We start from the raw sequence: 128,410 nt of genomic DNA on the forward strand, positions 1-128,410 counted from the left end.
ACACACATTTACACACACACACACACACACACACACACACACAGACACACACACACACACACACACACACACACACACACACACACACACACACAGACACACACACACACACACACACACACACACACACACACACACACACACACACACACACACACACACACACACAACACACACACACACACACACACACAGAGACATACACACAGACAGGAGAAGCAGCAGCAGTACCTTGATGGTAGTAGTGTTGCGTATCTCATGCTTGCAGCTACAGAAGTGACAGAGATCCCTGGAGGACTGGAACTGGGGAACCACCAGTTCACACACACTGCAACAGTCACCACACTCATCACAGACACTGCAACAGTCACACACACACACTGCAACAGTCACCACATGCATCACACTGCAACAGTCACCACACTGTAACAGTCATCACACTGCAACAGTCATCACACTGCAACAGTCATCACACTGCAACAGGTCATCCACACTTGCAAACAGTCACCACATCGTCACACACACTGCAACATTCACACACTGCAACAGTACACACACTGCAACAGTCACCACCCTGCAAACAGTCACCACACTGCAACAGTCACCACACTGCAACAGTCACCAACACTCATACACCACACTGCATCATACACACACTGAACAGTCACCACGCTGCAATCACACACACACTGCAAACAGTCACCACACTGGGCATCAGTCACCACACTGTAACAGTCACACCACACTGCAACAGTCACCACACTGCAACAGTCACCACACTGCAACAGTCACCACACTGCATCACACACACACTGCAACAGTCACCACACTGCAACAGTCACCACACTGCATCAGTCACCACACTGCAACAGTCACCACACTGCAACAGTCACCACACTGCAACAGTCACCACACTCATCACACACACACTGCAACAGTCACCACACTGCATCACACACACACTGCAACAGTCACCACACTGCATCAGTCACCACACTGCAACAGTCACCACACTCATCACACACACACTTCAACAGTCACCACACTGCATCACACACACACTGCAACAGTCACCACACTCATCACACACACACTGCAACAGTCACCACACTCATCACACACACACTGCAACAGTCACCACACTGCATCAGTCACCACACTGCAACAGTCACCACACTCATCACACACACACACTGCAACAGTCACCACACTGCATCACACACACACACACACTGCATCAGTCACCACACTGCAACAGTCACCACACTGCATCACACACACACTGCAACAGTCACCACACTGCATCACACACACACTGCAACAGTCACCACACTGCATCACACACACACTGCAACAGTCACCACACTGCATCACACACACACTGCAACAGTCACCACATTGCACCACATACACACTGCAACAGTCACCACACTGCATCACACACACTGCAACAGTCACCACACTGCATCACACACACACTGCAACAGTCACCACACTGCATCACACACACACTGCAACAGTCACCACACTGCATCACACACACACTGCAACAGTCACTACATTGCATCACACACACTGCAACAGTCACCACACTGCATCAGTCACCACACTGCAACAGTCACCACACTGCATCACACACACACTGCAACAGTCACCACACTGCATCACACACACACTGCAACAGTCACCACACTGCATCACACACACTGCAACAGTCACCACACTGCATCAGTCACCACACTGCAACAGTCACCACACTGCATCACACACACACTGCAACAGTCACCACACTGCATCACACACACTGCAACAGTCACCACACTGCAACTGTCACCACACCTTACATTCTAATGGTACACATGCAGTTTAAGCACATGTTCTAATTAACCCACTGGGTGTTCCAACTTACAAAATTGTACTTCTAATAAATAATGTAGATTTTTACAAACAGTTAAATATTATTCTCTGGGTCTTTTCAAATAATCACATGACATTAACTCTTTCTATACTAAGGTATGCTACAGCGTACCTCATGAACACAACACTTTATTACTGTGGTACACTATAGCGTACTGTGAGTTTAAAGATTCGATGTTCATAGGTTAACGGTCTTGTGTGGAACTATATGGCACAGCTCTGTCACCCAAAAGTGCACCTGTACTTTTATTGTGGCTGAGAATGCCTTTGTTTGAGTACAATACATGCCAGTGTACAGTCACCCAACACTGCCTTCTCGCTCGCTCTCTCGACAAGATGGCGTCTCCGTCAACTTCGGCAAGAACTGTGGCTCAAAGTCGAATGCAAACTGATTCTATAGTAGATATCCACTGTGCATATGCATTTGCCCATTCAATTGCTACAATTAGGATGTGTCTATGGTTACAAAAGACCACATTTGTTAAATTTCTATTATATGAGAAAAACTCTCCACCTTTATGTCAGTTGTGAAAAACGTGGATTGTTTTCAAAATATGATACAACAGTCAATAACAATATGAACTTTGAAACTTTGCCAAATGTTAGTCCATTCTATTCTTCATATCAACACAAAATTTCACAGCTGTATGTACTTGCATTCTTTTTTAATATTTTTTCTTGTAACATAAACAGTACAGGGAACATAATGAAGGAAGTCATCGAGCTACTAGTATAGAATGAGTTAATAATCCAAAAACACACCATTTCTCTCTCTCTCTCTCTCTCTCATGCACACACACACACACACACACACACACACACACACATATGCATTCACAATGTACACCATACAGACCCATTATATCACCCTAAAGAAATTTGTGAGAATGAACAGATGTGTGTGTGTGCGTGAGGGAGAGAGAGAGAGAGAGAGAAAGAGAGAGAGAGAGAGAGAGAGAGAGAGAGAGAGAGAGAGAGAGAGAGAGAGAGAGAGAGAGAGAGAGCCTTTGTCTCTATAATAATAATAATAATAATGGATACTTATATAGCACACTATCCAGAAATCTGCTCTAGGTGCTTTACAAAAACGCTTTTGATAACATAAAACATTATATCTATGTTACATACACACACTTCAGCTCCCCCTTAATTTACTCTTGTTTACATAAATGATCATTCTGAATGGAAATAACAGGATCCTCATTCTTCAAAGTTTAATGATCTTTTGTAATCAAGATGGCCACAAGTAGTACAAGTTTAGTTTTTACTTCTAGTTCCCATCAAAATCAAATTTGGAATCAACACCATTGGCAACATACTCTCACACAACACACACATCAATATGGCAAGGTCCCCCCAAAATCTTACCAATCATTGGGTGGTATCATTTTGATAAAGATAGGACCTGTTCCATTGGGACACAGACTCCGTGGACATGCACACACACAGCGCTCATCTTCAAAACTGGACTGCTGCAAGAGAAGAAAACAGCAACACTGATTTCCAAAATGTCATGTTCACTTTTTGTGGTCACTGCATCATTTTCTTATGATGCAAATTATAAAGATAACCAATACCTGACCATGAAATGAAAGTGCCCATACGCTTTATATTCATGAATGTGCTACATTACAGTAAACATTTTATATCTTTTTCATATGAGTGCATATGATTCTTTAAACTACAAAGAATCTGTATGTCAGTCATTTTGTTATTCTACAGTAGAAATGGAAATTTTTCAGTTTGTTCCTTTGTACAAGTTTTCACTATTCTGTGTACAGCTGATGGGAAGCTAGTGCATGAGCAATACTGGTTAAAGAGTGTGTAGTGATACTAATGATAGTCAAACTACTAACATGAATTCCATGTTGAGACATGCGAGTGTAAACTGGTCATCTGCATGCTCATGGAATTATTTTGGGTTTTTTTTGTTTGTTTGTTTGGTTTTTTGGGGGGAGGGGAGGGGAGATGCGGGGGGGGGGGGGGGGGGGGGGGAGTTCTGTTCAAGCACTGGCCAGTGGGTGCTACTGGGGTCTGAACTCAAAAAGACATAAGGACTGAAAACCCCTTGAGCTGTGACCACCCCCTATCTCTCTGAACACGCCCATCAGTCTGGGAGGATTGTAGACAATGTCAAGTCGCTGTGTTGACTGCTTTAAAAAAAAATGTCTTCATTCAGAAAAGAAGACCAGGCCTAAGTGAATAGATCATCAGTTGACAAAGTTCTAATGTCCACCTGTTCAGTAAACCACAAACCACAAAAATTATCAAGCGATTGCGAGGACTGGTCTCCAATCTCCTTTCGTAAATAACTTTCAGATCGCTAAGTAAACATCTAACAAGTGAATCAATTAAAGAAGAAGAAGAAGAAGAAAAAGTACTGTGTTGTGCCCCAACACAGTCATGGGAAGAAAAGGAGAAGAGGTCAATTGTTGCACACATCGCCTTGCCCATGGTAGAAGGACCTACCTCAGATTCCCCCAGGTAAAATGCGAAGATCAGAAGAAATGTCAGCAGTACACTTCCTGATTTCATACTGCTTCTGTAGTGTGATCAGATGCGTCGACGAGTATTATGTGTTATTTTCTTCCTCAAAAGGTCTAGTTCATCTCCGTTGTTGAACTCACGTGATTTGTAAACAATCTCCACCCGGATATGAAAAAAAAGTCAAGGGACACCACTAAGAAAGAAAGAAACGTTTCACACAAGACTGGAGTTGTTCTTCTTTTCCTGTGGAGCACCTCATTGCTTGCTCAGGAGCTGTTCTGGACTGAGCTTTCAGGCTCTCGCCGCGCGGAAAGAGTCTACCTTGTTGAACTGCCCGTTCTCGTGGACGTGAAAATAGAACTGAAAAATGGCAAATGAAGGAATTAGCATCTTTCTCTGTCAGTTGTATTTTGAGGTGTCTTACAAGACTTACACGAGGATCATGTATGATAATATCATCTGTCTGCGCCGAAAGGAACAGTTTTTCTTTCGAAAAATTGAAAGACACTATTTCGAATGACTCGAGCTGAATGGAGCAACAGTGTGACCCCTTTGTCTGTCTGTCTGTCTCTTACTGTCCATCTGTATGTCTGTCTCTCTCTTCTCTGTCTGTCTCGGCGCGTCGTCAGTCACTTGAGTTTTACTCGGACGCGAATGTCAGACATGTGTTTCCCCCTTCTTTTTTTCTTTGCCGGTTGTTTTTCAAACACAGTAGTAGATAATATATGGACGCTCTGACACCTTTCAAAACTGAAACTGAAACTGAAACTCTGTATTCCAGGTGGCTCTTCAGTTTCACCACATTATCACGGCATATTTGTACTGATATTATAATCACTGATATACTGATCTGCACACTCATTTCTTCAGTTGACACTCAGTCGTCCCGAATCAGACACGAAATACTGTTGTAAATGTGTGCTGATCGATGATGATTTATATCGGCAAGAAGAATGGTAAGACTGAGTAAGGTTACCTTCAAGTTCCCCCGGTCTCCCCTACAAGAGGTGACGGACATGTACGGTTTATGACAGCTTCTTGAAGGACTGATGGAGAACCGTTTCTGCAGTTGTTTTTTATTTTCCTACGGTGTGAGTTATGCGGATCGGATTTTCACGCGAATGATAATTTCAAGGTGTCTCAGTTCAGACCGTAATTATATATCAGCACCAGCAAGATGTCCTTCATCACCTGTCTCACATTTCTAGACAGAGTATGTCTGTTAATGTCCTTTGGAAATGAAAATAATTTTTTTTAACCCATAAAAACTTAACGCTCCCTCTTTCTTGTTGGTTGGTCTTTTCTCTCGTTCTGAGTGTATTTGGTGCCTTGTTTTTACATCAGTAGCCAGCCCCTTCATTTTGACGGCCGACTGCCACTTTTACTTCACTTGGTAATGTAGTTGTACTTTCATGTATGACATTCTTTTGTATTCCTGTATATTCCGTTTTATGGTTCAGAGGTGATAATTAAATAAAAATTAAAAGATAAAAGGGGAAGGCGGACGATTAGGCCTTTAATTAAAGAATGGGTCCGTGGATTTCAAAGAAACTGTACAAGTGTTCATTGTAGTTTCAAACTGGTCAATAGGCCATGGTTTTAGAGTAATGTGCTGGTCAGTCATCATAGCTCCGTCAGTCCAAACCAGTCAGTACATCATGGCTTCAAAGTATAGCCAGCAAAGAATAGAGCTTAAAACGTACCAGCACATCATCGCTTCAAAGTTTGACCAGCAAAGCATAGAGCTCAAAACGTACCAGCACATCATGGCTTCAAAGTGTAGCCAGCAAAGCATAGAGCTCAAAACATAGCAGCACTACATGGCTTCAAAATGTAGCCAACAAAGCGTAGAGCTCAAAACGTACCAGCACAACATGGCTTCAAAGTGTAGCCAGCAAAGCATAGAGCTCAAAACATACCGGCACATTATGGCTTCAAAGTGTAGCCAGCAAAGCAAAAAGCTCAAAACATACCGGCACATTATGGCTTCAAACTATAGCCAGACAAGCATAGAGCTCAAAACATACCGGCACATTATGGCTTCAAAGTGTAGACAGCAAAGCATAGAGCTCAAAACGTAGCAGCACTACATGGCTTCAAAGTGTAGCCAGCAAAGCATAGAGCTCAAAACATAGCAGCACAACGTGGCTTCAAAGTGTAGCCAGCAAAGCATAGAGCTCAAAACGTTGCAGCACTACATGGATTCAAAGTGTAGCCAGCAAAGCATAGAGCTCAAAACGTACCAGCACATCATTCATGGCTTCAAAATGTAGCCAGCAAAGCATAGAGCTCAAAACGTAGCAGCACTACATGGCTTCAAAGTGTAGCCAGCAAAGCATAGAGCTCAAAACGTACCAGCACAACATGGCTTCAAAATGTAGCCAGCAAAGCATAGAGCTCAAAACGTACCAGCACAACATGGCTTCAAAATGTAGCCAGCAAAGCATAGAGCTCAAAACGTACCAGCACAACATGGCTTCAAAATGTAGCCAGCAAAGCATAGAGCTGAAAACGTACCAGCACATCATTCATGGCTTCAAAGTGTAGCCAGCAAAGCACAGAGCTCAAAACGTACCAGCACAACATGGCTTCAAAATGTAGCCAGCAAAGCATAGAGCTGAAAACGTAGCGGCATACCATGGCTTCAAAGCGGTGTAATATAGCGACGCGCTCTCCCTGGGGAGAGCAGCCCGAATTTCACACAGAGAAATCTGTTGCGATAAAAAGAAATACAAATACACACACACACACCCACACACACATATACGGTTTTGTGTGTGTGTGTGTGTGTGGGAGGGGGGGGGGGGGGGGGGGGGGGGGGCAGGGAAGGGGGAGGTGGGGACTCAGCTGTATGCAGTCCATGGAGTTCCTGCAGCAACTTTTTTTTTCTTTTTTTTTTTTTTTGTCGTTGTGTGCTTCCTTTATTGCCGTCTCCCAGGCCAGCCCCTACCCCAGAGAAAAAAGAATGAAAAGAAGTGGGGGGAAAAAAAGGAGAAAAGAAAAAAAAAACCAACTAAAAGAAAATGAAAGGTAAAATAACATATTCAAATTCCTTTCCTTCACCTTGCACCACTTTTCTTTCCCGCGTTCATTATGTGTGTGTGCGTTTTACTTATATATATACGATTTATTCCCTTGATTTTTTTTTGATTTTTTTTTATTTTTATTAATGTATTGTTGTACAATACCTTATGGTCTTAACGTGTGTGTGTGTGTGCACGGTGTTGTTGTTGTCTTCAGTTTAACGTCTTTCCACTTGAAGTGATATTAGTATGTGTGCACGGTGTGTGTGTGCGTGTGTGCGTGCGTGCGTGCGCGCATGTCATTTTTAGTAATCTATACCCTTTTTTTTTGTCGGATGTTTTCATTTGTAAATATTGTTGTGCAATACCCTATTGTCTTAACATGAGTATGTGAGTGTGCGGAGGGGTGGGGGGTGGGGGGTGGGTTAGTCTATCGTCAGCTATTGGGAATTCTTATTTGACAAGTTTTAATCTCTTCTTATGTTGCGCATGATGATTGTATGCCAGTGTTTACAACGAGCCTGTGATTGCACAACTTAATTTCCATGTGGATTGATAAAATGTTTTTGATTGATTGATTGGTTGATTGATTGATTGATTGCCTGTCCGCCCCCTGTGTGTGGTTGATGTTGAGCTCTTATGAATGACATGTCTCCTGCTGTGTCATGACATGCTGTGTACTGAATAAAACTGATTATATAAGTGAATTAACCCCCCCCCCCCCCCCCCCAAAAAAAAAGGTTACTTTGTGTGTGTGTGTGTGTGTGTGTGTGTGTGTGTGTGTGTGAGAGAGAGAGTGTGTGTGTGTCTGTGCACGTGCATGTATGCGTGTGTGTGTGTGCATGCGTGCGTGTGTGCGCGTGCGTTCGCGTGTGTGTGTGTGTGTGCGTGCATGCGTGTGCGCGCGTGCGTTCGTGTGTGTGTATGTGTGTGTGTGTGTGCGTGTGTGTGTGTTTATTTCCATTCCTCCCTCACATCGGAGCTTATCATTTTCTTTTGAACATCGTCACCGCGACCATTCAGTTCCGTTTGAAGTTTTTCTCCATTGAGTGAATTCAGTCTTCACCACCACGAATAGCGTGGATCGAGTGTGTAGAATGGAACTTTCATCACTACAATAACAGTTGCATTCTACACACCGCCGGCTGTTTCTTCCTTGGCTTGCTCGGCAATATTAACAATTAATTCCTTTCTCTTTTTCTCAAGCCCCTTGCTAGATGCATGGAATGTCCCCCACAAAGACATCCCTCTTCAGACACGTTTGGAATCGAGACAAGTAACATTACGAGTACTAACACAAACTCAAACTTGTGTACACACACACACACACACACACACACACACACACACACACACACACACACACACACACACACTCCCGTCTTACTTGTTTTCATGTATGTTTTGTAGCACAGACGGGTAAATTTTAAGTGTCGTGATAAGAGTTTTAGACATTATGACATTATATTGTATTATTTAAGCATATCAGTTTTTGTGATATGTATTGTGAGTGAGTGAGTGTGTGTGTGTGTGTGTGTGTGTGTGTGTGTGTGTGTGTGTGTGTGTGTGTGTGTGTACTGAATAAAACTGATTATATAACTGAATTAAAAAAACACACACACACAAAGAAAAACAACCGGTTACTCTGTGTGTGTGTGTGTGTGTGTGTGTGTGTGTGTGTGTGTGTGTCCTCTTTTCCTCCAAGCCCCTTTTGTTAGATGCATGGAATGTCCCCAAAAGCATCAGTCCATTTTTAGACACCTTTCTAATCCGCGGGCCAAGTTTCATTTAAGATCCTCTACTGTAGCAGAGATATTTCTATGTAAATCTACTTAACATTTTTACCCGTTTTGTACTTTTCCCCCATGTGTTTTGTACTGCAGACGGGTACAAATGTTAATTAGAATAGAGAATGTCGAACCAGAAATGGTGCACACGTTCGTCCAATACGGCTATACCCATTTGGGTATTTCCGACTTCAACATAGAAGAGTGGACGGGCAAAATTGTTAATATTGCCGCTTGCTCTACGATAAACAAAACAAAACAGAAAAAAACAAGAAAATCAAGGCCTTCAAGACTCACTTGTGATACACTTAAAAAAATTCAAGCTTTTTATGTATTGAGTATAATTTCAAAATGTAATGTTTAAGATGAGATAGATCAGTTTAAAGCAAATTAAGTCCCCTAGCATTAAGTACAGAGTAATTTCCCTTTTTACCATCTGCACCAAAACGTTTGCAAAATAAATAAAACTTCCATGCTTAGCAAAAGAAGTTCCTGTTTGAACAAAAAATGATAATAATGACTGCTCTTGTTGTTGGGTCAGAATATCAGATCAAAGTGTCAAGTTTAGAGAATACAAAAAATATAAATATAACAGTAAATACAGTTTGCATATAATTAGGCTTCATTTTTTTTGTGTGTGTGTGTTTTTTGTTTTTGTGCCAATCCCAGAGGTGCAATATTGTTTTAAACAAGATGACTGGAAAGAACTGAATTTTTCCTATTTTCATGTCTAATTTAGTGTCAACTGACAAAGTATTTGCAGAGAAAATGTCAATGTTAAAGTTTACCATGGACACACACACACACACACACACACACACACACACACACAGACAACCGAACACCGGGTTAAAACATAGACTCACTTTGTTTACACAAGTGAGTCAAAAAAAGCAACGAAAATAGAACTAAAACACGTAAGCTCGGGTACTTCGTTTCAGGGTCCACTTTCTCCCAACCCCACCTTTTTTTCACCTTCATGTGTGTTTTCACACAACTTGAGTCAATGTAATAACCATGTGTCTCGGTTGTCTGTGTGTCCGTGTCACTCTGTGCGTCACAGTGTGTGTGTGTGGCGTGCGTGCGCGCGTGTGTATGTGTGTGCTTCGCAGTGTGCGTGTGTGTCCGTGATAAACTTTATAACAAAATCATTTTCTCTGGAAATAGTTTGACTGTCGAGACCAAATTTGGCTTAAAATAGGATAAAAATCAATTCCCTTCCATAAATACTACTACTTATGGTAATAACTTGTAACACATTTCTGGAAAGGCACAACAAAATATAAAGAAGCGAACTGCGATATTCCCCACAGTCAGGTCACGTTGTTACATTTTTATTTCTTGATCTCAACACTTTAGTAGGATATACTGACACACTGTTTGATAGCACGCATTTGAATACTTCTGCTGTGTATGGAAGTTACATAGAAGCATACATCAACTACAACGAGCAGAACTTGAGTCTGTCGAGTAATGGGAAATCAAACTAAATGTACTGTGGGGACTTTTTTTTTTTTTTTTTTTTTAAACGGATCTCACTCATTTAAAAAATGGATTTTAAAATATGACTCAAGGCACAGAGAGGCTTCTGTGTCATACACTGAATGTGTAGTCTATAAACAGTCTACATTCGCCCAAGAAGTCGCTTGTCGGTAAAAAAAAAAAAAAAAAAAAGAAAAAAAAAAAAAGCGTTGTGGCAGTGTCTTGTAAACATGATTATCAAATACACTCACAAGAACATACACATAAATATGTACATACACAAACATGTATTAATGGTGTTAAAATTTAGGACAAACACCAACAATGACACACAACATAAACAACAAAAAGCACGACCAATCACCCCGCTGGGTGCACACTAACATGACAACAGATTTCGCGAGGCGGGCTGCAGTATAAAAGGAGTCATTACATGGCAACAGTGCTCCATGTTGTTGTTGTCTCGTTCGTCATTTATCAGATGGATTCCCCCGTCTCCTCGACGAAGGCGGCAGTACGTCGCAGGTCCTCCAGTCCTCCGTTGAGCTTCCGGGCCGCTGCTCAATGACCTTGGCCCTGAACGTCTTCGCTACTACAACTACTGCTTCTACTGATGAGAATCTATATAGCGCCTTTCCAAGCAAAACATGCTCAATCGCGCGCACTGAACAATATATAAACCAATACTTAAAGACCATGCATTTAAACACTAAACTGAAAAAAAAACCAAAAAACTTTCATGCACAACCCTTTACAGTCAGCCAACCAAACACTCAAGCACAAGTTTATGTACACACACACACACACACACACACACAGAGACTACACACACTCACAATACATATCACAAAAACTGATATGCTTAAATAATACAATATGATGTCATAATATCTAAAAATCTTATCACGACACTTAAAACTACTCTTGACATCACAACACACCATAAAAAAAACAACATATCTCAGTACTGAAAATTCACTTCCAACTCACACATCATAATACATTTTAAAGATATATACATTTCAAAGTACCAACTTTAAATGCAGTCTCACCCTCCTCTCTCCCCGCAACACATCACATCACCAATCGGTCGTTTAAACTCCACCCTCACACCAACAGTGTCTCACTCAAAACCAAACCAAACACTGCTCCGTGCACGTATGTCAGTCACTCCAACCATTAATGTTTGGAGGATGTGGCAGGCTGGATTGTTTCACATTAACATGTCTGTCATTTGTTACACTGGTTCTCAGAGGAGGGATAAGTGTGCGTGTGTGGATGGGTGGCGACTTGACCTTAAGGGTGTAGGTACCAATAGGTCGTTAAACTCCAACAGAACTGGGTGGCGGGTGGTGGGTGGTTCTCTGTTTATTGTCTGTTCACAGATCCATCCGACCAACACCACACACACACTGACTTAACTCTCTCCATACGAACGGCGAAAGAGACGACGTTAACAGCGTTTCACCCCAATTACAACCATCAAAATATTACAAGCGGAAGGCTCTTACACTGAAGAGGTGAATGTTGACAAAGAATACCACAATTCTGACGACGGAAGCTAAAGGTTGGGTCATTCAGACACCCACTGGACATCCGAGGGGTCTGTGTAGGGGAGAAGAGAGGACTGGCCGTACTGAGTGAGTTAAACCATTTATTGTCGGCCGCGGGACGGACGTGTGAATACGTAAATCCGTGGTCCGCGGAAAGGCTAGGGAAACTGTCCCCGGGGCACTTTGGGCATTACTTGCTGCTGCTGCTGCTGCTGCTTCTTCCTTCCTCTTCTCGCGGACTTCAACGATGTTGCTGCGATGGTTCTTCTCAAAGCTGTCGTGTACTTGCTTTGTCAGAGTACGCCACCCGGTCCTGCACTCTGCACGCTCATCTGACTGTCTTTGGGGAAGTCCAGCAAGCTCAGTGTTGGCCTTTTCAATTCAATTCAATTCAAAATACTTTATTATCTGCTTCAACCAAAAACAGAAAATTTTCTTTAGGCTCACTTAAAATAAAATGCCCGTCAGAAAAAAAAAACACAACAAAAACTGACACACCCTTCACTTATCACTATGCACACATCAGTTACTGTGTAAAAAGAAAAACATGTGGGTAAGATACTATTCCATTATGATTCAGAGTGTAACAACTGTGTGTGTGTTGCGTGAGTGTCCGTGCGTGTGCATGCATCGCAGTGTTTAGTGCGTACTCGCATGATTATAGCTGTAGAGTTCCAGTTTGGATCTGATGCTGACCCATCTAATCATAGTCCTGAATATCGTAACGAACTGCTTTCTGATTTAATTTGACAGGCAAAGGGCACCTCTCTGAGTTAGCATGCTTTACGTGTTTTATCATTTTATCTATTTTCCTATTCATCTTTTTTAAATTCAGTGAATTTGTCCTATTTGTGTTTGGGGCATGCATACACTGTGCAATGCTGTGTCTCTTGCATGTTACTTTTTTCTTCTGTTTTTTTTTTTTTTTTTTTTTTTTTTCCTCCTCGAAATGTTTGTCTTATGTTTCCTAACTGTTTGTCTGTTTGTCAAGGCAGAGTTCGCCATATAGATCAATGAAGGTCAATGAAGACTGCATAGAGTTCTAAGTTCTGTACTTTGCACACACACACACACACACACACACACAACGAGATGGGTAAGGTTAACTCTCTCCATACGAACGGCGAAAGAGACGACGTTAACAGCGTTTCACCCCAATTATCATCATCAAAATATTGCAAGCGGAAGGCTCTTATACTGAAGAGGTGAATATTGACAAAGAATTCACAAAGGTGTCACAATTCTGACGACGGAAGCTAAAGGTTGGGTCATTCAGACACCCACTGGACATCCGAGGGGTCTGTGTTGAGGAGAAGAGAGGACTGGCCGTACTGAGTGAGTTAAAAATGCGGAAGTATATGACTGCCCAATTTCCGACGCCGAGCTCTAGTCACAATGGAATATGAATTCACAGCCCCGATGGCCGTAAAATGTCAAGGCTAAAACACTTCCTGATGTTATGCTCAAGATATTTTGTCCAAGGGACAGCAGATCAAATACCTGGCCCTGTTGCATAACCTTTATCATCTGCTGCAGATCCTTTTCAACTTCTACCTTCAACTTACATGGGCCTGCATTCAGCGCAAACGCTTCTGTGTTCCCAATCAAATCCAAAACACTCAGAACTAAATGCAGCTTCATCCCAAAACCTATAGGGGTGAGTGGCACTTGTTGGTGGTGGTGTTTGTTTTTTTTTTTTTGTTTTTTTAAATTTCTATTCTTTCTTTCTTTTTTCTTTTTTTTTCTTCTCTTTCTCTCTCTCTTTTCACTTACGACAGTTTCCGTTTCAAAGAGGCTGCAAAGTGTGCGGACTGATCCTAATAAGTTATACACATCTGCCGAAAAGAAACAAAATAACAAACAAACAAACAACAACAACAAAAACCGAAGAAAAAGTACATGTAACATTAAACTAAAACAAAATGAAATGAAAAGAAGACTGTAAGTGAATCAAAATATGACAATATAAAAAAGGACTAAGGACACGTTGAAGGTGAAAGATGAAAAGAACCAAAATGGGCCACGTTCAGCGAATTGGCGCACACGATGTGTTCAGGAGATCTTTCTTGCTTGAAGCTTTTCGCTGCGGAGTGCTTCGTTTTTCACGTGAAAGAAAGTCACACACACACACACACACACACACACACACACACAGTGGAAAGACTTGAAACTGAAGACAACTCGAGCTGCCATAACTACACACACACACACACACACACACACAGTCCAGTCACGTTTTTTCCGACAACATTCCTCTCTGTCTCTCTCTCTCTCTCTCTCTCTGTCTCTCACTCCACGGAAACCACGGCCACACACATTTCAGTGGAGTTGATCCTGTCACTCACGGAGTGTGGCTCTGGTTTCGGAATGAGCACAGGCCCACGAAGTGGGGGGCATTAAGTCCGAAAAACAGGTGAAAGCTGCACTTCGTGATAAAAACATTCTGTTTGGTTTTTCTTATTCCTTATTCATTTGTGGTTCATTTAAGCAAGGGATCCACCTTATCACTGCACCGGAAGTGGGTGTGGTCAGCGTCTAAAGTAGGTCACTGAGTTCAAAACAAATGACACTTATTTTCTCGGTTATTTCGTTTTCTTACCCAATTTCACACGTGAAAATGTCCAGAATGTGGCCTCCGAATGTTAATTATGCTATTATGTACTTGCTATGTTATGTAAATGTCTTCAGGAGTGTTTCGTGACAAAAAATAATAAAGATAAAATAAAAATAGAAAATAGGTCACAGTGTCAGTGATGCTAACTGGTCGTTGTTTAATCTCAATGTGCACTGTTATGTTGCTCATACATTTTAAAGAACATGTACATATTTTTCATCTTTCTCTGGGCTACTTGTACCCTAAACAAAATATTTTAAAAAAAACAAAAAACAAACAAACAAAAAAAACAAAAAACAAAAAACAAAAAAAAAACAAAAAAACAAAAACAAAAAAAAACAAAAAAAAAGAAGAAGGGGGAGGGGAAGAAAGATATGTCTAGATCTTTGGGTGCCGTTTATGATAGCTACTAAGCCTCTTTTTGAATTTCTTCTGCCATGAGTTGATATTTTGCAAAGTACTTCAGTCTCTTAAGTTATGACATCGATGATACTGATATAGCAGCTCAACAATCACCTTTGTTTCAACAATCTCATCCACCAATTTCAGTCTGCCTATCGTGCTGACCACAGCACCGAAACCACTCTCCTCCACATCCTGAATAACCTACTGCTAGCGTCCGACTCAGGACAGATCTCCCTTCTCACTCTTCTCGACTTGTCAGCCGCCTTTGACACGATAGACCATTCAATCCTTCTTTCCCGTCTTCATTTTACATTTGGTATCAACGGCACTGTTCTAAACTGGTTCAAATCTTATCTCACTGATCGATTCCAGTCTGTCATTGTTGATAATTTCCAGTCTGAACCCGTTAAAATTGAACATGGAGTCCCACAGGGATCTGTTTTAGGCCCAGTGCTCTTCACACTGTACACTGCTCCTCTCGCTGAAATTATCAACCGCCATAATGTCAGTCATCATTCTTATGCTGATGACACTCAGCTCCAGAAGAGTGATACACCTGAAAAAACTGTTGTCGCTCTTGTAAGTAACATCTAACTGCTTCCTGGATATTCAAAATTGGATGACTATAAATAAGTTACAATTGAACGCGGACAAAACTGAAGCAATGATCATAGGAACTAAACAAAAACTCTCTTCCATTACAACTAATACAATCAAACTTGGCAGTACATCCATCCCTCTGTCCAGTTCAGTCAGGAACCTCGGCGTTGTCCTTGACAACACACTGTCCATGCAAACATTTATCAATCAGACATGTCAATCCTGCTACTGTCAACTGCGGCGCATCAGTTCCATCCGGAAATATCTGTCCATTGACGCAACATCTAGACTAGGCAGCCCCTTCCTATCTCTGTGGCTGCCTTCACCTCTACACTCCATCTCGCTCACTACGATCAGCTTCGGATCCACTCCACTTACGCATACCCATATTCAAACTCTCGACTGTTGGCCGCCGTTCTTTCTCTGTCTCTGGACCTTGCAATTGGAATGAACTTCCTCTTTCGCTTCGTTAAGTCTCCACACTCAGCTCTTTCAAGTCTGGTCTTAAAACCCACCTCTTCCACTGCTTTGGTCAGCCAGCTCGCCTCCTGTCTTGTGGTGTCGTCTGGAGGCTTTCGAAGGGTATTGCTATCCAGCCCCATTTCCTCTTCCTGATCTCCTCACTAATGGGCACCTGGTTGGTTCTTCTCCAGAGGCAGGCATTTGATACGGTCTCTGGTCATCTGATCATTTGAAATACGGTGCAGGCATCTATTGATGAAGGCCAGTCGTTTGCTTGTGTTCGTCTTGGTTGTTCGCCATGTTTCAGAGCCACACGAGAGGACTCCTTAACGTTGATGTTGAAGATCCTCAGTTTGGTGTGAGTGGAAAGAGATGTAGAGTTCCAAATTGGCCGCAGGGTGTTGAAGGCATGCCTCGCTTTGTTGATGCGGTTCTTGATGCCTTCATCCGCCCCTCCGTCCTTGCTCACTACGCTGACACCTTTGCAGTACACCAACCATTCACTTTCAGTGTTGCGCGTCTTGCTTTCAAGTCTGACGGCTGGTTTTGCACTGACGATACATGGTGGTATTTAGACATCTTTGGAGGTCAGAGCAACTGGATGCACTTTTGTGTAGGTGACAGAGAGGGAGGTGGGGGGGTGGGGGGGGGGCATTATTTCCATTCTGGCTGACACCGATTGCTGAACTAGGGGTGTGAAGTGCACAATTGCATCTGCGTCTTCATACTTACACTTGCCACAAGCCACTGGAAAAGTGGATCCCTCGCTTAATGAGTTCATTAGGACTTATTGTACATGTATGTCAATTATTATGTTTTTATCACAAAGTGCAGGATTTATATTTAATGCCCCCTAACGCTTTCCATCTGTGTCAACGGGACAGCTGTTCGCCTGTCATCTGCCAGTCTCTGTGAGTCACACTGGCAGGTAGGCGAAGGGGAAAAAAACAAAAACAAAAAAACCAACAAACAAGCACGGGAGTTCTGTGCAGTTCGTGTTTTCAGTGTTCCTTTTTGAAATCACATCAACTCAAGTCTTCGCTTCCAGTCGACTTGAATGTGGCGGTCAGAGTGTGAATTCAGCACACACACACACACCCCACCCAACACCCCTCAGACATTCAATGACAGAAACTGAGTCAACATTTGCCCGAACAAGCAACAGTAATTGTTCGGCGTATCATCGCTGCAGCCTCCTATTTCGTGCCATCAGCCTCTTGGATACCGCCAATAAATGGTTAGCATCTGTCGAAAGTGCATAATACATGATTATTATGTTCTGAGTTGGTGCAAGCTTTAGGTTACAAAAAAACCGGCGAAACTAACAGAAAGAAAAGAATCCTTTTGCAGAATATACCAGTGTTCGTCATCTTCATAATAACGATTAGTTACAGGTCTCGGGCATTATAATATATGTGTGTCGAAGTGGAAGTCTCACATGTCGAAGTTATGGATACCCTTTATCATCGCTGGTGTAAAGTGCGAATGTCCTGCGTTGGTAAGCTTCGGTTCAGGACACCGGAAAAAAAACAACGGCAATTTGCAGAGCAGCGGTGTTTGTGTCATCACCACCATTGTGACTCATTACAGGACATACCCCCGATTTCAAAGAGTAAATGGATACCCTACTTCATCCTGCTAAGAACAAATGAATGTCCTGTGTTGGTAAGGAATGGCTCGAAGGACCATGATCTGATGATTTAAAGGACTGAGGTTTGAAAATCGGTGAAACGAACAGAACCCGGCTGGCTGCAGAAGACTGGTGTGGAGGATGCAGAATCCTCCAAGATAAACCAGACTCGGCAAATAAAGTCCGTGTCCAGTAAGTGATAGCAGCATGGGTGGACAGGGGTCGGCCCTGAACTGGGGACACAGAGGAATGGACGCGGACAACTGGCAGCAAGGGCGGTCCACGTGGTCAGCAGGACGGGTCCAAACGGCCCGGGGGTCCACATCAAACAACTTCTCTCGCCCCCCCCCCCCCCCTTCCCCACCCTCCCGCACCCTCCACCGTCAACCCCCTCTCCCTTCCATCATTTCTGTGTCGCCCGATACCCAGCGATTTGTTGGAGGGGAAGAGGGTACCCGGCGATATTTGTTCAGGGTTTTGCCGTGATGGGGGTTGTACCCCCCCCTCCCCCCACCACCACGCTCTTTCTCCCTTACAGTCAGACAAGACCACTAAGAAGACATGGCGAGTTTTTGACCACAGAAGTGACCAGTATAAGGTCATTCATTCATTTTGCCCATCGCTCCTGGTGGAGCATAGGCCATCGACGACCTCTCGCCATCGCACTCTGTTCTGGGCTGTTCTGGCCATTCCAGTCCAGTTGGTCCCTTGCTGCTTCAAATGTAGGTGTACCATATTTTCCTGCTATTACTTTTGGGGAACGAATTTCAAAGAGTTGTCCTTCTCTGACCCTCTTCCCTTTCCCCCTTCACACGAAGAGTGCTGTCATTCCCGACTATCCCGTATTGTGAGGGTTTGGTTTTTTTTTAATGGCAAGGTCATTGATTCCATGCTCCCTTTATCAAGAATCTAACTCCAGAGCCCCCCCCCCCCTCCTCCACAAAATGAAGCTTTGTAATTCAACGGAACTTGTTACTTGTCTTATAAATCTTTCAGTTTATCTCTGAAGAGTAAAAACCCAGACAATTATAGTGTAGAATCACAATACATGACCGAACGAACTTATAACTCGATTCATAAATCTTTCATTTAGCTTTGAATAGTAAAAACTCAGACAAATTAAAATGTAGAATCCTGACCGAACAATGCCCTTGTTGTTTAACGAAAGGACGGACGCAATAGTCCAGTGGTTAAAGCGTTGGATTTTCAATCTTAAAGTCCCGGGTTCAAATCTCGGTGACAGCGCCTGGTGGGTAAAGGGTGGAGATTTTTCCGATCTCCCAGGTCATCATATGTGCAGACCTGCTTGTGCCTGAACCCCCTTCGTGTGTATACGCAAGCCGGAGATCAAATACGCACGTTAAAGATCCTGTAATCCATGTCAGTGTTCGGTGGGTTATGGAAACAAGAACATACCCAGCATGCACACCCATCCCACCCCCGAAAACGGAGCATGGCTGCCTACATGGCGGGGTAAATAGGGTCATGCACGTAAAAGCCCACTCGTGTACATACGAGTGTGCATGGGAGTTGCAGCCCACGAACGAAGAAGAAGTTGTTTTAACGAAAGAAGGGACTGTTTAAGAGCTTCACAGCTTGTTTTGTCCCTGCACTACTACAGTGCTAGTATTCCTGCAGCTACTCATACTCTTCCCCCTCCTCCTCTTCCTCTGCCTACTACTGCTATTCCTACTCCTTCCTTACTACTACTATTGCTACCACTACTGCTGCTGCTACGACTACTACTACTTCTTCCACCACCACAACCACTGATGCTTGTACTGCTACGACTACCACTACTGCTATTATTACATAAAATCATCTCTTTTTTTCAGATACCACCCTCGTTCCCGGCGAAATTCTTCATGATGATTTTAACACGTGAAATCGGAGGTGGTTGAGCGGGTATTTTGCTTATGCTCGTCCCATTCAAGAAAACAATATTACCAGTACAAAATATTAGGATAAAGCACAAACGGATAACGGTGGTGGTTATTCTTACTGCGGACAGACTGACTGTGGTGGAAATAAGGGGTCAACGAAGCTTTTACAGGTTGACCTAGATTTCCGATACACTCCCCTCCCCTCCCCTCCCCTCTCGAATCGAAAGCAGCCAGATAAGGTGTGTAGGTTACGTGGTCCGTGTGGAGACCTGTCCTGGCCCTGTTGTTGCCCCTGGGTGATAAGCATCGCGATTTGATTTGATTTGTTTGGTTTAGTGTGTCCGGTTTAACGTCAGCATCCACCTTACGTGGATAACCATTTCGGAGAATGGAGTTTTTGTTGTTGTTGTTTTCATTTTCTGTTCTGTACTATTCTCTCGTTTATTCTTTTTTTTTTTTTTTTTTTTTTTATTTATTGGAGATTGGAATGTAGCGACACCATGCTGATATCACCAAAAACACTTCATCCACACCTCACACAAAAACACGCTCGTAAAATTAAGATGGCAGCACTGATGTCAGTGTTTTTCTGGGGTGGGAGGGGGTGAAGGGGAGTGGGGAGCGGGGGTGGGGGGTGGTGATGAAGCGCCCGAGATTTTCACTCTCAGGAAATGAACATGGACTTACATGTTACTTGTTCCCTTTCTACTCTGCGCAATTCGTTCGACAACATAAGATTTTCTTCCGCTCTTTCCGCTACCCTTTTCTTACACTGTGTTTCTGTTCATAAAAAGGATTGAATTCAATGCAAAAATCCGGATAATGCTGAAAAGAAAAAGCAAGGAAACTAAACTGACCTTAAAAATTCGGATTAAAGAGGCTATGCCAGTCTTGAATAAAAGCTTATTTTATGTTTGCACATTTCTTCTGTCTTTGCTGCTGTGTGCGCATGTCGGATGATCGGTATAAGGACAGGCCCGGCGCTTCCTTTTTTGAGGAAGTGTCTGGGTTTGTTCCAATGTACCTTTTATTTACCTGTGTGCTAGCTGAATCGGTAGCGTAAGCAGCACTGACTTGAAGTTGTGCACCTTGTGAATGGCAGTTACCACTCTTTACTATTTGTTAAACTGATCTTACTGTTTGCTCTGACGCTGTTTGCATAATCATGTCTACATATATCTGGGGACAAAATTTTACAAGTTATAAATGGCATACAGTTTATCAGCCCACATGTAATATTCGATGTAATAATTACAATCGCTAGGTTCTGATTGAGTTAACTGCATGGTTGATCAGTTGACCTATTATTATTATTATTTAGTTAGTTAGTTAATTTATTTCATTTTATTTTTTTAATTTTTTCTCAGGGCCTGACAAAGCGCGTTGGGTTACGCTGCTGGTCAGGCATCTGCTTGGCAGATGTGGTGTAGCGTATATAGATTTGTCCGAACGCAGTGACGCCTCCTTGACCTACTGAAACTGAAACTGAAAACTCAGAGTCCCGCATCCTTCTTCTTTCATCTGATGGAGTCTCCCGTCGGACCAACGGATGAGTAGGCAGGCAGGCTTATATGTCGGTGTGTGTCCTCATATGGGAGAAGAGGCCGATTCTGGATGCACAGCACTTCCCACAGGTGTTGCAAGGGAAAACGTCTCCAGGAGTTGAGCCCTGTTTCCTACGCTCACGCTTCTCCCTAATCGCCAGCGTTCTCTTGTTTTCAAACGTCTTTATGCCACTAGAGCACAGCATCCTCCAGCGAGAGCGGCCAAGGGCATCAGTTTCCCAGGAAGCGATGTCTGTCACAGGCTTTGAGGTTTGTCTTCAAGGTGCCGTTGAAGCGCTTGCAGGGTCTTCCAAGTTCGTGGTGGCCTTCCTTCAGCTGGCCATACAAGAGCGTCTTCGGGATCCTGCTGTCTGTCATGCGGACAACGTGTCCTGTCCAGCGTAGCTGACACTGGATCAGCAGGCTTTCAATGCTGGGCAGGCCGCTCCTCTCTAGGACATGGAGGTTGGAGACCCTGTGTTGCCACTTTATGCCGAGGATCTTTCGTAGGCATCTGGTTCAGCGTGTTGTTATGGATCAGTAAGTAAAATGGTTCAGCGTGTTGTTCTGGGTCAGTAAGTAATATGGTTCAGCGTGTTGTTCTGGGTCAGTAAGTAATATGGTTCAGCGTGTTGTTCTGGGTCAGTAAGTAATATGGTTCAGCGTGTTATGGATCAGTAAGCAATATGGTTCAGCGTGTTGTTATGGATCAGTAAGTAATATGGTTCAGCGTGTTGTTATGGGTCAGTAAGTAATATGGTTCAGCGTGTTGTTATGGGTCAGTAAGCAATATGGTTCAGCGTGTTGTTATGGGTCAGTAAGCAATATGGTTCAGTGTGTTGTTATGGGTCAGTAAGCAATATGGTTCAGCGTGTTGTTATGGGTCAGTAAGTAATATGGTTCAGCGTGTTGTTATGGGTCAGTAAGTAACATGGTTCAGCGTGTTGTTATGGGTCAGTAAGTAATATGGTTCAGCGTGTTGTTATGGATCAGTAGCAGTATGGTTCAGCGTGTTGTTCTGGGTCAGTAAGCAATATGGTTCAGCGTGTTGTTATGGGTCAGTAAGTAATATGGTTCAGCGTGTTGTTATGGATCAGTTCGCACGCCCCCTTGAAACAAAGTGAAAAATGTTCACTTTCTGTTTTGTTTCTGTCCTTGACCAACCTCCTTTTATGATTCTCGTCAGTGTGTGCGTGCTGGGTGTTCTTTGTGTATTTCAATAATCCGTGGAAGTCTCACATGAATTGGAGAATCTTAAAACAAGAGCATGTTTGATGTTCTGCTTGCACTCCCTTTGAAATGTTACAGGCATTTATTTTTGAGGATGGCTGCTTTTGGAGTGTGGTTTTTACTGCATGAATTGTGTGAGACTGACGAGTGTGCGCAGTAGATCAATGAGATGCACTCCGTAAGATTCTGTGCATGTTGCATGAAATGAAATGAAATTATGGTGCTTAGAGCCTCGCCGACCACTAAGGCCATCTCAAGGCTATCGCCGCGTCAATAACTACTACAAGGATAAAAAAAACAACCAATTAAAACGAGTCACCACTTCAAACATTCCACTCCAAAGTTAAAAAAACACTTCCATAGTTTAAAACCTTCAAATCTGGCTAAAAATGTTCACTTCTTTTAAGAAGTCCATCAGCGCCCACGGAGGGACATCACGAAACAAAGTCTTCAAAGAAACCGCCGTGTAATGTCTGCGTCTAACGTCATGCAGATCCCAACAGTCAAGGAGGTGCATGTTGCATGAATGGTAGTGTCAGACAATAGACATAAGAACAGTAGAGGAGGCAACGGCTGTCGCGACTATTTTGTGCCTGACTTTCATTTTAGTTGAGTGTCTTGTCCAAGTTACACCCTCCCCCCCTCCATTCTCTCTCTCTCGACCAAGAAGCCGAAGGACAGTCTGCGTTGGGATGATCCCCACAAGCCAGCTAGCTCCCATATACACGTGACTATATGCTACATAAAAAAATGATTCATCATTATTGTCGTGTGCTGGGCGTGTATACACACGTATGTTCAGGCACTAGTAGGTCTGCAAATTTGTGGACTCAGACGGCTTGTTGGAAAAGCCTCCACCGTTAATCCGCCGAGCACGTGACGCCGGCGTAGCTCCTAGAAATAACTCCCGTGCACCTTTTGGACTCCTGGAGTCGGCCCAGAAAAACACTCCCCCTTTGAGTTATTTCAGGGCGGGCTATTTTATTTACTCCGTCCATGTCCCATATTCGTTAACTCCACACCTTTTTTCCGATGGTATAGTTTGTCTTTAAATGGTCACAACACGCACGTTATTTTGAAAAATCAGGCAACTCTTGAGGGGGTCGTTTTAGGGGAATGGGGGTCGTTTTGGGGAGGGGGGGGGGCAGAACTATGACCCTCATCCCATGCCCCAAGAAGACTCTAAAGGAATGGGTCATCTCTGGGCCAGTAGTACTGCCCTAAAGTGACACTCCTGGAGTTATTTTGCGGGCTGCGCAAAATACACCCCACTCACGTCCGTGTGGATTAAATCTGGTACTGCTTCAGAATGACTGTCGGGAGGTGTGGAGACAGCAGCCCACACTGACTCACCACGAGGTGCTATGGGGACCAGACCTGGAGTCTGTTCGGGGCTGCCCCAAATTGACTCCACCCTGTCTTTCACTAGTAATTCACTAATGTATGCTTTCCCAATCAGTTTGATGAAATCTGAATTTTAAGGGCGTGAAGTCATTTCAGGACAAGGGTCGGAGTCTTCCTGGTCTTTGAGGCCCTGTTCAGAATGACTCCATGGAGTTAAATTGGAGGGGAGGTCATTCCGGGACATTTCACCGGGATCGAACACAGGGCCTTCAAAGTTCATAACTCTTACGAGGGATCGAAAAACAATGAAAGAAGACTATGTGGCGAACGAATGTGAAACTACTCAGAAACCCGAGCTTACGAGAAAACAGATCTGGTAAGATTATGAAAATATATATTGGAGACAGCCTTTTTTTTTTGTTTGGACCGAAAGCTCCTTTCTGATCTGGTCTGAATTAGTTTCCATGCAATCAGTATATGATTGTCCGCATTTTCTTCATTTTTCTCAAGCTAGACAAGATGCGGACAAAAAAAACACAAAAAACACCAAAAAAAAACAAACAAAAAAAACACAACCCCCACCTCCCACCCCCACCCCAAAGCTTAACCTGATTAACACTTTTAAGTGTACTTTAGTTAGCCAAACAGTCTTGTCTTCAAGAGCCTTGATGTGTGAGCACACAAAACCTGATAAAGCAGCTAAGATCGGGTGGCCTTCTGGCCGCCGGTCCTCCATTTGACCGATGGAGATGTGAAGAGTCAGTGTTGTCCACCTTGTCCGCCCATTCGTCTTTGTCAGAGAGAGAGAGAGATTGGTGGGTGTGGGGACACGACGGGGAGGGGTGGGGAGGGAGAGGAAGAGCCAATGTGCACGTTGTATCTGTGTGTGTGTGTGTGTGTGTGTGTGTACACCACGCTTGCTGACACAGGACCAACAGCACAGGACGGAGCCATCATTTCGGTGTGTGAGGTGGTCACCATTCCTGGGGCAACCTGTCGGTTCGTTGTCTTGCTTTTGTTGTCGGTGTTGTTGCCCGTGTACTTTATTTGTACTGTATCGTGCAGTGTTAGAACACGGTGACTTGGACTGTTGTGGGATGAACGCTTTGTGCAGCTGACTTGAGGTACTCGAGTGAACTGATGTTGTATGGTATTGTATTGTTTTGTACCTTATTGTATCAGTTTTTTCTTAGTCACAGCAAATTTCCTTGTGTGAAAATCGGGCTGCTTTCCCTCCCTCAAGAATAGCGAGTCGCCACTGTTCAGTGCCACTCTCATCTGTATTTTCCTTTTCGTTTTTTCTTTGTAAGCAAGTTAATTTGTTTGGCAATCAAAGTACTTTTTTTAAATAGAATTTTGCCGCGGACAAATCTTCTGTTGCCTTTTTTAAAACGTTCGTTACAAGCATGCAGGACATCGGTTTATAGTCTCACCCGAAACACTAGCACCCAGACCACCATTCAACGTCCGTTAAGTGGAGGGTGGTGTAAAAATCGCGGTGCCAACATGGGACTCGAATCCGTCACCCGAAAACGGAGTATGGCTGCCTACATGGCGGGGTAAAAACGGTCGAAAACGTAAAAGCCCACTCGTGTCCATACGAGTGAATGTGGGAGTTGCAGCACACGAACGAAGGAGGAGAAGGAGGAGAAGGACTCGAATCCATGGGCATTCACATCCTGGTCAGACGGGCGCGTTACCCACCAGAACACCCTGCCACACGAAGTGGTGGAATTTGGTTTCAGTTTCAGTTTCTGAAGGAGGTGTCACTGCGTTCGGAAAATCCATATACGCTACACCACATCTGCTAGGCAGATGCCTGACAGCAGCATAACCCGACGCGCTTAGTCAGGCCTTGAGCGCTTCTATATTTGTGTACAAATGAGAGTGGATTTCTTCTACAGAATTTTGCCAGAGGACTGACAACATTTACCTGTGTTGCCGTGTTTTCTTTTTCTGCCGTGCGCCAAGTGTGTGCTGCACGCGGGACCTCGGTTTATCGTCTCATCCGAATGACGCGAAACGCTCTCAGCGTTTGATTGTCCAGTCAAACTTGGGAGAAAGGGCGAGAGCGGGATTCGAACCTAGACCTTGACGGGCGCAATAGCCGAGTGGTTAAAGCGTTGGACTTTCAATCTGAGGGTCCCGGGTTCGAATCACGGTGACGGCGCCTGGTGGGTAAAGGGTGGAGATTTTTACGATCTCCCAGGTCAACATATGTGCAGACCTGCCAGTGCCTGAACCCCCTTCGTGTGTATACGCAAGCAAAAGATCAAATACGCACGTTAAAGATCCCGTAATCCATGTCACCGTTCGGTGGGTTATGGAAACAAGAACACACCCAGCATGCACACCCCCGAAAGCGGAGTATGGCTGGCTACATGGCGGATTAAAAACGGTCATGCACGTAAAAGCCCACTCGCATATATACGAGTGAACGTGGGAGTTGCAGCCCACGAACACAGAAGAAGAAGAAGAAGAAAAGAAGAACCTACACCACCATCATGAACACTGTACTGTCTTGACCATTCTGCCACCTTACTTCAACGGCCTGGTGGCTCCACACACAGCTGTTGTAGGATATAAGCTGGTGACAGCCCACGGGCGTATAAATATTTATAAGTTCGTGGTGACGGACGGCCCGCCGTGCCCTCAGGTGGTCGGCCTTAGGAGTGGGGACGTTGACGTGACGTTATGATGTCGGCTTGGTGAGGGTGACGGTGCTTGTTTAGCTTGTGGCTGGAACACTAACAGCACAATATAGTTCTTCTGCTTGTTCATTGGCCGCTACCTTCGTGGTTGACGACTTTGCTGTAACTGGAGGGACAAAGGTTTTTTGTTGTTGTTGTTGTTGTTGTTGTCATTGTCGTTATTTGTTCTTCATTTTATGTTCTTTTGATTTTGCGAATGCGACAGTTTTAAACACACACACACACACACACACACACACACACACACACACACACACACAAAGAGCAAAAAAACAAAACGAAACACAAAAGCAAAACAAAAAAACAACAAAAAAACGCACAACAGAATCCCACCATTAAGTTGCCCTATTTCGTCTTCTGGGATGACGCATGCTGTGCTATGTGAATTCGTGTCATCCATACTTACATTCGGCCAACAGGCAAGCTAAACCAGGCTGGCTTTCTCTTCAGAAAGACGGTGCTGGGATTTAGGCTAATTTATTTAATAACATGTGCGCAAGATCTTCTGCTGTGCGTTCGCACACCAAACCAGGATCCATTGTGTCACTGGAAAGACGTGTTGAGGTTTGAGTCAAGAGCCGAGATGAACTCCTCGGGGGAAAACAGATTGCCGATCTCCCAGGTTAACGTGTGTGCAGACCTGCTAGTGCACGAACAGACTGCCCCGGCAGTTTTTTTTTTCTTTCTCCATAAGTCTTTAATACATAAAAAAAAAAAAATTGCATGTTTGTGCATACCTGTTTTCAAACGCTGGACGAAAAAGAGGAAGAAGAGAAAGAGGATGACAAAAACAACACCACCAAAAGCAAAGGTGTAAAAAAAAAAAGAAAAAAAGTGGAGCTATAGATTAAAAAGAAAAAAGAAAAAAAGGAGCTATAGTTTAAAAAAAGAAAGAAAAAGAAAAAAAGATTACGTATAGACACAGGCCGTTAAAGAGCATCAAACAGAAAATACAAGAGCAGTCAGAATAAGAACATTTGCGAAATAATGTCCTATAGTTTTTAAATTCTGACATTCAAAGACGCATACAATACGAAATTAAAAAAAAAAAAAAAAAAATCAGAGCCAAGTATGTTACAGCAACTATCGTAAGTACCATAAGTGGAAAAACAAAACAACAAAAACCAAAAAACCACATAATCATAATCACAATGAAGTGAAGGAAAACTAATCAAGATGGCGGCTCAAGGAAAAAGAAAGGGAAAAAAAGGGGAAACAATGTATGTCTGCAACGACTGTCGCTTATATGCAGTTGGAAAATGTGTATTTTAACATAATTGCAATTGTGTAGCGTCCACCAGCCGTCAAACGAAACAAATGTATTTAATCACATTCCTGAGCACGATATAAGCTGTTAGCTTGTTGTTGCTCCGCTGTCTATCTGTACGTACATGTGTGACATATTTACTGAATAAAATTTTGTTTAAATCAAGATGGCCCAGAATGTTCCAAAAAGGCTCCACAAACGAGCCAGTCTGTTTGAAATCTTGTATTGGAGCCGGCACTGATTTTGGCATGTTGTCCTTCTGCCTGGTCTCTGAACTGGCTGGACGGTTAGTGTTCTCCATGTTTACCGCATTTTCATTCCATCACGAAGTCTTCGCGTGAATTCTCTCTCGCGCGCAGGAGCACACGCACACACCCTCGACTGGTCCACAATCGAGTTTTTACCATTTCTTCCTCCCTCCATCTCTCTCTCTCTCTCTGAACTGTGCTCACGAGATGCCGGGCAGCCGTTGGAAAGAGCTCGTCAAAAATATTTAGCGTTTTTGTTAATTACAAATTTTCCTGTGCATGATCATGAAAAACATAATTGTGTAGATCAAGTGGATACTTTTCTGTGTCAACTGCTGTAAAAAGTTTTTTTGATTTTACACATTATCGTGTGTTATTCGGTGTTGTTCGGTGATCGCACTTGTCAGCTGTTGTGAACTGTGTGTGGCTGACTGTGCTGTTCAGTGTGACCCTGTGTGGCAGGATAACTGTGTGCATATGGATACCATACCACCTCATGATGGGATTTATTTGTGAGTAACCCGGTGTATTGTTCCGGCGGTGACAGCAAGTGAGTTATGTGTATTGTCTGTGTGTAAATTCCTTTTTATGATTTATATTTTTTTATCCACAGTAGTCCGTTTTATTACCCATTATCATGGCTGAATCTATTTCCCCTTGTGGAAAAACCATTAACAAACTACAGCCCACTATGGACATCATTCAAAAACGTTTTACATGTAGCAAAGACGAGCTCTTGGTCTGGAGGAACAGTTTGTTATATCGCTACCTAGCCATTCAGGACACTGAGATTTCCGTTCAGCACAGTGACTTTGATTCCAGTGATTCAATATTAAACTTCTCGTCACCAGTGGTTTCACTGCCGCCACCACCACCTCTTTCTAAAACAGTTATTCGTATTCTTCACCAGACCTCCAAATCTATTACTATATCCCTTTATTTTTCTTCACAGTCTGCAGGAACTCTGCTTTGTCAAGGTGTTGACTGCCCGAGGTGGGACTCTGATGAATGTGAAATCTTAAAAGATTTTATTTCCACTTTTACTCAAGATAAGAATTGTGAAAAACTGATGTCTTCATTAATTCAAATTCCTGTAAAGTTCATTAGTAATTTCCATGGAACACCAATGTTAAAAAATCCTACCATTGACTTATCTCTCATGACAACAATATCAGCAGTGCCAGCAGTGGACACACCCCCTCTCCAAACACCACACCTGCTCTTGGAGTCTAGAACGGACGACCCTACAAGAGAAAGTGTCATCCTCCTCCCACCCACCCCGACAGTGCCACCCTGTGAGCAACAGCAAAAGACTGAACCCAAATCCCACAGGAAGTCTACCCCTGTGGGTAAAAGGACAAGAAAGCAGTACAAACGAACACTTTATCCTCCCCCTCGTGTGTCATCTGTGTGCAGCCCATTTCCCAAACTGTCCAACAAAGTTGTTCTTTTGGAACAGCAGCTAGAAGCGGTGACCAGTGCACAGTCCGCACTGGAAAGTGACTTCAAGTCTGTGGTTGAAGACGTCAAAACAGTCACCAAAAATAACTACGTGTAAATGTTTGTGAAAAATTTGATGCTTTAGTTTCCAAAATAGATGAATTAAAAACACACATTAATGATCTGGAAAAATGTAACAAACAAGTCACAAAAGAAAATGGGTCCATAAAAGCTCAGCTAGGGTCCCTCCTGTCAGAAGTAAAAAAAAAAAAAAAAAATCGACCTCAAAAGAAAGTGTATCAACCTTCTCACAGACTGAGTCAGATGAAATACATCACAATCTGTCAAACACGACCAGCAGTGTGGATGTTGATACTCAAACTGAAGATACATGTTTTCCCAGCTCTCCCTGTAACAGTGATGGTCAGACTATAACAACGGTCCTTACCGGTCCTGAAGATGGACCACGGACTGATTGTCAGTCTTTGTCACAACCACCCTCCATTTTGTCACTGACGGTAGACAAATCCAACATATGCATTAACCCCCCTGCCCCGATTCAAGCTGATACGGATGATGATGCTTTGCAATATTCTGTTTCCACTGCAAACGCATATTCCGCACTGTCAGAAAATACTCCAGCAGCGCACTTAACACTGCCTCCTGTCGAGGCAGTTGTGAGAAAGGATAGCTACCTCCCACACCCCAAATCAAGCCCTGGTGAAATTCTGGCTCACATGTCTATCCCCAAGAGAGCAACAATGCTACTTATCGGTGACTCCATCATACGCTTCATAAATCCAAAACGCTTAGCCCCTCGACAAGAATTTTTATTCAAAATATGTGTACCAGGTATGACTGTTAGAGATCTCCACACCTGGCTGCAGTCAACCCCCACAGCCCCTGATCTGAAAGACGTTATTGTGCATGTCGGCATCAATTCTTGTCCGTCTGGCCCTGTGCCACTGGAGACATGGTCCGAGCTCATGGCATTATGTCTGAGAAAGTTTCCAAAGGCACGGGTGACCTTTAGCTCCATCCTTCCGGCAAAGGGAAAACACCATTTCAACAACAGTATTGCCCCAGCAAATCGTTATATGCAAGAAGCATGTACTCGATACAATGTAAATTTTATTGACAATTTTCCCCTGTTCGCGTCTGACGCAAATCTGTACAGCAGTACAAATCACCCCAATGCCAGGGGCACTGCGCGTCTGGCGGAAAATTTGAAAAGGCTGCTGTGGACATTTTCATATTCGGATGACAACATTCCACAAGATAATCGTTTGTCATTCCGATCAGGGTACAGATCCTCACAAGGGTACAAACATTCAAAGCCTTCTGTCCAGTTTTCTAATTTTCCCAATGTAAATCAAAATAACTTGGATAATGAGGTTCACGCCCCTAGAGTTCAACAATCAAAACCTCTTCCGCCATCTGTCTACTCATCCTATCATTATCCACCACTGATTCAAAATCCCTGTACCAAAGATAATCTTGTCCCTTCATCACAAACAAACCCTTCCATTCCTCCTCTCTCACGCCCTTTCCTGTCGAATTCCACTCACGTTCCACATCAGTCAGAAAGTCATGTGGAGACATACAGCCCCCCTCCCCCCGTTTTCCCCGGGCAACAAATGCACGGATGGTCGAGCTCAGTATCCCCAAATCGTTTTCACCCTGATGCTGAGCGGTTGTTGCTGATGGCCTCAAAGTTACTGTCACAACAACACGCATTCCCTGCTCATCAAACACATTAGTTACATTTTTTAATTAAATCGTTTGATTACTTGTGAACATGTGTGAGTGAATGTATGCATATACAAATGAGGATGTGTGATTTGTGGTTCTGTTCTTTTGTCACATGCTGCATTTGTATGGCTTATCTTAAAACTCACATGTGTCACTGTATGCCGGAACAAAATATGTGACTAAGTTCATAAGTAGATTCACGTTGTATTGAATGCTTTCCGTTCGAGGTACCTGGCTGAACGGCAGCTTCAGGACATCCTGCAACAGTGTACAAACACTGCTGCCTTTTGTTGTCTTTTTGTATAGTTGATCTTCCTAACAAGTTTGATTTACACTATTTATACCTTTAGTGCGCTATTTGATTATCTTTCTGATTATTTGTACTTTTGCGTTGCATGCATTTTTCTTCTGTCCTGACAATTATGAACAACACGCGTTATCTTTGGCCATCAAAAGATGGCTTGAGAGTTGGGTATCTCAATATAAATCATGTGGTAAATAAATTAAGTGATGTGTCCCATATATTGTATAATTCTGGTAAAGGCTTTCATATATTTGGTTTCGCAGAATCAAAATTATCTCAGCACATATCTGACTCAGAACTTATAATGCAAAACTACCATTTTATTCGCAAAGATCCAGTCAATCCGAAAGAAACAGGTCTCCTTGTATACGTTCATCAAAACATTAATTTTAGGAGACTTGAAGCACTAGAGAATTATCATGTGGAGTCAGTGTGGATTGAAGTTCAGTTGAAAAGATCAAAACCAATTGTATTAGGTTTTATTTATAGAAACCCCGCTGAACGTGTAGATTGGACTGATAAATTTACAAGTATGATGGATGATCTTTTGATTTCGCGGGTATCTGATGAAATTAATGGGTGATTTCAACATAGATTTGATGAAATTCACTAATGCTTGGACTAATATTTATGAATCATTTAATCTAACTCAGCTAATTGACAAACCCACAAGGATTACTTCTACATCTGCAACACTAATTGATCATATCTATGCTTCCTCGACTAACAATATAATAGAATTGTGCTCACCAACATTTGGATGCCGTGATCATTTACCAATCTGCTTCACATGGGCAAAACGTGGAATTAAAGTTCCCCAAAACTACCATAAGATTATTAATTGTAGAAGTTTCTCATGTTTTGATAAAGATCTCTTTTTGTTTGATTTAATGAATTCCTGTCTGCCATCTGTTTACCAGTTTACTAATCCTGACGAAGCACTTGAAGTCTGGTATCACAATTTTCTAAATGTTTATAACAAGCATGCACCATTTAAAACAAAACGTGTCAAAAATAACCCACAGAAACCATGGATGACTCAAAGCATAGCAATCGAAATCAGTCAGAGAGACGCGCTTTTAGATAAGGGGAATCAAGAGGAATTCAAAACACAAAGAAATAAAGTTAATAGTTTAAAACGTTCAGCAAAAATTAAGCATTTTCATGAAATGATTTCCTCTAAAGCTGACAGTAGATCGATATGGAGAGCTATCAATCAGCTAACCAATAACAACAAAACTTCACAACACCCAATACCCAAAGATATCTCTGTGGAAAACCTAAATAGTCATTTTTGTAATATCCAGCTCTACGATAAAATCCAACAAAACCAACGTTAATCAGTTAGATGTTCTAGAAGATTTCTGTTTGTCCAAAAATATCATGTCCACTTTGAACATTCCCCCTATGTGTGTACATGAAGTATATAATGCTCTTGTTCACTTAAAACAGACAAGTACAAGAGGACTTGATGACCTAAACGGAAATTTTTTTAAAATGGCTGCTCCAACTATTGCTGAAACACTGACTTACGTTTACAATTTATGTATATAAAAAAATCAGGTCCCAAAGGCATTTAAAACTGCGAAAGTTGTACCCATATTTAAGAATGGTAATCGTTCGGATCCCTCTAATTATAGGCCAATTTCTATATTATCTATACTATCTAAACCGTTAGAGAATCACTTGAAGAAACATATACTCAACCATTTCAATGAATTTGGTCGGTTTCACCCAAATCAGTCAGGATTTAGGCCTAACCACTCCTGTCATACAGCCCTAACCAACCTCGTTGATCAGTGGCTTACTAATATTAACAACAACTAAATAACAGGTGTTCTTTTGGTAGATTTTGCAAAGGCATTTGATGTTATTGATCACACTCTTCTTATCAGAAAACTAAAAGCATATGGGTTATCTCACAATACTTTAAAGCTAATGTCTTCATTTTTGTCCGACAGAAAGCAAATGGTTTCAGTTGATAGAGTCAAATCTCAGCTTTTACCCATAAGTTACGGTGTTCCCCAAGGTTCTGTTCTAGGACCTATTTTATTTTCAATTTACATTAACGATTTACCCCTCTTTATTGAACCACCTTGTGAGTTATTTGCAGATGACACAACGATACACACTAAGCATCATAGAATAGAAAGGGTATCATCATCATTGCAACAAAGTATTAATGATATAGTAACATGGTCTGAACTTAATCATATGTGCTTACACCCACAAAAGACGAAATACATTGTCATTACCACAAGGCAAAAGCGCCAAAACCTACTGCCCACTCGTTCTCCATTGTATATCAATGGCGTAATGATTGAGGAAGTCAGTCATCACAAAGTACTTGGTCTTATTATTGACAATAACTTGTCATGGTCTCAACATGTTATGATGACTTGTAAAACTTTATCCAAAAAGATTCATCAACTTTCTAGAATCAAGCATTTCTTGAACAAGCATTGCCGTAAATTATTTTTCCATGCTTATATCGAACCACATGTAAATTATGCCTCAACAATATGGGATTCTGCCAGTGAAAATGTTTTAAAACAACTCATGAGTCTACATAGAAGAGCCTTAAAGCTGATACATCTGAAATCTTCGTCATTAACTGTCTCTGATTACAAAGATTTAGATATTCTGCCATTGAAATGGAAACTCATTCATAATAAGGCGCTTTTCATGTTTAAGATCATGTCTGGTTTTGCTCCTCCATATCTGAAACAGCGATTCCTTACAACTACTATACGTAACAACAAGAAGATCATGGTACCACTGCCAAGAATTGATTTATTCAAATCGAGTCTCACTTACTCTGGCGGTTGCCTCTGGAACAATATCTTATCAAGTTTTAATGTTCATACAAGTATCACTGTGTTTAAGAAAAGGTATCATGAATACCTGATGGAAAATTTTGCAAATTCTGTTTAGTATACCATATTATGTTATGTCATATGATATTACTGTATTTCGCCACATGTCTCACTCTATCTCTTTATCTCACCCTCTCTATAAATACTATCTCATCTCCTGTCGCTTTTTTCCATCTCTCTCTCTCTCTCTCCCTCGCTGCGCATTTTTTTAAATTACGTGTTGTTTCTTATAAATATGATGCTATAAATTACGTGTTGTTTCTTATAAATATGATGCTTATTATAATGTTTCTTTTCTCGTTTTCTATGAATTTGTTAACGTTTACTCATTTTTTGGGGTCTTCTTCATACCTTTTCCTTAGACTTTTTTCCCTTTCGAGGGCTGGAGAAAGCAATTGTTTGCTTACTCTAATGCTATCGGAAATAAGATTCATTCATTCATTTATCATTCATTTATTCCTTCCTTCCTTCATTCATTCATCCTCTGTTTCTCTCTCTCACTCACTCACTCACTCTATCTCTCTCATTACCATATCCATATACATTATTGTCATTAATGCAGGTATCATGATTATGTACTTGTAAATGCTACTGTGCAATTGAGTGTATTTGAATTTCATGTATGTTTTTCTATAACCTTTTGTTATCTTGTGAACATTTTGATTTCCTGAGGGCTGGATGTAAAAAAGCATATGCATGCTTATTCCACTTCCCTCATTAAAAAGATTCGTTCGTTTGTTCGTTCGTTCGTTCTCTCTCCGTCTCCCTATCTCCATGTGTGTGTGTTGTGTTGTGTGCAGTGTGTTTGTGCGCGCCGCGACCCCCGCCCGTGCGCGCGTTTGTGTGGTGTTTTGTTTTGTTTTTGGACAGGGGATGGGGGGTGTATGTGTGTTTGTAGGGGCCTGGGGGTGGGGGTGGGGGTGGGGGGATAGGGGCGGAGGGGGACGGGGGGGGGGGGGGGGGGCGTGGGGAGATTATCCGGCCTCTCAGTTCTGTGTACCATTTGTTCTCCTTTTCGTCTGTTCTCATCTTTGTTCTTCTGTCCAATTCGCCCGCTCACTGCTGACCTTGAGTGATAGTGTTGCATGAATTCGAAGTGCAGTGGGAATCTTTCGTGAGCTTTTGATTTCAAAACCTCTTGTTTTGCCAAGGCACGTGCATAGTGACGTCACTGCTGATGTCATCAGAAGGGAAACAACTCTGGAAGGTTTGAAAATTCACACAGTTTATCTAGAATGGTACATCACCAGACCTCAGTTTTAGGCTTATTGTTTCGGATATTTTTTTTCGAGAATGGAAACACCACTGTCTACCGGTTTTCCTCCGGCACTGAAAGTGTTTTAATTAAGTGGAATACTTTTAGTTAGCTGCACAAAAGTAAAACCGCCCCCAAAAGGCAGAACTCCAAATACGGATTGAATACGGATTGATGACGGACTGACATCCTGACTCGTTGGCTCTGTCTTGTGTCTGTGACGTGACAGCTCATCACTGATGAGTATACTTGTCAGCAGGAGGAATATATAACGATTCAGAAAAAAACCCCACAAAAAACACAACTGCTTACCGTTCAGCACTCAACATTATTCGCTTTTCGTTCTCTCACTCGACTGATTTTGAACACTGAGATACAAGCGCACGCTTTACCGGCGTGTTTTTGTTTTTGTTTTGTGTTTTTCTGTTAAACGTTTTATTCATTTATCGGTTTAACACCAGTGCTTTCGCATATTCATTAATATTCATCCGTGCTTGTCTTCGCTGTTGGCAATCACCAGTATGCGGTTACTGGACATTAAAGGTCCCTAAAACACGGTTTTGAATATCGCAAAATCGTCACGTGCAAAATCACTTTGAAATGCTAAATCAAATGTAGTTTTTAATTAAAATAAAAATGCATGTTACCGCATACATTATCTGACTCGGTCGCATTTACCACCCCATTCCCACCAAAATTCAAACAAACAAAACCACACAACTAACCACCAAAAATTTATTTAACCCGAGCGAATTTGAGTCTGCTGCCATGAAACCTCACTCGACCGCCCGCCACTTTATTAAAAAAAAAAAAGAATACCGTGTTTCTGGGACCTTTAACTAAACAGTGTACGAATGTGCTTTACTGTAAGGAAAAACAACGACCATATTATTATCATGGCATTAGAACTGAGGGTTGTATATATTCATGCTGTCGTGCAGTAGTAAGTGATATTGACAGAGAGACAGAATAATTGCTCATCTACGCTGATATTAGGTCTATTACGTTATATGAATAATGTTTAGTGGAAGAGAAATGGCTAACGTGAATAATTTTTGTTTTTTTCGATGAATTTGTATCCGGCTTTTAATGTCCTTTGTCAAGAGAACAAATCAAATATAACGTGTGCTTCCACACCGTTGTCGGTAGTCAAGTATAACCACCTGTACTTGTTGCGTCCATGAAGGTCAGGTTTGAAGTACAGTGTGTCTTGGTGTCTTGGAGACTTCCTTCTTCAGTGGGATTGTGCGTCGTCAGAGACTCTCCTACGACCTGTATCTATATCTGTATCTCTCTCTCTCTCTCTCTCTCTCTCTATATATATATATATATATATATATATATATGTGTGTGTGTGTGTGTGTGTGTGTGTGTGTGTGTGTGTGTGTGTGTGTGTGTGTGAGCGTGCCTCAAAAAAGATAAAAACGTCTTCAGTCCCGGACTGTCCGCACGTGTTCTATTTTTCAGGTCAAAATCGCCGATAAATCTTAAAACACAGACGAATACGGAACCGTGCCATTGACTGATAGGACGTGGTCACGTGATGCATGTTGTCCCACCCTAGCTGAGAACTGGGGCCAGCCAGCCAGCCGACAGTGGCTTTAATAGAAGAACGTTTCCAAGGTAAGCACGGTATATATATATTTTTTTAATGTGGATGTTACATGATCATTATATCCCTTTTGTGATATCAAGGATATCTTTTATGTGTATAGAAACTGGTCATGGTCCTGTTCGTGTGTGTGTGTGTGTGTGTGTGTGTGTGTGTGTGTGTGTGTGCAAGCGTGCGTGCGTACGTACTTACGTGCCTGCGTGTGTGTGTGTGTGTGTGTGTGTGTGTGTGTGTGTGTGTGTGTGTGTGTGTGCCAGCGATCGTGCGTGCATGCGTGTATAAAACAGTTTACTAGAATGTAGTATCAAATCGGTTTTTGTGTTTGTTTTGCTTTTTAATTCTGTACATTTAATCAGTCTGATGGCATATTTCCAATCGGATTTATATGATTGGAATATCAAGTATACAACAACAGCAGCAACAACAACAACAACACAACAACAAAATAAAATAACGAACGTGATCAGCACGGACTAAAAACCACACTTGCATATGCGAGTGTTAACACATGGGAGTCGGAGGCTCGCCCACGAACGCGAGAAGAAATAAATAACAAAAGTGAAAAATGCGGCACAGGTATACCCTACTTGTCTGACAGTATCATGTTTGTTTGTGTTTTTTTTAGCTCAAGTGGCCAGGCTCAAATATCTTGCAGTAATTTACTGCTGTGATCTGTATGATATCAGGCACTTGCATTCCACGGCTAGCTCAATGAAGACCTCTGTTCTCGCGGTGATGTCCCTTTCCCCCACCCGCCCCCCCTGACACCCTCTTGCAGGGAAATAAGCGTTTTCAACTTGATTTGAATCATACGTGGTCTTACAGGTACGTTGGTGTGTTGTTGGTTTGGGTTTTATTATTGTTGTCATTATTATCATCATTTTGATTTTTTTTTTTTAAATATCTTTTTTGTTGTTGTCGTTTACACTTAAGTTTAGAATTTAGCTTGTTGTGTATTTTCCGTGGATGGAGCGAGTAATGAGTGAATTGGCTCTTTTATTCACGTTGCTTTAACTCACTCAGTACGGCCAGTCCTCTCTTCTCCTCTACACAGACCCCTCGGATGTCCAGTGGGTGTCTGAATGACCCAACCTTTAGCTTCGGTCGTCAGAATTGTGGTATTCTTTGTCAGCATTCACCTCTTTAGTGTAAGAGCCTTCCGCTTGCAATATTTTGATGATGGTAATTGGGGTGAAACGCTGTTAACGTCGTCTCTTTCGCCGTTCGTATGGAGAGAGTTAACCAACTTAATAACACTGTGTTGTATTTTCTTTGACTTGAATTAACTGACGGATGATCAACCATGAAATGGCTTCTTTTTGTGGTCGCGGGCTGGGCTACAAGTCAAGAGACATGACTTGATTTAATTTGATTTGATTTGATGTGACGTGGCCAGGCCGAAACTGACGACAACAGGAAATCGAGATGAACGTGGACGAGATCCTCCGCCGTGTCGGGGAGTTCGGGATGTACCAGAAGATGATCTACCTCCTCCTCAACCTCATCGGTGTCACACACGGCTTCCGTATGTTGATCGCTGTCTTCATGCTCTACACGCCCAAACACAGGTACGCGCGTGTGTGTGTGTGTATGTGTGTGTGTGTGTGTGTGTGTGTGTGTGTGTGTGTGTGTGTGTGTGTGTGTGTGTGTGTGTGTGTGTGTCCGCGCGCGCGCGTCCGTGTACTAAGTGCGTGTGCATGCGTGTATGTATGCATGACTACTATCTCTTCTGTAAGTTGCTTCAAGACTTTTAAGGCTGGACCTGTTCTTGCAAGCTGCCCTCACTGTATGTATCAAACACCGTTTAAACTGTTCAGACTGGAATTTTCTGTCGTATAATTCATGGATATATGAACTGGGAGTTTTTTGGTGAAGCATAATGGGACTCGAGTGATCCAAACGTTTTGTTACTCAATGTTAAATCCGCCGTAGACCTTTTGCCCGTATATGGTGTAGTGTTTGCAACATTAAAGTCTAAAATATAACCAGAAAAGTTAAGGTAGGCTACTAGGAAAATCATATGGTTTACAAGTGATTTAACATGAAATGACAGAAAATCGGTATGATTAAAGATTGTCAGACTGTTCTTTAGTTATTTAACATGAAATGACAGAAAATCGGTATGATTAAAGATTGTCAGACTGTGTTATTTAGTTATTTAACATGAAATGACAGAAAATCGGTATGATTAAAGATTGTCAGACTTATTTAGTTATTTTGAATTAAAAGAAAACACAAAGAGCAATATATATAGCTATCGATTTGTCTGCTGCTGCTGCTGCTGTTCTCCCCCTCCCCCCTTCTCTCTCTCTCCCCCCCCCCCTCTCTCTCTCTCTCTCTCCCCCCCCCCCCTCTCTCTCTCTCCCCCCCCCCTCTCTCTCTCTCTCTCCCTCTGCCACACTCAGTGTCAGTTACAAAAAGGTAGCTTTATCAACTTCTTGTGCACTACCCACTACTAATTGTAAGATGATAAGATAGATAGGGTCGCAGTTTAGCATCCTAAATTTCTGGACCTGAATTCAGGATGCTAAAGTGCGGTTATACCCACATGATACTGTTTATTTCTTCAGGTTTAAAAAAAAAAAATTTTTTTATCGTGTATTGCATGTAAACAGTAAACACAGAAGATTGACAGAGCGCAGTGAGGTCACAGTTTTCGGGGTTTCTTTTTTGAAAGATGGAGACCTCCAGCTTCACGTGCCATCACGTGACTTCTTATTTCGCGCCACAAATGTTTTTGGGTCAGAACAATAAAAGCCCAACACTGCATAGAAAACGGTCCGTTTTTCCAGACATATTGTTTCTTTTTTGAGACCGAAAGAATATGGTCATGTTCACTGTCTTGATTTTTTTTTTTTTTACCAGTTCTTGGAATGTAAGTGAAATCCTCTGATTGGAGCTCTAACTGTTGCAAATTTCAGTTTCTTATATCCTCGGACATTTCAAAGAGTGACGGGCGCAATAGCCGAGTGGTTAAAGCGTTGGACTTTCAATCTCAGGGTTCCGGGTTCGAATCTCGATAACGGCGCCTGGTGGGTGAAGGATGGAGATTTTTTCCAATCTCCCAGGTCAACATATATGCAGACCTGCTTGTTCTTGAACCCTCTTCGTGTGTATACGCAAGCAGAAGATCAAATACGCACGTTAAAGATCCTGTAATCCATGTCAGCGTTCGGTGGGTTATGGAAACAAGAACATACCCAGCATGCACCCCCCCGAAAACGGAGCATGTCTGCCTACATGGCGGGGTAAAAACGGTCATACACGTAAAAGCCCACTCGTGTACACACGAGTGAACGTGGGAGTTGCAGCCCACGAACGAAAAAGGAGGAGGAGGAGGAGGATTTCAAAGAGTGTCATAACTGAAACAGCTAACGAGTCCAGCTTTCAGCTTCAATTTTTGAGGAAGCCGGCGTCAGTGTGTGGGGACTGATTCTTATTTGCATACGCAACTAACATCACGTCTCAGTGCTTACACACACACACACACACACACACACACACAAACCCTATGCCTCACCCACGTATAAACCCACAACGCTGGTCAGGGCTCAGGCTTCGAAAGCCTGTAATTGGTAGGTATATATTTTAACAATAAGGCAAAAAGGAAAAAAAAAAAACCCACCGAAAAACAAAAACAAAACACTCTAACACACACACACACATACACACACACACACACACACACACAGACACACACACACACACAAAACAAATACGAGAAATGTATACAAAATATATTTTAGCATTCTAAATTATTGTACCTATTGGTTACATTCCCATTGTCTGTGGGACGAAAAACGGAAAAAAGCAAGATAGTGGCACGTTAGTTGAGTGACTGTGTCCGCGTCAAAACTGAGTAAAATAACGTACAAAATAAGAGTCAAAATCCACTGAAAACAGGGCTACAACATCTACTTAAGGTAACATCGTTTGATACATACACAAAAATTGCCGGTAAAATATAGGTGCAATAATTTAGGATGCTAGAATAGGACTTTGCCAACAAAATTTCAGTGAAAGTGAATGTGGCAGTGACTTTTGCCAAACCAGGTGCTCCATCCCGACCTATCCCAACGACACCTACAAGATTCAGTCACAGGAGCACGCTGACCTGGTGGCCCGCTTCATCCCCAACAAAACGGACGACCATGACCTTGGCCCCTATGACCTGTGTCACGTGTACAGCGGTGCCGGGGCCCGCAACGCAACAGTGGGGTGTGACCGCTGGGTGTACGACAAGTCCATGTTTGTCAACACGGCCGTTATGGAGGTGCGCCTGTGTGTGTGTGTGTGTGTGTGTGTGTGTGTTCGGGGGAGGGAGGTATGCTTCTGAACAGTTTTGAGGCACCGCCGTCTTGTCAAGAAATACTACACTTTATATCCGACCATCTATATTCCTGCCCCCACTCCCAAGCCCACCCCACCCCACCCCCTCCCCTCCAAACGTCTCTTTGTGCCTATCTCTCTTTGTGTCTTTGTGTCAGCATCTGTTTGTTTCTTCTGTGTCAACGTCTATTGGTGCCGAAATTTCCCTCATCAAGACGGTCTTCGTGTCAATGTCTGCCTGAGTCAACGCATCCCTGCGCCTTTGTTCTGCCGCTGTATGCATGCTCGAGCCTCTTTCCAGAACAGGAAGCAAGAGGGTCCGGGGCCGAATGGTTTGAGAGCTGGTTTCCTGCCCAACTTCCCTGAGTTCGATCCCCGGTTAGGCGCACCTGCTAGATTGTTGTCTCGTTCGTCAGAAGGATTCCCCCGTCACCTCGACGAAGGCGGCAGTATGTCGCAGGTCCTCCAGTCCTCCGTAGAGCTTCCGGGCCGCTGGGATTGGATCGGGCCAGGTTTTCTCTCGGAGCGCTTGGTGGAGCGGGGCAGGACTGCAGCAGATGTTCTGTTGTCTGGTTGCCTGTTCTGCTGGGGCACTGCTCTGTGTCGCTGATACGGAGTTTCGTGGTGTTTCAGGCGGTTGTGGCACCTGCTATGTTAAGGGTGGTGATTTTTCCGATCTCCCAGGTTAACGTGTGTGCAGACCTGCTAGTGCCCGAACCCCCTTCGTATGAAAACAACCTGTATGCATGCGAAAGATCAAATACGCATGTTCAGTTGAGGATCCTTATTTGCTCCATGTCAGTGTTCGTTAGGTTATGAAAATATGACAAAAAAGAAGGGAACCCCCCCCCCCAAAAAAAACCCCACAAAAAAACAAAAAACAAAACAAAAACAAACCAAACCCAGTATGCATCAACTACGACAGAGTCATCAACAAATTGATGTTGGTAGAGTAATGGAAAGAAAGAAGAAGGTGGAAGCATTACCATAATCCTGAATAGCGATAGTTTGTATAGATGGGAGTATATCGGTGTTAGACGGTGTTGCCTTACTGACATTCAGCGAATAAAAAAAATGTTGTTCATTCCTTTATTGACTCACTTGTGTAAACAAAGTGAGTCTATGTTTTAACCCGGTGGTCGGTTGTCTGTGTGTGTGTCTGTGTGTCCGTGGTAAACTTTAACATTGACATTTTCTCTGCAAATACTTTGTCAGTTGACACCAAATTAGGCATAAAAATAGGAAAAATTTAGTTCTTTCCAGTCATCTTGTTTAAAACAATATTGCACCTCTGGGATGGGCACACACACACAAAAAAGAAGCCTAATTATATGCAAACTGCATTTACTGTTATATCTATATTTTTTGTATTCTCTAAACTTGGCACTTTGATCTGATATTCTGACCCAACAACAAGAGCAGTCATTATTATCATTTTTTGTTCAAACAGGAACTTCTTTTGCTAAGCATGGAATTTTTATTTATTTTGCAAACGTTTTGGTGCAGATAGTAGAAAAGGGAAATTACTCTGTAATTAATGCTAGGGGACTTAATTTATCACAAGTGAGTCTTGAAGGCCTTGCCTCTCTTGTTTTAATTTAAGACACACACTTCGAACTGCCCCAGGACCCCAAACGCAAACTTGTCAGTGTTACAAAAACAGTCAACCCCAGTCCACACACACGAGTTCTCTTGCACTGTCTCTTTATAATAACGATTTGCCTTTGTCTTTAACAGCGCATTGTAAAATGTTCGCAGATGACACGGCACTACATGCCAGTAATTCAAAACGGGGTGGAATATGTGCATCATTACACGACGGGCGCCACAGCCGAATGGTTAAAGCGTTGGGCTTTCGATCTGAGGGTCCCGGGTTCGAATCACGGTGACGGCGCCTGGTGGGTAAAGGGTGGAGATTTTTACGATCTCCCAGGTCAACATATGTGCAGACCTGCTAGTGCCTGAACCCCCTTCGTGTGTATATGCAAGCAGAAGATCAAATACGCACGTTAAAGATCCTGTAATCCATGTCAGCGTTCAGTGGGTTATGGAAACAAGAACATACCCAGCATGCACACCCCCGAAAACGGAGTATGGCTGCGTACATGGCGGGGTAAAAACGGTCATACACGTAAAAGCCCACTGGTGTGCATACGAGTGAACGCAGAAGAAGAAGAAGAAGAAGTGCATCATTACAAATATAAATCAGTTGAATAGTCACAGTTAAAATATATGAGTTTAACCCAGATAAAACAAAATATGTGACGATAACTACCAGACGAAAGCGTCTGATATTTGTCTTCCCCTGTTCGGAGCACGTAGCAATCATGTGCAATACTCTCTCTAGAAAGATCTGTTCAGCTGTCACATGTCAATATGTGTATGATTTCAGTTTGACGCAGTGTGTGACGACGCCCTGTTGAGCTCTCACTCCCAGATGTCCCAGATGGGCGGCTTTCTCTTCGGCGTGCTGTTCTTTGGGGCCATAGGGGACAAGTGAGTCGTGGTGGTTCTTTAAGGAACCAGTTGTTTTGTTCTTGTGGGTGTCATCAGTGGACCGGTGAGTCATGGGGGTTCTGTAAAGACCATGCAGCGTCTTTTTCTGTCATAGACGTCGTTAGGGGACCAGTAGGTTTTGGGGGTTCTGTAAGGACCATGCAGCGTCTTTTTCTGTCATAGATGTCGTTAGGGGACCAGTAGGTTTTGGGGGTTCTGTAAGGACCATGCAGTTTCTTTTTCTGTCATAGATGTCGTTAGAGGACCAGTAGGTTTTGGGGGTTCTGTAAAGACTATGCAGTGTCTTTTTCTGTCATAGATGTCGTTAGGGGACCAGTAGGTTTTGGGGGTTCTGTAAGGACCATGCAGTTTCTTTTTCTGTCATAGATGTCGTTAGAGGACCAGTAGGTTTTGGGGGTTCTGTAAAGACTATGCAGTGTCTTTTTCTGTCATAGATGTCGTTAGGGGACCAGTAGGTTTTGGGGGTTCTGTAAGGACCATGCAGTGTCTTTTTCTGTCATAGATGTCGTTAGGGGACCAGTAGGTTTTGGGGGTTCTGTAAGGACCATGCAGTGTCTTTTTCTGTCATAGATGTCGTTAGAAGACCAGTAGGTTTTGGGGGTACTGTAAGGACCATGCAGCGTCTTTTTCTGTCATAGGTGTCATTAGGGGACCAGTAGGTTTGGGGGTTCTGTAAGGACCATGCAGTGTCTTTTTCTGTCATAGATGTCGTTAGAGGACAAGTAAGTTTTGGGGGGTTCTGTAAGGACCATGCAGTGACTTTTTCTGTCATAGATTTCGTTAGAGGACCAGTAGGGGTTTTTTTTGGGTTCTGTAAGGACCACGCAGTGTCTTTTTCTGTCATAGGTGTCGTTAGGGGACCAGTAGGTTTTTGAGGTTCTGTAAGGACCATGCAGTGTCTTTTTCTGTCATGGATGTCGTTAGGGGACCAGTAGGTTTGGGGGGCTCTGTAAGTACCATAAAGTGTCTTTTTCTGTCATAGATGTCGTTAGAGGACCAGTAGGTTTTGGGGTTCTGTAAAGACCATGCAGTGTCTTTTTCTGTCATAGATGTCATTAGGGGACCAGTAGGTTTTGGGGTTCTGTAAAGACCATGCAGTGTCTTTTTCTGTCATAGATGTCGTTAGGGGACCAGTAGGTTTTGGGGTTCTGTAAAGACCCTGCAGTGTCTTTTTCTGTCATAGATGTCGTTAGGGGACCAGTAGGTTTGGGGGGATCTGTAAGTACCATGCAGTGTCTTTTTCTGTCATAGATGTCGTTAGAGGACCAGTAGGTTTTTGGGGTTCTGTAAGGACCACGTAGTGTCTTTTTCAGTCATAGGTGTCGTCAGGGTACCAGTAGGTTTTGAGGGTTCTGTAAGGACCATGCAGTGTCTTTTTCTGTCATGGATATCATTAGTACCGGTGAGTAGTGGGATTCTGTAAGGACCATGCAGTGTATTTAATCTGTCGTGGGTGTCGTTTGGGGACGAGTAAGTCGTGGGGGTTCTGTAATGATCAGTGTCTTTTTTTGTCATGGATATCATTAGGGGGCCAGTAGTTTTTGGGAGTTCTGTAAGGACAAGTGTCTTTTTTGTCATGGATATCATTAGGGGGCCAGTAGTTTGTGGGGGTTCTGTAAGGACCAGTGTCTTTTTTGTCATGGATATCATTAGGGGGCCAGTAGTTTGTGGGGGTTCTGTAAGGACCAGTGTCTTTTGTTGTGGATATCATTAGGGGGCCAGTAATTGGAGGGGTTCTGTAAGGACAAGTGTCTTTTTTGTCATGGATATCATTAGGGGGCCAGTAATTGGAGGGGTTCTGTAAGGACAAGTGTCTTTTTTGTCATGGATATCATTAGGGGGCCAGTAATTCGAGGGGTTCTGTAAGGACCAGTGTCTTTTTTGTCATGGATATCATTAGGGGGCCAGTAGTTTGTGGGAGTTCTGTAAGGACCAGTGTCTTTTTTTGTCATGGATATCATTAGGGGGCCAGTAATTCGAGGGGTTCTGTAAGGACAAGTGTCTTTTTTGTCATGGATATCATTAGGGGGCCAGTAGTTTGTGGGAGTTCTGTAAGGACCAGTGTCTTTTTTGTTGTGGATAGGGGATCAGTGAGTTGCTGGGTTATCTTAAGGACTGGCGTCTTTTTCTGTCATTGGTGTGGTTAGGGTACATGTATTTCGAGGGGTTCAGTAAGGACCATGCAGTTTCTTTTTTGTCATTTTCAGGGAACCAATAATTCCAGGGGTTCTGTAAGGACCAGTGTCTTTTTCTGTCATTGGTGTTGGTAGGGGATCAGTAATTATGGGGTTCTGTAAGGACCAGTGTCTTTTTTTTTTATCATGGATATCATTAGGGGGCCAGTAGTTTGTGGGAGTTCTGTAAGGACCAGTGTCTTTTTTGTTGTGGATAGGGGATCAGTGAGTTGCTGGGTTATCTTAAGGACTGGCGTCTTTTTCTGTCATTGGTGTGGTTAGGGTACATGTATTTCGAGGGGTTCAGTAAGGACCATGCAGTTTCTTTTTCTGTCATTTTCAGGGAACCAATAATTCGAGGGGTTCTGGAAGGACCAGTGTCTTTTTCTGTCATTGGTGTTGGTAGGGGACCAGTAATTATGGGGTTCTGTAAGGACCAGTGCCCTTTTTCTGTCATGGATAGGGGACCAGTAAGTCATGGGGGTTCTGTAAGGACTAGTGCTTTTTTGTGTCATTGGTGTCGTTAGGGGACCAGGAAGTGATGAGGGTTCGTTAAGGACCAGTGTCTTTTTCTGTCATGGATAGGGGAACAGTAAGTCATGGGGGTTCTTTAAGGTCTGGTGTCTTTTACTGCTGTGGATGTCGTTAGGGGACCAGTAACATTGGGGTTCTGTAAGGACCAGTTTGTTCTATTGTGGATGTCGTCAGGGGACCAATAACATTGGGGTTCTGGAAGGACCAGTTTGTTCTATCATGGATGTCGTTAGGGGATTAGTATGTCATTGGGGTTCTGGAAGGACCAGTTTGTTCTATTGTGGATGTCGTCAGGGGACCAATAACATTGGGGTTCTGTAAGGACCAGTTTGTTCTGTTGTGGATGTCGTCAGGGGACCAATAACATTGGGGTTCTGTAAGGACCAGTTTGTTCTATTGTGGATGTCGTTAGGGGACCAATAACATTGGGGTTCTGTAAGGACCAGTTTGTTCTGTTGTGGATGTCGTTAGGGGACCAATAACATTGGGGTTCTGGAAGGACCAGTTTGTTCTGTTGTGGATGTCGTCAGGGGACCAATAACATTGGGGTTCTGTAAGGACCAGTTTGTTCTGTTGTGGATGTCGTCAGGGGACCAATAACATTGGGGTTCTGGAAGGACCAGTTTGTTCTATTGTGGATGTCGTTAGGGGAACAGTAAGTCGCGGGGGATCTTAGGACCGTTGTCTTTTTCTGTCATGGATAGGGGGCCAGTAAGTTGTTGCGTTGGGGTTTCATACCGGTGACTTTTCCTGTCATTGGTGTCGTTAGGGGACAAGTAAGTCGTTGGGGGTTCTTTAAGGACCTGTGTCTTTTTCTGTCGTGGATGTCGTTTGATAGGTATGATGTCATATCTCACTCCCACTTTTAATTAGACTCGGTATCGTGATTGTGATCATAGCCCCAGCATGATCCCTGCAAAAAATTAAAAATCATGCGGTTAAAGGTCAAGGTCACAAAATGGCATGTGATATTGACAAGAAAAGCTTCAGTGTGCAGTTGAGAGAAGGTCTTGTTCATAATCTTATTCAAGTTTAGTGCAATGATTTGTCATGATATGACAAAATCTGTGACAGTAGACAGTCAGGGGTCAAATGTCAAGTCAAGGATAACAACATGGCGTATCAGACAACTGTATAGTGTGTAAAACGTTTTGACGGAAACCGTGACCCAAAAAACTATTGATCACAGACTGTGCAGCTGCATCCTCAGAGGTCAAATGTCAAAGGTCAAGTGAAGGTAACAACGTGGCGTATTTGAAAAGGAATGTACAGTAAAAAATAAAAATAAAAAAAATAAAAAAAAATAAAAAAAGTTTTGGCCTCTTTCAAACAAAGTGTTATGCCATACGAAAAAAAACGTCTGCTTCAGTGTGATGACTTTCATCACAGTGGTGATGGCCGTGTGGTTCAGGTTTGGCCGTAAGGTGGCCATATACCTGGCCGTGGTGGTGTACCTGGCTGGAGGGCTGGGCCTGTCGTGGTCGCCTCTGATTGGCTACGGCTTCTTTGTATTCCTCCGCTTCGTCAACGGGGCGTGCTCCGCCGGGGCCTACACTGCCGCCTGCGTGCTCAGTGAGTAGGTCAGGGCTACTGAGTCGTTTTTGAGGACGTTATGAATACTGACAGGAGGTTACTGTGCTTTTATTTTCCCACCCTTTTTAATTTCAGTCTTTGTTGTGGTGGGTAGATCAGTGACGGTTTGTTATGGGTAGACACACACACACACACACACACACACACACACACACATATATATATATATATATATATATATAGAGAGAGAGAGAGAGAGAGAGAGAGAGCTCCATGTCATAGCGACGGACTTTCTTTGGTGTGTTTGGTGTATATTGATTGGTTCTTTTCATTTAAGCCAGGCCCATTATTATTATTATTATTATTATTATTATTATTATTATTATCTTCTTTTTTTTGCTGCTGTTGTTCTTGTTGTTGCTGTTGTTATCATTATTGTTATGATTAGTTATTATCATTATACGTTGTTGGTTGTTTTTTTTAAACAGAAAAGTAATTGCTCGTCTGTTTCGTTCATGCAGTATTTGATAGGATTCCAAGGCCTTTGGTCAATTTGTAGATCAGGCCCATGTTCCACATCCTCAGACCCCTTCTGTTTTTTAATCAGTATTTTAAAAAAAATCTTCATAAAGCAGATGTAGTGTAGTATATAGATGTGTATGGATCTTCTTCTCCTCCTCCTGCGTTCACTCGTATGCACACGAGTGGGCTTTTACGTGTATGAGCATTTTTACCCCGCCATGTAGGCAGCCATACTCCGTTTTCGGGGGTGTGCATGCTGGGTATGTTCTTGTTTCCATAACCCACCGAACGCTGACATGGATTACAGGATTTTTAACGTGCGTATTCGATCTTCTGCTTGCATATACACACGAAGGGGGTTTAGGCACTAGCAGGTCTGCACATATGTTGACCTGGGAGATCGTAAAAATCTTCACCCTTTACCCACCAGGCGCCGTCACCGTGATTCTAACCCGGGACCCTCAGATTGACAGTCCAACGCTTTAACCACTCGGCTATTGCGCCCGTCGATGTGTATGGATCAGTTCACACGCTTTGACTCCTCCCCATTGAAAGTGAAACCGAACTGGACATTTTGAAAATAGGCTAATTTGTTAGGGTAACATGAGGGCTTGAAACCCAGCTTAGTGGCACTGATTAAGATGTAGGAGTGGGGATGGGGGCGTTCGCGCGTGTGTGCGTGCGTGTGTGTGTGTGTGTGTGTGTGTGTGTGTGTGTGTGTGTGTGCGCGCATTAATCAAATCTTAATGCAATAATCGCTGTTTACCTATTGAAACTGGGTGGTTAAGTAGAATTCCTAGAGAATATCATATTTGTAAAAAAAAAAATTTTTTTTTAAAGAAAAAAAAAGAATGAATTCTGTTCTGACGAATTTCATTTTACAATGGAGTGTCCAAATTTTTCTGATATTCATAAAAGATTATGCTTAAAGTCTGTATTTTTATTTTGTAAATTCATTTTCAGTAAGTAAACGGGTTCTCCTTAGAATTATTAAATTAATTGAAACTTTAAATGTTGAAATGGATACTTTCGTATTGAAGAAAGAATATTAACCCTTATTTTATTTTAATTGTAAGATATCAAACATTATGATAATCTTTGTTGTGTTCTTGATAATGTTGTTTTCTGAAATCCTCAGTGTCCCAAAAGGGCTCAAAGGTTATGCAAATCTTGAATCTTGTTGTGTGCACTCGTGCGTCCGTATGTGTGTTTGTGTGTGTGCGTGTGCGTGGCGTGCGTACGTGTGTGGTGCAGGTGTGGAGATGGTGGGACCCAACAAACGGCTGTGGGTGGGCGTGTTGATCCACCTGACGTTCGGCGTGGGCGGCATGGTCCTGGATCTGATTGGCTACTTCCAGCGGGACTGGTTCTTCATTAACATATACGGCACCGCCCCCGTTGCGCTGGCCCTGTCCTTTTGGTGGTGAGCCATTCTGATTTCAATGATGAATGAATGATAAGGATACATATATGGCACCTTTGCCAATCCTCGGTCGGAGACCAAGTTCTAAGCACTTTACAAACACAGTTATTTGCACAATGAATAAATGATACATATACTTATATAGCGCCTATCCTCGGTCAGAGACCAAGCTCTAAGCACTTTACAAACACGGAGTTATTTACGCAATGAATGAATGATATTGATTCTCGTAAAAAACGCCTATCCTTAGTAGGAGATCCAAGCTCTTGATGCTTTGCAAACACGGAGTCATTTACACAATGAATGAATGAATGATATGGATTCTAAAATATAGCGCCTATCCTCAGTCGGAGACCAAGCTCCAAACGCTTTGCAAACACAGAGTCGTTTGCACAATGAATGAATGATACGCATACATATATGGCACCTTTGCCAATCCTTTGTCGGAGACCAAGCTCTAAACTTTTTACAAACACAGGGTCATTTGCATAACAGGCTGCCTCCCTGGGTAGAGCTGACTGACAGCTGCCATTGGGCGCTCATCATTCGTTTCCTATGTCATTCAATTAGATTTCGGGTACACACGCATACACACTCAGACATTCAACATTTTACGTGTATGACTGTTTTTGTGTTTACTTACCCCCGTCATGTAGATAGCCATATATATACTCCGTTTTCGGGCGTATGCATGCTGGGTATGTTCTTGTTTCCATTACCTGCTTGCATCGTTTACATTATCTTTAACGTGCGTATTTGATTTTCTGCGTGTGTATACATACGAAGGGGGTTCAGGCACAAGCAGGTCTGTACATATGTTGACCTGGGAGATTGGAAAAATCTCCACCCTTTACCTGTCAGGAGCCGTTGCCGAGATTCGAACCCGGGACCCTGAGATTGAAAGTCCAATGCTTTAACCACTCTGCTATTGCGCCCGTCAAAACGTCATTATTGCATAAGACACTAGCATATATCATTGCATGGACACCAGTATCATGGAGATGGATGGCCAGCCAATCAGCGTGACAATACCAAATTGGCCAGTCAGGCCAGACAGACAAACTACAGCGCTTGTCTGAAACAGTAACTCCTTTTCCAGCTCTGTGATGTACTATCGGCTATATATATATAGATATGCGTGTGTGTGTGTGTGTGTGTGTGTGTGTGTGTGTGTGTGTGTGTGTGTGTGTGTGTAGCTGTGGTCCCGAGCAGTTTTATTATAATAAGGGAAGGGTACAGTACAAAAGAACTAACTGATTGATTCAAAGGATAAAAGGATAGAAAAGAATCCCCGTGCAGGCCAGGAACATGCAGAGGCCAGTCACAAAAGGGTTTTTCTATTGTTTTATTTACAAATTAAGTAAGTAAAGAAAGGGAAGAGATGAGAAGAAGAGGAAAACAAGGATGGGGAGAAGAGGAAAACAGTGCCTGGAACGACACAAACAAATGTTATTAAGCACAACATGTCAGCACAAGTGAATAGTAAAGCACATGTATACACATTACATGAAAAGACTACCACTTGGTTTGGGTTTAGCAACAACATAAGATAATGCATATGTGTGAAGACCAAACACTGACATCAAATGACATTTCTAATACATTTAAATAGTGCAGTTAAAGTGATTGAAGCTGTGCTGATTTAGTGAAAGTACACTTACAGTATAGATTAGGTAAAGCTTATACTGGGTCAAAGTGACTCGAATGAACTAGTTATCATGTAGCACTATACTGGAGTAAGCCACATGGGGGAGAGCATGATCACTAAATTACAGTTAACAGACTGTGATACATATCAGATGGTTTTAACCAATAACTGATATTAATCCAACACTATCTTGTAATCACGACAACAGAATACTACACATTTTAGAGCACTGAGCACACTGTAGCAGTGCAACTGATATCAACATGTAAAATAATACATGAATAATAAACAATATCATAGAATCAGTGGCTTTGATAAAATACTGGCAAACTGAGAGACCAGATGCACAACACAAGACTGGAAGAACTGTCATGGCTTAACCATTAAGTGTTGAATGAACCTACACAAGTAATCTGTTGCATCAAAGCCAAATATCGACATAGCTAAGCTTGTACTCAACATTTAAATCTCCTCCACCAAAGCTTCAGCGGGATAAGGAACCTAACTTTCATCAGTGACAGCAAATGAGAAAGAATGCGTCATTTCCTAGCACGTTCTTGAACAAGCTATCGGTGTCCAGAGACGTCACTGACTGTGAGGTTAAGAAGAATTAAATGGAATACTGCTACGAGCACATGGCGCCATGGCGATTATTTAGATCAATAATAGCCCAGCTGTGACTACATGTCAAAGCAATAACTGAACAAAGTAATATCAACATACTCATATGAACACAAATACTGTATCGAAGAATACAATTTTCAGATCATCAGCACATTTTACACATGGAACTTGCAGCAATACGTAGCGAGATGTCAGCCTCTGGGACAACGTACACACACACACACTGCTTGCGAAACAGCGAGAGAGAAAGAGAGCAGGCTCAGCCAGGTGGATAATGACCAGTGATCACACACTCCATCTACTTATGCATGTTAAGTGAACTGCGCTGAGGCTAGCATGGCCTGTGATGCGAATCGTCCCCAACTGGGCTAAATCTGATTAGAATTGTGTTTGTTTCAAGGTGTTCAGTGATAGATTTCTCAATGATTGCTGAACCAATCTACATCAGATAGGTCGCAAAAGAAACAGCTCAACACCTACTTTCTAATGAGTATAAAATGGAGTGTTGATTATTTAAGATTAATTTTTAATCTTAATTTATGTCACCTGAAGAGGGTCAGTTTTAGTGAGCTCATCATGGAAAATTACAAACTCCGTGAAATCAGTTTAATGTAGGCAAACATAAATGGAATAGATTTAAAGAGGAATTTCAATGATTCTGCCAGTATATAATACTTGCAGTTTACTGATCTGATGAAAGAGATATTAATTAAATACGGTGCAGCAGAAACACAGATTAGAGTTCACCCAATTGTGACATTGGTTGTGGAGTGGTTGTGTGGCGAGGAGGACAAAATGATGTAAGCTTAGCATCAGTTGAAATCTTTACACTGACAAATGATTAAACTAAAATCAAGTAAGCTTCTAGCTGATAAAAGTGTATGTGTAAGCACAACAAATATTACAGTGAACAATACAGAGATTTGATTTAATAGATGTTTAGAATGGGGTTTCCTTTCAAACTGGGAATGGCGTCACACATTCAGCACGAGCCGTTGAAGACCAAGTTAGTTGCAAAAAAGACGTCTGCTATACAGCCTGTATGTGAAGCAGTATTTTGAAGCCTGAGCTGAGCACTTGGCTACATCCGTATTTTGTGTATGTGTGTGTGTCCAGGATCATCCCGGAGTCCCCACGGTGGCTGGCCAAGCAGGGACGAGTGAAGGAGGCGGAGGCCATCCTGAGGAAGGTAGCCAAGTTCAACGGGAAGACCTTCCCTGACTGCCTGTTGGCTGACCCTGCTCCGCCCCCTGCCGGCCCAGCCAGTCAGCGTGACAATACCAGATTGGTCAATCAGGGCCCCGCTAAAACAGCCAATGATGACAGAGGTTCACTTACCACAGCCAGTCAGAAAGACACTGTTGTGAAAGAGAAGACTGAGTCTGATGCAGGAGTGACCAATGGGGTCAGTAGTAGAGCTGTCTATAAAAACGTCCATAACCAAGGCATCTTGAGGGAGTTCCTGCGGATGTTCACCTACAGGGTGCTGCTTGTGCGGAATGTGGTTCAGTTTATCAACTGGTGAGCGATAGAGTCGTTGTGTATTCGAAAAACAACAACCGGAAAGAAATCAACAACAGCAGCTGTTCTAGCATGCACGCGAACATACACACACGCGGTCACGCACATACAGGACTCGCGCGCACACACACACACACACACACACAATATCAACTGGTGCGCAAAAGAGTCGGTGAGTATTCAAAAAACAACAAACTGGAAAGAAATCAACAGCAGCAGCAGCTATATCACACACCAACATACACACGCACCAACACTGATCTTTCTCATCTTAAACATTACATTTTGAAACAAGAGAGGCAAGGCCTTCAAGACTCACTTGTGATGCACTTTTTAAAAAAAATCCAAGCTTTTTATGTATTGAGTATAATTTCAAAATGTAATGTTTAAGATGAGAAAGATCAGTTTAAAGCAAACTAAGTCCCCCAGCAGAGTAATTTCCCTTGTTTTACTGTCTGCACCAAAACGTTTGCAAAAACAAAACTTCCATGCTTAGCAAAAGACGTTCCTGTTTGAACAAAAAAAAATGATAATAACGACAGATCTTTTGTTGGGTCGAATATCAGATCAAAGTGCCAAGTTTAGAGAATATAAAAAAATATAAATATAACAGTAAATGCATTAAACTCAATACATAAAAAGCTTGGATTTTTTTAAAAGTGTATCACAAGTGTGTCTTGAATTGCCTTTCTTGTTAATTTTTAGTGCCCATCCCAGAGGTGCAATATTGTTTTAAACAAGATGACTGGAAAGAACTGATTTTTTCCTATTTTTATGCCTAATTTGGTGTTGACTGACAAGTATTTGCAGAGAAAATGTTAAAGTTTACCACGGACGCACACACACACACAGGCAACCGAACACCGGGTTAAAACACCATCTACTAATGGTGATGTCGTTTCATACATGTACAGAATTTGCCGGGAAAATAGGTGCAATAGGATGCTAAAATGGGACTTCATACGCACACACACACACACACACAAACACATTTCAGTTGTCAGTACCATGTAACACAAAGATCTTCGAAGGAGGCTTCTGTCAATATTCAAGTACATGACTTGATTGGTGAGGATGAGTTTCTGACTGACGATGACTTGCGCGAAAAATGCGTCGATTTTGGATTTAAACCATTGTGCGTTGGTTTTAAAAGGAGGAAGAAGCACACTTTGAACATCGAACATGGCAGACTTGAGCCGCGCTGTGGCGTTGGACATCTGATCCAGAGTTCGCCGGGGATCAGAGTTCGAAACCTCCTTTCAGCACGATATTGTGTCCTTGGGAAGGGTACTTTTCCTCACTCCACCCAGGTGTATTCCGAATGGGTATACCTCCCTGACTTTGGTAGGAGAAGATTTTAGCAGAGAAGTCTGGGCCTTGCCTTCCCATGCCAAGCCTTAGACACAGTGGATGTGAATTCACCGCCCTGATGGCTGTAAAAGGCTGAGGGACCCTAAGCCATGAACCTTCATTTACAGCCCAGGTCAAGCAGGCTACCAGTTCACGCCAGAGTGGAGTGGGGAACTCGGAGCTTTAGCCTTGAACCTTCAACAGGCCAAGTCAGGTAGGCTGGTCTATCAATTCACGCCCAGGTGGTCGGAGTGGGTGGAAATCGGAGTTCAGTGCCATTCACAAGGACACCAATCCATGCTGAAACGCAGCCTCGAACTCTGCTGACCACTGAAACATTGGTCTCAACTGACACCTAAATGACTCCACCACGACGTAACCTTTTATTTTAAGACCTTTGTGTTAGTGGGTAGAGGCACGCTGTTAGCATGGAACATGACTGGTCAGTTCAGTTCAGTTCAGTTCAGTTACTCAGGGAGGCGTCACAGCGTTCGGACAAATCCACATACGTTACACGGCATCTGCTAGATGCCTGACCAGCAGTTTAATCCACCGGGCTTAATCAGGCCTTGAGTGGTCAGAGGAGGATAGATAAAGACTTTGTGTGTGTGTGGCATGTCGGGATGAGATGGTGCCATTATATATTTCATTTTCTTTCTTTCATGTATATTTTTCGGCAATATCCACATTTCTTCCCATACTGTACTTTTCCGTTTATAAGATGGGAAAACTTGTAAATTGGTTCATAACATTGGAATATATACTCCACATTTTTCTTCCCCTCCTCTCTTTGACTGGCTTTCTTTTCGTTTCTTGACAGGGGAAGAATTGTAGAGTGTAATATATTACAACGTTATTTGAACAAATTTACGATTTTTCCGTCTAAGGAACGAACACTGGGAAAAACTGTGGATGTTAGGGAGACTGTGCACGCGCTTTCGTCGGGAACGTTTCGTCGCTTGCAGAGCGACAAAAAAAGAAAGGTAATAATTTATGACCTCATGGGGAGCCCACCACCGTAACTAGCTTTTCTGGGTGTGCACCGCCTTTCTTCAGACAACTTTTAACAAGCTTTTCTGGGTGTGCACTGCCTTTCTTCCAACAAATTTTTAACTAGCTTTTCTGGGTGTGCACAGCTTTCTTCAGACAACTTTTTAACTTTTCTGGGTGTGCACCGCCTTTCTTCAGACAACATTTTAACTTTTCTGGGTGTGCACTGCCTTTCTTCAGACAACATTTTAACTTTTCTGTGTGTGCACCACCTTTCTTCAGACAACTTTTTAACTTTTCTGGGTGTGCACTGCCTTTCTTCAGACAACATTTTAACTAGCTTTTCTGGGTGTGCACCGCCTTTCTTCAGACAACTTTTTAACTAGCTTTTCTGGGTGTGCACCGCCTTTCTTCGGACAACATTTTAACTAGCTTTTCTGGGTGTGCACCGCCTTTCTTCCGACAACTTTTTAACTAGCTTTTCTGGGTGTGCACCGCCTTTCTTCAGACAACTTTTTAACTAGCTTTTCTGGGTGTGCACTGCCTTTCTTCCGACAACTTTTTAACTAGCTTTTCTGGGTGTGCACCGCCTTTCTTCCGACAACTTTTTAACTAGCTTTTCTGGGTGTGCACCGTCTTTCTTCAGATAACTTTTTAACTAGCTTTTCTGGATGTGCACCGCCTTTCTTCAGAGAACTTTTTAACTAGCTTTTCTGGATGTGCACCGCCTTTCTTCAGAGAACTTTTTAACTAGCTTTTCTGGATGTGCACCGCCTTTCTTCAGAGAACTTTTTAACTAGCTTTTCTGGGTGTGCACTGCCTTTCTTCAGACAACTTTTTAACTAGCTTTTCTGGGTGTGCACCGCCTTTCTTCCGACAACTTTTTAACTAGCTTTTCTGGGTGTGCACCGTCTTTCTTCAGATAACTTTTTAACTAGCTTTTCTGGATGTGCACCGCCTTTCTTCAGAGAACTTTTTAACTAGCTTTTCTGGATGTGCACCGCCTTTCTTCAGAGAACTTTTTAACTAGCTTTTCTGGGTGTGCACCGTCTTTCTTCAGACAACTTTTTACCTAGCTTTTCTGGGTGTGCACCGCCTTTCTTCAGACAACTTTTTAACTAGCTTTTCTGGGTGTGCACCGCCTTTCTTCCGACAACTTTTTAACTAGCTTTTCTGGGTGTGCACCGCCTTTCTTCAGACAACTTTTTAACTAGCTTTTCTGGGTGTGCACTGCCTTTCTTCCAACACCTTTTCGGTACAGTTCAATCACATCATTTTATTTGTGGAGACTGAACCAAACAACAAAAAACTTTGTCGTCAAAAGGGTCTTTTGAACTCAAGACATTATACAGCATTGTAAAAGAAAGCAACGCGTAAGTTTATTACTTTAAAAATATAATATTAAATTTGTTTCTTATCAATATGTTTTATTTATTTATTTGTTTATCTAATTTATTTATTTTTAATTTTTAAATAGATTCCTTCGATCGAGATCAAACAAATGACAGAAAGGTATTGCCTGTTCCCCACACCCCTCCCTGTCTGCTCTGTGGCCAGCTTTGCGGTGAGCACGGCGTACTACGGGCTGTCTCTGACGGCGCTTCAGTTGCAGGCGGCTGTGGATAAAGACTTTTGTGTGCAGCATGTCGGGATGAGACGGTGCCACCCTCATAATTATTTCGTTTTCTTTCTTTTATTTATATATTCCCCTATCCCCCCTATCCCCCACCCGCCCTCTGGCCAGGTTTGCGGTGAGCATGGCGTACTACGGGCTGTCTTTCACGGCGAACCAGCTGCAGGCGGGCGGGCTGTTCACCAACTTCCTGTTGTCCATGTGCATGGACGTGCTGGCCAACGTGCTGGTGCTGCTGCTCCTGGATCGCTGGGGGCGCCGCCTCCTGCACGCGCTCAGCATGCTGCTGGGCGGGGCCGGATGTCTCCTGGGCGTGCTGACCACCATGGTGGCGCCCAGCGGTCAGTGTGTGTGTGTGTGTGTGTGTGTGACTGCGGGGTGTCCCCCTGTTGGTGTAGACCCTGCCATGACTCTGTGTGTGTGTGTGTGTGTGTGTGTGTGTGAGGGTGGCGCCCAGCGGTCAGTATGTGTATGTGTGTGTGCCTTGAAGGGTCCTACGCTGGTGTAGACCATGCCGTGATTGAGGGAGAGAGAGAGAGAGAGAGAGAGAGAGAGAGTGTCTGTGTTCATATATATATATGTATGTGTGTGTGCACGCGCGCGTGTGTGTGCGTGCGTATTTATGTGTGTGTGTGTGTGTGTGCTCGTGTATATGTGTGTGTATGTGTGCTCGCCGGTGTGTGTGTGTGTGTGTGTGTGTGTGTGTGTGTGTGTACAATTATTATTATATATAATATGTATACTATATATTATGTGTGTGTATGTGCGCGCACAGGGTTGCAGTGGCTGACGGTGGTGGTGGCCATGGTGGGCAAGATGGGGGCCTCTGCGGGCTTCACGCTGATCTACATCTACTCCTCGGAGCTGTGCCCCACTACGGTACGCAGTGCAGGCATGGGCACCGCCTCCGCCTTCGCCAGGCTGGGCAGTATCCTGGCCTCCTACGTGCAGCAGTGGGTGAGTGAAAGACCGACCCCACAGTCCTGCAGTACAGTGTGTGTCTAGTTTTGTGTTTTCTTGTTGTCGTTCAGCTTCAAGTCTGGCCAGCACAAGGATTGCCAGCAGCAACTTTGTGGGTGGAGATTTTTTCTCCTGGCCTCCTACGTGCAGCAGTGGGTAAAGTAAAGATCGACCCCCCCCCCTCCCCCGTCCTTCTGCACAGCGTGTATCTAGTTTTTGACTCACTTGTGTAAACAAAGTGAGTCTATGTTTTAACCCGGTGTTCGGTTGTGTGTGTGTGTGTGTGTGTGTGTGTGTGTGTGTGTGTGTGTGTGTGTGTCCGTGGTAAACTTTAACATTGACATTTTCTCTGCAACTACTTTGTCAGTTGACACCAAATTTGGCATAAAAATAGGAAAAATTCAGTTCTTTCCAGTCATCTTGTTTAAAACAATATTGCACATCTGGGATGGGCACACAAAAAAAAGAAAAAGAAAAAAAAGAAGCCTAATTATATGCAAACTGCATTTACTGTTATATTTATATTTTTTGTATTCTCTAAACTTGGCACTTTGATCTGATATTCTGACCCAACAACTAGAGCAGTCATTATTATCACTTTTTGTTCAAACAGGAACTTCTTTTGCTAAGCATGGAAGTTTTATTTATTTTGCAAACGTTTTTGGTGCAGATAGTAAAAAAGGGAAATTACTCTGTAATTAATGCTAGGGGAGTTAATTTGCTTTGAACTGATCTTTCTCATCTTAAACATTACATTTTGAAATTATACTCAATACATAAAAAGCTTGGATTTTTTTAAAAAGTGTATCACAAGTGAGTCTTGAAGGCCTTGCTTCTCTTGTTTTTGTTTTTGTTTGTTTTTGTTTGTTTTTTGTCTTGTTAAACTTGTAGTCATCTGGCCAGCACAAGAATTGCCAGCAGCATTCCTAAAATGATAACTGTCAGCAACCACAGGTCAAGGAATGGAAACAACCATCATTTCACCGCAGTGACAGCACCGCTGACTGTGTCTTTGCCTCTCTGCTCCTTTCCTTGCAGGCTTTCTTTTTTCTTTTTCTTTTTCTTTTTTAAGGTGGATTTCATGAGTGAACAATGTATGGATAAATCACACACACACACATGCTGAGGCCTCTCTGAAGCTGAAACTGCGCTGTACCTAAATGGGATTAACTCACTCAGTACGGCCAGTCCTCTCTTCTCCTCTACACAGACCCCTCGGATGTCCAGTGGGTGTCTGAATGACCCAACCTTTAGCTTCCGTCGTCAGAAATTGTGGTATTCTTTGTCAACATTCACCTCTTCAGTGTAAGAGCATTCCGCTTGCAATATTTTGATGATGGTAATTGGGCTGAAACGCTGTTAACGTCGTCTCTTTCACCGTTCGTATGGAGAGAGTTAAGCCGCCAGACGTATATTGGTCCGTGGCTTGAGTCACGTTGTCATTTCACTGGTAGACAGCCTCATTTGCCAGTCACTGCAAGACTCTTCTCTGTAAGACTTCGCTGTGAAATTTTACCACACTGGCTCGTCTCCAAGTTCTGCTTTTTGTGGGCTGCAACTCCCACATTCACTCGTGTGTGCGGGAAGGCTTTTATGTTGGTGTATATTTGTATGATCGTTCGTACCCAGCCATATAGGCAACCATACTCTTGTTTTCGGGGATGTGCATGCTGTGGTATGTTCTTGTTTCTATAATCCACCGCGGAACGCTGGTTTGTAAGACAACAGCCATGGTAGGCGGTGTTGTCAGCCATTGGAGATGTCCAGAGACACGTCTTATGTTGGGCACGTTGAGAGTCGTGTGTGTTGTCAGCAGCACCTGCAGATGGAAAGACACATTGGACGTTGTGTCTATCATGTTGTGAACACACAGGGACTACACAGTGTGTGTGTGTGTGTGTGTGTGTTGTGCAGTCTATACAAATGACCGGTGACTTTGGCCACGCCTTACCCCTGCTGGTGTTCGGGGCGTTCTCTTTGACAGCGGGGATGTTGACCTTCCTGCTGCCTGAAACACTGCACAAGGACCTGCCCGACACGGTGCACGACGCTCTCGTCTTCGGAAAGTAAGGAACAGCTATTGCTGGGGGTTCTAGCGTCTCCACTGTGATCAAATTCTAGCCCAGATAGTCAGGACAGCAGATACCTCCCCTCCTTTAGTGGTCATAGTCTGACACGATTGGCTATCATACATACACTAGTGTCTAGTATACACTTTTTGTGTGTTTGGGTGGGGGATGGTGAGGGGCGGGAGTTGAGGGGGCGGAGTGTTTTTTTTTGTTTGTGTGTGTGTGTGTGTGTGTGGGCGCGCGCGCGCGCGCGCGTGCATTCAAGTGTGTGTGTGTGAGACGGAGACGGACGCAGAGACAGAGAGAGAGAAAGAGAGAGAGAGAGATTGTTAAGTCAGCAGCTTTTTCGAAAGTTAAGAATGGGCTCCCACATTATGTTTGAAATAAAACTAGCCGGCAAAAGAACCACGCTGTGTTGAACTTTTTTTTCACTTTATTGATCAGGTACAACTACATCATGCTGAAAACCTGCTGTGTTGAACTTTTTTCACTTTGTTGGTCAGGCACAACTATATGATTCTGTCTTTGACTGACATGGTGTGTTCTTCTCCGTTGCAGAGACCCGAAGATGGACGAACACATCGACCCTGTGAAAACAGTTGAGACGTTTTCCATGGGGGAGGACGTCCATGTGGAAATGGAAACCTTCAAAACTCCAACTCGCCTCTAAGAAAACAGGCCAGGGCGGGGCTGGCTATCATAAGCCATCTTAACTGCGATAATTTCCCATAGTCTATGGACTCAGTGTACACTTCGGTAAAATTCTGAATTCCCAGAAAACTTAGCACTGTAAAGATTGCTTTTTGCAAGTCAAAGGATTAAGCTTAGGCGAAGGGGAAAAAAAAAAGGTAATTTAAAGGTGTTTATATCACTTAAGCATGTCTATGGAACTCGCAGGGAGTTTGGGAAATTTATGACACCAAGCAAACTTAGCACTGCTAACATCATCATCTTAGATGAACAGACTATAAATACATAATAGCACTGCTAACATTGCTTGTGCCGTCCGTGTTGACTGGAAAATTCTTAACGCTGAGTAAACTTTCCGTTGCTAACATCGTTAGTGCAACTCGTGTAGACTGAAAAATTCTTAATGCTACGCAAATTTTGCGTTGCTAACATCGTTAGTGCAACCCCTGTAGACTGGAAAATTCTTAATGCTAAGTAAATTCTTAATGCTGAGCAAATTTAGCTAACCTCGTTCGCGTGTATCCTGTGTAGACTGGAAAATTCTTAATGCTAAGAAAATTTAGCACAGCTAAAGTCGCAGTGCGTCCCAGGCCACAGCTGGCCACAGCAAGAAAGGTGCACCACTAGAACTGCGGAGAAGGAAGGGAAGGGAAGGGATGGTGTTGGGATGACTGCAGGGTTACACATAGTATCCAGTGAGTTTTGAGGAACTGGAACGATAAAGTTGAACTGATCAAGGTTCGCTGAATTGGTCGGCTTTTTTTGCCGGTCCATAGCTTTTGTGGAAATATGTGGAGTTTTGTATTGTGCTCCCTGTTTGATTATGCATTTGAAGCATTTGAGTTTGACATGTGGTACAGTAAATGACACCAAAATGGGGACTTTGCATCACATTTCCTTTTTGGTTAAATATACTTACTATGTCAAACTTAAAAGCGTCAGGCATGGTATTTTTAATCACAGTAGATGACACCAAAATGGGGAGTTTGTATTACACTCATGTTTGGTTAACTATTCTTAGTCGGCCAAACACAAACACATCAGTTTGACATGCTATTGTTTTTTGGTAGCACCAAATCAGCACCGTAAAACTACGTATTACTCTCAACACGTGCGCGCACGCTCATTGTTCATCTTCTGTTTGTGGCCTTCCTGTTCTGAACCCACTCAATGATGCTGTCATGGACAATATTTGCAGGCTGTCCTTGACCTGCCAAAGTGCCTAAACTGGAACGGGAAATGCTTTTTTGCTGCAGTTATGATTTTGATGGCTTTGTTTTGATGTTGAGACAGTCCATTTGATTTTCTCATCCTTTGTTGTTGAATATTATTTTGGGGTACAGGTCGAATGATATATTAAAAAATATATTTATATATTTTTAAAATTATCCATTCTTTATAATCTGGTGATCAATTATTAAGCAGAATGGCTGGTGTCATCAGCAGAAGCTTGTTCATTTGTTTAAATCAAGATGTGCTGTGATACGGTTTTCAGTTCCAGGTGTCACATAGTGATGGATTGACTGGTGTTCTGAATGTTTTGTGAACTCGCTGCTTTTAAATCATGCACTCAGTGTTTCAGTTTCAGAAGGCATCACTGCATTCTGACAAATCCATATGCACTACACATCTGCTAGGCAGATACCTGACCAGCAGCTTAACCCAATACGCTTAGGCCTTGAGTGCATAATATATATTTGTGTACTTATACAAAATTTTGCCTTTTGTTGCTGTGGGTTCTTTTTCAGTAAGCCAAAATGTGTGCAGCACAGGAGACCTCAGTTTATAGTCTATTGTAAGATACCCAGTTTGGTTTTTCTGTCAAACTTGGCAAAAAGGGTGAGAGCAAGGGTCGCTCAATGGAAGAAGAATTGAACCCAGACTGTCATGGGCACTTTATTGGCAGATGAACATCTAAACCATTCTGCCACCTTCCTCCTATATAGTTTAGTGAAAATAAATCCTAGGTTTTTTTCAGCAGTGAGGGTTACTGAAGGATGTTCTACAAAAAAAAACCCCAAAAACCAACCACCCAAAAACATATACATTGCTCACTGCTTTATCCTTGCCAAAATTGGATATCAGTTTTATCTTTAAGATGATTCAGTTGTCATCAACCACCCATTTCACAGGCCAGACGTTTTCTTTTATTATACCCAGCTGCTGAACAGTTGTGCTAATCGGGGCATTCTAAGAGCAATCTTAGCAGCCTTGAGTATGCTTAGCGTTCTTAAGTATATGTAAACCCTGTAGACTTGGGACAATTCTTAATGCTATGCAAATCCATGCAACCCAGCTCAGGCCCATACATACAAATGTTGCACACAAGCTGCATTCACACAAAAAAATAACTACACACACAGTCAAATAGCCATAGCTTGCCTTTATTGTTTTTGAGGCAATGTTGGCAACATATTTTCAGTCGAACTTTAAACGTTTCTGTTTTTTTTTTCGGGGGGAGAAAAAAAAAGTCTTGGTACGGTACCGTAAACTGTCTTTCAACAAATTGTGACAGTATCGCAGTCTTTCCACCAGATCCTCTTTTCCTTCCCCTTATCGGCAGGCTCACCGAGTGATGAATGCCCGACACAGCATGTACAATGGCAACAACGTGAACCAACACAGCACATTGAAGTTGTCCCGCCAGCCAGCCAGGCACATGTCCCGTGTCATCACCACACAGGTCAAGGACCCCAGTGTCCAGAAAACCAATTACCAGAATTGACTGTAATAGCTGGACATGCGAACAACAACCAGGCTGTAATGCCAGTGGAGAGATTTCTTCTTTTTTTTGTTTTGCATCCTGGATATTAAGCATTGTTACAATACAACTGGCTGCATATTGACATCCATACCGGATACATCTTACAGGTTTTTAGTATGTTTAGTTCCCTCCCCACCCCTGTCTTGCCATGAAAGATATGGAGAAAAAAAAAAAAGAAAAAAAAAAGCATGCTTTGGTAAACTGCGTTTCCTGAAACATGAACACCCAAGATGTGTGCATCAAGCCACAGAAATGTCCACGATAATTCAAGGGAAGGAGGAGTCAAGGGGGGAGGGGAAACAACTGATGCAGAATGCCAGTATACATCCATTGTTACTGGTGACAAATGCACACCCCTTTCCTCCGACCTTGAACCGTTCTGAAAACATTTCCACATGCGCTCAAAATGACTAGCAAACTCACAAAACATTGAAACTCCATGCACACACTGAAACAACTGAATCACTTGATACAACCGAAAAAGAAAGGGGAGGAAAAGGGAGACCACAGAACTAGAAAAAAGTCTAACATGACAATTTATATCCTTGAGTGTATTCTAGAGGGGGTGGGGAGTAAAAACTGCAGATCACCAACACAAACAAGGACAGCTGTGCAAACCAGATTTCACTCTGATCTGCTCAACATCGACAGAGCTCAAGTGCTAGAGACACCCAGGAACCTTGTGCGTAGATATACAGCCAGATGGACGTACTCAAATTCAGCCTGTATACAGCAATGATCAATGGACATCACAATGAGCTGAATGGGAGGAACCCTACCTTCACACTTATCTTTTTAAGTGGTGCAAACCACTTTTCTTCCAATTTCTCTCTGGGGTTTTGACTGTCAGTTAACAGTTTCTACAAATTTCAGGAATCTCCTCCTTCCCCCTAAAAAAGAACTTGGGGCATTTTCAGTCTGGCTTCAATGGTAAAGTGGTGAAAATGACTGATCAATCACCATTGGATGAAAAAGGATGAAGGTTCCAGAGCCTTTTTACTGCCATCAGGACAGTGGGTTCATAACCACTGTGTCCAGGGCTTGGCATGGGAAGGCGGAGCCCAATCCTGTCCTTCCATCGCTTTGACTTTCCTCAACTGGTGTCAGGCACCCATTTACACCGGGGTGGAAAATCAGAGTAAACAGCCTTTCCAAAGGACACAACACCATGCCCAAACGGGGCCTCAAACCCCGATGACTGGTCACTTTTGGATCAGAAGTCCAGTCCAGCGGAATAAAAGCACACCAAACCCAGGACCTAACAGGCAACAGTCAACTGATGACAGAAACACTGTACAGAATGCACACACTACTTGCCCAAGTGTCCCCCCCTCCTCCTACTTCCATGCATGCCCCTTATCCCTTCCCACTGAAGCTTTTAGCGGTGTTCATTTACAACAGAGAACTGTGATGCTTGCTTATAACATACAAGTGATTACTGAAAATAAAAGCTTTTCAAACCCTTCAGATGGGGTACATGGTAAATATTTAACAACTGCCGGACTTCAGCCATGATATGAAAAATAAACCAAAAACAAACAAAAAGACAAACCACATTAAGATAAAAAGTGAGAGGATGACATATACATTAAAAAAAAAAAACATACAAAAAAAACCCCAACAAAACCAATAACCAAACCACACATGCCACAATTTGTTTCACCCTGGCAAGTAGGCTCAAACTGTCTTGTGACTGGTGAATAAATGGTCTCTGCACTGATGAATGACAAAAACTATTTCCTTCTGCTTCATACAGTAAGTACCTAAGGAGTAGTATACAACTTGCACAGCGAATGAAATGCAAAATCCTTCCAGATGCAAAACAGACTTGCACAAATACCAACTCTGTATTCAAGTCAGTTGGAAGACCTCATAAAAATGGACCTGAAATTTAAGAGAAAATTAAATTTAAAGCTTTCATAGTTTTTTTGGTTTTAATTTTAGTGTGTGGTTATGCTCCTAATCTGTAATTTTTTTTTTTTTTACAGAGCTGGATTTTGTTAGCCGATTTTTCAGTTTCATGTCGATCTCATTTTGTCTATATAAAAAAACAAACAAAAAAAAAACCAACAAAAAACCCCACCACCTTTCAATGGGTTTAAAATCAATTCAATTTAACTATTTGGGACTGTTCTTGGTGGGATGCGTCCCACAAATGTTCAGTGATCTACAACTGATGCCAGACAGAACATTTTATCTGGAGGCACTGGACCTCACACAGACCGACCACCCCCCTCCCCTCACCCACCCCCCACTCACACTGTCACTGACCACAACATTCTGGACAGTACATCAGTTCTGCACAATTCATGCACTAAGAGACAACCAGCTGAAAACTCGTGTGAGAATAAAACCTTATCATATAACATCAACAGAGGGAAGGAAGGTGAGATGGAGACAGAGGGAGAGAGATGGACTGTAGGTATCTGCTGAAGCCAAGAAGAGTCGATTCACAGGTTATCATGTTGGGTATACAGGTTGTTGAGCACTTGAAGACCTGAAAGAGGGCCCAAGAATAAAGCACTGAGTGGTGTGTTGCTGGCAAGTATTTTGCATGGTGGTGGTGGTGGTGGAGGTGCATAGAGGTGATCACATCTGTCATCACGTCATACCTGTCATGTCGCACCAGTCATCACACCTAACACAGTGACAAGGCCAGAAGCACAAGGTCACACACCCACAGTTCCCACAAATGACCAAACAAAATTCCATACTTTTTCAGGACCACACTGAAAATTTTCAATACCAAACTGCTTCGCCACTAACAATGGAGACTGGCAGATAACTCTGACATTCAAATCTTACCACTTGTTTGTTTCTTGTCTTTAGAACGCATTGAGCTCTATGTTGAATGGGACTGGTCAAGGGTGTTTTTTTTTTACAAATTCCAAAAACAATGCAGTTCCAGACCCTGAATGGCAGAACATTCTATCAACACTTTTCCAGTCCTGGAAATGGTTCTCTCATTTTCCCAGACTTCTATGACACTGTACAAACCATGCACTCCCATTGAACACTGTTGTCATGTCATCATTATCAGAGGATGAACAGCACTGGTGCTATACAAACCATGCACTCCCACTGAACACTGTTGTCATGTCATCATTATCAGAGGATGAACAGCACTGGTGCTGTAAAAACCATGCACTCCCATTGAACACTGTTGTCATGTCATCATTATCAGAGGATGAACAGCACTGGCGCTGTACAAACCATGCACTCCCATTTAACACTGTTCTCATGTCATCATTATCAGAAGATGAACAGCACCACCAGTGGAACCAGTCGCTACACGTCTGACCCAACATCCATCACAGCCCCACAGTGTATCCCCTCACAGGTGTGGTCAGTTCTCCACACAGCAACATACCCTCCCTGCTTTGTTCATTCAGTCTGCATTCTGACACTGACTGACAGCTATGAGCCTTTCATTTTATACATGTTTTTGATGTTTGTAACTGATGCAGCTGTTTAACAATGTGTTGCCAAGAGAAAGGGTCTCGCTGCAGATCTTTCTGATACATTCTGTCCATGCCTCAACATATCCCACATGTTCCTAGTTAAACAAAATTAAAGGGGAAAAAAAACAACTAAATGGTGGCAGTTGTTATTTTTGGTATAAATCACACAGTCAAAAACAATATCTCAACATGTATGAACTTTCGTTTCAAGAATTTCCCCACTCATGACATTTCAGTCCAACACATGCAAGCAGGCAAATACAAGAATGCTGTAAGTATACCCATCATTCTTCTGCAATATTTTTTTTTTATTAAGATTCCTTTTGAAGCTGGTCAAAGCTGTTAAGCTTTCAATTCACATAATTATTCTGCATGAATGAACACGGTCAAGTCCAGTACACAAGCTTCCTGAATGAGCCACGATCCACATGAACCATGCAAAGGCATCCTCCCCCCAAAACTTCACCCCCATAACCATGCATGAATGTGTGCTTGGGGGTGTCTATGTATGCGTAACAAGAGCAAAGTGTCCACATACTACGCCTGTACAGTGTGAGAAAATGAGGTTAGACAGCTAACACACTGGAACATCACAGAATTCCCAATACCCTATGTCCTTGTGATCCATAGTATAAATACACACACACACACACACACACAGGCACACACACGATGATACACACCAAGGACATGCAAAAAAATCAAAAGGCACTACGTAACTACACACAAAAAATTACTCGTTAGAAAAAGAAAAACTCCACAAAGAAAAGAAACAGAAGTGAAAATGACTCTTCTCCAGCCACACAGACAGGAAAGCACTTTGGCCATTGCTAGGCAGTGAGCACCACCTCCATCAGTCTATCACTCAGACATCCACATCTGTTCTTTGTGCAACAGTCATTCACTTCAACCTATTCAACCTAGCTTCCTTCTCTCCACAAACAACACTCAACACAACAACCAACACATGTTTCCAGCAGCAATGCAACACAACACACAGTACCAATTACTGGAGATGTGAAAAGTAGAAGCAAGGCCAGTCTTCCTGTATTGCATTCCTGATGCTGCAATTCTACAAGTGGGCTTTTATTTTTTTGATGGTATTTTCTTTTCACCCCATCCTACAGGCAGCCATTCTCCATTTTCAGAGGCGTGCAAGCTGGGTATGTTCTAGTTTCCAAAACCCACCACACACTGATCTTAGTGGTCTTGAAAGTGCATATTCAATCTTTTGCATGAGTATACACATGAAGAGGATCAAGGCATTAGCGAGTCTGCACGAATGCTGACCTGGGAGATTGGAAAAAATCTCCACCTTGACCCACCAGGTGTTGATACCAGGATCAAACCCAGGACCCTCACACCGACAGTCCAATGCTTTAACTATTCTGCCATGGTGTCCATGGAACCAAGGTCTGGCCTGGCCTGTTTTTAGTGAAGTAATGGCAACTGTGACTTTGTGGGAAGGAGCCCAACAGCCCTGACAAGATAACAAAGGAAGTTTTTCTAAAACCCACTCAGGGACACACCAAATGGTTTCCTCTGACCTTTACCTGCAAGATGCACACTGAGTATTTTCCTTTTTGTCAAGTCACCACAACCAGCTTCAAATAAATCACAAACTCTTCTCAAAGGCCAAAAAGCTTTTGCTGACAACGACCCAAAAATGATATCATTAAAATAAAACACACATATAAAACCACGATTATCAATCGCAAGACAAATATATATATATAAGCACCACTCCCAACCCCCTTACCTTTTAAAAAAGGAAATAAGGAAAAACAGGAAAGAATGAAGCACAAAACCTTTAGTCTGAAACTGTTTAAAGATGCACAAGAAACAAGTCTGCACACACCATTTTTCATCACACCAAACCAGGAGCCATTTTCGTTGTTCGAACAAGACAGAGGACCACATACACACACAAAACAAAAAGCACAAACACACACATCCGCAGCAACCATTCTGCAAGGCACATAAACCATGTCAACAGGAACTAGACACCCTATACATAACTCCCCTCCCCACATCGTTGCTCCTACCTTATAATTAACTATACAACGGTGTACAAGAAAGCTCCATATGCTTATGTGTTCCAACCCGTTCTCTTATCCTCACTGTGTATGCACCTTCCTGCTGTGGCCTTCAAACCCCACCGGTCTTCACCTCAGAAAAAAAAAGAAAAAAAAAAAGAACCTCCATGATCAGAAACATCCCTAATTTGTGTATAAACTACTTCCCTCCCTCCCTGCCTTTGCCCATCACATCCCCATGTCCCTGCGCTGTCTGTCCCAAGCTGTATCCTGGACACACAAGTTGCTTCTTTGTTCCACCAGTAGTAGGCAAGCTGAAGGTCACTGTCAGGCCCACACACCACACACACACAGCGGGTGTGGCCAGGGCCTCACGAGGGGGGTTTCCAGGGTGTGCGGGGTGTGCTGAACCCTCGGGTTCCGTCAGGCCCCCGGGGCTGCCGGTCCACCACGATGCGGGGAGAGCTGTCGTCCGTGAAGCTCTTCAGGCGGCTGATCAGTCTCTCTGGCCGCTGCTTCTCTCTGCAAACACACAACCATTCACCTCTTCAATCAAATCAAATCAATTTATTGTGCTTAGAGCCTCACCGACCACTAAGGCCATGATTCACCTCCTCAATCACATGCTCTTTCTGACTGAATGGGAAATACATAAATATATCAAGTTTTCATTCAAGAAAGTTTCTGAATGTCATGAGGGACTGGGTCTATGAATATGGAGTGTGTCCGTTCCATTTTCAAATCGTAAGGAATGCATATATATGTATACATAATCAGAAGCCCTGGGTGTTTCTTGGTTAATTAACCTGCAAGTTGTGAGGCACCCATCTTATCTCCTGTTATTCTTTTCCAGTAATTCTCAGCTCCATCTCGGAATCTTTTTAGCCATCTGAAAAGTATCAGTCATGGAAAGCCCACACTGATCTAAAAAAAAAAAAAAAAAAGTTTATACTATCTCCACAAACACAGCCGTACGTAGTCACACTTGACTCCAAACCAAGCCTGCAAAAGGCAACCAAGAAACATTTGTACAACTCCACACAAACACCACATCTCACTCGCAAATGATCAGCTCCAGATCATCTCTTTCCACACACTTCCACAGTTAGCCATCGCTCTATCTGTCTCAGACCCTTACGCCCGGAAAAAGCTCCCTCCCTTTCCTTGAATCATCACTCTCGGCTCTGGCCTTAAAAACCTACCACTTTCCAACATGGTTCCTCCCCACCCCCACTCCCTCTTTCTGTCTATACTTTCATGTCGCCTTCCATCTTCATGTATTTGTAAGTTTTGTCTTTCATCCCTTTTCATTCAGAGTTATGCATGCTGGTGATTGGTGTGAAAGGGCTTTGTCTCTGCAGAAGATTCAGCACCTGATGACTTGTACTTTTTTTTTTCTTGGGGGAGGTAGGGGGTGGGGGATGGGGGACAGTATGAAGGACCATGCAGTCCATGGAGCGCCTCCATAGGTAGTATCGTGACGGGTGCAATAGCCGAGTGGTTTAAGCGTTGGATTTTCAATCTGAGGGTCCCGGGTTCAAATCTCTGTAATGGCACCTGGTTGGTAAAGGGTGGTGATTTTTCTGATCTCCAAGGTCAACATATGTGCAGACCTGCTTGTGTCTGAATCACCAAGCAGAAGATCAAATACGCATATAAAGGAACCTGAAAACCATGTCAGCGTTCAGTGGGTTACGGAAAGAAGAATTTACCCAGCATGCACACCCCCGAAAACAGAGTATGGCTGCCTACATGGTGGGGTGAAAAAAGTCATACACGTAAAAGCCCACTTGAGTACATTTGCATGTGGGTAGTTTTATGACCTGTTGTGATTCATCATGAAACACAAAACGAGAGCGCCAAAGAATTGATAGAAAATACCAAAAACTTAGCCGTATGCAGAGCACAGGAGCAGGAATCAAGATGGCTGCTGGAAAATGAGGGCGCTAGTCAGGGATGCAAAGGGGAGGTAACCTACTTCGGGAGGTTATCGGCCGTAGCTACTTTTGTTTTCTCCGCATAGGCGGGTAATAGTTTGCACAGGACAGGAATCAGACCCCTGCCAGAGTCTGCTCTAGTGGGTCACAGTTAAGTATGTGTAATTAAACACGAGAGTTACAGCCCATGAATGAAGAAGAAAAGGAGATTATTATCATAAATATGTTACTACTATCATTTCAAATGTCTACATGAATCCTCCACATGAACACCAGTCACCATGCAAAGCCCACACACCCATGCTGTTGTGTGCTGACAACACTCACGTGATCTTCCTCAAGCTGCAGGCAGAGTATTTCCCGTTGCGCTGGTTCTGCACCACGACAAACTCCACTTCATCACCAGGTGAGATCTGGGCGCTGTCGTGAACCTCCGTCATGTGGAAGAACAGCTTCTTGCCCTCCTCTGCCACTTCGTAATTCAAGAAGCCAAACTGTCAACAGAGCAACAGTCTGTTCATTTAGAATGTTCGAGCCACAACTTCTCCTCTGCCACTTCGTAAATCAAGAAGCCAAACTATCAACGGAGCAACAGTCTGTTCTGTTCAGTTAGAATGTTCGAGCCATAACAAAGACATCTACTTGACTGGAGGCTGAACCCTGAACTTTATTCATTGTCCTTCAATATCAACTGAATGATTAAAAAACAAAAGTGACACATGCCACTGGAGCTACAAATCATTTTTTTTTTATCAATTTTTTTTAATTAGAAAAAAAAAGAAAAGAAAAAAAAAAGTAAAATAAATTCTAAAAAATCTGTCTCTTTAACAATTCAATATTGTCAGGAATTCATATCACAAAATATATATAACACATGTAAAGAACAGAAAATTATACTTCTTCCACGACTTGCTCTCACTGCAAAATACTTTGCCTGATAAAGTAAATCTATACACAAAAAGTATGTTTGCACTCTGTATCATTCAGCAGTGTGTTTGTGAAATTTTTTTTTCTCCACATAGGTGGGCATTAGTTTGCACAGGACAGGAATGTCAGACCCCTGCCGAAGTCTGCACTAGTAGGTCACAGTTAAGTATGTGTTGTTAAAATTATGTTTTAAAAAAAAAGAAAAAAAAGAAAAAAGAAAAAAAAGGGTGACAAAAGTTGTTATGCTTCAGTTACCTGCCCCTTCACGGAGTCCACCTTGGCGCGGACAAACTTGCGCTGGGCGGCCAGGTTGACGGCCCTCAGCACCTCCGTGCCCTTGACCTTGGCCACCTGGAAGCTGACGATGTCCCCCTTCTGCAGGAAGTCCCGCTTGTCCGCCAGGCTGGTGATGCCATATGGGTAGGTCACCAATGGCTCACCCTCCTCCACTGTTCACAGGGAACGCCATCAGTTTTTAATTACAGGGATCCCAAAAGTCTGAGCCAACAAAATTACAAACTTTTTCCATATTTCCCCTCCGAACCTTGCGTTAGGTTTTTCAAGACCCAAAAACAAAGTCACACACAAACATATGAGTATGCATACAACAGAATTACCCACACAGAGTGAGAGGTTGTGAGAAAAAAGTGAGAGGGGGAAGTATGGGGTGCTTGATGAAACGGAGATCGAGACATCTAATAAAGTTTCATGACTTTTTTTTTTTGTTATGATGAAAATGTTTGCAGCCAAAGTCCAGGGGCCACTAAACGCAAGTATTTGTCTCAATAATGAACAAAGCAAAACAAAAGAAAAAACCAAAACAAACATGACCGTATGAATTTTTTTTCTTCAAATCACCGAAATGCCAATATGGAATTCTGCATACTGCAGAAATACTGCCACCCATGACACCCCTTCCCCATGATCTATACCCTTCATTGTTTGTGTAAATGCCAAAACAAAGTGAAAAAAACAAACAACCCCCCCCCACCCCCAAAAACAAAAAAAACATCATCAAAACACACAAACACACTCACAAAAAAAAACCCCTCACCAATACAGAAATATATATCACACAGAAAAACTGCCACCCATGACACCCTTTCTCCCCCACCATGACGTCTCACCTTCCAGGCCCGCCTGCACCAGGCCACAGTACTCGTCCTGCTCCGGGTCCACAATACGCATGGGGCGCACTATCTTCCCCTGCACCGTGCCCTTGGAATACACAATGTCCTGCACACACACACATCAACACCCTCGGTCAGAGCTCCCAGACCAGAAATCCAATTATAACAATACTGTGTACTTACATGGTGAAACCCAGTATGATAATAAAAACGTATTTGAACAGGGTGCTCTTGGCACTCAAAGGGGAGGTAACCTATCAGAGGGAAGTAACTAGCCACATATACTTTCGTTTTCTCCCCTTTTCAGGGGCAGTAGTTTGCACAGGAGAGGGAATCAAACCTCTGCTGGAGTCGGCACCACTGGGTCAAGGTAGAGTATGTGTAATTAAAAATATATTTATACAGTGCTTTCAAACCTCTCACAGCATTTTACAATAACATGACAGATACAAAACTTCACAATAACCTGACAGATACAGAACTTCACAATAACATGACACAAAACTTTACAATAACACGACAGATACAAACTTTACAATAACATGACAGACACAAAACTTCACAATAACATGACAGATACAGAACTTCACAATAACATGACACAAAACTTCACAATAACATGACAGATACAAAACTTCACAATAACCTGACAGATACAGAACTTCACAGTAACATGACACAAAACTTTACAATAACACGACAGATACAAACTTTACAATAACATGACAGACACAAAACTTCACAATAACATGACAGATACAGAACTTCACAATAACATGACACAAAACTTCACAATAACATGACAGATACAAACTTTATAATAACCTGACAGACACAAAACTTCGCAATAACATGACACAAAACTTTACAATAACATGACAGATACAGAACTTCACAATAACATGACACAAAACTTTACAATAACCTGACAGACACAAAACTTCGCAATAACACGACAGATACAAAACTTCACAATAACATGACACAAAACTTCACAATAACATGACAGATACAAACTTTATAATAACCTGACAGACACAAAACTTCGCAATAACATGACACAAAACTTTACAATAACATGACAGATACAGAACTTCACAATAACATGACACAAAACTTTACAATAACCTGACAGACACAAAACTTCGCAATAACACGACAGATACAAAACTTCACAATAACATGACACAAAACTTTACAATAACCTGACAGATACAAACTTTACAATAACCTGACAGACACAAAACTTCGCAATAACACGACAGATACAAAACTTCACAATAACATGACACAAAACTTTACAATAACCTGACAGATACAAACTTTACAATAACCTGACAGACACAAAACTTCGCAATAACACGACAGATACAAAACTTCACAATAACGTGACACAAAACTTTACAATAACATGACAGATACAAAACTTCACAATAACATCACATAAAACTTCACAATAACATGACAGATACAAAGCACACAAGATCTTACACACACACACACACACGTGCTCAGGGAGATCCGCAGAACAGATGTTGATCTACAAAATAGGAATATGGAATGGCACTGAGTGCCTTCATTTATGTCGGACAGCTTGAAAAGAAAATGTTTTAAGATCTGTTTGAAAGGCGGAGTGAGGAACTGTGAGGGACTGTGACAGAATGAAAAATGCTGTGCATTCTAACTTCCACCTGGTGGATTTTAAACGCATCAAATGAGACAATACACATGCAACCGTGCATTATGGCATACAACAGGATATGATGGAAAAAACACACACACACACAAAACCAACAACAACAACAAAAAACACACACAAAACCCCCAAAACAAGACAAATGTAAATACTGCGAATATGAATCATCAAATAAAAAAACACAAAAATGCCATACACACACAAATACAGAACAGACAGACAATGTGCAAAAAACAAAAAAGGGATCAAGGGGGCACTGCACCATTACTCTCCTTGGGAAGGAGAGTAGCACCAAATTTCTCAAAGAGACATCTGCAGTAACATATACTAACACAATAATATACTAACACAATACAATGCCGACAAGCCAAAAAACAACAAACAGGGCAGAGAGACAGAACAAACAGGACAGACAGAACACCCCCCACCTCTCCAGGCCCTACGGTGCCCTTGGGCAGTTTGCGGATGTTCTCTGCGCTCATTTTGGAACTCTTCCGTGCAAGCGTGTACTCCACTTCATCGCCAAGGTCAAGGTCGTTGTTGGCATTGCCATCAAACGCACTGAAATGAAACAGTGAGGAGGAGACTATTATGGCCATCATGTTCACATACTGAACGCCCTTTGTTACCATAGTGCCTGAATATAGTTAACCTGATCCCAGTCATTACAAACCACTATATTAGGGAGAGAAAACGTAAATAAATATACTGAAAAGTTCTGAAATTGACAAACTATCCCACCAAGAATTGCAGAACTAAATCAACTTAGAAAACAACAGTGTGATTAACCCCTAGGCTGCCTGCATGACGAGATAACTCGTCATGGCAAGCATGTATGCTTCGCTGCCTGCATGACGAGATAACTCGTCATCGAAATATTCTGACTTTTCCCTGCTTTGCATTCAGTTCGTTGACAAAAATGCTGGTAGCTTTAGCTTGGGGAATCTTTCTGGATTCTATTCATAGCTAGAAACACCATCTGCGTCATAAGGCAGTCCTTTATTTGAACGTTTTGGTTGGGTTACTGGCCGCAGTCTTTGCCTGGCTCCTCTCCTCGCTCGCTCAACAAAATGTCGGACTGACTCCGTGCTCAAGACATGCGCTCGTGGCGAACTAAATCAACCAAGATTACTTTCTTCAGCTAATGCTCAGAAAGAATTGGAGCATAAATTCGAAGGAGAAGACAGTGGTGAACATTTATAGGACGATTTGATAGAAAATAAAGGGAGCAATCAAGAGAGTGGCCAAGATACAACTATCAGTGAGTGATGCAGGCTGTTCAACTCTAGCAGACGAATTTTTAGCAGGGCACCGTATGAGCTATTTTCTTGGCACTCAGCCAACACGGTCTGATGAAGTGACGGTGTGAGAGGGGTGAAGAGGAGGGGGATGGAGACTGAGGGGGCGTGGCCTCACATCCATATTATCACTTAAAGAAGTCACAATGCATCTATTTCTTTTTCAGTTTTTTTATATTGTGGTTGTTCTAGTATGATTTTGTGTGTGCAGATATCCATTTGTCCAGAAAATGATATTTTTGTGCAAATTACCAGACTAATGTTTGTAATGAACAAGTTGAAAATGTGACAAAAAACAAAACACTGATTTCAAAACAACAGCATGTCACTTAAAATGCATAAAATGGGAAAACATCATGTGTTTTGTATTCTTTATTCATTTCCCTTTCAGAAAATATATACTTTTATGGGTCTTTCTCCAATAACAAAGAGCACAGAATTTTTTGAAAATTTATACCCGTTTTTTGTGAAAAAACCCTGGCAAATAGATTTCACTTAAATCTTATTTTCCTGGCAGCGAAAGGGTTAAAAACAGACAAAAAACAACTAAACTTGAGAAAAAATAAGAAAAAACACACAAAAAAACCCTGAAAAAAATGAAGGTAAAAGAATGTATAATATGTGGAACTTTCTCCAAGTATTACAGAAGAAGAGAAAGAAAAGACAGAACACAATACTGTTCACCCTAACCCTCCTTTTCCTTCAATATAGGATAAAATCAGTGTGTACATTGCTTTCTTCTTTTTCAAATTCTTTTTTCTTTTCTAAATTTCTTTTTCCAGGACTTTAATTTATCCTTATCAGCTATTCAAGCTGTGAATGATCAGTATGCATATCTTAATGGTGTGGTTTTTTTTTTTCTTTTTATTAACAAGACTGCTATGTAAATGCCATCATCATTTTAATACCGAATGAGAAAAGATAGCAGCTGACAAGTGACCATCATTGCTCAAAGCCAAGCCAACCTCGTGGCCATGTCAGGATCACTGTCAATACTGATACCACAGAACCTGAGGAAAAAGAAGTAAAGAAATAAAAACAATCAATCACTGGAAATAAAAAGAACACCAGCAGATATGCCAACCCCTTTCAAGTGTTTGTAGGAACAATCAGGGAATTTGGTAGGAACATTTTCAATTTGGTAGGAGCACTCGGACTTCAAGCCACATCAGCAAATGGGCACAGACGCTGTTTGAGATGCAACTTGATTCAGCCACATTCTCTCTTGTTTGGGCAAACAATTAAGCTGATTGGTCCACTCAATGCTGTTTCAATGTAAACACATATGCGATTAGGTGAGCATCATCACATGAGACCAAGGTTAGTAGTGACTGCCCTGACCTCATGATCTATAAGTCTAGAGCGGTAATGTTACGACAGAAAGGCATGTGACCATGTTAAATAGTCTAAAATGAACTCGTCCGAACAATTCTGACATTGGCGTAACATCTGAACAAACTGTGATCGAGCGTACAAACAGTTGGCATCTCTGCACTAGGCATGATCAGTCACATTCATGCTCATGAAGCAACCAGTAAGAACTACCGACCTGAAGTGGAAGAAGACCTCCTGGTCATGCTTGTCGTTCTCAATGAAGCCGTAGTTGTCCTTGAGGGTGGCCACAAATCCCTGGCAGCGACTGGTGGGACTGCGGAACAGCACCTTGATGTTCACAGCCACTTTCTTGTTGTTCGTTCGCTGCTCCCCAATCTGGAACTCCACCTGCACAGGGGACAGATATCACAGGATGTCTGTCATCATCACCCTTGTCTTTTAACCATCATCCTGCTCTTATCGTTTTGCTCTGCAGTACGAGAAAAGCACTCTTCACTGAAAAAGTTGCCAACGATATTCATGTATAAAGCCAAGCAACCACCCAGTGCTTCATAAACATGCCTCCTAAACTAAAAAGGAGGCCCACTGTTATGCAACAGCTAATGCTCAATACTATTAGGTACAACAAACCAGGTCCCAACAGATGTGACCAAACAAAATTTTGCACTTTACCCAGACCTTTTCTGGACCAGACTGAAAACTTTCCAAACCATACACAAACTGAAGGAAAAATCTGTCTGCTACACCACTGAAAAAAAAAACCAAACTGGTGGATATCTTGTTATCGTTTTTCGATTTTCATCCCTATTTGTTTATTCAATTGTAACTTAAAATGCATGAGACTATTTGTTGAATGGTACTGTCAGCAGATGTGCGTATCTGCTAGTGCCTGAATTCCCTTTGTGTGTATATACATAAAAATCAAATGTGTAATACATGTCAGTATTCAGTGGGTTATGAAAACATGAACATACCATACATACATACATACACAGAGAGTATGGCTACCAACATGGCAAAAAAAAAAAAAAAAAAAAAAAAAAAAAAAAAAAAAAAAAAAAAAAAGTAAGAGCCCACTTGAACACACATTTGAACGCGAGAGCAGCAGCCTACAAAAACAGAGAAAGATGTCCTAGAAAAGCACTGTTTTCATCTCCCCATGCTACCCTTGTGCCTGCCCTCTGCCCAAGCACCATGACAGAACTGACCTTGTCTCCGTAGTGCGGCACTTCAGTGCTGTCCTTCAGGTCCCTCAAGTTGTAGGCAATGCTCTGGATCTTGGAGTTGAAGTCGTACTTGATGCTGCCGCTCTCTGCTTCTTTGTTCTTGTCTGAAAACAACAACAGCTACCTTTCTGAAACACTTCTTACCACTCTCTGCCTCTTTATTCTTGTCAGAAAACAACAGCTACCTTTCTGAAACAATTCTTACCACTCTCTGCCTCTTTATTCTTGTCAGAAAACAACAACTACCTTTCTGAAATACCTTTTGCCACTCTCTGACTCTGTTCTTGTCTGAAAAAACAACAGCTACCTTTCTGAAACACTTCTTGCCACTCTTTGCCTCTGTGTTCTTGTCAGAAAACAACAACAGCTACCTTTCTGAAACACTTCTTCCTACCTTTCTGAAACACTTCTTGCCACTCTCTGCCTCTTTATTCTTGTCAGAAAACAACAACAGCTACCTTTCTGAAACACTTCTTGCCACTCTTTGCCTCTTTATTCTTGTCAGAAAACAACAACAGCTACCTTTCTGAAACACTTCTCGCCACTCTTTGTTCTTGTCAGAAAACAACAACAGCTACCTTTCGGAAACACTTCTTGCCACTCTGCCTCTTTGTTCTTGTCTGAAACCATCAACAGCTACCTTTCTGAAACACTTCTTGCCACTCTCTGCCTCTTTATTCTTGTCAGAAAACAACAACAGCTACCTTTCTGAAACACTTCTTGCCACTCTTTGCCTCTTTATTCTTGTCAGAAAACAACAACAGCTACCTTTCTGAAACACTTCATACCACTCTCTGCCTCTTTGCTCTTGTCTGAAAATCACAACAGCTGCCTTTCTGAAACACTTCTTGCCAATTTTCTTGTTTGAAAACAGCAGCAGCCACCTTTCTGAAACACTTCTTGCCACTCTGCCTCTTCGTTCTTGTCTGAAAACATCATCAACTTTTCTGAAATATTTCCACATATATTCAGGGAAAAAAACAATTCAACGACAGTTACAATCTGAGCGCAACAACATTTTGCGAAACAGTCCATTTGTTCATTTAAAGACTTCTGTAAAACAAATAACAAAAACATAACAGGATTTCCCTTATCCATAAAAAGAAAAAAAAAATGGAAAGGATCATAATACTGGACCTAGTCTAACAATGGTCAATTGTTCTAATATATAAATGGTGAGTGAGAGACAGAGAGACAGAGAGAGAGAGAGAGAGAGAGAGAGAGAGAGAGAGAGAGAGAGAGAGAGAGAGAGACTGCCAGAAGGAGATAGAAAATAAGAAATCCAGAAGACTGACTCTGATTCTTGTGTGTGGCCGGTTCCTTTTCAATGGTGCCGACGTAGAGAGCAGGGTGAGTGTTCATGAAGGAGACAGATCCTTTGGGCAGAACCTTGATGCGTGTGGCCACCATCCTGCTGGCTGATGACGGGTCCTGATTCATCACACACACACACACACAAAGTTACACGCCTATATGTGCATGCGTGTGCATGGAATGTGTACAGTGCACTGAGCTGCTTTATTCAAGATTATGTGCAAATACGAGGGTCATTCAATAAATAAGGTGAGTTTTTCGGTACAAGGACTTCTAATACAGATAGAAGCTTACTTTTAAAAATTTTTTTTTGTTTTACTTCTTTTTCACACGGATTTAATTTTTTTGCAGATTAAAAAAAACTTTGAGAGTTTTGGCGATTAACAAAGATGGCCGACCAAGAAGCATGCTCCAGGATTGAACAGCGGTCAGTTATCAAGTTTTTGGTTGCTGAAGGGTGCAAACCAGTTGAAATTCATAGGAGAATGTCAACTGTGTATGGTGCCACATGTTTCAGCCGAAAAAATGTCTACAAGTGGGCTAAATTGTTTAAAGAAGGACAGAGCAGTGTTGAGGATGAAGACAGACCTGGAAGGCCTACAGAAGTGAGGTCTCCTGAGGTGATCGAATCAGTCAATGACCTCATTCAGTCTGACAGAAGGGTGACAGTGGATGACATTGCAAGGACTTTGAGCTTATCTGTTGGGACAGCACACAAAATTGTCCATGATGACCTTGGCTACTCGAAAGGTCAGCTGCCGGTGGGTGCCAAAGATGCTTACTCCAGAGCACAAACAGAGGAGGGTCGAGTTGTCCCAGCAGTGTCTCTGCCGCTATGAGAAGTATGGTGATGAGTTTCTGAAGAAGGTGGTCACATGTGACGAGACATGGGTTTGGCACTATGAGCCTGAGTCCAAACGGCAGTCCATGGAGTGGAAGCACGTAGGCTCTCCAGTGAAGAAGTTCAAGTCCCAGCGGTCCACGAGGAAGGTGATGCTCACCGTTTTTTGGGATATGCAAGGCCCAATCACCATTTCATTCCTTGAGAAAGGAAGCACTGTGAACAGTGCCAACTACTGTGAACTGCTGAGGCAGGTCAAAAAAGACATAAAGAACAAACGCAGGGGTCATCAGTCAGAAGGAGTCATCTTGCATCACGACAATGCAAGGCCTCACACAGCAGCCCGAACGGTGCAGACCATCAACGAGCTGGGCTGGGAACTGCTCCCTCATCCCCCTTACAGCCCAGACCTTGCCCCTTCAGACTTTCACCTGTCTGGTCCCTTGAAAGCGTTCACGAGAGGCACGAACTTTGAAAGTGACGATGAAGTCAAAAGTGTTGTGAGCGACTGGCTGAGACATCAGTCCCAAGATTTTTACGCTGAGGGAATACGGAAGCTTGTGCACAGATGGGAAAAGTGTGTGACAGTGCTGGGAGACTACGTTAAAAAAAAAAAAAGAAAAAAAAAAAGAAGCAAGCTTCTATCTGTATTAGAAGTCCTTATACCAAAAAATTCACCTTATTTATTGAATGACCCTCGTAAAAATGGTTCACTATCATCACACAGAAGAACAGACAAAGTGGATGGGGGGGGTGGGGGGGGGCGGGATACACAACTGAACATAGTAGGGACAGGATGAAGAGGCACAAAGAGAGAGGCAAAGACCAACATGAAAGAGAGCTAGCTAAAAAAAAAAAAAAATTTTTTTAAAGGAAATACAGAATAAAATGGTAATTTTAGTGAAAATTAACCAGTGTCCCAAGGTGTGAACTTCAACAAAGTAAAAATATGCATCATGAAAAAAGTGACCCCTCTCATCCCTCTTTTTTTCTTCTGCTGCCCCATCACCTATGCCAATTCAATGGCATAACCCCCACACCATTCATCTGACATTTGCTGGATCGGAAAATAGTCTACTGAACAAAGTGTGGACCAGTGTGACTGACTCTAATACCCAATGTCCCCATCACTCACCGGCATGACTGTGAACTGGACCTCAGCCTTTTCCTCAGGGATGTACTCTGGGTCCATGAACTCACTGAAGTGGAAGAACATGCGGGCTTCACGGTCAGCGCATTGAATGAACCCGTAGCCCTCCTTCAAGGTGGCGATCACACCCTGTCAACACAACACATGTCACAGTGCAGGCTACGAGACTTGCATAGAGAGCTTCTTGCACAAGCTGGGTATTAGAAATCAACAATGTAATGTGGTTTCAGTTCACAGAAATCCAAGGATCCTGGGTTCTAATCCCCATCACAGCACCTGGTGGGTTTTAAGGGTAGATATTCATTCACATCTCCCATGTCAACATTTGTGCAGACCTGCTAGTACCTGAATCCTTTTGTGTATTTTTGCATACGGAAGACAAAAATGTACATATTAAAGATCATGTAATCTATGTCAGTGTTTGGTGGGTTATGGAAATCAGAAGAGCAGACTAATTCACCCTAAAAACTATTTGAGAAATAGTCCACAACAATTTCTGTACTTCAGAGCCTGTCAATCCTTAAACTGACTTGAGGACTAGTCAACAAAATGTGTGTGGTAGCTGTATAAGCAAAAATGTGCACCAGACCAGCAGAATTGTTTACTTTGGTACTTCATTGTGGAAGTCCACCCCACTTCTGACAATCACTTCTTACCCATCTTACCCAGAACACAACATACTAAAACAGAGATTCATCCTAATGATCGGTTCTGCATGTCGCTGCCTCAGTTCTCAGTTGCCTGTTCTGATAGTGAAAGTGTGTTGAAGCTGGATGGCATCAAATTACTGACTACTTAACATTAACTCACAATCTTGCATTGTTCATCTCCAACCATGTGCATTTTTTTTTTTATTTGTCTGAAGTGCCTTTTCCAAAGAATAGTTAGAAAGTAGTTATGAAATGTATATTAACTTGAAGTTCCATTGCATAAAGTCTGAACTACCTTGCTGAATTATCTAAGAGGCAGAAGGCTTGCAATGTAAACATGCCTGCTTATCTGATAAGCTCTTACAACGTAAACATGTCTGTTTTCTGATGAGCACTGACAAATGTAAACACGTCTCTTTTCCTGATAAGCTCTTACAAATGTACCTTTCTACGTTTGGTAGGATCCCAAGGCCAGATCAGCAAGTTGGATCTATGCATAAGTCAGGCATCTCCTCTACGCCTCCCCCCACCCACCCCCCTTTTTTTTTCCTTTTCTTTCTTTTTTTTTTTTTTGAAGCACACGAGGTACAGCATACATGTAACAGTCCACTCTTTCACGCCTCCTGGAAATTGAATCTTACACATAATGATAAATTTTTTTTTTTTTAAATCAACAAAAAAATCTCAAGACCAGAACAAAGCTATATCCCATCACTCACGCTTTCTCGCTGCTCTCCGTTAGCGAATGTCTCCTCCAGCAGTTGGATCTGACAGGCTCTCTGCAGGCCGTCACGTCGGTCTGTGGCGATGTTGAAGCTGACCTGGTCACCCTGCTGAAGGGTGCAGTCTCCGTACTGGTCCTTGTCCCCAAACTGTATCTCATGCACCGCTTTGTCCCTGAAACATTGGGAAATTGAGACTGAGGTATCTCATGCATCGTTTTGTCCCTGAAACACTGGGAAACTGAGACATCTCATGCATTGTTCTGTCCCTGAAACATCAGGAAATTGAGACTGAGATATCTCATGCGTCAGTTTGTCCCTGAAAGATAAGAACATTGGGACTCTATTTCATGCATTGTTCTGTCCCTGATACATCGATACAGAGAGACTGTATCTTATGCACTGGTCCCTGAAACATACGGACATTGAGACTGGATTTCATATATCGTTTTGTCTCTGAAACATTGGGACTGTACCTCATGCACCGTTTTCTTCCTGCAACACCAGGACATTGAGACAAAATCTCATGCACTGTTTTGTCCCTGAAACACCAGGACATTGGGACAAAAATCTCATGCACTGTTTTGTCCATGAAACACCGGGACATTGGGACTGTATCTCATGCATCGTTTTGTCCCAGAAACATCAATACATTGGGACTGTATCTAATGCATTTAGTACCTGAAACATCAGAACATTGAGACTGTATCTCAGAAACATGAGGACAATGGGACTGTATTTAATGCACTGTTATGTCCCTGCAACATCTGGACATCAAGACTGTATCTCATGCATGATTTTGTCCCTGCAACATGAGGACATTGGCACAATGTCTGGGGGCATCAATTATCCCTGAGATCAGCCTACCTGATGACTACTGTATTACATCATTCTTTTGTCACGACAAGGTGGTGTGATTATCAGTCCGCATATCATGATCAAATCTGTAAACATCTACACCTCTCTAACCACACAAGACAACAGCTGGGACAGCACTGGCCTCATCAGCATTTGAGCATGCAGTTGGGGGAGGAGGTGCTGTCAGTCATGAAGAACACCTGTGCGTATAGTGTGCATTGTATATGCATGGGTCTGTGTGTGCATTGTGAACACGAGCAGCAAAACATGTGTATTTGTCTGTGGTGACAATAAGAGCTGACTTGATGCATGTGTTAACAGAACAGATATTCCATAATGAAACTACAGTAATTAATACCAAATGCTTAATGCTTTCTTTGCATCCATATGCGCAGTTAACAGCTGTAAACATGAAATACACCTGAAATATTCACACAATGGCGTAGTAGACTGAACAAAGTCTATGGGCTGCTTAACCAAAGTACCTATTACAGAATCAAAGAAAAATAAAAGGGTGGTGGGAGAAGTCACCAAAATACCAAGATGGAAATACTCCTACTTATGATATCCACCAGAACACCCCTTACTTCTCATAGAATATTCGTCCACCAAGAGGGTCACTGGAACGACGACCATTCTGTGTCTTCAGCGTTTTCAAGACTCTGCCGACAACCTTCTCCATGGTCAGATCTTCAAAAATGACAGTACCATCTGGAAGTTTCTCTATCTCAACTGCCACCTCCTTGTTCTGCACACACACACACACAAATCAGACCCTCAGTCCAGCTGTCTTCTGACAGAACATCAATCCACACTACACAGAAACTTTTCAAAAATTACACCACTTCAAATACATACATAAGGACACAGTAATGAAAAAAAAAAACAAAAAAAAACCCCAAACAAAACAAACAACAACAACAAACCACACTCCAGAACCCCCATAGTTTGTTTCATAAAACATTCACATATCACAAACATTTATGTTTCTGATTTGTATGAAGGCAGTCAAAAACACAGACATGGACACACACACACACATGTGCAATTTGTTATTATCAGAATATTCCAAAACAGATAACATTTAAAATTTCATAAAGAAAACTCCAAATGTGTGTCACACACACACAAATTGGCATATATGTATTGCAAGCTATTTGGAAATGACAAAAGCACAGCCCAGCAAAATGTAAAATGCAGTTTTGCACTTAAAAAAAAGAAGACTGATTACACATATGATCATGACAGAAGACATAAACTCAGGGAAACTAATTTTATTGTTTTAAGAGAGTACTGGAAGGTCAAAATCTTTTTTTTTTTTTAGATGCAGTCCTCTGCGCAACAAAATACATACAAAAGAAAATGTTTTTGATGCAGTAGATACAACATATTTATTAATACTTGTGCCTAAACAAATCAAAGCCATCAACAGAAAAAAAACAAACCCTGGCATATGCATACAGGAGTTCTTGTAAGTGCTCTTTAATGTGTGCAAGCACATGAGACAGAGTGAGAGGAATAGACAGACAGAGAGAGAGAGAGAGAGAGAGAGAGAGAGAGAGAGAAAGAGAGAGAGAATCAGAGGTACAAACAAGAGAAAAGCAAGCGACCCACATTTCTCATCTGAATGCTGAACTCCACGTCGTCGCCCAAACGAAGCTCCTCAATGTTCCCCCTGAACTCGCTGTAGTGGAAGAAGATCTCGCGGACCAGGTCGGCCCGCTCAATGAAGCCAAACGACTCCTTCATGGAGCAGATCACCCCTTGGTAGCGCTGGCTGGGGGGGATCACCAGGTGCAGGCTCCTGGCCAGAACACCTCCCGTCCTGCACACAGAGATGTCAACCCCTGTCAAGTGCTTGTACGAACAATCAGGAAATTTGGTAGAAACATTTTGAATTTGGTAAGATGAACTCTTGGACTCCGAGCCACATCAGGAAACGTACATTTTATAAGACATACAAACGCTTGGGCCTACCTGCAACACGGTGTAACTGCTACAATTATTAGGCTGATTGGGCCACTCTATGCCGTTTCAAAGTAAACATGCACGCAATTTAAGTTAGCAGTGACTGCACTGGCCTTGTGATTGATAGGTCTGGAGCGCCTGGGTAATAATGTTATGATAGGAAAGCATGTGACCAAACAACACAGTCGAAAATGAACTCGGAACAATTCTGATGATGGCATAATGTTGGAACAAACTGCGATCAAGCGTAACAAAATACAGTGAAATCGTAACAGTTTGCATCTCTGTGCACACCAGTAAGCACATGCTCTGTACTGCTCTGGTTAGAACCCCCAATTACTACAGCATTTACTAAACAATTATGCTACATATATCAATATAGAGAAACATCTACCTTCTGTAAACATCAACCTTTTACGATGTTGCATGTGAAATTATACTTCAGCCATGGCAACCATCTTTCATCTTTGTTTTGCCTTACACATTTTTTTCTTTTTTGTATGTATTCTAAAATACTAAGCAATGCAAAGAGCAGCACACAATCCGACAGAGCCAGCCAGAGCAAGACATCCACAACAGTACAGTAGTGTTGCTGTTCAGTATGCACCACTACAGCAGCCACTGATGGTGTTGTGTTCAATTCAGAACTAATTTTTGCTGAGGATCAAAACATAGGAAGTTTCCAGACATTGCTCAGTGGTCTTCATATAATCTAAGGAATTTCTGCAACCATCATGACCCTTTCACAGCATGAATACAATCGCAAATGTATTTCTTAAAACTCTTGTGATAAGATTTTCTTTTCATTCAAAGTTTCCAAATGACAAAAAGTTTTATCGCAACAAAACCACATGTGTAAATGGCTTTAAAACTCTTCTCAGAAGTTTGTATTTTCATTTAAAGATTCAAAATCACAAAAAAACTGTTCCAGTGACAACCTTAGACATGTCAAATGTTGAATGTCTAGTGCCTATCGTAATATAAAAAAAGAAGAGCAAACTGCAATGGCCATACTGTGGGTCTGACTCCAGGTGGAAGATGACCTGGTCGCCTGGCTTCAGCTTGGTGTTGGGATCGACCACGTCGTCCTGTGAGAAGGGCAGGAAGAAGCACTCTCCACAATGCTCGTAGGACACACGGCCCAGACCGTCCAAGGCAGTTGGCAGTGTTCCCTGCGCAAAAGCAAGCTGGACACATCTACCATCAGTCTTGTCATTCACCCTTTTCAAGTTGTGGCCATTTCTAGATGCGTACCTCAGTTAATTAACATACACATATGCATACACACACAAAGAATCCCATGTGCAGCACAAGTCAGCATTAGGAAGCTGTAAGACAAAAATCAATGTCACATGGATCATATGTCACTATGGCTTGGCTTTGTGAACAATGGTGTAGGATGGAGATGTCCATGTCTGCGGCAAGCTGACTGCTGGCTGTCCAGGCCATTGTGGGACACACAGGCCAGGCCACAGCAGCTGAAAGAGAAAGTCTCTTCTGGGTTCTGCAGTGTATGGTTCTTCCTGTCTGCATTTGTCAAGACCAGCCTAGTGTGTGCTCTTGGGAGACAGCACAGGAAAATGGTGTAATATTAAAGCAGCATATGTAACTAGACAGTATATATAAGTTTGAGAATTTAAGGTAATAAGATTGATTTGTACACAATATATCTCAGTCTGAACAAAATTTTAAACAATATCAATATTGAGATGATCAACATCAGTTATCATTTTACCACAGAATCACTAACAGTAAGCAAATTTAGCAGTCATGCAATCCACCCCAGCTCTTCAACAACAGAAATACCATGTAAAACATTCAGTTGCACTTACTAGTCAGTCACTATTACAAGGCAACCAACAAACAGCAGACAGGAACTTACATTTTTGTTTTTGGTGGGTTTGGGTTCCTGGATGACAGTGCCGACAAACTCCTCATCGCTCACCATACTGGGCATGGACTGTGACACATCGATGCTTGTCACATGCACCGCAATAGGCTTGCCTGTACGACGGTCTGTCGATGTGCTGAACTCCACAGGGTCTGCAGGAACACAAGGTAAGAAAAAAAAGAAAAAAAAAAAAAAAAAAAAAAAGAGAGAGAGAGACAAGGTATTTATTAACACAAAAAGACAAGGTTAAAGAAAAGAAGAAAAAAAAGGAGATAAAGGTGTTTATTACCATGGCAATAGATACATGACAAGACAAGGTCTTTGACATGGGTATCAGATAGGACATGACAAGGTCTTTGTTAACACTGGTAATAAATATGACAAGGTCTTTCTTATAATGGGTAATACCAACAAGACATGACAAGACGTTTATTACCATGGATAATAAGACATGACATGACAAGACAAGATCTTTATGAGCATGGGTTATAAATCAGTAAAGCCAAGGTATATGCTTTTTCACATCAAGTTCTAACCCTAAAAAAAGGGATTAAAGCAAAAATAGCAAAAGGAAAAAACATCAAAACAATGTATCACTGCAAACAACCCTCCCCACTTCCCTGTTCAACCATCCACCAGCCATCCCCATTCAGAACAGAACAAACAAGAGAGGCAAGGCATTCAAGACTCACTTGTGATACACTTGAAAAAAAAAAAAATAGGAGGAGTTTGTATTATACTCCATGTTTGGTGTTTACATATACTTACCATGTCAAACTGATGCAAACTAGGCCTATGGTTTGCTCTGTTTGGCCAAATTTCGCGCGGCTAACAGTGAAAAGACGCCCCTCTTAGTCTGGCCCGCTCTTAGCCAATCAAACGCCTCTAACAGCTATAAGCGCTGAATCATTCCGTGGCCATGAATGAAAATGCCCCATGAGAACCACGGCGGAGACGCGGGGACGGACGGGCGGGCATTCGAGTTTGACATGGTAAGTATATGTAAACACCAAACATGGAGTATAATACAAACTCCTCCTTTTGGTGTCATATACTGTACCATGTCAAACTGATGCAGAATTTAAAGCAAATGGAGGAGGGCAACGCCTACTGGTTCGTATGGGGAGCCCTTGAAACTGAGACGGCAGTGTTAGCCGCGACAAAGGAAATCCCCTTGGAACCGTCAGCCCTGGTCATACGGAAATCCCGGAGGTAGAAGTTGATGAAGGGATTCTCCGACCGCCAGAAGGCTGCCTCCAAGACATGCTGCAGTGGTACCGAGTGCTGGAAAGCAGCCGAAGTAGCTATGGCCCGCACTTCGTGTGTTCTGGGATTAAGACAGCTGAGATCCTTGTGTGCATGAGAGTAGGCTCTACGAATGACTTGGGAAACCCAGCGGGAAATGGTGCCTGCAGCGATATCTTTCTTGTAATTCTCATTGAGGGAGATGAGAAGGCGCCTCTGAGAAGAACGCCTATGGCGAGACCTATTGCAATAGTATTTGAGGCACCGAACGGGGCAGAGATGCCTATCTTCATCATCTTGTGCCAGAATATCCGACAAAGGTCTGACCCTCAGAGAGGGGGAAGGGACCTCGGGGTCTTGGTTCTTAGCCAGAAACTCTGGAAGGAAACGAAGAGTGATGGAACCATCTCTGTGGAATGCTAGATCTTGTGGCAGACCACTAAGACCATGAATCTCACTTCTACGACGGCCCGTGGCCAGCAACAGAAGGAAAGTGGTCTTGAGAGTGAGCAGGTCAAAAGGAATAGTCCCCAATGGCTCAAAGGGCTGTTTTCGAATGAAATCCAGCACCAGGAACAAGTCCCAGAGGGGCACTCTTCTGGGATTCCTAGCTTCCTTCAGAGAGGCGCCCCTAGCCACTTCTCTGAGCAGGAAATCAGCTTCAAAAGCGGGACCACCTAGCTGTTTGATAGTGGTACAAATGGCAGACCTGTACCCTCTCACAGAACTAGCAGACAGGTTGAGAACCGAGGAGCAGTGAGCCAAAAAGTTGGCCAGCTGCATGCTCGTAGGGTTAGTAGGGGGAATGTTCTGAGCTGTACACCAACTCAGCCATTTCTTCCATCGAAAGTCATACAAAGTCTCTGTTCCCTCCCTCCTGGCTTTGGAGACTATGGAGAGGAGGTCGGAGGAGGCACCCCCCTTGGTCAGCGCGGCGGACACAGAGGCTGACCGAGGGGTGGAAGACTTCAATGGTGATGCTGACAGATCCGCCCGCACAGCAGCCACGCGTGCAGGTGGAGCATTTGAGGATTGGAGTGAGGAATGCCCGAACGAGGCTGCCTCAGCAGATGAGGTTTGGTTTCCAGTTCCAGTGGTGGAACATGTGTCAGGGACTGAAGGACCGGAAACCAGGGCTGGGCTGGCCATTTCGGCGCAATGAGGATCATCTGCGGGCGTTCCAACCTGGCTTTCCGTATCACCTTGGACAGGATTGGAAAGGGAGGAAACGCGTAGGCAATCAGACTGCTCCAGTCTAGAGAGAGAGCGTCCACTGCCCATGCTTCTGGGTCGGCGACTGGAGAGACGTACGTGGGAAGTCTCTTGCTGAACCTTGTCGCAAAGAGGTCCACCATCGGCCGGAACCACTGTTCCCACACTCCTTGCAGGGTGTCCTTGTCCAGGGTCCACTCTGTGTGTATGACACTCTTGGACCTGCTGAGAGCATCTGCCAAAATGTTGTCTTTCCCTGCTATGTGTCTCGCTGAAAGTGCAATGCCCCTGCTGTGGCACCAACGGAGGAGAGCCTCGGTCCGCAGAGAGAGGTCTGCCGAGTGCGCTCCGCCCCCTTTGTTCACGTAACAAGCGACTGTTGTGTTGTCCGTGAACAAGCGAATGGTCTTGCCTTTGGCCTCCGCTATGAAGTGCTGGAGAGCCCTGCGAACTGCCTCCAGTTCCAGAACATTGATGTGGCATAGGCGCTCCTCCGGGGACCAAGTCCCTGCTGCATGGAGTGAGTCCATGTGGGCTCCCCAGCCCATGGAGGAGGCGTCTGTGAATAGTGCCACCTGAAGAGTAGGTGGGGCTATGGGCACCCCCTGTGTCAGAAGAGGGGTGGTTAACCACTCTGATGTCACCTCGAGGAACCACTCGCCCAGACATATCCGGGTATCCCATGGCTGAGTGCTCTGGGACCACCGTAGCCTGAGTGCCCTCTGAAGAGGGCGCTTGAGAACCCTGCCCAGAGGGATGAGAGGTGCCATGGACTCCATCATGCCCAGGAGGGAAGAAAGTGTCCGCGCCGTTGCTTGGGAGGAATGGCGCAAGTGGTTGAGGAGGCCTGCCAGACGGTCCCACCGATCTGGCGTCGGAGAGACTATCATGGACCGCGTGTCGAATCTCATCCCTAAGAAGTCGAAGGACTGGCTCGGGGACAGATCGCATTTCTCCTGGTTCGTGATGAAGCCCAGTTGGGAGCACAGGTCTAGAAGTCTGGCTGTATGACTCTGGCACAGAGCCTGTGACTGGGCCAGAATAAGCCAGTCGTCCAGGTACACACAGAGCCGAATGGACTCCGACCGGACGATTGACACCAATTCCCGCACCACCTTGGTAAACAGGAAAGGGGCAAGGGACAGACCAAATGGGAGGGCAGAGAACTGGAACACTCTGTCCCTCCACACGAACCTCAGGTACCGGCGGGATGCCGGGTGGATGAGGATATGGAAATAAGCATCTTTCAGATCGATGGACGTCGCCCAATCTCCCTGTTGCATGGTCTCCCGAATCTGTGCCCGTGTGTCCATCTTGAATTTCATCTTGGGGAGGAAACTGTTGAGGGGGGACAAGTCCAGGACTGGTCTCCACCCTCCGGAGACTTTTGGAATCACGAACAACCGGCCGTAAAAACCGGGGCCCGGGTCCGAGAGTTGAGATATCGCCCCTATGAGGAGTAGGTGCGATATCTCTTTCTCTAAGACGCTCTCCTGCTCCATCGAGCTGGGCACATAAGGAGGAGGAGTGGATCTTAGAGGGGGGCGGTCCCCCACCCAAGGGAGCATGTACCCCGACTCTAGCACCGACACAATCCAGTCGTTGAGTCCCAGAGCACGCCACTGATGCGCGTGCCGGGACAAGTTTCCTACTTGGAGGGGCTGAACGACTGGCGGTGCTGAATCGGGGCCCAGTCATTGGGGGTGCTGCCTTCTGGCCTTGGGCATGGCCGGACGGCTTGGACGGCCATGAGGTGGTTTGTTCCTCTGCCGCTGATTCTGAGCACGCCGCTTTGGCTTAGGAGGCGAGGTATATGGAGGAGCCCTGGTGGCGGGTCTCTTCAAAGGCATAGAACCCTGGCGCCCCTGGGAGGATTGGGCTAAATATGAGGCCACCTCCCGGTTTGTCTCTGCCCTGTGGCTGACAAAATGCGGCGCATACTGGCCGAAGAGGGAGTGCTGCTGTGCTGGGATGGACCGCAGAGCAGCCCTCTCCTCTACTGGAATGTTAGAGAGGCGGAGAACAGCATCCCGCCGCGCTAGCACCGTATTGAAGTGAAGGCTTGTAGCTGCATCTGCAGCTGCCGTGAGCCCAGACGCTACTCGATTGCCAAAAGTGTTTAACCTCGGGTCTGAGAAGAGGCCAGGCAGGCCAGAGGAAGGAGACTCCGTGTCCTGCTGAACTGGACGTCGTTCCCACAGCTCATTGGCTCTGTGGAGGAACGCGTCAAAGAAGGTATAAGCCGTGGACACCTCGAGGAGGCAGCGGCGGGCCAGTTTGTCCCACTCTGCAAATGTCTTAAAGGGAAGAGTAGCTGAGGTGGGGAAGGTGGTGCGCTGTGAGACCAACATCCTGTCCTGCGCGGAGGGCTCTGCTTCCCTGTAGGCAGGGTGGTCCTGTGTGTACCAGGACCACACTCCTCCCTTGGAGGGATCTTTAAGGAACTTGCCTGGGGCAAAAGCGCCCGGGGCAGAGAGTGACTCCCTGCCTGGAGGAGGGATGGAAGCAGCACCCCTGACGGTGCGGGCTGGCTTATTAAGCCACTCCTGAGCCATTTCTGGCACTCTGAGTCGCCTTGTGGTTCTGGAGTTAGAGTCACCTGACCGTAGGAGGGTTAAGGGTGACAAAGTTGCCTGAGGGACTGATTCAGCATGTGTGACCCTATTGGGGAGGGTCAGTTCGAGCTCGGCAAAGTCCGAGTTTGGTTCAGGCTGGTCCCTAGGGAGGCGTGGGCTCCATCTGTCGCACTGGGATGGGGGCGAAGAGTGCTCATCTGCTTGTTCGTCCTCATCCGAAGACAGGGGCTGTCCTTCTTGTTCACAGTCCATCCCCTGTTGGGTGCCATCCCAAGTGGATGTACCCACGGGGGCGTCCTGTGGGCTGTGGTCAGCCCAGCGGGATGAGCTGGGGCGATCCCGAGCAGGGACCCTGGTCTCCTCTGTTATGTCCTTGACACCTGAAGAGGGTGGGGAGTGTGTGGACCGTAGGTCCAACCATGCTTGGGATGGTGGGTGCCACACCTTCTCAGAGAGAGCGTCCCTGGACGCCAGAGGGACCCACGACTGCTGTGAGGGGACGAACACCCACTCATCTCCTTTTAGGACCGAGGGCTGGGTAGGTGGGACCAGCAGGCTCCCACGGGCTGAGCGGGGTCCCTCAGCTGCCGTCGGTCCTGAAAAGGAAGCCGTAGTGACCGTGGCGGTCACCTGCGTGCTGACAGAGGACCTATTCGAGGCTGTAGTGCTAACACTGGTCGAGGAGCTCGACCTGCCCAACGAAGAGTCAATCCCTCTTGTCGGGGCTGTGTGTGTCACTCTGTGGTCTGTGCCGGGTTGGGTCCGGTGGGGAGCGGACCAGGGGTTAGTCCCTGGTCCTCCCGGGAACCCAGCATGCACCATAGGTGCACCCCAGTACGGGTAGAATGGGGGATACCACCCGTGGGCACCAGCCATCCCGTGACCCCAGCCCCAAGGGTCACTGGTGCCTTGACCTCGTTGAAGGGAAAAGCCTGGCCAAGTCGGAGGGAGGTCAGGTCCGACTTGGGTGTCAGACAGGCCGAAAGGCCGGCGGTCTGACTGCCCGGAACCGCCTGACACGCGCGGGACTCCCCCAGCAGGGGAGACCGGCCGGATAGCGGGGAGACCTGCAGAGCAGGTTGCCACGCGCCCAGAATCCCCTCCCGTGGGGAGACTGGGGTGGCTTGGCCCGGGGTGGGCTAAGTGGAGGTCCCCCCCCGGAACCAACTGTTTTTCTCCCCCAGGAGGAGGTGGGGGAGGGGGGTCGACCGAGGAGGGAGGAGGGGAAACAGCACTGGGGCCCCTGAGGGCCGTCTCCATGTGGGGACCCGGATAACGGCGGGGGGCGGCCTCCCCTTGGGAGTCCGCACCCAGCCGCGAGTTCCCACCACCAAGAGAGGACGTGCTACTCCCCCTTCCACCCGCCTCGCGCTGGGACACTTCGGGAGGTGACGCTCGAATCCCTTCCCCCCGGTCCCCTTCATGACCGTTTTATCGGGACGAGCGTCCCCTCCGCGATCAGCGTCTGCAGACGCATCGCCGCGGTCCCTATCGGGAGAAATCATGAGCTCCGGGCCTGGGAGAGTCTCTTGGCGAGTATCTCTGCCAGCATCATGATCCCTGTCTTCGTAGGATGGCAAACGAGGCATGGTACCGCGCGTAAGCACCCAGCGAACAATACGAACCCCAACAGAGAAAGGAAAGACAGGATCGACTCAGAGGTAGAAAATACGACGAAATCGAGGGGGCCGAGTCGAAACGAGTACACAGAATGTAAGCACAATACACATGCAAGCCGCATACAACAAAATAAGGCCAAATGAAAACGCTTAATAGCCAAAAAAAGCGTTAGACGAGACAGAGCGAAAACCTGACAAGATGGCGTGGAGAGCCTTGGCCAAAGGAATGATTCAGCGCTTATAGCTGTTAGAGGCGTTTGATTGGCTAAGAGCGGGCCAGACTAAGAGGGGCGTCTTTTCACTGTTAGCCGCGCGAAATTTGGCCAAACAGAGCAAACCATAGGCCTAGTTTGCATCAGTTTGACATGGTACAGTATATGACACCAAACTAATCGTTAAAATGTGTTCTGTATTTATTATAAAGCTTCGGGTTAAAAGAAAAAAAGAAAAGAAAAAAAAAGTCCTAACAGCAGATTGGAACCCCGCGTGTTCGAATGAGATTGAGAAGAAACTGTCTTATTCATTACACTATCATGGCTCCTTAACTGACGTTCAAAAAGGGAAATTTTCAATCTAAAATTACGTTTAAATAACATACTTACTGTGACCCAACTAGTGCAGACTCTGGCAGGGGTCTGACATTCCTGTCCTGTGCAAACTACTATCCGCCTATGCAGAGAAAATGAAACTACGGCCAATAACCTCCCGGAAGTAGGTAACCTCCCCTTTGTCCAGCTGGCTGGCGCCCTCTTTTGACGGCAATATGCCATCACCAGCGCAGCAAGCAGGGAGAACAGGAAGCGGGGAGGACGGGAGGGTCTTAATTTGGGTCACGGTAAGTATGTTATTTAAATGTAATTTTAGACAGAAAATTTCCTTTTAATTACACATACTTAACCGTGACCCAACTAGTGCAGAATAGCGCGACAAGGTGGAGGGCTCGCCTGTTCTACTGTCTGTGTGCTGTGATGGCCTGTTGTGCAACTATTTAAACATGCTTTTTTAAAGGGCGATAAATCTACTGCGGTATTTGCAGTGAGAACGCTGTTCAAATTATATTATTCTGGTGTATCTTGGGTATTAAAAAAATCTTTAAGGACAATTAAAAATTCTTTTTAAGTCCACAGTAAAGGAGACGTGGCTATTGCCGCAATCACACTGCAACATTTAGCCGTTTTCTCTGGATCTAGATAGATGTACAAGTTTAGTTACACCCGGTTGACACGGTCGATTCAATTTCTCTTTTATGTTCATTCTAGTTTTATAGTTTTAAAACTGATATGACAACTGAGCATTTTGTTAAACTAATAACATGTAGAGCCAAGTACAAGTTCTTCTAAACATTGTATGAAGTGAAAAGGACTTCATTTTGAGAAAAGTCAAGACTGGAAATTTTTATGTTTCATCAATTCAAGGGTATTAACTCTCATGGTTTATTATTTTTAACTGTGAATTCCAACTGATTCTATGGATATCTTTATGGCAGTTTGGGGCATAATCCAGTAAGTGATGAGGCGTTCACAAATCTTTCTCTGAATAAATATTTAATGGTCTCCTTCTCCAACTTTCCATCACATGTTAACGTGTATTGTTGATTGAATATAGGATTGAACGGGCAGGTCAACAACTTGAAACAAAATGGCGTTGTTCGCGTTCGCGAAGAATATGAGCACACGCTTTGAATATGTATAAATATGTGTACGCAACTGATTTTTGCCCATGACCTTCAGGGCTCAGCCAATAGATCTGTAAAGTCAACTCCTCGTATTGATTTTAGTATTTTCCAAAAAAGACCACTTAGGCAAATAAACATAGTGAAAGCCCTGTACACTGAGAGTAAAACGCACAAGCTTTTTAGGTATTGAGTATAATTTCAAAATGTAATGTTTAAGATGAGAAAGATCAGTTTAAAGCAAATTAAGTCCCCTAGCATTAATTACAGATTAATTTCCCTTTTTTACTATCTGCACGAAAATATTTGCAAAATAAATATAACTTTCATGCTCGGCAAAAGAAGTTCCTGTTTGAACCAAAAATGATAAAAATGACTGCTCTTGTTGTTGTGTCAGAATATCATACCAAAGTGCCAAGTTTAGAGAATAAAAAAATATATAACAGTAAATGCAGTTTGCATATAATTTGGCTTCTTTTTAAAAAAAATTTTTGTGCCCATCCCAGAGGTGCAATATTGTTTTAAACAAGATGACTGGAAAGAACTGAATTTTTCCTATTTTTATGCCTAATTTGTCAATGTTAAAGTTTACCACGGACACACACACAGACACACACACAGACAACCGAACACCGGGTTAAAACATAGACTCACTTTGTTTACACAAGTGAGTCAAAAATCGTATGTATATTAGAGTAAATGGTGCTGTTCTAGAGATAAGGCAGGACCACTTTTTTAAATATCATTTTCAAACCAACACAAAATAGACCACCACCAAGATCAGCACTCATCTCCATGTACACAGCCAGTCATGAAAGGCTGCTGCTACCATTATCAGGACAATGTCCTTGAAACTATGCACAACTATGCAGTTGCATAAGAAACCAATTTTCATCCTTTGTATCAGTGTTAGCAGGTCATTTTCTCTCTTGTAGCTGAACAATTTGTAAGGATTACATCAAAAGAGATAATGTTTTTCAAAATTTTTTTTTTCATCTTAACATGGTCACCCTCATAATCGGTCTTAAACATTATTATTTCATCTTGCTCAACTTGAAAATTGAAAAACTTGTGAGAGATGTGGGTGAGTTGAAAACGGGCAAAATATGGATCACGACCACATTGTTTACCACTGCCATAATATACATGAACCTCCCTTCCCACAATACAGATAGTGGTAATGAACACCTCACCTCCAACTTTCATAACGTCAATGTTGCCATTGTATTCGCTGTAATGGAAAAATAGACGGGCTTCTCTGTCCAAACACTGGATGAAGCCATAGGAATGCTGCAATATAAATATGCATTTATAAGTATAAACAGATCACATATCAACCCTGAAAGCTACCTTACAATCTCTGTTTTTTTTAAGAGGCAATGTGGGCACTATGCGTGACCAAATATGGTTTAGGTGGATGAAATGCTGTCTAAAGCAGCATCTGCATGCATGCAAGAATGTGTCCACGTGTGCACACGTTTTTGCACCCATGCATGTGCATGTGTGACCAAATATGGTGTAGGTAGATGAAATGCTGTCAAAAGCAGCATCTGCATGCATGTAAGAATGTGTCCATGTGTGCACACGTTTATGCACCTATGCATGTGCATGTGTTTACATGCGTATCTGTTCATATAGATATCCAAGTGAACTTGTGCTTGTGCATACAGATTTGTGTGAGTCTACATGTGTGTGTGTCTAGACATTTGTACGTTTGACCCTGAGTAAGTTTACATATGGTATGTACATTATGTACATGTATGTAAATTCAAATTTACAAAATCATAAAGAACATGTGGAAACATTCCCAAAATGAGAATGTCAGCATTAAACAACATTAAGATGAATAGCAGAAACAGAACTGTGAAGACCCCAAAAGATGAGATAAGATAAGATAAGATAAGATAAGAATAACTTTATTATCTCCAACTGGAGAAATTTGGTCAGGTGCATTATCACAACATAGACAAGTAAACAACATGGGGACCATAACTGTAAAAGTCAACAACAGCTTTTATGAATATTACGAAGATACAAATGTAAAAAATATCACATACAGTGATACACCGTTTCATACATACATCCACGCACTGCAGGTAATAACTAGTATTCTTTATGTAAAAAACAGACAGAATTAAGAAACATTATTTGAGTATAATTATAAACATAGCCTACTATACTGCACATTGATTATAATAGACAGATAAGAATAAAGATAAATTGCGGAAAACCGCAACCAGATAATCAGCACACACCCATACCCACCCACCCCCCACACGCGGATTACTTGATTAAACAAGAGTAATAAACATATGTTCTCAAATAAAAGCATTTCACATTTTCGCTTTTAAAAACATTGCAATTAACTAAAAAACTAGCTGAACACCCTTCATATATTTTTTTCTTTGCGGGGTGGAGGGGCCCTTCTCTTTTATCAAAATAATGTGTGTGTGTACAATGCGTATGTTTGTGTGCACGCAAACAAGTAATAACACTGTGGTAATAACTACATTTTTCTCAAACCGGAAATACACACTTTCTTGTTATGAAAATAAAGAACTGTTCATACATACAAAACCTGACAACAACATGTAGATGTGACTCATTTTTTGAAAACTAGAAAGACAAAGTTCATGGCTAGAGTCCAGGGCTGCTTTACCACAATAACTAACTAAAAAACGTAAAATTATGAAGAGAGGAAAAAAACAAACAAAACAAAACAAAAAAAACCCACACAAAAACGCTGATACCAAAGTCATTATGTCAAGGCAATATTCCCACCCAACCCACACAAAAAAGCACCAGTTTCAGTCTCCTTGTCCTACCTGACGTTTGTCAATGACACCTTTCTCACGAATGGCGGGTGCCGCATTTGGCCCAACCCCGCTGGTCGGAGAATGGAGGGTGGTGGTGGGGCTCTGGTGGAAAGACAAGATGGCGGGATCCTGCACTGTAGGCGGCTGGAATTTCTGGAAGTAAAACTAAGAATTTAAAATTAAAAATTTTTTTTTTTTTTCTCTAAGGTAACTGGTACACTGCAAGACTGAGCTGCTGTGCTATCCAGCTTCTTTGCAGTGAAATGTTTGACTGCTGGGGAAAAAAGGACTCCAGAAAAGAGAAAATACATAGAAGAACGTGAGAAAACAAGAATAAGAGTGTCTTGTAAACAGAATAAATACTGTGAATAACATTCCTAACGTTTGTCTGAGATTCATTTACATATCTATTTGTTAAATCAAGTGAAACAACAACAAAAAACAACACTAAAAACAAATAAAATACTGGAGTCTGTATACAAACCAGTCATGAGGAATTAACTATCACCTCAACTGATACATCATTACATGCAACAACAATCCATACATCATAATAATAATATAAAAAAAATCAAGTGGATGATTCCTAAAAAATACTAACAATGCTTAGAAACTTTAATTCCAAAAACCCTAGGCAAATTAAGAGCGAAATATTGACCAAACAATATCCATGTTATTCTATGAAACAAAAAAGGAACTGTCTAAAAACTAATCATTGCTTAAAGTTCACACTGATCACAACTTGTTTTATTTCTATGCTACTAGACCTACTGCTACTAGAACCACTAGTAAATCTGAACTGAATGTGAAAGTTTCAGAAGAGAGCAGAGGGTAGGGGCTGTGGTCTCACCTTCCACTGAGGACTATTCAGTTTCTTGACTGACATGGCGTATAACAGTCGAAAGATGCTCAGTAAGCAAGCTTACCAAACGTCAAAAACCAAACTCTTTTCTCAATCAACTTCAAATGCAACTCTCTCTCAATCAAGGCCTCTTCGTACTCCTGTTCCTGTCTGAAGCCAGTGGTCTGCCAAAGTCACTCTTTGAATAGTTCCTCAGATTGCAGTGTGTGCGTAGCTCGTGGAGGATGGACACAAGTTTGCTTCAGTGGGCTTGTTTCGCTTTTAAAAAAATATATTCCTCTTCTTTTGGTCTTGGTCACGTACGTTGTATTGGTTCTTAGTTGAGTCTAGAAAAAGTCCAAAAGAGGTGCTGAAACATAAGAAACATACAGAATACTTTCATAAGATTTTCTCAAATTCTTGTTGTCCTGTTGATAAACTGTGGTGTAGTGTGACAAGTCTCCCCCCCCCCCCCCCACCCACACACACACACCACACACACTTGAAAAAGAGTTTAAACCAGAAATGACTTTCCAGATCAACAACCTTTTTCTTTATCTAATTTGTAATGATGACTTCTGACTGCCTAAACTACATGTTTCCCCTTCTAGCTATATTCTAAAACTGAAAGGCCTCATTAATTACAAGCACTGAAACAAGACAAAGTCATAATTACAGTTCAGAATCTGGGAAGCATTCAATTTTAAGTAGGTATATCATTATCAAAAGTATACCTTAAAATCTATTAAATACGAGCTTACAAGTCACTTTTAGTCAGGATATCAGTCACCATTCCTAATTTTTTTCTTCTCTTGTGAGTGCATAAATTTTGACGTTTTGCTTAGCAAAATAACACCACCACTTGATTCATGCCAAACTGCCTCAGTGCCTGCATATTTGTACATAAAGGGTGCACAGTATTAGAGAGAGAGCAAGAGAGTGAGAGAGAGACTGTCAGCACAAAGCAAAGTTACAAAATCCATTATTCAAACACAGTTCAATCAGCTTTCAAATAAAATAAAGAAAAGAGGGTAAGGGGTGGGGGACAACATATTAGCACAGATAAACCAAACAGTTTAAAAATGTGATTACTTTACCCTGTACCACATTAGAATTTCTGGATGTTGTGAAGAACAGTATAGGCAGAAAAGTGAAAGCAATCCACAAAAACAAAATCAAAAATGCCAGTGAAGTGCCCACTGACGACCCATTCACATTTCATCAGTTGTGGTTGCAACAGTTCACATGGGCCTGACTTATCACAGTTAACACTCAGGCATGACACAAAACAATGATCAGTACTCAGGGCCACATCAAAACTTGGCTGACATGAGATACTCAGATTAGATGGCCCAGGTCACCCAGATTTACTACTCACTGTTCACACTTATGCCACCTGACAAAAAAAGCACACACACACACACACATGCACACAAGGCCATAAGCCTTTGAGTCATATACAATTAAATGTTCATGCATTTTTGTAAGATAATAAGATAAAGTCTTCAAAACTTTTTTAGCATGGAATCTTCCCAGTGAAATTCAGTCATCCTCCCCACACACCCCCACCTTTGCCTTGTGAAGGAGATGGCAGGGAAGCAATAAATGATATGAATGGGTTCACAAGGGACGGGGGAGGGGGAGGGGGGGGGGAGGAAGAAGTAAGTTACCACAACCTATCTATCCCTGTGTGTGTTGTGTTTTGCTTTGGAACGGTGAGATGGGATTGTGTGAAAGACGGAGGGACATGACATGAAATAAAACACACCTGAAACAAGTCCACCCACAGTGTAACAACTAGTAGCGAGAATGGTTTATTTTTGGGAACATACTCAAGAGTCCAAGTCCTAGAATTTGGATTTGTGTGATAAATTCAGAAATCACCACTCTATGTACCATCAAGAGAAAGAGTGCACGCGTGCATGTATGGGTGCCTGTGCCTGTACACATGTGCACATGCATGCACATATTTGTGCGTTCATGTGCGGTGGAGAAAAATCTGAACTTGTATGAAGTTCTGTCCAAGAAATTTGGTCACTGTAACCTTTGTCTACTGCTTCTGCCTACAAATCCAACACTAATTATGCCTCAAAAGTCAAATGATTACATTTTGGACATCATCCAGATCAGATCAAGACTGATATCGAATAAACATTCATGTGCATCAGAATATACATCTTTATTCATTCAATAGACCAAAGCTGTCTGATTCACAAATTTATATGACTTGAGAGTGGTGTAAAGACATCTGACAGACATGGACTGACCGTTGTACATGTCACAGGAGCAACTCATACAATGGATGTAGAGAGACCTGATAACTTTGGTCTTTTTATGATGCAACTGGTATTAAAATATTTTTTTTAAACTCTGCTCATACTGCATCTTTTCTGTTTTACACATTGGTTTTAAATCATTCTCACGATTTTTTCACTCTTGTAGTTGCATCCACATAAACACATTTTAAACTAACACTCATTCAGTCATTCACTCATTGTCTCAAAGTGGTTGTGATGTAATCATGTATGCAAACAAAAAGAAACAAAAACAAACAAATCACAGAATTTTACAATCACAGTACTTTTGAACATAATTTTTTTTTCAACACAGAGAAGGTCACTTTCTCCTCCTGTTCGCAGTCTTGGTGTAATCCTAGACCAGTCTCTTTCCTTCCAAAAGCACATTTCAAATATCTGTAAAGTTGCCTACTTGGAACTGCATAGAATTAGCTCTATCCGCCACAATCTCTCAACCGATGCAACCAAAACACTTGTATGCTCTCTGGCTCTCTCAAGATTGGATTACTGCAACTCTCTTTTGGCCGACCTTCCCAAATATCTGTTAGACAGACTCCAACGAATCCAGAATAACGCCGCCAGACTCGTTTGCAGAGCTTCTAAATATGACCATGTTTCTCCTCTCCTTCAGTCTCTCCACTGGTTGCCTGTTTCTGATCGAATAGACTATAAGCTATCCACTCTGACCTTTTCTGCAGTCAACGGATCTGGCCCCAAGTATCTTTCTGAACTCCTCCATATCTATACCCTGTCTCGCCAGCTCCATTCTTCCTCTGATACTCGACTTCTCAGGATACCTCAAGCAGGACCTATGGACACAGATCATTTTCTTTTCAATCGCCAAAGACGTGGAACAAGCTCCCTGATAACCTCCGTCATTCTGATTCCCTCATCTTTTAAATCTCATCTCAAAACTCACCTTTTCCCTCAGCAATAAGTTCAATTGTGGCAGGTCCACTTCCTTTGTGTTAGCTGTGCTTGGCTATGTGAGTATACATATGTATGTGTACATAACTACATGCATGTATATGAATGTGTATTGTGTGTGCGTGTGTTTATGTAAGTTTGTGCCTGCCTATATGTGCGTATGTGTTAGGGTAGCTGTTAGATACACATGTATATTAAAATGTATGTATGCAGTGTGTGTGTGTGTGTGTGTGTGTGTGTGTGTGTGTGTAGTCACATTTTCGTGTGTGTGTATGTAACATTGATGTAATGTTTTATGTTAATAAAAGCGTTTTTGTACAGCACCTGGAGCAGATTTCTGGATAATGTGCTATATAAGTATCCATTATTATTATTATCAAGGTTACAGCCTGCTTAAGTGCAACCTTCCCCACCTGAGAGTAAAGGGTTTTAGCTATACAACAGTAACTTTTTAATGATCTAAAAACAGTTCATACTGGTCACCAATATCCTGTCTCACCTATCAATGTTTAGAAATTATAACTATAGAAGGATCAAAATCAGTGTCAATATCTTAGAATTGTCCAATACCATTACCAGCGGAAGTCTTATACATCAGTGTGTGTGTGTGTGTGTGTGTCTACGTGTGTGTATGTGCGCGCGCGCGTTGTGTGTGTGTGTGTGTGTGTGTTTGTGTCTGTGTGTGCATGCAATCTGATCCTGGCTAATAAAAAAGAGAGAAAAAAACAACAACAAAAAACAATGATCAAAAGCTGTGTCCCTTTCCTTGTTATTTCTGTCTCTGAACTTGAAGTTGAATGGCAAAACAAATGACTGAATGAATTGGGATTTGATGCCCAAGCACTACTCCAAGCTGCATTTTAGCAGACTGATCATGTTAATAATGTTACTACTGACTTGAACAAGATTTTTAGATTATATGTTATAAAAAAAACAACCACAATTGTAGTTTTTGCAGTTAGGAGCACAAAAAACAAAACAAAAAAAAAACAACCCACACATACACAAATGAAAACCGATATGGGAAAGGAGAAATACAGTACTATAAACTAAAATATTGGTCAAGAAATGAAGAAGGCAAGGAATATTGAATTGGAAAGCAGTATAAAGACACTGAGAAAAAACCTTAACACTGACAGCAATAGCAAAAAAAAAAAAAAAACAAAAAAAAAATCATCCTTTTACTTTTGTAAAGCTAAAAGACTTCACCAACAGCCAAAAAGTCAAGTCAACTCAACTCAGGACCAAGACTGCAACTGCCTCACACACTGACAGGAACAATACATCTTTTATAAAATGGTGGACTGAGAACTGCTCTGACCTATACAACAGAGCACAGAAGACCCAAATGTAGTAACAGTAAAAGATTCATCAAATGTCATGATTATGACTTCCTAACACTTCTGAAGCAAGTTGTAACAGTAATGAAGTCATTAAAATGCAGCAAGTCAGCAGGCACTGACAAAATCCCTGCAGAACTTTTTAAAACATGGTGGAGAGGCAGTGATTGACATCTTAAAGAATCTGCCATCTGCAACAAAATCTGGCACAAAGGCACATGGCCCATGCTATGGAACCAGTCACTTAACATCACCCTCCCTGAGAAAGGGAATCTCCAAGTCCAATACTGCCTGAACTACAGCACCATCACTGATCAGCCGTGCTAGGAAAGTAATGCTCAGAATCATTCTGAACAGATGACAGCTGCAAGCAGAAACATCACAGCTGAAGAATAGGCTGGATTCTGCAAAGGCAGAAGTACCATTGAACAATTCTTTAATATGTGTACCCTCAGTGAAGAACACCTCCAACACCAGAGGGAATTGTACCATGTCTTCACAGACTCCAAAAAGGAATTTGACTGTCTCACAGGAAGCACTATAGATGGGCTACAATGACAAAAACTGAACACTGGACAAAAGCTTATCATTATCAACACAACCCAGCAACCAGTGCAGCTCACACATGTGCTATTGGAGAGTAGTTTCGTACTTCAGTTGGGAGTCTTCTGTCTCCCACTCTGTTCAGCATATTCCTGGAATGCATCATGACTGACATGCTTGGAGATCAGTCTGCACTGGATGAAGAACCATCACAAAATTTCGCTTTGCAGATGGCATTGCTAATCAAAAGACTGGATGAAACAACAAAATATGGCATGGAAATCAGTGTCGAAAAGACCAGTTTGACTGCCAGCCACACCACCACCATCACTGCTGATATAACTGTCCTGGGATAGATATTACATAGAACCAATGAAATGTTCAACACTTCAACATCTTTGGATCTTTCAGCAATAATGATCAAAACCAGAAATCCTCTCAAGGGTAACAAAGAAAACACCATGGACCACCACTGTCCATGCTGAAACATATATAATAATATATTGAAGAACATATCCATGAAACACAAGACCAGACTACTACTTGTACTGGTATATTCTTCCTGTATGCATGTGAGGCATGGAACCTCACAGCAGATGTTGAAAGAATTGAAGCCATAGAAATGAGATGTTATCAAAGATACAAGATAACTAATACAGATTCATTGATCACATCACTAATAAACAAATGCACCAGACAATTAAACAGCAAACTGGACATCAGTTAACAAAAGAAAGCTTCTCTGGTATGACCATAACAATACCCTATGGCCTTGTTAAAACAATACTTCAAGAAACTGCTGAGGGAAGGAGACAGAGGGGATGAGTAGACCAAAAAAAAAAAAAAAAAAAAAAAAAAAAAAATGATGGACTGACAACATTGCAGAATGGACAAGTAAATCAACAGACTTGGAGGAATCACAGAGTTAAGGGAGAAGTTGTCTTGGTAATTCTATGGCTTTTTAGAAAAAAAGACATGCTTTTCCATTGGAAATTCATGTCAATAACTGAATAAGCTTTAGAATCTAGTACAAATAAAAATATTCTGGTTTAAAGAAATATGTTAATGAATTTCAAACTGGAAGCAGAACATTTTTCCAATGTATACAATAACATACAATACATGAATGTCAAATGATTGATTTTTGACATAGTTTTACTTCCAACACAGCTTAAGTATAACATTCATACCAATTAACATGATACTATTAATCATATTAAAGTCAGAAGATGACATGGAATTCTTGGACTTGTGATGAACTTTAATTTCACTTTACCACACAATGCCTCAAATATGCTAATTAGCAAGCTTAATATCAATATTCCAAGAAAATATCTTAGGCAGTCAAAGTGGTATATATGTCAAATGGTGGTATTTCAGCTGACAGTCTTTAATTTTTGCAAGACCAAAGAATTTAGATGCTTTCAATACTTTCAGGAATTTGTAGTTAGATGATGCAACAAAAACTTAACAAATGCAGACACATGCTACAGAATGATCAATTCTTTTGTATTTGTATTTTGTATTTGTATACAAATACAAAAGAACTGATCATTCTGGAGCATGTTTCTGCATTTGTTGACAAGTTTTGTTCTTTTTGATGCAATCCCATCTGAACTCCTAGAACAATTATTTTGACATTGTTTATGAGAAATGTTTTGAACTTCTAAGGAAATCAGTGTCAGACACTTGGTTGCATTGGCATGCTAATTGCTATTGACATTTATCTACAGGGTATACATAAGACATTTACCTGCACGGCTGCAGTATTAAGAAATCAAAATCTGTTTTTGGAGGCAACTTGTTATTTACAGATTAGGTCCGTTTTGCACTGTCCAGAATCATCTTGGTGCTCTGCATATCTTAAGTACATCACAGAGAGAGACACACACTAACAGGTCTCAGAGAGGAGGCAGGTGAGCCTTGCTTGCCCAAAATGAACTCATCAAAGCAATTTTTTTAGCTAAACATTGAAACAAATTACAACTGATCTCATCAAAACACGACAAAAACTGCACAGCTGACATCAATGTTAGTATAACTAATTTTCTCTTACGGGAAGATTATTTCATTTGAGATCTTAAGAAAAGGTCAGAAAAGGTCATGCGGTCATGTCTTTGGATGGGATAAGTTCTCTTTTCTTCACCTCCACAATTTTAAAAGAAATACTGACAGATTAAAAAAAATTTTGGGGGGGGGTCCATACTCTAATGTTCTAACAATAAACTTAAGAAAACATTGTTTCAATATCCAATACAAAAATGTCACCGAACTAGACCATGCACCAATTAATGCATTCACAAATCGACTGGTCAATTCCTAAATATTCTCAGGTAACTGTATAAACAGAAGCTTTTGATTTATGAAAAATGTGGCAAATCTAAGTATGGAATCTTGACTGAATTATACCCAAATCATTTTATACCACAAAGAGGTTGATGGAAGTTTCAAAACACAAAGTTTATTTTTGTACCTACAGTGTTCACATACTAACAGCATACTACTTCCATTACTTTTGTTAACTTGAACTTGATTAAATGAAAAAGCAGAAAAGTAATTAAAAAATAACTGTTCATTCGTATTTTTATTTTATTTTAATGGTATTAATCACATACTGCACCTTTACGCTTCTATATATTGTTATGTACTATGCCTATGTTATACTGACAGTGACACTTTTCTATATTAGTTCTTAACCCTTTGTGTCATTTGATTTCCATTCTGTCACTGTTATTTTCAGTCTTTCATACCAAGTGGGCAAAACAGTCAAAAACGTCTTTGTGTCGCTTGAGTACTTGCTTGCAAATGTACGTCTGTAAAAAGGTTGGAATGTTAAAACATTCCTATCAAAAGGCTCACCAGAGTTAATAACACAAACAATGACGGATTCCTGTCTTTGTTGTAAACAGCTGTACTGCGTCTCACTTTCAACAGGAACATGTTAAGCAGTCCCAACAGAGGTTTATGGAAGCAACGAGACCTAAAAGATGTGAACTTCGTGGCACTTTTCAATTCATTCAGAAAACAACACCTTGATGCCGAAGAAAACGTAACTTCTGGAATAAAAATAACTCGCCACCTAGGCAGAATGCCAAGTCAGCGTCCTCGAATGAAGCATCCCAAACTTGCAAAGAATTTCGTCTTCTTTTTTTAAAAAAACGGCATTTTCACAAAGATGCAGAAATATGGCAATTAACATTGGTTTTGTTTCTATAATCGTGCAACAAAAGATAGTACACAAGAAATGGCGTAAACTCATAAATTATTGCTTACCCCTGTCCACACACAACACCGCAGATACCGCCATCTTTGATACTTTGCTCACAATAACCACAATATTGACCTGGAGCAAAGCGCATTTATATTCTTTTCATATCAAATGTAATATATTATCATATCTGTTATACTAAATTGCTTGCCAAACAATTGATATTTACCATGACTTATAAACATAGCAAACTTCTGATAAAGTGTATTCAAGTGAAGTAATGTACATGTAAACACTTTCTTGGAGATTAGTAGACATATTCGTATGACGTCACATCATAAACACACAACCACAGTTTTCGGCAAGGGGTTTCCTTCTTTTTCGGTTTTGCACAACTAAAGGTAAAATGTTTCCTCCAATTCATCTTTATTTCATTTCACATACCAGGAGTCAGAACCATTCAATTGTGCATTTTGATTATTCGGTATTGACTTAAGATGTCGAAGAACAAAACCGAAAGTCTAAAGCACTGAGTGCAACAGTGTGAAAGTCTTTCGTCAAACTCATAAGCATTCGTACGTGGGATCACGGATATTAGTCAATAAGTCCGTGATGTAGGATAACTGACTAAGCAATGCTTAGTGTGCCTGTGACACGTCTGTTTTGTTGTTAGAGATAATTTGAATCATCGAAAAGCTCTGAAACTCGTGTCAGGGCAAGGGTGGTACTTGCACTTCAAAATGGGACATTCAATGTGCGATAAACTTGTGTAGTTTTGTTTTTGTTTTTTATAGTTTTTTTAACAAATTTTTTTTTTTTTTAAATTTCTCAAGGCCTGAATAAGTGTGTTGGGTTACGCTGCTGGTCAGGCATCAGCTTGGCAGATGTGTAGCGTATATGGATTTGACCAAACGCAGTGACACCTCCTTGAGCTACCGATATTGATACTGATACTGTGTAATTAACATTAGTATATTTGTGTGCATCACATTCATGGTAAGCGACGTCCACCATCCCTCCAGCTTCCCATTGCCCATTCCTCCAGGCCAGTACTTCATAATGCTATTTACCAAAGTGAAAGTAAACTAAAAAATCATTTCAAAAGAGACACTGGGACTTCTGCGTTCACTCGTATGCACACGAGTGGGCTTTTACGTGTATGACCGTTTTTACCCCGCCATATAGGCAGCCATACTCCGTTTTCGGGGGTGTGCATGCTGGGTATGTTCTTGTTTCCATAACCCACCGAACGCTGACATGGATTACAGGATCTTTAATGTGCGTATTTGATCTTCTGCTTGTGTATACACACGAAGGGGGTTCAGGCACAAGCAGGTCTGCACATATGTTGACCTGGGACATCGTAAAAATCTCCACCCTTCACCCACCAGGCGCCGTCACCGTGATTCGAACCCGGGACCCTCAGATTGACAGTCCAACACTTTAACCACTCGGCTATTGCACCGTCGAGACACTGGGATATATCAGTTAGGTGTTGGACTTGTAATCCAGCATTGACCAGTGACCAGTGTTCAAGGCCCCATTTCAGCATGGTGTTGTGTCTTTGGGAAAACACTGTACTCTGATTTACCAATATCCAAAAGGTGTAACTTTGGTTGGGGAAGGTTAAAATGGCAGGAGAGTTTGGGAAAACACTGTACTCTGATTTACCAATATCCAAAAGGTGTAACTTTGGTTGGGGAAGGTTAAAATGGCAGGAGAGTTTGGGAAAACACTGTACTCTGATTTTCCAATATCCAAAAGGTGTAACTTTGGTTGGGGAAGGTTAAAGTGGCAGGAGAGTTTGGGAAAACACTGTACTCTGATTTACCAATATCCAAAAGGTGTAACTTTGGTTGGGGAAGGTTAAAATGGCAGTAGAGGACTGGGCTTCAATTTACTATACTGAGCCCCTGACACAGTGGGTATGAATTCACTCCTCAGATTGCTGTAAAACACTATGGCACCTTTAACCATGAACCTTTAAAATTCAAGGCAGATCGATAACTTATTTGATCAACAACTTTTTCATTTCAGCCAATATGCCTCTAGAATGGTTATTTGGGCGCAAACAGACGCCTGAGCAAATGCTGCGTCAGAATCAGAGAGCACTTAACAAGGCCATGCGAGACCTCGACAATGAGCGTAAGAAGATGGAACAGGAAGAAAAGAAAATCATCGCTGATATCAAGAAAATGGCGAAACAAGGGCAGATGGTAAGGTGTGTGTGAGTATGTGTGTGTATGTGTGTGTGTGTTTGTGCATGTGTGTGTTTGTGTGCATGTGTGTGTGTGTGCGTGTGTGTGTGTGTGCATGTGTGTGTGCATGTGTGTGTGTGTGTGTGTTTGACAAGCAGTAACTGTAAGAAAGTTATCATTTTGTTACTTAGTCTTACATTCTCCTGTGTCCCTCGCACATGTGTATGCATAAAGTATACACCCATGCATTGTAAACGCACACATATAAGTGTGATGGCAAGTAAAGTGATGAGTGATGGCCTAGTGGTAACGCGTCTGCCTAGTAAGCAAGAGAATCTGAGCACACTGGTTGGAATCATGGCTCAGCCACCAATATTTTCTCCCCCTCCACTAGACCTTGAGTGGTGGTCTGGATGCTACTTTTGCTAGTCATTTGGATGAGACGATAAACCGAGGTCCCATGTACAGTATGCACTTAGTGCACGTAAAAGAACTCATGGCAACAAAAGGGTTGTTCCTGCAAAATTCTTTGGAAAAATCCACTACGACAAGAAAAATAAATAAAACTGCGCACAGGAAAAAATACAAAAAAAATGGGTGGGGTTCTCCATGTAGTGATGCAATCTCCCTGGGGAGAGCAGCCTGAATTTCACACAGAAAAATCTGTTGTTACCAAGAAAAAAAGAGAGAAGAAAGAGGGGATAATAATAAGAAGAGGACATAGTGAGCAGTTCAGATGCAGGACAGACTACCTCCTTTTCTCCTTTTTCCCATGCACCATCATGGACTGGAACATCCTCAGTGTGGATGAAGCATCTTCCATCAGCACCACTATTGACATCATCCTGCTTCCGGGCATGGAGTAGAGACTAACTGCCAGATCCCCCTCATACCCTAAGCCACCCCTCCCAGTCCTCCAGCCCATCTGTCACACTCTATAAGGGAACAGACTATTAACCCCCACCCAACCCAGCACTGACACCCACACAACTCAAACACAGACTGTATAACAAAAAAGTTCACAATATATTCATTCATTTCACACTTTATAAAACAAGTAATGCACAGATGGGCTTAATCACGCGAAACGATGGGAAATGATAAAGCACTGCAATGACAGACAAATGAATGAATGATTCTTTATGAATCAAGCAATCAATCAATAAATGGCTTGAAATGACACAAACACACACCAACTTTGTGGATCACAATCCTTCAAAAGAAGACTGATGGTTTTCAGTTCAATGTTGATGAACTGATGAGTTTACACTTCTTGAAGAGAGTACGGAGATGTGTGTGTGTGAGAGAGAGAATGTATGTGTATATGTGTGTGCACAAGCATTGGAAGTGATGAATGGAAATCCAACAGACTCCACATTGACAACGATGGTGGAAATGGAAAACTGAAACTGATGATGATGACGATGAAAACAAGAGTAATTGAAAAAAAAAAAGGTCTTTTGCTGTTGATTATGAGGCACCATGGGAGAATTATTTAGCTGCTGGACTTCTGTTTTAGAGCCCATCAGTGATCAGGGTAAGAGACGTTGTTTTGGCATGTTGTTGTGTCCTTGGGAAAGGCATTTTACTCCAATTTTCCTCACTCCAGTGTGAATGGGTACCTGACTTCTGTTGGAGAAGGTTAAAACGGTGGTTTGTCATTATGGAGTGATGGCCTAGAAGTAATGCGTCTGCCTAGGAAAGCAACAAAATCTGAGCACACTGGTTCGAATCACGACTCAGCTGCCGATATTTTCTCCCCCTCCACTAGACCTTGAGTGGTGGTCTGGACGCATTTGGATGAGACGATAAACTGAGGTCCCGTGTGCAGCATGCATTTAGCACACGTAAAAGAATCCACGGCAACAAAAGGGTTGTTCCTGGCCAAATTCTGTAGAAAAATCCACTTAGATAGGAAAATCAAATAAAACTGCATGCAGGAAAAAAAAAAAGGATGGTGCTGTAGTATAGCGACGCGCTCTCCCTGGGGAGAGCAGCCCGAATTTCACACAGAGAAATCTGATGTGATAAAAAGAAATACAAATACAAATACAAATGCAAAATACAAATATTACTTCTGTAAGATATAAGAACTCATCAACTGTTAGCTATTCCACAATTGGTATTTTTCATGGCGGAACATGTCATTATATTACTCCAGTAAGATATAAGAAGTAATCAACACAGTTAGCTATTCCCCGTTTTGATACTTTTCGTGGTGGCAGGACGCGGTCAAGATCATGGCCAAAGACCTGGTGCGGACGCGGCGCTATGTGAAGAAGTTCATCGCACTGCGGGCCAACATCCAGGCGGTGGCGCTGAAGGTGCAGACGCTGAAGGCCAACAACACCATGGCCCAGGCCATGAAGGGAGTCACTAAGGCCATGGCCACCATGAACAAACAGGTTAGTTGCACAACCAGCTTCAGTTTCAGTTTCTCAAGGAGGCATCACTGGATTCAGACAAAGCCATATACGCTACACCACATCTGCTAGGCAGATGCCTGACCAGCAGCGTAACCAAACACTCTTAGTCAGGCCTTGAGTGCAATGCTTATATATTTGTGTGCCTGTCAGAGTGGATTTCTTCTACAGAATTTTGCCAGAGGACAACACTCTCATTGCCATGGGTTCTTTTTCAGTGTGTCAAGTGCGTACTTAACATGGGACCTCTAGTTTATCGTCTCATCAGAATGACTAGATGCTTAGTCAACCTTCGGAGAAAAAGCGAGAGCAGGATTCAAACCCACACCCTCACGGTATCTCTATATTGGCAGCTGAGCATCTTAACCATTCTGCCACCTTCCTCCTCAAAACCAGAGCAGGAAACAAATGTCACAGAGACTGATTGATGGACAGATGTTTGTTTATTATTTACTATGGTCTTAAAATGCCTACTGTCTGTTGATATGTTTACTCTTGATGTTTGCTATCTGTTATGTTCTTAAAATGTCTTTAGTCTGTTGACAAATTTTACTCTTTTTGGTATGTTTGGTATATATGGAACCAAGATATATTGTCTCATCCAATGGACCAGTGCCATTGAGAATGACTGATAAACAGATTCCTTGTTGTGATAATGAATTTTGTGAATGGGAAATGGATAATAGACTCACATGTTTTTCTTAAAATTTTCTTTTCTTAAACCAAGGTTTATTGTACATTATTTGGAACATGATTTTCTTCCTTTGTTTAAAAACGATTAAGGCTGGTTAAATTATGATACCTTTTACCAAATAATATCTACAGGATTTTTTTTTAACCTTTTTTTTTTTATTTACCTCAAGAGGAGATGGGCACTTCTGCTGTGTGTGTGTGTGTGTGTGTGTGTGTGTGTGTGTGTGTTTAGGCATGCCTGCTTGTTTGTATATGGTATGTTGAACTTGAACGCATGAAAAAGTATATCATGTTTGTTCTGCCTACCGTATTATTGACTGATGTGCTTCTTGGACGAGCGCAATAGCCGAGTGGTTAAAGCGTTGGACTTTCAATCTGAGGTTCGAATCTCGGTAAAGGCACCTGGTGGGTAAAGGGTGGAGATTTTTTCAATCTCCCAGGTCAACATGTGTGTAGACCTGCTTGTGCCTGCACCCCCTTCATGTGTATATGCACACAGAAAATCAAATACACATGTAAAAGATCGTGTAATCCATGTCAGTGTTCAGTGGGTTATACCTATGGAGACACAAAAATACCCAGCATGCATCAACCACGACAGAATCATCGGCAAGTCAGTATTGGTCGTGTAACATAAAGAAGAAGAAGAAAGGATTTATGATGTTTGTGTGTGTGTGTGTTTATGTTTTTGGGTGGCCCACTTGTTTGTGTACGGTGTGTTGTTGATGAATGTTTGTATATATATAAGTATGTATATTCAACTTGAATTGCAAACACCATAAGTGTCCTGTCTGGGAAATGTGATCGTCAGTCTGCATCAAGATGATAATGTAATAACAATTTTGAATTTGATTGCAATCAAAAAGTGAGCTTTGCCTGCATTGTGTTTCTCCCTCAGCTGAAGCTTCCTCAGATCCAGAAGATCATGATGGAGTTTGAGAAGCAGTCAGAGATGATGGACATGAAGGAGGATATGATGAGTGATGCCATCGATGACGCCCTCGGTGATGAGGAAGATGAGGAGGAAAGGTAACATTTTAAGTTGTTTTTTTTTTTAAAGAAATGATTATTAAACAACTTGCACAGCTAACATCAAGAATACTCAGATAATACCAAGAAGAGTTCAACAAACTAAGGAGGAAGGTCAAAGATGGGTTAAGACGCTCATCAGCCAATACAGAGAGTCCACGAGGGTTTTGGGTTTGAACCCAGCTCTCGCGCTTTTTCCCACCTTTGACTGGAAAATCAGATTCAGATGAGACGATGAACCATGGTCCCATGTGCAGCACACACTTGGCACACTGAAAAAGAACCCATGGCATCAAGAGTGTTGTCCTCTGGCAAAATGACGGGTGCAATAGCCAAATGGTTAAAGCGTTGGACTTTCAATCTGAGGGTCCCGGGTTCAAATCACGGTGATTTTTACGATCTCCCAGGTCAACATATGTGCAGACCTGCTAGTGCCTGAACCCCCTTCGTGTGTATATGCAAGCAGAAGATCAAATATGCACGTTCAAGATCCTGTAATCCATGTCGGCGTTCGGTAGGTTATGGAAACAAGAACATACCCAGCATGCACACCCTTGAAAACGGAGTATGGCTGCCTACATGGCGGGGTAAAAATGGTCATACACATAAAAGCCCACTTGAGTGCATACGAGTGAACGCAGAAGAAGAAGAAGTCCTCTGGCAAGATTCTTTAGAAGAAATCCACTCTGATATATACAGAGATATACATGCATGCACTCAAGGCCTGGCTGAGCGCTTTGGGTTATGTTGCTTGTCAGGCGTCTGCCTAGCTGATGTGGTGTAGTGTGTATGGATTTGTCCGAAGGCAGTGAGAAAATGAAACTGAAACTCGACAAACTGTAACTGTAGAGTGGAGCAATGGCCTAGAGGTAACGCGTCCGCCTAGGAAGCGAGAGAATCTGAACCCGCTGGTTCGAATCACGGCTCAGCCGCCGATATTTTCTCCCCCTCCACTAGACCTTGAGTGGTGGTCTGGACGCTAGTCATTCGGATGAGATGATAAACCGAGGTCCCATGTGCAACATGCACTTAGCGCACGTAAAAGAACCCACGGCAACAAAAGGGTTGTTCCTGGCAAAATTCTGTAGAAAAAATCCACTTCGATAGGAAAAACAAATAAAACTGCACGCAGGAAAAAATAATTAAAAAAAGGGTGGCGCTGTAGTATAGCGACGCGCTCCCCCTGGGGAGAGCAGCCCGAATTTCACACAGAGAAATCTGTTGTGATTGAAAAAAAAAAAGAAAAAGAAAAACTTACATAAAATAATGTTCACAAGCTGAACGATGCACGGTTCTCATTGTCATCTGCTAGCATGTTTGTTAATCATTTAATTTGTACAATTAGTAGGCCCATATTATGCAGTCCAGTCAGCATACTTTTATCTCATGAATTTGATGAAACCCATTTTTTACTTCAAAGGATGAAATGAAATTATGTTTCCTCTTGTACAATGAGAATACATTATTGTCATAACTTGGGATGATAATATGTTCTGAATTTTTTAGCGCCCTTGAAAAGTCGTTTAAGAAATCTTTACAGTCATGTTCATTATTAGATGACAGATCTATGATCAAATTAAACAAGTTGTTTGATGAATAAGATGGAATTAATCAGAATTGTGATCTTCATTGTGCAGAAATAAAACATAGTATGTACAACAATAAGAACACTTATTATCTGAAATCACTTATTATGTGAAACAAAACACATCTTTGTAATGTTTTCATGGGTGTTGTAATTTTTTTCTTCTTTTATAATTTTCTCTTTCTTTGTTACAATTCTGGGAATATAACATGCTTCTGAACAGTAATGTTTATTGACCTGTTAATGACAACAAATTTGTATGTGTGTATGTGTGTGTATGCTTTTGCAGTGACGCTATTGTGTCTCAAGTTTTGGATGAGCTGGGGTTGCAGATGGCTGATGACTTATCAGGTACTGATATATATTTTTATTTTATGAAATGACCATAAGTTTGGAGACAGTGCTGGGCATGGGGAAGGGCAGAGCAGAATCATTCATTCATTCATTCATCCTGCGCATCGCTCCTGGAGGAGCATAGGCCATCGACGACCCCTCACCATCGCACTCTGTTCTGGGCTGTTCTGGCCATTCCAGTCCAGTTGGTCCCTTGCTGCTTCAGCTCTGCCTCAGTATCTCGCCTCCAGCTGTTGCGAGGCTGGCCTCTCTTCCTCTTTCCCTGCGGGTTCCAGGTCAGGAACGTGGTGTGTGATACTGGACGCTGGCTTCCTGAGGGTGTGTCTGATCCAGCCCCACTCTCTTTATTGTTGGTTGTGTGCCATTGCTGATATTCTTCTTTTTAACCCCTTCCATCCTGCAGCTACATGCCTGCTACACCTCCCCTGGACCAGCACTGCGTGAGATCACTACAGTAAAAAAAAAAGAGGGTGGTTCACTAAAACGGCTGAAACTAAAGTTTGAAACTAAATGTCACTTTTATCAGTGAAACTGTTTCCTTCGTCAGTGCTGACACAATTTGTAAACAGCTCGGCCACCTCTTCTGTGGTCAGTCTCCTTCCAATCTGTGTTGATGATGGTGACATTTTGAGAAAATAAAAAGCTAAAAAGTGATGGAAAATTGTTGATTTTACTGTTCATACAAAGCTTCCTTTTACACTTTCTGGAATCAGTAAGCAGTACAGTTTAGAACGCCAACTGTAACTAGAGTAGTGTGTTGGTATAAGAATACTCGTACCTGATCCACAAGGGAAGAAATGGTAAGCGGTAACTTGTACCTGGAGTAGAATGAGTTGATATGAGCACTTGATATATGTATGTATGTATATGCATATAATGTGTGTGTATGTGTGTGTGTGTGTGCATGTACAGACGGTTTGAGTGTATGTATGTGTGTGTATAAAGTTAGATATATTGAGCATTGTTTTATATTTTTTTCGGTTTTTGTGCATGTATCTTTATTTTTGTATTTTTAATTTTAACCATCTTCCTAGCGCCATTGTAAACACTTAGTTTTCTATAGTTACATGGGCTGGCAACACCTTTTATAATAACAATGATAATACTGGTGACCACAGGTCTGCCAGGCACGGCCCAGCCAGTGTCGGCAAAGGGGGCAGCAGCCAAACAGCCCGCCCCCGCCATGGGTGATGCTGATGCCGACCTGGAAGCTCGGTTGGAGAACCTGAAGAGACAGTAGAGAGATCTGATCTTCTGGAGCTGTGCTCACGGACGTGTCTTGGTCACTGCAGGGGATCGGTTGGTTTGGTGTCTGTGAACATGGGGACGTTTGCATGTTTTCTTTCAGGCATGCCCATACCTCTCCTCCATACACGTGCAAGCATGTACATGTGCATGTGTGCGTGCACACATGCTCATGGGCGCACACGTGCGCGCGCATGCACGCATGCACACACGCACACACATACACACACGCACTCATACCAGACCTAAAGCAAATGAAAGAAAATAGTAATTCCAAGACAACCACACGCATACACACGCGCGCGCACGCACACACACTCACATACACACACGCACTCATACCGGACCTAAAGCAAATGAAAGAAAATAGTAATTCCAAGACAACCACATGCACACACACACGCGTGTGCACACAGACACACACACACACGCATACCAGACCTATAGCCTATGAAAGAAAATAGTAATTCTGAGCAAGCAGGAGAAAGAAAAGGAGAAAAAAAATTCAAATTATTCAAAAGCATTTTAGAAGATTTTGCTTATCAATTTTTTCTGGACAGTTTCTGGAATTTTACACTTGTTGATAATTTTATTATTCACGAAGTGCCTGTATTTTATAGTTAGATTGATCTAGTTTGAAGTTTCATGTTTATGTTCATTTTTTGTCCAGTTGTAAAGATGTTGAACAGGTACTACCCACACAGCAAACGTATACATTCAAGAACAAAAAGAAAGTAACCAACTAACCAATAAACAAACATACACACATGCACACGCTTACACACACACAAACACACACACACACACACGTGTTAAATAAAGTGCTGTTTTGGACCCTTCATAGTCTGAAAGATATTCAAAATAGCAAAAGGTGTGCTCACTTTAATCAAGGGTTGTGGTGGATGTCAGAGGGTCTCTGCCCAAGCCAGTGGCAATTTTTTAAAGTGATAATGTTGAAAATATAAGAAGTCTTATTCTATAAGAACCTGATCAAATATTATTCTATTTGGACTTGAACTTGATGACCTATTTTTGTTTTTAGCAGGATAAGCTTTGGCTTGCGTCTAACATCACAGAAAGAAAACTGCTTCTTGGGTTTGTTCAGATTTGATACTAACTTTACCTCTTTTTTTTTTAACATAGATTACTTGTTATTTTGATACTGGCATTACTTTGTTACTTTGAAATATCATAAGATACATGATATTTTGACACTGACATTACTTTTTACTTTATTGTACATTATGTGTTATTTTGGCACTTCCATTACTTTATCATAGATAATATGTTTTATGTGTGCAAACAAAAGTCACAGTGATGCACACATATGATTATCCATGGAAGACTGCTGCAAACTGCTGAGCATTGTGTGCAGTACAGTTATAAGCACACACTTACCATCTCAGGGTTAAAGCTGATGATGTATTTAAAAGAAGTGTATCAATTGTTTGGCTGTATGAGAATCCATTAAAATTGTTTGCACAACGTCCTGGTGGGGTTGTGGTCAGTATGGTCAATATTTGCCTGTTGAAAAAAATTATTGAAGTGTGAGAAAGGGAACTACATTTTACCTGATGTGCACATTTGTGTGAAAAAAAGGGAGCATTGCTTTTCTTTTTTTTTTCTTTTTTCCATTTTGGGCTTGTATGTGTGTATGTAGCTATGGATGTGTGTGCTTGTATATATAATCGGTATGTGTCTGAGTTTGTGGGTGTGTAGGTTTTGTTTTCTATATGGTATGATGTTATCTTTATCGCTTAAGACAAAAAGACAAAAAACACATAATGAAACAGGCAGTGAAAAATCTGAAAAAAAGTTTTTGTATTCTGTTGGGAACATGGAGTGATGTATAAAAGTATTGTTTAAAAAGAAAGAAAGCTTTTTTTTGTTTTGTTTTTTTCCAGTATAAACTGAAGTTATCACAATCTTTGATCTGTGAAAATGATCAGCTATAACTATAGATTGAGATAATTTCTGTTCTAAAAAATTTAATTGCAAAAACAGATAGTGTTAGTCATAGTCATTTATGTCTGTTTTAAAATATGGTGGGAAACAAGTGTTGGTCATAGTTGTTTATGTCTGTTGAAAAGTATGATGGAAAACATAATAATTGTTTTTACTGCATCATCTGATAAACTGAAAATAATTGTTTTTACTACATCATCTGATAAACATATGGATTTCCGTATTGGCATTTTGGCTGTAGAAGAAAAGTCCTTCATTTTACTTTGTTTCGGTATTAAGACTTCACTTTAGGTAAAATGGCCGCTTGGCCTCAGATGGCCATAAAGTTTTCAGTATTACAAAAATAGATCACTCCCACCTACATGATATTCAGAAAGCATAAATGGGCCAATAGACATTGTTATCAGTCTGAGTTACAGTATATACATATTGGTGTCTGCCTGCATGTCCATGTCTGTCTGTCTGTCTATTAGTCTCATAATTTTCTGTGATGTATGTGCCTTAAAACATTTGCTTTTGGATGCAGAAAAATTGTATTTCATTTCCTGTGATCCCAACAATGATGAATGATCATGAATGTGTTTTTAACAACAACAAAAGATGACTTTATACTATCTTCTGTGTATTGTGGTTTATTCAGTCTGCATGTGGGAATGTGTGTGTGTGTGTGTGTGTGTGCAAGTGCATAAGTGCTTGTGTATGTGAGTGTGTACTAGCACTGTTATGTATTTAATGTGAAGACAGAGACCCTGTACTGGTGGTGTCCATTTGTGCTGCCTGTTCTGATTCAGTACACATGGAGAACACTACCTATGAAGCCCCCAACTAATGACAGTAAAGGCTTATTTGAGGAGTCAGATTGGGCAAGCATCTGCCTTGGAGCGAAGACTGCCACAATGTCCCACCAGTGACAGACAGTCCCCCACAAACTGTGTTGACATGGAAGACCTTAGCAGGAACTCACCCTGAGTAAAGAAGTAGAGGGGGAATTGAAACAGGAGACACCATGAGAGCATGACATGAAAGGTCAAAAACTTTGGGGTATTTTTTTTCTCCATGTTTGACGGGCGCAATAGCCAAGTGGTTAAAGCGTTGGACTGTCAATCTGAGGGTCCCGGGTTCGAATCACGGTGACTGCGCATAGTGGGTAAAGGGTGGAGATTTTTACGATCTCCCAGGTCAACATATGTGCAGACCTGCTAGTGCCTGAACCCCCTTCGTGTGTATATGCAAGCAGAAGATCAAATACGCACGTTAAAGATCCTGTAATCCATGTCAGCGTTCGGTGGGTTATGGAAACAAGAACATACCCAGCATGCACACCCCCGAAAACGGAGTATGGCTGCCTACATGGCGGGGTAAAAAATGGTCATACACGTAAAAGCCCACTTGTGTGCATACGAGTGAACGCAGAAGAAGAAGAAGATGATGAATGAGGATGATACTGCTGCAGCCATGGAGGTCCGTTTCAGGTTTGGGACATCTGACAAAGGTGTTCTCAATGCTTCCTTTCTTGATATCCCCTGGTGTTTACCATACTTTAAGCTTAAGCTTCAGGCACCAGCAATACTGGTCAGAAAATTTGAAAAGCAACACTTCGAACAATGAATTCTTGAAGCAGATGACCCTCAGTTGTGTGGTCCTAGTCTTTCCACTGATCCCATAGCTCTCTCATATTATTATTATTAAGTTATTTATTTATTTATTTATTTACTTATATATTTATTTACTCATTTATTTTATTTTATTTTGTACGCTTGTAGTTGACTTCATCAAGTTTTGTTTTTTTTCTTTTCTTTTTTTTTCTCAAGGCCTGACTAAGCGCGTTGGGTTACGCTGCTGGTCAGGCATCTGCTTGGCAGATGTGGTGTAGCATATATGGATTTGTCCGAACGCAGTGACGCCTCCTTGAGCTACTGAAACTGAAACTGATCTCTCAGCTCTGGGCAGCAGCTGATCATGGGCTGAAAACAAAAAGTTTATTTCTATTGCGCTTTTCATTGAAATACAGTAATGCTCAAGGCACATCACGTAAGTAAAGTATTAAAAAAGGAAAAACATTCCAAACAAAAAATTACAACCACCCGCAAAAATCTCCCAAACCATCTGATGCAAACAACGCACAGTTGCCCAAAGCAAACAGTAAACTAAAACATCCATTATCATCCATGCAATCAGATTACCAAGCACCCACACACAGTCAGATGAATGCAACACACACACACACACACAGACATGCAAACTTATGTACACATGTGCATAAACATATATAGATACACACACATGCATACACATACATACGCAAATCGATTCATACTGTAAATTTGTATGCATGAATTTAAAAGTCTTAAAAAATGAAAAACTACAAACACAATACATATTCATCTTTGATTAAGAAAAACGACAAAAGCTACCTGTAATGATACTCAAACACTCAACACCCACCCCACCTCCCACCCACTCAGTTATCAGTCTGTGACCCTAACCATTTGCCACAGCTGAAATGCAGTTTGTATTAAATATTACTGCAGTAGAGCATATTGAATTGGTCAGGGCTCTTGCCAAAGGAATAATTAAAATGAACAAAGGGACATCATTACGCTTTTGACTGGAATGGAAGGGCCACTAAAGAGTTATACACCTTTGTGTGCCCCCCCCCCCCCCCCCCCCTCCCCGTCCCCGCATCCCTCTCCAAGTCAATGTTAATGTTTTACACAAACCTGGGGTAAACTCTCAAGACCTGATTAGCACGATGGGGTTATCCGAATATGAAGCATTTGGTATTTCAATTTTTAACAGCAAATATACTGCGGTACATTATGGATCAGTCCAAACGCTTTGATACCGTCTTGAAACTGAGAACTGAAGAAAAAAAAAGAGACAAAACAGTGTGATTAGACAATTTATAGATATATTTATCCAGTACCAATCACTGTCAAAACTGGTACTTGTCAAAGACAAATAGTCCTCCTGATGAGATGATAAAGGGGGTCTCTCAGTTGCACAACATTCACATGTAAAAGAACCTACGGCAACAAAGACGGTAGTCCCTGGCAACTTGAATTACGTTGAAAAATCCACTTTAATAGGAACGGAAACAAGTACACTCGCAAACAGAAAAAGGAAAGAAAAAATATGGGCAGTGCTGGGAGAGCCGGCAGCCGCAGTGAAATTTAACACACCGGCCGTGGCAGAAATCTGTTGAGACCGTGCAAAATCCAAATACAATACAATACAGTACAATACAATACAATACAATACAATACAGTAAACGAATGTGGCAATCAGAGTTTGATTCTCAGAACCCTTTAATGGTTTTATACAGGAGAATTTCGCAAAGGGGGTGGATAAAAAGTAAGACATTAGTCAACAGCCATCCCGGCCGGAGCAGCACCCACTCACAGACACTAATATCTCAGGGAATTCTAGTCAGTGTCTATGCATCCACTTCAGTTTCACAGCCGAATACATGGACGGCGTGCTTGTGTCTGTGTCTGTGTGTGTTTTCCACTCTTTTCTTTTCCTCTTCAGTGAGCATTATATTTCTACAACGCTTTCTTTCTTTCGTTCATGATATGCATAAACATCTTTCTTCAATTCTTATCTTCTGTTGCCACATTTGGAAGAACAAGGGAAACAATTCTGTTTGTCTTTGGCCAGAAAAAGCAGACGATCATTCGCAGGCCCTTCAGTTTTGTAAATCCAAGCACGCTGTACGTTTCTTTCTGTCTTTCTCGCAGTCTTTGATGCTGATTAGCTGGACTGCTTAACTATGGAGATACTGCTAAACTATGGAGATGAGGTATAGTATAACATGGTTTATCTATTTAGATATTTATCATTGTTGCTTAAAGCCCCACCTGCCACTGCCAGTGTTCACAGGGTCAGTTATACCAGGGCTGAAAAACTCCGTGTATTTCAGTTTCAGTTTTCCAAGGAGGCGTCACTGCGTTCGGACAAATCCATATACGCTACAACACATCTGATAGGCGTATGCCTGACAGCAGCATAACCTAGCTCGCTAGTCAAGCCTTGAGTGCTTGCATATATCAGTAATTGTGTACCCCAGTATCAGTGTGGGCCGGGTTTCTTCAAATGAGAATTTTGCCAGAGCGGCCGGACGTGCCGACAACCCAAGACTCAGTTTTGTTGCTGTGGGTTCTTTTTCAGTGCGCTAAGTGTGTGCTGCACACTGGGCCTCGGTTTTTCAACTCAACCCAAAAACTAGACGCCCTGTTTGATTTCAGTTCCTGGACTGACTCAGTCAGTCAAACTGGTAAGAAAGGATGAGACCGGGCCGGGAATCGAACCCATGTTACATGATTCAGTGACTGGCTGACTGATGAGCGTCTTCACATTCTGCCACCTTCCTCCTAACGCCGTGTAACTGCTGAACTATCGGTCAAACAGAACATGGAGAGAAAAAACCTAGTCATTGACCAACGGCCATGTTCATGCCCATAAACCTTGGACATGTCTATGAAATTGACCGTTCCACTATCAGTTTCTAGCCAGAAGATTTAAGAAAAAACAAACCAGGGCGTGAACTGATACATAATACACACAAACATAGATAAGAGCTTACGCTGCTAACTCCCCACCCCCACTCCCCACTCCATTGAAAATATCCAATGGTCAACTCCAGCACACGTTCCAGGCGCAAAAAAAAAGGATCAAAAAAGGATCCCACACAGTAAGAATGCCCCAACCGGATTTCCCAAATCCAGAAAAAGACAAAACATTTTCACTGAGACTTCCACGAAAAAAAGGTGATTGGACCAGCAAGGCAGAAAATAATAAGGGAAGAGACGACAGAAAGAAAACACGGGAAAAGGCCATAACACTGAGGCGATAAAAACGAAGGAAAAAAAAATCCAGCACAGCCGGATTTCCCAGAAGATGGAAGTACTGTTTTATGCTGTGCTGGGCACTTGCTGACTGGCCTGCAACAGGGACTATAGGCTATATTGTGTTTATTTGCATTTGTCTTACTCTTTATGTCACAACAGATCATACAGTAGTTTTTCTGTGTGAACTGAAATTCGGGCTGCTCTCCCCAGCGTGTCGGTACATTGACAGCGCCACCCGGGCCATTACTTCAGGTGTATTTTTTCCTGCCTGCAGTGTTATTTGTTTTCCTGTCGCGGAAGTGGATTTTTCTACAGAATTTTGCCAGGGACAACCCTTTTGTTGCTGTGGGTTCTTTTACGTGCGCTAAATGCATGCCGCTGCACACGAGACCTCGGTTTATTGTCTCATCCGAATGACTAGCGTCCAGACCACTACTCAAGGTCTAGTTGTGGGTCTAGTGGGTGAGAAAATACTGCCGATGTGATTCGAACCACTGTGCTCATATTTTCTCGCTTCCTAGGCGGACGCGTTACCTCTAGGCCACCACTCCACACCTCAGTTGCTGATGTACTTTTGATAACCCGCTTACGTTTTTTTTCTTCTTCTTTTTTTTCTTCTTCTTCATCTTTCGACATGAGGACCGTATAAACTCAGCGGAATTACTGGCATTTCCAGCACTAACAAAACTTTAACAGGCTAGTATAGCTATGTATTTACCAGTGTGATGGATTGTTTGCTGTATGTTTTATGTCGAAGGAATTCTGTGTGTGTCTCAGTCGACTTTGGATTTGATGAGGATGTTCTTATGTATTTTCAGTCCTGCGGATCAGATCGCCTGGACAACCGACGAGCAACCGCAGCTTTTTACTTCATTCCAATTTAATACACTCCTTATAAATCTCTCTCTCTCTCTCTCTCTCTCTCTCTCTCTCTCTCTCTCTCTCTCTCTCTCTCTCTCTCAGTCTCTCTCCACCTCCGATCCGGCTCCCACAGTCAAGTGCCGTGTGTGTGTGTGTGTGTGTGTGTGTGTGTGTGTGTGTGTGTGTGTTATCTTCAGTTTAACGTATATTCACAATAAGTGTTTTTAGACGGAAAGGAGTAAAGAAGTGGATAAAGGAAAGGAAATGCATGTGAATATTAGTGTAAAAAAGTATTCATGTTATGTGTGTGTGTGTGTGTGCGTGCGTGCGTGCGTGCGCGCGCGTGTGTGTGTGTGTGTGTGAACAGAATACTGAATAGAATAGAATGATTCTAACGTCATGAAACCTAAGTTAAGGTTTATAAGACACAAGTACATAGCTAAACATATGAATAAATATATAGACAATGAATTCATCAATTCACTGTCATAGATTGGTTCATAAACAAAATGGAACAGCATTCATAAACAAATTTTCCTAGTCTTGTTTGCATACAATCATCACTCTGTGTGTGTGTGTGTGTGTGTGTGTGTGTGTGTGTGTGTCAGTGTGTGTGTGTGTGTGAATAGAATAGAATAGAATAATTTTAATGCTATGAAAACCTTAAGGTTTATAAGACACAAGTACACAAGTACAGTAAATAAACGAATAAATAAATAGATGTGTGCGTGTGTGTGTGTGTGTGTGTGTGTAAACAGAATAGAATATAATAATTTTAATGTCATGAAACCTTAAGGTTTATAAGACACAAGCACATAGGTAAATAAATGAATAAATAAAATAGACAATAACGATTTTTCAATTAACGTCATAACTGAATTTGGAACAGCATCCATAAACAAATTTTCCTAGTCTTGTTTGTATACATTGCGCGCGCATTTTAAAATACACGGCGACGCACTACCAACATTTGCAGACCGGCGAGTTGTGTGCAAGCTGAACGTAGCACCAACAGACAGCCCACTGCGGCACATAACGTTATTCATCGCCAGACTTGCAGTGTGTCAGCGTGCCCCTCCCCTCCCCGCTGTGTGTCGTACACCGGCGCGCGCTTCACACCCCACGAGCTGTAATAAAAACAACAACGCTGCATAACAAACAGCACAGTACGGCTGTAATCACAGCGCATCAACCACCGCGACAGAAGTGGTGGCGAGCAGGATTTGGTCAGGATCTGCTGTTGCCGAACCACCGTGCCCGTTCCTGAGACTTCGCTCCGTGTGTGGCTGTTCGGGTGTTCGCTGATACAGTGATAGACACCAACAGACTATGTGTGTGTGTGAGCATCACTGAAGTCTTTACCGCCACGGGTCTTTGGGTGTTTTGGGTTTTTTTTGGGCGGGTGTAGATGTCATCATCAGCTGGTGGGTGTTTCGTGGGGATTTCCTGCTGTCTGTGTCTATTCGGTCTACATTTCTTTCACTGAACTGACCACTGGGCTGCTGGTGAGGTGTTCGGAGTGTGTGTGTGTTTGTGTGTGTGTATGTCAGTGTGTGTGTGTGTGTGTGTGTGTGTGTGTGTGTGTGTATCAGTGTGTGTGTGTGTGCGTGTGTGTTGATGTCAGTGTGTGTGTGTGTCTGTCTGTCTGTATGTATGTGTGTGTGCGTGTGTGGGGATGTCAGTGTGTGTGTGTGTGTGTGTGTGTGTGTGTGTCAGTGTGTGTGTGTGTGTGTGTGTGTGTGTGTGTGTGCGTGTGTGTGGATG

General features: G+C 42.4%; 5 protein-coding genes across 6 annotated transcripts in view; 3 read left to right on the forward strand and 2 right to left on the reverse strand.

Annotated features, from left to right (window-relative positions):
- LOC143283063 (proton-transporting V-type ATPase complex assembly regulator TMEM9-like) overlaps window positions 1–4,538 on the reverse strand; it is a 15,170-nt gene extending 10,632 nt beyond the window's left edge. The window contains exons 1-3 of the mRNA XM_076589087.1: window positions 4,387–4,538; window positions 3,286–3,389; window positions 232–328 (exon numbers count right to left, since the gene is read on the reverse strand). Coding sequence (XP_076445202.1) covers window positions 232–328; window positions 3,286–3,389; window positions 4,387–4,452 — 267 coding nt within the window. The 5' untranslated portion in view covers window positions 4,453–4,538. The remainder of the gene's footprint in view (window positions 1–231; window positions 329–3,285; window positions 3,390–4,386) is intronic.
- Window positions 4,539–36,711: 32,173 nt separating this feature from the next.
- Window positions 36,712–63,317, forward strand: LOC143283061 (organic cation transporter protein-like). 2 transcript variants are annotated; one of them, XM_076589084.1, is made up of 12 exons: window positions 36,712–36,757; window positions 37,282–37,437; window positions 38,823–38,994; window positions 41,480–41,699; window positions 44,148–44,251; window positions 48,392–48,552; window positions 50,290–50,458; window positions 53,847–54,251; window positions 58,336–58,565; window positions 59,000–59,181; window positions 61,099–61,250; window positions 61,812–63,317. In XM_076589084.1, the coding sequence occupies exons 3-12, from the start codon at window positions 38,852–38,854 to the stop codon at window positions 61,921–61,923; spliced, it is 1,878 nt and encodes a 625-aa protein (XP_076445199.1). In that variant the 5' UTR covers window positions 36,712–36,757; window positions 37,282–37,437; window positions 38,823–38,851; the 3' UTR covers window positions 61,924–63,317. The 2 variants fall into 2 exon arrangements, with proteins under 2 accessions (XP_076445199.1, XP_076445200.1); XM_076589085.1 differs by lacking the exon at window positions 36,712–36,757 and adding an exon at window positions 36,984–37,059.
- Window positions 63,318–64,311: 994 nt separating this feature from the next.
- Window positions 64,312–109,570, reverse strand: LOC143283060 (cold shock domain-containing protein E1-like). The gene is made up of 18 exons (XM_076589083.1): window positions 109,509–109,570; window positions 101,138–101,498; window positions 100,297–100,440; window positions 98,665–98,761; window positions 89,139–89,299; window positions 88,271–88,428; window positions 86,903–87,113; window positions 85,876–86,036; window positions 84,428–84,605; window positions 83,044–83,187; window positions 81,049–81,184; window positions 79,736–79,857; window positions 78,742–78,914; window positions 76,323–76,455; window positions 74,196–74,304; window positions 73,324–73,517; window positions 72,469–72,635; window positions 64,312–70,726 (listed from the first exon to the last, which is right to left on the reverse strand). The coding sequence occupies exons 2-18, from the start codon at window positions 101,171–101,173 to the stop codon at window positions 70,576–70,578; spliced, it is 2,475 nt and encodes an 824-aa protein (XP_076445198.1). The 5' UTR covers window positions 101,174–101,498; window positions 109,509–109,570; the 3' UTR covers window positions 64,312–70,575.
- Window positions 109,571–109,778: 208 nt separating this feature from the next.
- LOC143283062 (charged multivesicular body protein 2a-like) lies at window positions 109,779–121,549 on the forward strand. Its single transcript, XM_076589086.1, has 6 exons — window positions 109,779–109,844; window positions 111,481–111,659; window positions 113,867–114,046; window positions 115,656–115,786; window positions 117,661–117,722; window positions 118,844–121,549. Exons 2-6 carry the CDS (start codon window positions 111,486–111,488, stop codon window positions 118,963–118,965), a joined length of 669 nt encoding a protein of 222 aa, XP_076445201.1. The 5' UTR covers window positions 109,779–109,844; window positions 111,481–111,485; the 3' UTR covers window positions 118,966–121,549.
- A 6,313-nt stretch (window positions 121,550–127,862) lies between these two features.
- Window positions 127,863–128,410, forward strand: part of LOC143283059 (uncharacterized) — an 80,724-nt gene continuing 80,176 nt past the window's right edge. Inside the window, exon 1 of the mRNA XM_076589081.1 lies at window positions 127,863–128,151. The gene's annotated coding sequence lies outside the window, so the exon portion shown is untranslated. The remainder of the gene's footprint in view (window positions 128,152–128,410) is intronic.

The sequence above is a fragment of the Babylonia areolata genome, chromosome 6 (assembly GCF_041734735.1).
Source record: "Babylonia areolata isolate BAREFJ2019XMU chromosome 6, ASM4173473v1, whole genome shotgun sequence".
NCBI classification, from domain to species: Eukaryota; Metazoa; Mollusca; class Gastropoda; order Neogastropoda; family Buccinidae; genus Babylonia; species Babylonia areolata.

Bases quoted from the DNA above. Each gene is read 5' to 3' on its own strand.
- LOC143283060 (XM_076589083.1), bottom strand. From the start codon at position 101,173: ATGTCAGTCAAGAAACTGAATAGTCCTCAGTGGAAG. The intron at 72,636-73,323 runs GTAACTGAAGCA...CTCTGTTGACAG, and splicing joins TGGACTCCGTGAAGGGGCAG to TTTGGCTTCTTGAATTACGA. The intron at 70,727-72,468 runs GTGAGTGTTGTC...GTGTGTTTGCAG, and splicing joins TGCAGCTTGAGGAAGATCAC to AGAGAAGCAGCGGCCAGAGA.
- LOC143283062 (XM_076589086.1), top strand. From the start codon at position 111,486: ATGCCTCTAGAATGGTTATTTGGGCGCAAACAGACGCCTGAGCAAATG. The intron at 114,047-115,655 runs GTTAGTTGCACA...TTTCTCCCTCAG, and splicing joins TGGCCACCATGAACAAACAG to CTGAAGCTTCCTCAGATCCA. The intron at 117,723-118,843 runs GTACTGATATAT...TGGTGACCACAG, and splicing joins GATGGCTGATGACTTATCAG to GTCTGCCAGGCACGGCCCAG.
- LOC143283061 (XM_076589084.1), top strand. From the start codon at position 38,852: ATGAACGTGGACGAGATCCTCCGCCGTGTCGGGGAGTTCGGGATGTAC. The intron at 50,459-53,846 runs GTGAGCCATTCT...GTGTGTGTCCAG, and splicing joins CTGGCCCTGTCCTTTTGGTG to GATCATCCCGGAGTCCCCAC. The intron at 59,182-61,098 runs GTGAGTGAAAGA...TGTGTTGTGCAG, and splicing joins CCTCCTACGTGCAGCAGTGG to TCTATACAAATGACCGGTGA.